Here is a 144,179-nt window from a genome sequence, read left to right on the forward strand (position 1 = left end):
TATGGGAGAGTTGGATATTTGTTTTTTTTTTCTCGCTAGGGCTTCTGGAAAAAGGCATAGTTGTCAATTTTGGAGACGTTGCTGCGAGAGGCACACCTGTGTCCCATTAAAGGATATTTCTCTTTGCCACATTGTATATATACGCATGTTTGAAAATTTAATTTATGTCTTGATGTAGTCTAAATCATCTCTGGTTTAAGATAATACGTATGTTTTTTTCCTCTAATTGGGGAGCTCTCCATAAAGTTAATTTTTAATGTGTTGGGTCTATGAAGGTATTTGAATTTCTCATCCATCACGAATCATGGGGAGACCATGCATAGTAATGAATTATATTTGTTTTAGATAGCTCAAGGAGGATCCCGTTGGATAAACTTCCCTAGTGAGAAGTATCTATTAAGGGAAAGGTGGGATACCTCATCGAATATAAAGAAAACTCAGTAACGAAATATTGAAATCTCCAACCTTAGGCGGAAGGATGAATTGATGGCCCCTAATCGGAGGTCGGCCCCTGTGAAAGTCTTGCATTCCACAAACCGTGTAGTAGAGATGAACACCGACCTTGTACAGTGGTTCCTACCAGTTATTCGGTAGTCAGGCTATCGACACACTTAGTCAATAGAATTGTGAGCTCACCCCCGACCTAGCCTGTGTAGTGGTTGATAGGGTTCGAAGTAATTCCTTTTTGAGGAAGAGATATAGAGCTTTGCTTGATCTCCCTACAGTCTGATCCAGACTTGTATTGGGAATCATGCTTCGTCAGCACAATAGTGATTTTATTTAATTTGAAAAAAAAACAGAAAGAGTTAAAAACATTTTCCTCACAAGAAATAATAGGACGGAATTATTGGAGGGTATCAAAATTTTCTTTTAGTTGTGCATGTTGTAAAGCTATTGGGGGATAAAATTTGAATTATGCAACTACGACATTAAATTGTAGTATTAGAGTGTGCATTTGAGATCTGAAAAAATTGGGATGGAATAATTGGAGGGTCTCAAAATTTTGTTTTAGTTGTGCATGATGTAAAGATATTGAGATATTGAGGGAAGAAAATCTTAATTATGCAACTGCGACATTAATTTGTGTATTAGAGTGTGCATTTGAGCTCTGAAAAACTGGGATGGGATAATTGGAGGGTCCCAAAATTTTCTCTTAGTTGTGCATGTTGTAAAGATATTGAGGGAAGAAAATCTTAATTATTAAACTGCAACATTAATTTGTAGTATTAGAATGTGCATTTGAGCTCTGGAAAAACTGTAACTACAAGTAAATTTGAAGAAGTTTTTAAGATCATGTTGTTAATATGCTTTTCGGAGAGGAATAAGGGCATGAAATGGATGGTGATTCGAGATTGGACTTGAAACATATCTAGGAAAGAAAAGAATGGAAGCCATGTAAATTTCCAATAGACGAGAACATGATGGAAGGGACATCAATGAGTGTGAGGATAAGAGTTATGAGGACCAAATACAAGGAGCTCTAGGAAGAGAGTGGCATGGAGATAATTTGAGCTTGTCACCAAGGTGTACTCTAGAACAAATATGGAAGTGCCCTTATATTATGGCACCCTGAATTTGGGAGGGTTGTTGTATTGGATCAACACTCTAGAGAAGCATTTTGACAATGAGGATGTTCATGAGGGCTGGAAGGTCATGTACGATGTAACCACCACGGATGTAGTGGAATGGTGGGATGAGTTGTGCTAACACATGAGAGAAAAAGGAAAAGGGAATATTAAAAGATGGGATATGATGTTAGATACGTTTAATAGAAAATTTATGCGTGAGGATTAGTAGTTGAATTTATTGAGGCACCTACAAAATTTGGGGTAGAAATCCATGATGCTCAAAAAGTATATAGAGGAATTCTACAAGCTCAATATAAGAACAAGTCATTAAAGAGGAATAACGGCATGAAGTGGATGGTGATTAGAGATTGGTGTTGAAGTAAATCTAGGCAAGATTGGATCATGATGCAAGGGACATTAGTGAGAGTGAGGACAAGAGTTATGAGGAAGAGATACAGGGCTCCAAGAAGAGAGTTGCATGAAGAGCATTTGATTAAGCTAGTCACCAAGGTTGACTCTAGACCAAATCTTGAAGTTCCCCTACATTATGGCACTGTGCATGTGGATGGTGACTAGAGATTGGAGTTGAGGAATGTATAGGTAAGAATGGAAGCCATGTAAACTATTAAGAGACGAGAATGTCATGCAAGGACATGAGTGAGAGTGAGGATACGAGTTATGAGGAAGTGATACAAAGAGCTTTAGGAAGAGAGTAACATGAAGAGAATTTGATTAAGCTAGTCACCAAGGTTGGCTATAGACCAAATATGGAAGTGCAACTACATTATGCCACCCTAAAAGTGGAAGAACTCTTGTATTGGATCACACTCTAAAGAATTATTTTGTCTATGAGGATGTTGGGGACAAGTAGAAGGTCAATTACACTAAAACCATGAGGCATGTAGTGCTATCATGGGATGTGTTGTATGTAGACCGGAGAAAAAAAGGAAAGGGGAAGATTAAAAGTTAGGATATGATGTTGGATAAATCTAAGAGAACGTTTATAACCCAAGATTACTAGTTTAATTTATTGAGGCAATTAGCGAATTTGGGGAAAAATTTGACGTCGTAGAGAGGAATTCTACAGGCTCAATTTAAGATCAACCCACATGGAGGAAGATGTGAAGAAGGTGGCAACTTACATAAATGGGGTGAGGTTTGAAATTTAAGGTTAAATCATCCTCCTATCCTTGAAGACTATGGAGGATGCATATTACTCAACACTAAGGACTGAAGAAAATTTCTCCAGAAAGCAGAGCCAACCTAGCATAGGAAGGACTCTATCTAGAGGCAAAGAGTCTCCCATCAAGGAAGAGCCTAGAATCCAAGATAATAAGTTGGGAGTTCAAGTAGTTAATATCAAAGAGGAGGAGAATCAAGGGGTAGGAGATTTTCTTGAATAGGTAGAGGTTCAAACACAAAAGTGAGATGGTACATATATGGAAAGATAGGCCATCTCTCATGGAATTGTCATGAAAATAAATCGACAAGTCAAAGAGGAGCACATGTTGCAAAGTCCAAGGATGTGGCAACAAGAACATAAGTAAAAGATAAAACCACTTAATTGGGTGAGTCTCTAATGCTAAAGAGAATTTTAATTAAAAGGGAAAATGAGAAGCAAGAGCCACCACAAGTGCGGAATTTGTTTAGAATAATCTACAAGTCGAACTCAAAATACTGCAATGTAATTATTGATAGTCGCAGCACTAGTACTGCTTAAATGATGGAGAAATTGGGGTTGGAAAGGATGATATATCCCGTTCCTTATCATGTGATGTGGTTACAAAAGTGACAATAAATTCTAGTCAATGAACAAAGCAGGATGAAATTGCAAATTAGTAGCTACAAGGATGAAGTGTTGTGCGAAATCATGGCTATGGATGTTTTCCATGTCTTATTAGGAAAACCGTGCCATTATGATAGAGTTATACATGACGAAAGGAAGAAAAGATAATCTTTTGTGAAAGACAACTACAAGCACATGTTGTTATATTTGTAGGACAATAGAGTTAAAGAGGATTTAGGCCCACATGTATTAAGCATGGCCCATAAAGAGTTGCTACAAGAAGTCAAGCAAGAAGAAGAGGTACAATTCACTATAAGTGGTAAGATGAAAACCATCTTTACACACACACACATCTAAATTAGTTTCCTACTCAAATACAATCAATATTAGATGAATTTTCCAATGTTATTGTGGATGAGTTACCTAATTCTTTGCCACTTGTGAGGAGTATCATCCATATTAAAGATTCAATTTGAGCAACTAATCTACCTAAAAAGGTAGGTTATAGAATGACCCTAGAGAAAATGAAGAAATGAGGAAACAAGTCGAGTAGTTGTTGAAAAAAGTCCTAATCAAATAAAGCAGAAGCTCTTGTGTTGTGCCAGTTGTCCTTTGTCTAAAAAAAGATGGAGGTTGAAGAATGTGCACTCTTTCCAAAGCTACTAAGAAGATAACCATCAAGTACAAATTTCCTTTGCCCTGCATGAATGACATTATATATTATCTAAATTGTATGAGATATGTTTCCAAAATATATTTAAATAAAGGGCACCATTAGATTCAAATGAGAGAAGAGAACATGTGTAAGAAAAACTTCAATACCTATGATGACTTGTAAGGGTGGTTGGTTATTCCTTTTGGATTGACCAAAACACCCAATACTTTTATGAGGCTCATGAATAGAGTCCTCAAGGAATTAATTGGTATGTTCATAATCCTTTATTTGGATGATTTCCTTCTGTAGAATATGACTAAGGAGGATCATTTCAATTTTTTAAACTGATACTAAATAAATTGCGATAGGAGAAACTTCTAATAAAATATAAAAAATGTTCCTTCCTTAACATATAATTTCTTTATTCAAGGTTTATTATTTCTTCTAAAGGGCTGAAAATGGACACTGAGAAGGAAAAATCCATTAAATATTGGCCTTCTCCAACCAATATCCATGAAGCGATAACTTTCCATAGACTTCCTAGCTTTTACAGGAAATTTATTCATAATTTTGATCAAATTTGTGCACTAGTAGTGGAGATAATTACGAATGAATATCAACATTTTAGATGGAAAACAATAGAAAAAGATGCATTCCAATTAAAAGAAGAAAATCACACGAAATCTATTTTAATTTTGACTAATTTTGAAAATCCTTTTCAGGTACAATATGATGCTAGTGGAGCAACTATTAGAGCTATCCTTATCAATGATGGAAAATCAATTGTATTTAAGTGAGAAATGGAATAAGAAAAAAAAAATTCTACTTATGATAAATTCTTTTATGCAATAATGGTGGGTGAGATTTTGATAGACCTAATATTTTCTACACAGTAGGCAACAAAAACCTCTCAACATCGGCCCTTCTGATAACACCAACGAAGTGGGTGAACTTTCATCGAGATGTTAATGGGTGACAGTCACAACCAAGTTTCCATAGTGTGAAATGATTTTCTATGAATTGTGACACTCAACTCCTGCCTATCAAGCACTTCACCTTAAACATAGGAATACAGACTACATAATTCTTTAAGGCCCTAGACTTACTAGACAATGCACAAGCCATAAGTGAGAATGCATACGATGTCATAGTGAGTTACACGTTCGACCATTAATTCTTATGTCAGCAATATTAAGGATAAATTCCCTAACTCTTAAACAAACTTATTTATTAACATTAATTGCCTTATGAATATCTAGAACATCAAACAGGTTTACAAGTATTTGGAACCATTACAAACCATTTAACAAAAAAAAATACCAGACACATAAACAACATCATGTATTTAGACATCAACATGAAATATAGGGGGAAACTCAACCATCCATTAGATTATATTATCATAAATGGAAAAGGTGTGATGCACTATGTCACAGTCATGAAACCAGTAGGCTCAATAGCCTTTCAAATATATACCACAGAGAGAGTGTGAACAAAGCCCATAGTCCAAAAACTTGATATAGATATATGCATGAATAATACAATAGGGATTCCCAATGGCTACTCACTCTAGCATCCATGCCTACCACTACAAACATACAAATACATATAGCACATAACCAAGAGAAAACTCTACATTTCATCTTGATCTTTTTTCAAACCATCATTCTACCTTCAGCACCCCTTCTTATCATCACTTGGAAGCCCTTCGAATCTTCTCGACCCTCTACCTAGTCGCTCTAGTTATCTCATAAGTCGTTTGGATATTTCTTGATTCCATCCTTGAGATGGTACATGCATACTAATAGCCCTTTGAAATATCCTTGCCAAATGACTCCACTCCACCATTCATCATTCTCATTTAAAATATCTATAACCTCATCCCTACTAGGACATCCTTTGTTGGCTCCATCCTGCAACAAAATCCTGACTAATGATATTTCCTATCATGTGCCTCATGTCCTCGAGTGCAAATTCCTCCTTCCTACATGAAATAGTCTTGTGTTATGCAATACATGCTATTCCAACTCTATGTTTCACTCCACCCATCCCTTCAGCGCTCCTCAATTCTTTTGTGCAATATAATACTTAACAAAATCAAAAATCAAAAATTGGGCTCGAATAAGCCCCTAATAGAAAAATGTGGCTCGTCCCAAGCCACTGAATCCTCCTTCTATTCCCATGGCTTTGGTAATTCTTCTTTGTTACTGAGGTTATATATTTTTTTAGTACAATAGTCGCATGGATGATGAGGAAGTCTTGTTGGATTTCTTCTCTTAAAATAGGCCAAAGGGTTCTTCCCCTCCATCATGATGTCCTCAGAAAAAGAATCCTTGCCACCACTCTTGCTCGAGGGTCGTATTTAATGGCTATCCTTGATCATTAACCCTTTCTTATTGATATACCTTCTCCTTCCTCTAGCAGCTATAGGTTAGGCATCGACCTTCGAGCCTTCTCCAAGGTAAGACGAGGGTCGTTGTGATAGGAAGGTTCATCCTTTTTCATGTAGCAACCAAGTGGCCATGAAGTGTTTGCATTTCCCTGCATCCATGAGAGCAGTGGTTCTACTACTTCTATCCCCATGCCACCCCATCATGCATTGGGACAAGAACCTGTTCTGGTGCTAGAATCCCCATGGTAGAGATTTCCCCAACATTTATGTGGAAGATATGCCCACAAATCCTCGCTAAATGCGGTGTAAGGCTATGCTAATTGGTATAACTATATTCCAATGTGAAAACCATTCATGTGAGTGGAGGGGGAATTTCCTCATGCACGCCACTTGAGACAACAAAACCACCACCCACGGAGGAACTCTTTCATTCTTGTTATACCATCTTGGGTTATTTCAACACAATCTCCCTCTCTGTAGCTATGTCGCCCTATAATCGCCAAAAACTAGAACATCTTCTCTGGCTAGTTCCTTAACCTTTCTCATTCCTCCTTCAACTTTGTATGTCTATCTCATTGTATCTCTTTTCACTTTGTGCCACCTTTCTACTATACCACACTATAAAATCATGAAATACTCCTGTATTCTCCAAGTTTAACTATTTTGAGATGGCTTCATATAATTTCTCTGCACCACGTTCGTCCCATGAGTACAGTATTATAGCCCTTCAAGTCGCTTCCTCTCCCCTTGTAGATGATTTTGAAATTAATGGTGTCATTATGATATTTTTATCTGAACCTTTGCATTCCTTCTTATCAACTAGATAGGATGGCTTGCACGTGCTACCATTCTTGGGCTATCTAGTTTCAACAAATTCTATTTCCTTCACTGTAGTATTATCCTCATTTGGGCCCTCATCATGATAATACATGGTTGAATATGATAATTGGTGTGCTTCCATTCATAGCATTAATAAAATTTGAGAACCTCTCCAGCCACATTATTTAATTTTAGACTAAGTTACCATACAGGGATGGTCCTTTTAGCATGGTCATCGTGATGTGATTCGAACCTTGCTATGAACTTCTAAACCTTCACATTCTAGAATCCACTGGTGTATTCAAATTCCAAGGATACAATTTCCACATTCCCTTTTTAAATTTCCCATAAAAAATTTCTCTAGCGGGTTGTCCCCCAACACATGTTGTCTATCTTATAAATACTTATAATACCACTTTGTTTCCCCTTTATAATCACCCTTCTAGCACAGAGAGTTAGTTTAATCTACCACTCCATAAGAACTATGATCCCTATAGCCACTAGCCATCACTACTGCACACCTGCTCCTACACCAAACTGTATTCATATCTAAAAGGAGTAGTACCCTTTTTTATTAAAATTTGATTAATTCAACCATCCTAATTCTAATTTTTTTACCCTACCAATTAACTATGAACATTTTTCTCCCTCTCCTCGATTCAACTCGGGTGCCAAAATTCTCTCTCTCTCTCTCTCTCTCTCTCTCTCTCTCTCTCTCTCTCTCTCTCTCTCTCTCTCTCTCTCTCTCTCTCTCTCTCTCTCTCTCTCTCTCTCACTCTCTCAACATTGTTAAGCATCAGATCATAATACTCACATAGAAAGTCTACAACCTTCTCGATGGTGTTTTCATCCCAATAGTATGCAATGCCCATGATTTGGGGACCAGGGAAAATTATAGCAGCTGATATTCACAAGTGGGCTATATTTCTATGTTTTCGCCAAAAAAGATTCGCCAATTTTCATTTTCCTTAAAAAATATTCACCCAAATTGTATAATATCAAATTATTTTACCTCAAATATCACCAAAATTTTGTAGAGGCTATATATAAAATCACTAGAAATTTGAAATTTTTTATAAGGATATCACCAATTATTTTACATTTTTCATATTAAGGACTGGTAAGACTCGCTAAGGTTTCTATACTTTAAGATAAATTTTCATCCTTATGTTGTCTATCTTATAAATACTTATAATACCACTTTATTTCCCCTTTATAATCACCCTTCTAGCACAGAGAGTTAGTTTAATCTACCACTCCATAAGAACTATGATCCCTATAGCCACTAGCCATCACTACTGCACACCTGCTCCTACACCAAATTGTATTCATATCTAAAAGGAGTAGTACCCTTTTTTATTAAAATTTGATTAATTCAACCATCCTAATTCTAATTTTTGTTCCCTACCAATTAACTATGAACATTTTTCTCCCTCTCCTCGGATCAACTGAGGTGCCAAAATTCTCTTTCTCTCTCTCTCTCTCTCTCAACATTGTTAAGCATCAGATCATAATACTCACATAGAAAGTCTACAACCTCCTCGACGGTGTTTTCATCCCAATAGTATGCAATGCCCATGATTTTGGGACCAGGGAAAATTATAGCGGCTGATATTCACAAGTGGGCTATTTTTCTATGTTTTCGCCAAAAAAGATTCGCCAATTTTCATTTTCCTTAAAAAATATTCGCCCAAATTTTATAATATCAAATTATTTTACCTAAAATATCACCAAAATTTTGTAGAGGCTATATATAAAATCACTAGAAATTTGAAATTTTTTACAGGGATATCACCAATTATTTTACATTTTTCATATTAAGGACTAGTAAGACTCACTAAGGTTTCTATACTTTAAGATAAATTTTCATCCTTAAAATTTTCCTTGCTGGGGACTTTCCTCTATACTAAGGTTCACCTTCCAATTTCAAATAGGTTTTTTGTACTCCAGAGATTATAATGGTATCCCACCTACTTGGTGCTCCCCTTCCACTTTTAGAATTTGAATGTTTAAGGGATCTTCTTCCTCATCTCCTTGTTATGCTATGTTGTAGCACTCCAAAAATTTCTACATTATCTAAAGGTGTTGATGCATAGAGAACAATGGCATGTTCCCCACCTTTGTCAATTCCTTAGAAGTGAATATCTTTTGTTGCAACACATTTAATGCTTCATGTAGCACTATGAATTTTCATCATTGCATTACAATCCTTGGTTCATTTGTGCACTTCCAAATTAATGTACTATTTAGTTAAAATGGTGTCCAAGGTGTGTATAAATCAATTTTCCCACTTCTATTGTGGCACTAATCCCTTGGTCCATGCTACAACACACTGCTTCAAGTGTGTCCTAGGGAATTCCACTTATCCCCACGGACCCCAGAGCTACTCCCAAACCTAATCTCATCATTTTCTTACACTGTTTCCATCTTGTTACTTATAATTTATGTGCAACCCACAATTTGGCTAGGGTTGCATGCAACAACACATATAGTGGTGAAATCCTCTAAATTTTTTGTATTTGGTCATCAAAATCTTGTACAAAAATATCTACCTCAAGAAACCCATTGAAGCAAGGTGGGTTATGGACCTCAATTCATATCCAGTGCACTATCCTTGTGATGTGTGTACATTTCCATTTACTAACTTCATGCAATCAATTCAACCAATTGCCTAAAGCTTCCTCAAAATGTGAGGCATAGGATATGTATTGCACCATCTCAACATTCCATTAGCCTTGGCATCTAGTCCTATTGTCAGGCTATAACATTATGAATGTTTTCCAACTCCTCCCAGCGAAGATCTCCCTTGACTGGTTTGATGTATTGATCTCCATCACGTAAATCCAACAATGTTATATATCACATATCTCCATCCTCAAATATCATTTGTCGTTTCTTTAAAGTAATGATTACTTTGTTATCAAAATCCCCATTGATTCCCAGCAAAGCAAGATAAGGATCAATTTCATCCATAATATTAATCACCTCAAAATCAGTAATGTGTGACACCTTGTAAATTTCCACTAGCACTTCCGTTACCCATCCAATGGGAAATATACAATGGTGGTTAGCTAACTTAAGTTGAATTAGTGATCAAGTCAGTTTTAACGTTCGTACCATCACCCATGTTATTTTTGGTAAGATATTTACATTGGACCCCAAGTCCAAGATCATGTTATCCATCTTGTATTCCTCGATGATTCCACTAAACCAAAAGTCTCTAATCATTGTCTTCTAACATACCACCTAGTTTACTTTACATGGTAAAGTCTACATAGTTGCTAACTTAGGTTCATTAGCACACTACTCCACCATCCTCCTAGAATTTTCTAGATCTTGGGGATATTTTACCAACTCTCAATAACTTTGCAGTAGAATTTGAATTGGATATAATGTTTTCCTTTTCTTATTCCCTATAGTTTTATCATATATTTCAGACACAATCATCTCATGCATTTCCTCTAGCCTACCCCATTCTGCCATGACCAAATCGCATTGAGTCTCCTTATATGTTGTATTCTCTGACGAAGACTTGAATCTCAAAGGTTGTTCAAGTCCTATCCTTACCTACAATGTCTATGGTGATCTAGGAATTGTAGCATCTTCTCCTATCTTCAAACCTCCTTGAGTCACTATGGTTACCTATTACTGGTTCTTGCAAGTTTCAAAAACTATCATCTCCACATTGGGTCACTCCTTCTCCTAACACTTAGCAATGACATGGGGACATTTTTATGTCGAATGGTATAATGACTTGTAATAGATACATGTGCATCTAGGGTTAGTGCAGTCTCATGTCGAGTGCCACTGTTGTCCATAATTGTATAAAAATATGGTGCTTTTCACTCAAAAAAATCCTCCTCTTCCCTGACCCAAACCTCTAAGTCCTCTAGCCACCATGCCTCATCCTCAGCCTTCCTAATTGTACTATCTACTCTGGTTATACCTAGCTTGGTTGATCCCAATTATCATGGTCTCTATTCCTTCAAGTCCCTACAACTAGAATGAGTCAAATGTGTGCTCACATTTCAACTCAAATGCACACAAATGAAGGATATCATGCCTTACTCATTCCAAAAAGCTCCAAAGAAAAGTATGGACCTATGATTCATATATTTCCATCATTGGGAAACTCATCAATATTTGGCCCCACAATTGAGAAATCTCACACCACATTCCTTTGTGCTATGCAAGTTGATTCACTACTGCAATCACCATATAGTTGGTCAATAACTTGATTTCATTTCTACAGTGGCCTTGTATCCAACAGATGGTACATGATACTTCCTCCCACTTTTCCTTCCCCTTCATCAAATACTGAGGTTGTAAGGTTAACACAACTAGATATGACTACACCTATGGCATGCCATTTTCTATACACCTACTACTGGTGAAGCCTCTACCTTTAACAAAACTCCTAGAGCCTATGACTATATATCGATCGGCTATTGTCTTAATGGTAAACTGATTTGTGGAAGTAGTCCTCCAATGTACAAGTCTTTATGTTTTTCATTCGAGATCTTGAATGTTAGCTTGTCCTTTAAAACTTTGAATCATTGACTAAATTACCATTCTAACTCACCTGGAAAATGATTGATTTCCTTCAATTTTGTAATGCATTAGGACTCTAACTTTGGTTTCTGGAACTCCATAATCAATTCTTACGTTATCTCCACTCTACTCTTGTTCTGTCTAGCTAGAGTCATGATTTTGAACTTGATATACCACGTCAATACACTATCCATAAAGGTTGCTATGATTTGTGCATTCTTCATGGCCTCATCCTAGACCTATTTGGTTGTCCACATGGCCTTGTACACAAATAAATGTTGTTATGGGTCCTCAATCCTAGCACCACGAAATATTGGCATTTATAATTCGATGATTTCCATTGCATTTTTTTGTATTACTTCCCGATGAAGTACTCCCACCTACACTTGTTGAACTATGAGAAAGTTACTGCCAAATTGTGTACAAATTTGAACTCCTAGTATTTCATTGTCATTAACAACAATTACTATGTATGCTAATCATATCAATGCATTGAGTACTCACTACCTAGTTCTTGGATATGCGTGGGGTTGTGGGCTCAATGGTAGGTAGTGTTTCATTTTCTGGTTTCGGTCCTAAAGCTTTTGTACTATGTAGACTCGGTTTTTCTCCTCCTCCTTCCTCTATTTTTTGTGTACCAAACTGCATCCCTTCATAACTCTCATCACTAGCACTACTGATTGTCCTTTAGTGGCCTCTCCTAACCCCTCCATCTTTGCTTCTTCTCTTGACAAGAATCGACACTTATTAGCATCCTCCCTTGTCACACCATAAAAAACTCCTTCTTCTCCTCAAAGTGCCAACCTCGTAACTCTCTTACTCCATCCTATCCCTTCTCCTTCCTATGCACAACTCTAGACCCACTGTCACCTTCCACTATAGTCCTTCTACCTCTTCTCCTTTCCTTTTCCTTAGACCATCTCCTAGTGCTCCCCAGGTGGGGGAGAAAATGTAATACCCCACAATTAATCGTAAATGTTTTAATTTACTTTTTCTAACCTTGCTTCATTGATTATATGCCATGTTGAAGACATGGTATGAATAAGTGATAAACATAAATGTTTATTTTTTTAAATTTCATTAATAAATATTATTTATGGCCATCCATGAAAATTACAGTGCAAATGATTTAAATGAGAGTTTCACATACCAAACAATTAAAAGAAAGTTAGAAGAATAAATCATCTCAGTTAGGGAAAAGGATCCAAGAGGGTGAGAGGGGAAAAAACATGAGGCAACCTTGTGAACATGGAGCCTTGTTGGAGAAGGCCCAAGAGAGGAGGAAAAAATTTATATATGTCCATACCATTAGATGGGATTTTATGGAAGGAGACACAATGCTATCCAAAATGGAAATCTAGAGGTAGTTTTCTAGTTGAATCCTAAAGTTCGACTTTGTATGGTCAACGATTATCCTAGGCTAGACCTAGTGTGGTCATTTTCAGAATAGACTAATCTCAATGCCAATCTAGCTCGAGGGGAGTTCTTGTAGGAAGAACGAGTCTTCATTGATTGTGTGGAGCATTCTTTTATCGAGGAATAATTTTCATGGCACACCAGTTTATTGGAAGAAGATATAAGTGAAATGTGTTCTTAGAATGGTTCCTATATGTATTTATGTTTTTGTCTCATTGTGAAAATGTATTGAAAATTAATAATGGTAATGTAAGGTAGTCATATATTATTGTTGAATAAGATTATTTAAAACCTTAATGGGCAATTTTCCATCAATTTAGAAAAATCCTTAATTCATTACTATTTAGGTAGATAAAGAAAAAATGTTCCCACGGATCTACTAGATGAATAACAATATTGTTTCTATAGAATCTAGCAAAGGAAGTAGCTACATATAAATATTCTTAAGTTAATAATAAAATATTCTATTTTGGTATCCCATAAATAGAATGAAAGATCTTTAACCAAGTCAAACTCGAAGTGACGCAAAAAGAAAAAATAAACAAATGAAAAAAAATGGGATAGGAAATTTATAAGCCCGAAACCCTTTAGGGTTATTAAGAACATGACAACATTATACCTATTTGTCGAAATGATAAATAATTGTGAAAAATAAAGCAAACACCATTGTACATGAAATAATTTATAATAGAGAAACTATTTTTTAAAGCAATTGCATATTCATAGGAGACTGTTTAATTAAAAATAAAATGATATATGACCAAAAGTTGTAATTGTTAACTGTTAGAACAATGAAGAAATTAATAAACAAGTATAACCATTTTTAGACTTAAGATAAACACGATAACCAAAATAAAATAAAACCATATTCTTTTATGATATTCACTCAAATTATTACACATGGTTGCATTCCTCACAATCGATTCACAAATAAATTATAAAACAAAATACAAGCCCAAGTGGCATCACGATTTAAAAATCTATTCGAAAGTTTGGTCTCGGCGTCTAAGTACCTAGAGGAATACAAAACCAGAAGGGAAATATTAGAAATACTACACCAATACTATATAAAAAGTAAAGACATTACAGTAAAGAGAACCTTGAGAAATGACAACATATACCATGTTTCGTGAGGAGATCCTTAGGGATAACTTTAAGAACATGAAGTCAGCAAAAGCAAATAAAATTAAAATCATTCTTGTGAGGTGGTAGGTTAATCAAGTTAAAATAAAATAAAATTAAGAGCTATGTTAGGATTGTCCATATTATATTTTTTTCCTTTATTAATATGTTTCAAATGTTATGTATCATATCCATGTTAAGAATGGTATAAATTACACATCGCAGGATGATGATTAATGTTTTCTAACACAAATACGGTTTATAACCCAGGTAAAATTTATATTAAATATGTTTTTTTTGGCATTAACAAGGTTTTTATTCTAAATTATTATATGTCAATTAAACATAGAATAAATTATATGCCATATAATATTAATGATATGATTTTTATATGGTATTTGTCAACTCTATAAAAATTTGTGGAAAAAAAAAATCCCCTTACTTTATTTCTATATAAAGTGGATGAAAATTAAGATGGAAATTGAAGGACTTTATTTGTGGTGGACATTGATTTTTTTTGGTTATTATTATTCATTTTTTAGTTCATTATTAAAAGTATTATTTTATTATTTTTAAATGTAACATTCTGATGTAGAGTACTTTTCAATATGAAAACCAACCAAGATCCATCTTAACTATTGATCTATCAAGCACTCAAAATAAATGTTTGCACCCTGAGATATTTGATCCCTCGCCGCCCTTGATAGATCTGAAATAAATAAGGATCTTTCATCCTAACCCCTAATTTGTCAATGTTCAAGAGGTATCAAATATCTCATGCTTTGCACTCAAAAAAGAAGTTTGAAGCTTGAGAGATCTATAGCTAAAATCACTTGATAAATTTGGAGTAAATATGGATCTACATAGGTTATAAATGAAGGTGTTTATTTTCAAATATGATTTATAATATAATATTGTAAATCATATTATATAATAGAGAGTTATATTTGGAAATAAATTATAATAGTAAAATAGATATATATATATATATATATATATATATATATATATATATATATATATATATAGGTAGTAAATATGTCTAAATTTTCGAAAGTGGTTTGAAATATCATATTATAGATCATATTATATAAATGATAGTATTTTTTATTTATTTGTGAAAATATAAGTGAGTTATATTGGAAACAAGGAGCTAGAGTGAAGCAGGAGAATGTGGGAAATCGAAATTCTATAAAGTTTTGAGCCTATATGGCAATAATAGAGGGAGGGAACTCTGCTCCCTCCTATCTTAGTGTCCTCTTCAATTGATGAAAGGGAACTCAGGGTGGGTTTCGTTCCCTTTTTGATAGAATAGGGGATATTTTATAAGGAATCAACCGAGCAGACTTAGGGAAGATATGGAGTAAAATGGTGCAAATTCAAAAGTAGTTGATGGAGGGGTTTTAGAGCAAGGACTGGGTCCCACAATGTTAGGCCCAAATGGAGCTTAAAAGCCTAAGGCAAAAAAAAAATGCTAGGGCAGTCATCATAGATCCACAGACTTGAGCCATCAGAGACCATATGAAAACGTACGCATTCATTTACAAATTATGGGGATTGAGCCTAATGAGAAAGTATTATGAACCTAGATCGAGTATATCTCGAAACCCAAATAGGAATTTGACCTCCACTTGGGTTCTAAATGATTCTTTATAACTATATTTTCTAACCTGCAAGAGAGAGACAAGGTCTTTTAGGGAAGACCATACATTCTCTCCTCAGCCGACCTATACATGCGACCCTAGATGAAATATTTTACACCGTAGTAGGAAAAATTTACCTATGTTCTAGTGTGGAGAAGCTTATATTATTTTCCCCTATATTACTAGTTGCAGACAACATTAAGAGTTATCGATAACTTTTTTGTATGATTTATGAAGATAGAAGTGGTGATCCAACCAGATAAATACATTTCCTATTTCAAGATCTCTGTTAAAATTGATGTATTGTGTTCTCTCCGAGATGTGGTAACTCTGGATCCCAGGATGAAGTCTGGTGAGAGAGTATTGACTATGAGAAAATTCCTTTCTGATGTAGATGATACCATGAAAACAAGCATCTCTTAAGAGTATTCCTTCTCAATTTTAAGTCAGTGCAACCAAGAGCTCATTGGGACAAGGGCTCTGAGGGTTTCACAAAAGTGGGTGAAAATGGTAAGACAAGAAGGAAACGATAGTAGAAGCTTCCGAGGGAAAACAAGGAATCCAAGAACTTTTATGATTTCTTGTCTGATGAAACCCTATAGGAGGAAATAGAGATTGAAAAATTTGAAGAACCAAAGGACCATGAAACACTGATGTAGGATCCTCCAACCAATACATAAATATGGGGGAAACCAGATCAACCCCAAGTGAGGAATGGGGATCTAGGGAACCCAACTGAGTCTCAGTAGCGAGACGAAGAATTGGATATGACTCTAATTGAGGTAGGGATGGAAGATATAGATATAAAGATATTGCATAATGAGAAGGATTAGATTTTCCACATATGTTAGAACAGTGGAAGGAGCAAGGAATGTAAATGATCCACAAAGGATAAATATATCAGATACAATATCTATTCCTCACACATTCATAAACGAGACTTAGGGGAACAAGGAGAGCACATGGGGAACTAAAAGGGTTGGGAGTCAAAGTGTTAAGCGTAAAAAAAATCTAGACCCCCATGCTAGTTGAGAGGAAAAGAAGAAGGAAATATAATAGTGTTTCCCTCGAGGAGCTTGATGCCTTATTGATAAACTATGGTAAGATGAAATCCTAGAACCCTAACTCCTCCTCCCTTCCATTACAATGAAAGTTTTAACATGGAATATAAGAGGTTTGAATAGCACAAGAAAAAAATAAAATTCTTAAAGAGAAGATTGAAAAGGAAAACCTAGATATCATCTTCATTCAAGTGACTATGTGTTCACCCAAATATCTGAAAAATAATTGGTGGGAATTTTTAGGATATATATGAATATGTAGATATTGAAGCTTGGAATGTTACAAGAGGAATATTAACCATGTGGAAGCGTCAGAAGGTAAAACTTATCTCCTCTGAATCCACTAGGTACTCCCTTTCTATAGTTATGCAATTTATTGGTTATTGAGATCCAATACTATGTATGAATGTGTATGGCCCCCAATGGATTTATGGGAAGCCTAAATTCATCAAATATTTGGAGGATATATGTAAATGGATACGACTCTTGAAATGGATATTGGTAGAGATTTCAACATGATCTTTACCTTGGAGGAGAGCAAAAGAGGAACAAGGAAACTATATTATGACTGAAAGAGTTTCCAGAACAAAGTTGGTGGAACTAGAAGCAGCAAATGGTATGTATACCTAGAACAAAAAAAGAAGGGAAAAATATGTGGTGGAATCAAGTCTAGATATATGTTTAGCTTCAAAGGATATAATCCTCCAAGGAATCAGTGTAGAAGCCAATATCCTACATTATGGTGGATCTCATCACTCGCCTATCCTTTTGGATGTTAAGAATATGGGAATTCCAACAAACAAACACCTCATGTTTGAGGGATTTTAGTTGGATCATCCTAACTTTGCGAACAATATGAAATAATGATGAAAGGAAGTGGGAGAAGATAGAGGCTCTAAAATGTTTAAAGTGCAGCAAAGACTAAAACAAGTCAAAGGTAAGATCAGATTTTTCAATAGGCATGAGGAGATTCAAATATTTTTAGCTAACGAGGGATATAATGATGAAAATAAAAAACTATAGAACTCCCTCTACTAGGAATTGGAAGAGAGATGCAGACAGGAGGATAAATTATGGAAACAAAAATATAGGGTTCAATGGATCCTTGAAGGAGAAAGGAATACTAAATTCTTCCACAAAAACATTGTAATCCATAGAAACCATAACAAAATATTGAAATTGAAGGACGGGAAGGGAACACTGCCAAAGACATCAGGTGTTTGACCAAATTCTAGTTTGAAGTTTTCAGGGATAGCAACCGAACCCCAAGGAGACAGATTAATAGAAATTCAGAAAATCTTGTGCAATGTCCCAAGGATGATCAATGAGGAGCATAATGCCAATATTGTGAGGCCCATATCTCAAGAGGAGGTGGAACAAGTAGTGCAATATATGTCAAACGGTAACGTTCCTAGTCCAGATGGTTTCATTGTGGATATATTCATGCCTATTGGGATATTGTAGGTCAAGATATATATGAAGTAGTGGAAGAATCTCGTAGATCAACAGATGTTCTTAAGGACTTCAATGCCAACCTAATTACTTTGATCCTGAAATAAAAAGAATCAAACTTCCCATATCAATATCATCCTATTTTTCTCTATAACATAATATATAAGATCATCTCTAAAGTTATAGCAAATTGGCTGAAGGTTTTTCTGCTAAGCCTGGACTCAAAAGAATAAGTGGGGTTTGTGGAGGGGAGAAAAATCCTAGAAAAAGTAATACAGGCTCATGAAATCATCCAATCCCTCAAATCACCAAAAAAACAAGGGGTGGTAATACAATTGGACATAGCAAAAGCCTATGACAAAATGAGCTAGGAATATATGGAGTGCACACTGCAGGATTTTGTTTTTAATCAACAATGGATCTAGTGGGTCATGTCAGTAGTCACTACTCCTAGATTTTTGGTTTTGGTCAATAGGGCACCAACTAAACCCTTTTCGTCCACAATAGACATGAGGTAGGGAGTCCCACTATCTCCTTTTTCCTTTGTTCTACAAATGGAGGGACTCATCAAAATCATTAAAGTAGAGATTGCCACATGTGAGATAAAGGGGTTACAACCTCACCTAGAATCTAAGATAACAACCCATACCAGTTCATGGATGATACAATGCTCAATGGTGTTCCTACTATCAAAGAAGCCAAGATCTACAAATATATTTTTTATGGCTTTTCCAAAGCTTTAGGGTTGTAGATTAACTGCTCAAAGTTAATGATTTTCTTTTTTAACACTCGTATCGCTATGTGGAGGAATACCACAAATATTTTAGGATTCCAAAGGAAATCATTTCCATAAAGTTATCTCGAAATAGCCTTGATAGATAATTCTCGTAAAATTTCAACATAAGAAACCCTAATCTCCAAATTACAACATAAGTTTAAGACGTTGACTTTTAGAGCGCATAATTTGGTAGGTAGATTAGTGTTCATAAAAGAAGTGTTCCAAGTCATATGTATGTATACGTGATTTCTTTTACCAAAGCCTCTATCTCTCTATTTATACCTCCACCCGGCTTGTTCTCTTCAACATCGGATATCATTTCTATCTTTTTGGAATTATTTATAGTTTTACACCAACTCGTTCTCTTCACCATCTCATCTCATTTCTTTCTCATTCGATTTTTCTTTTTTTTTTTGCGGTCGATGTGAGTGGCGGTTTCAAAGCTGGTATTAGTGTTTGCATTTTTACCCTCTTCATACTATCTCCTATTACGGCTGATGATGGTGACTCTGTAAACCAGCTGGCAACGCAGGCACCATCATTGGGTAAACTGAATCAGTGCTGGCTGTTTTTTCTGTCTAACGCATGTAATTTCCAAAAAAAATTGTCTGAACGAGATCCAGTTACACTATAAAATATATATATATATATATGAATCTAGTTGTAAAATTGCTACTAATTGTAAGAAATTTTGATGTCTGCGTGTTTAGGGCAAGTAGCACCGCTCAGGAAGGGTCGGTATAATGACGGACCTGGATGTTAGTGCTACACGGAGTGCGGCGGGTATGGATGCTGCGAATGGTGCAGCCCAACGTGACACGAACATGCCGGAAAGATGGTACAAAACCCGCCGGCGACTATGACTACTGCCAATATTGTAGCGACGAGAGCGGGTTGAGGGCTATTGGTGCATCGGATGTTAGGTCGTAGGCACTAGATTGAATAATAATAACATCTTAGAGCCTAGTTATATATAACTATGTCAGGATACAGGCATGGATCTAGATAACAGCCGGACTCCATCACTTTGTTTACATGGATCTAGATAATGTTTTGCTAATGTTTATTTGTTTTTGTGTGTTTATAATAACTTTTGGCCACTTTGATGACAGTGTATTTATAATAAATTTAAATTATTTTGATGAAAATTTTATTAATTGCTTGAATGATTATTTATAGATAATTAATTGTTTCAATGTTTATTTACAGGCAATCGGAACAATTTTGAATATTTCAATAACCTTCTGTTTTTAATTATGACATGCTTTGACATTTTAATGATCAATTTCTTAAATGTTTTCATTTTTATTTTGGTGTATTTATAATAAGTTTGTGTTACTTTGATGATTGGTTTATTAAATATTTCAATTTTTATTAGCAGGTTTTGTAAATAATTTTGAATATTTCATTCTCACTTTTTTTTTTCATTTAGTTCCAAGGTTATCTAGTGAAAAGAATGTAGAATAAGATTAAAAAGCGGTCTATTAAACAAGTAGTTGTCACAAAAAAAAAATGGAAGTGGGTGAGTTTGGATTTTTTTTCGGAGATGTAAGAATTTTTAAGCTTCTGATATTTTATTAGATAGAAAAAACAGAAAAGAAGAAATTGGCTTTAATTTATTTTGTGATTACAGTGTTTTTAATTTGAAAAATTTATATTTTCTTTCTTTCTTATGGGAGAAGATGGATCTTCTTGAAGTGATCTTAAAAAATACCCAGTAACTTTTCGATGAACTAGTGAGAATATATGGTCTTTTAAGCAACACTACCTCTTTAGATCAAAATGATGGTCAAAGGAGCACACCATTGTCAAAAAGAGTCTAGGTCATTCTGCATATGATGCACCCATGGGAAGTGAAGGAAGGAAAAGGAAGAGGGTCTAAGATCTTCATTCTTGAATCTGAATTGCAACAATCAAAGTCAAACATAGACCTTTCTAACCCATGGGATGTGAAGGAAGGACAAGGAAGAGGGGCTAAGATCTTCACACTTGAATCTTTTGCCATGTGTCCAAAGTTTGTAAAAGAATAACAATAACCAAGAAATAAACTTTGGTACATGGGAGATGGAGATTTCCTTGATGTACTTCTGAAGACTTTTTGCCTTGATATCCCTTGATGATAATTATTGCTTCTCGCATCCTTGACAACATTTGCATTTCTTCTTGGAACATGACTTCCTTCATTAACGCCTTGACTCTTATCTTTACCTTTGCTAAAACTTGGAACATCAACATTTCTTTCTGATTTCTTCATATCCTTGTTGTTTGAAGAATTATGATTCTTTCTTGAGGATTCACCTGCATACCCGAGACCCAATTTATCAAATGGACATCTTTGATGTTTGAGGGTAACAATCTCTTCTTTCAATTTTTCACAATCATTATTCTTCTTAGTAAGTTGTTTCTTAATCTCTTCCTTAATACGCATATCTTCATTTGCTTCTAATTTAAGGGAGATGATATCTGACTTCATTTTGAAGATTTCTACATTTTCCTTTGCTAAATTGCTCTCCATTTCTTCCTTGATCCTTGTAGCTTTACATGTTTTGGCCTTGAGAAGGATGATGTTAGATTTTAATTCGAAGATTTCTCCATCCTTTGCTTTTAGTTGAAATATCATGGTGTTTCTCTCCTTTTCTGCTTCATCAACCTGTCCTTCTATGATTGGCAATGCTTCCATTGTCTTCTTAGCTCCTTGTGCTAAGTTTCTTGCTTCTTGTAGTTGAGATTTGGGAGAGGAGACCTCTACCTTGTACTGGCCAATCTCTTCTTCAAGTTTGTTCAAGCCCTTATGCCTTTTTTCAAGTTGACTTGACAAGGTATCTTCTCGTTTCTTTGCTTTATCCATTTGTTTTTTCATGGATATGACTTCTTGATGATGCTTTATTTTACTTTGATGAACTTCCTTCTTAAGCTTGGCAAGATCTTCATCCCTTTCTCTTACTTGAAGCTTGATAAGGTCAAATTTCTTCATTGTTTGTCTTCGTCACCAGCTAGTGCTTTCTTATTAAGTTCCTCGTTTTCCTTTTTCAAATTGATAATTTTTTCCATCACAGCCATAAGTTTAGTGAGAAGATATTCAACAGATTCTTTTTCGTTCTCTTCATCTTCTAGCTCTTCTTTAGCCTTGATGTCATCATTTTCGCTTTCAGCTTCTATGATGGGTTCTAGATTTTGTTCTTGATTTCCATCATGTTCTTAACTAGAGATCATGGTCAATGCTCCTTTTGAGTGAAGGCCATGAAGTTTGTCCCATATACCCTTTGCTGACGAACATTTTCCTAAATTGTTCTTTATAGAATCAGGTAGCCCATTCAATGCTATCAACTATCACTGATTTCTAGATTTCAATGCCTTGAGACTTTAAGAAATTCCTCATTCTTGTTTCCCATATATCAAAGTTTCCATTGAACCATGGAGCCTCCAAAAATTTATTGTCTTCTATTTCAGTGGTAGAGGGAGACACATCTTTACGAGGATTGGAGACTTTCTTGCTTTGCATTGCCATTTATGTTCTAATGATCAACCTTCAAGATGTTAGGCTTTTGAGTGAAGGTACTGGCTCTAATACCAATTTTTCGAAATACTGAGAGGGTAGGGGTTGAATCAATATTTATTTTCAATTTTTATTTTTATCATTTAAATCATTTATATTTAAAACACAAAATGAACAATAGGAATAAATGCTTTTATTGATATAATTTTTACAATAAATCAGGTACAACGTATATAGGGCTTCAACTAGTTGCCAAGCACCAACTTGGACTTTTTGTGAGGTTCCAACTTCCAAGGCACCAACCTTGGATTTAGGAGCCACAACTCCAAGGACACCTATCCTTTCCTTATGTATTGTCTATATATGTTTGGTAGTTATTCTCTGCTCCCAACCCTATTGGACCTATGAGTTACTTTTGTTCTTCTATTGGCCGTTTGACTTCCACTTTTGTCTTGCTAGACCTTCGGCTTCCTTCTGTCCTGCTTGACCTTTAGCTTCCTTCTTTACTCAGCCTTTGGCTTCTACATCACCTTCTGCATCTGCTAGACCCTCGGGTTCCTTTGTTTCTTCCACGTCTAGCAAACCTTCAACTTCCTCTATTTTTTCCAGTACAACCATAATGAACTTTCCTTGTTCTTTGTTATAGATGCTTAATATGCCTAACTTTTGGCTTCCTTTTTCACTAGACCTTTCAGCTTCTCGACCTTCAACTCCTCGATCTCCAGCTTCTTCTATCTCTTTGAGTTCACCAATATTCAAAAGACACGTTCATTTGGAAGAGAGGCCGACTTATGTTGTTGCATATTAAAATTACATCAAAGAGGTCCTTTCATCCACAAACTTAATTATTCACGGAAATCACATCACAAGAGAGGTTATACCCATGTTGGGGATGCCACGTGCCACGTCATTCCTTTAATCCCGCAATCGCAACTTTCAGAGGTTTGCACATAACATAGTGATTCCACTACTGCTGATGGAGAGGATGCGATACAATCTTAAGTAGTTGTTAATAAACCCGTTGGGTCCACAACCTTATCACAATCAGTTGTTTTCCATTGTTGCATCTCTTCAAGACTTGTGATATGTGACAGATGTGATATTTCTATAGAGTTGTTACCATAAAATTATCGGGTCCGCAATACATATCACAATCGGCATATTTCAATGTGGCAAGGCTTTAAAGATGCTTGTGATGTGGCAGATGCGATGTTGTTTTACGTTATATTATAATGGTCCTATGGGTCCGTATATATATATATATATATATATATATATATATATATATCTATAGATATATGTCACAATCACAGATTTTCAATGTGACACTCTTTTGCATTACGTAACTTCTGATGCAGCAGTTCTGGTATGGCGGATGCGATATAACAATAGAGTGTGTTCTATTGGAGTAGAGGGGTCCATAGCTCATCGCAATCGACGGTTTATGGGACTTTGACTGGCAAATGTATTAATAATGACCTTAACCCCTGCATTTGACCATGATCTAAGGATTGACTATGAGATTGATAGATAAGATTGAGCGCGGGACTTCAGCCTCAATCAAGAAATTTTGTTATTTCCTACCTCCTCTCTTCTGATAGCTATTTCTCCTATGACTTCTCTTCACTCTTCCGCTCTTCTGATAGTTTTCTTCTTTACTCCTCCGTTATCATTGCTCTACTGGATCTACTGCGTGATTTTCTATTCAATTATTTTTCAATTGACCTCCTGCGTCATTTATTGTTCAAATGTTGTTCAATTTTTGTTCAATTGATGCTTCATTTGGTGTTAAATTTTTGTTCAATTGTTGTTCAATCTACTTGGGTCCTCCATCTCATCATATAAGCATATATCAAACTTTGAGCATCATGATCAATGGGCATCAATGGGTAATCATGTATCAAATAATTTTCCATCAAAAACAGTGCTATATTGACATCAATGACAACCTATATTAATAATCTCCCACATTTTTGTAAATGGCAATATCCTTCTTCTCTCCCCCTTTCTCATCAATGGCAAAGGAGTGCACAAGGACTCCCCCTATCGAAGTTCTCTTCTTTTTACTCAAAATGAAGGATTGATGCCTCATTATCAACTAGCACATTATCCCCTCTTCATGTCTCAGAAATTCTTCATAATGCTTTCAAAAATGCTTAAAGATACTCCATTTCAATGCTTCCAAATACGCTGCAAATAGCCATATGCCAAATGTTCGAGTCTAAGTTTTTATGCTTCTACAATTTGAATTTTATTGTCTTCACAGTCAGAATTAAGGAGTCTTTATAGTCGGAATCAGGATAAGATGCCACTAAAATTGTCATTCTCACTATCTTTCTTCAAATCAGGACTCCCTTGTATGTTTATGCTCATCCTTAAGTTACTGACCTATATTAGACTGCAAAACATTCTCCTTTCTATAGTCCTTTTGATGAGCCATATTTTCCTTGTGTCCTTGTAAAAGTCTCTACAGTGATGGTGATTGAGGGAATCCCTTATTATTGTGCAATGATATGCCAAAATGATATGGAATCCTTGCTACAAAGTTGTGATAGAAAAGATCAGCAACTTCAACTTGCTGACTGTGAATCCTCACTTCCAAATTGAGCCGACGATAATAAGGGTTTGTACAAGCCCAAACTTCAATCTACTTATGACTTGTGGATTGCAAGAAGACCCAAAATTCTTACTGTTTCCTTTGGAATAATACAATACAGTGACTATGGGCTGTTACAGAAATATTACTCATACATGGCTCCAATCTTTACGGCTCATAAATGAGATCTTCAAACAAGACTAGTCCACTGTGGTTAAAAGATTTACAAGTTGAAAAACTTACCTTGATGTTTCTACAAATCACCCTTTCTTATTGTTGCAACAAGGATGATGAATCTAAAGTTTTATAGAGAATTTGCTCAGGTTAGCTTTTCTTTTGGTAGGTACTGAACCAAGGGTATATGTATATATAAATATTCAAAACAATGTCATGTCCTAGAGTAGCCTTGTCACTGGAAATTATTTGCATTAGAATAACCCTGTTACTATAGTCATGAGACTTATATCCATATGGTTATTGTGAAGAATTTTCACTGTACACACAGGTCCGCAAACTTTTATGCTGAAAACATCACACTTCACCTTTATGCTTAGGTCACCGCATTTCATAATTTCATTTTGATATTCAGATCATTTTAGTACAACAGGTCCATAGGTCAATTAAATCTTATCTTGTTTCAACAAGATTCAAAATATGCGGAGATCAATGTCAGAAATCACGATTTACAATGTTCAACATCTTCAATTTAGAAATCACGATTGTTGTTAGACCAAAAACCTACAAGTCATCTCCACTAGTATATTTTTGGTATCTAATCTGTGACTAGTTGAAATTTTTTTGCAATGCTTCAATTATGCTATATTCTTCCAAATACTCTTGCTTCAAGCTCCATTCCCAGATGTGTTTGCTTGTTGGAAGGTTGCCTCTATTATTGTCCTTGATTTAGCTGTTCTCCCATTATATCACTTGTTGGGAATCACGACTCTCGTTAGACCAAAACCTGCAAGTCATCTCCACTAGTAGAGTTCTATATCTAATCTGTGACTGGTTGACAACTTTTTGTAATGCTTCAATTATGCTAGATTCTTCCAACTACTCTTGCCTCAAGCTCCATTCCAAGATGTGTTAGTTTGTTTGAAGGTTGCCTCTATTACTGTGCTTGATTTACCTATTCTCCCATTATATCCCTGAGTCGAGACATTCAACTTCTGTAATACCAAAAACATAGTTATTTTCCCTAATTCTCTAGCATTGGATGGCCTTCTCTGCTACTCCAAATTCTACTTAGTGATCAAGTGGAAAACATCTTCAACAATAGTCCAAAGAATGGTTACAAGATCATGTTCTTCAATGTACTAATCCTGAGAAATGATATTTATCAAAGAATGATTGTTAATATAGCTAAACAAGGATTTCATAAGGACCCTTTCATGAACATATTATGCAATAATGATCAAGAATCACAAGCTCCCCCTAACTGTATGCATGGTCTCTTTTTGGCAAAATCTCATCATCAAACACTTGAAATATCAAGAATATCTTCATCAAGTCAACAAAATGTGTTGTTGGTTGGAGGGTTCAAGAGATGTTCAAACTATATTTTCTTTCTTCTCCATACTTGTGTAACTTTCTTTTCTAGCATGGTTCTAGCTTGAGAAGGTGCCCAAATCAAGTTACAATTACCCAATGTTATGACACTTGAAGCATTCTATGTTGTTCATGAATAAGAGCTCATGACTTCTTCTTGCAAAATTACTTCTCAGCGATTGACGGGGATCATTATAAGCCCTACAATATTTATCCATGTGTACAAAGTATGTACAAGAATAACAATAACCAAGAAATAAACATTCATACCTTGGAGATGGAGATTTCCTTGATGTACTTCTGAAGCCTTTCTGCCTTGTTATCGATTGATGATAATTATTTCTTCTCACATCCTTGACAACATTTGCATTTCCTCTTGGAACATGACTTCCCTCACTAATGCCTTGACTGTGATCTTTACCTTTGATGAAACTGTGAGCATCAACATTTCTTTCTAACTTCCTCATATCCTTGTTGCACATTATGATTCTTTCTTAAGGATTCACCTGCATACCCGAGACCCAATTTATCAAATGGACATCTCTGATGGCTGAGCATGTCATCCAAGGGTTGAGAGCTCTTCAAGATTTTGTCCATCCCTTCAACATTTTTCCTGAGGGTGACAATCTCTTCTTCCAATATTTCGCAATCATTATTCTTCTTAGCAAGTTGTTTCTCAATATCTTCCTTAATATGTATTTCTTCATTTGCATCTAATTTAAGGGAGATGATATCTAACTTCATTTTGAAGATTTCTTCATTTTCCTTTGCTAGACTACCCTCCATTTCTTCCTTGATCCTTGTAGCTCTACACGTTTCAGCCTTGAGAAGGTTGATGTTAGATTTTAATTTGAAGATTTCTCCATCCTTCGCTTTTAGTTGACATATCATGGTGTTTCTCTCATTTACTGCTTCATCAACATGTCATTTTATGATTTCCAATGCTTCCATTGTCTTCTCAGCTCCTTGTGCTAACTTTCTTTCTTCTTGTAGTTGATATTTGGGAGAGGAGACCTCTACCTTGTACAGACCAATCTCTTCTTCAAGTTTGTTCAAGCTCTTATGCCTTTGTTCAAGTTGACTTGACATGGTATCTTTCCGTTTCTTTACTTTATCCAATTGATTTTTCATGGATATGACTTCTTCATGATGCTTTCTTTTACTTTGATGAAATTCCTTCTTACGCTTGGCAAGCTCTTCATCCCTTTCTTGTACTTGAAGCTTGACAACGTCAAATTTCTTCCTTGTTTGTTCTTGGTCACCAGCTAGTGCTTTCTTTTTAAGTTCTTTGTTTTCATTTTTAAAATTGATAATATCTTCCATCACAACCATAAGTTTAGTTAGAATATCTTCTACAAAGTCTTTTTCATTCTCTTCATCTTCTAGATCTTCTTTAGCCTTAATGTCATCTTTTTCATTTTCAGCTTCTATGATGGGTTCTAGATTTTGTTCTTGGTTTCCATCATCTTCTTGACTAGAGATCATGGTAAATGCTCCTTTTGAGTGAAGGTCATGAAGTTTGTCACAGATACCCTTTGCTGACGAACATTTTCCTAAATTTTTCTTTATAGAATCCAGTAGCCCATTCAAGATTGCCTTCATTGTTTTTGCATTGTACTCCTTGGATTCTCCATCCATCATGCTATCAACTATCACTAATTTCTAGATTTCAATGCCTTGAGTCTTTAAGAAATTCCTCATTCTCGTTTCCCATATATGAAAATTTCCATTGAACCATGGAGCCTCCACAAATTGGTTGTCTCCTATTTCAGTGGTAGAGGGAGACACATCTTTAGGAGGATTGGAGACTTTCTTCCTTGGCTTCGCCATTTGTGTTCTAATGATCAATATAATTGTTATAATAAATTAGGTACAATGTATATAAGGCTTCAACTAGTTTCCAAGCACCAACTTGGACTTTTTGTGAGGCTCCAACCTCCAAGGTAGCAACCCTATCTTGTCAAGGCACCAACCTTAGATTTAGGAGTGCCAACTCCAAGGACACCTATTCTTCTATTGTATATTGTCTAGATATGTTTGGTAGTTATTCTCTGCTCCCAACCCTACTGGACTGACAACTTACTTCTGTCCTTCTGCTAGCTTTTCAGCTTCCACTTTTTTCCTGTTGGACCTTTGGCTTCCATCTATGCTGTTGGACCTTCGGATCCCTTCTTGCTCAGCCTTGGGCTTCTACTACACCTTCTGCATCTTCCATACCTTCGGCTTCTACTACACCTTCTACATTTGCCAGACCTCTGGTTCCTTTATTTCTTCCACGTCTGCCAGACCTTTGGCTTCCTTTATTTCTTCCAGTACAACCATAGAGAAATTTCCTTGTTCTTCGTTATAGATGCTTGAGCACACACAAGTTAATAATGAGCAGGTCCAAGTTTATAAAGGTTTGAAGATTTCTATGGACAAGTATGTATTGCATTCTTATTTCTATTCTTTAGATATGGCTAATGAGGATGTTGTTTTGGGCTACCCTTGCATGGAATCAGTGGGTACTATAAATATTAATGTGCAGAAGAAATTCCTAAAGCCCTGGTATAAAAAGAAGAAAATTACAAAATTACATTAGAGGATATTTCCATCAATAAACACGTAGAGTCCAAGGAGGCTGAAGCAGAAGATGTTCCAGGGACTAACATATCAGATGATCAGCCATTGATGGTCGACAACCAAACACAAACATCAATCCAGGTACCAGAAAAATAGGTAGAGTCCAAGGAGGCTGAGGCAGAAAATGTTACATCATATGAAGATTCAGTTGTTGAAGTAATATTGGAAGATAAAAAACAACAACAGGAACCACAACATATACCAGATACCAATCAGGCTCCAAAAGGTGGTAAATTAAATAAATATACACTGTTGGTTAAAACTTCAGCATATCACCACCCACATCACTCAGCAAGAAAAAAACCAATAAGATGGCAACAAATTAGCTACAAGTACAATAGCCCCCGCATGGCATATAGAGAGGGGCGACGATCCACCTACTATACATCAACACAAAAGAGCTACAAGGATCAACTTCCATCTCAAGCAAGTGAGGCACCAGCTAGATCGAGAGTTCACCTTTCTCTTGGATGGCTAGATGCACGTGCATGGTATCAGTGGACTACTCTTTTGACTAGATCTTATTATTTGTGTTCTTCCCATGTTTCGAGCACGAAACATGTTAAGGGGGTGGAATGTAGTATATCTAGGGGGATAATATGGGGTACAAAGGGAGGTACCCAAGGGAATAATGTGATAATGGGATGTACCATAGTAATAAATAAGGTGGTTAGCAGGTATCATGTAAGGCACCACAAGTAGCTAGCAATAATGTAATAAGCCCATGGTATTAGATAGATGGTATTGAGGGAACCATGGTAATGACCCATGATATTGTATGTATGAGGCCTATATAGAGGCTAGAAACTCCCATTTGAGAGATGTCAAGGATTATTGTATGAACAGGCATATGGCTTGTGGAGTGTTCTCCTTCCTTAAGGAGTGAATGTATGCTATTGCCCTACCTTAAGTGTTTGATCAATAAAATAGCATTTCTATCTATTCAGATCTTGTTATTTCTGGGTTTATTTCTATTATCTTATATTTTCATATCAGATCTATAACACATTGGCAAGGGTTTCTATGTTAATCATTCTGGCATGTATTATTTTCAATTATTAATTAAATAAAGTGGCTACATTTTAGATCCAATTCTCTTCCTTGACATATATATAATATATATATATATATATATATATATATATATTATATATATATATATATACTCTTTGTTTTATGGAGAATTATGTAAGATATATATATACTCTTTGTTTTATGGAGTATGGAGTATTATGTAAGATATAAATAATTAAGATTAGATTTTTTTTTTTATTTATGATTCATATCTTATAAATTAAAATATTATATGTAGAAGTCGAACATACACATTTTATTATTATTTACAGATTTGCATATCTATATCATATAAAAAACAATGAAGTCCAAATATCTCTGAAAGTTTTATTAGTGAAATACAAATTATATAATTTATATTTCTTTTTATTATTAATATACTTTACTTGAGCTGTACATAATACTGAACTAATAAAACGCTATTGACCAAAATAATTCCTGCTTGGCTCTATCTATATTGTTTTATGTAATTCCTGCCTGTCTCTATCTCTCTATTATTTTATTTAATTCCTGCCTGGCTCTATCTCTCTATTTATACCTCCACCCGGCTTGTTCTCTTCACCATCTCATATCATTTCTTTCTTTCTGGAATTATTTATACTTTTACACCAACTCGTTCTCTTCACCATCTCATCTCATTTCTTTCTTGTTCGATTTTTGTGTTTTTTTGGTCGGTCGATATCAATGGCGGTTCCGACGCTGGTATTGGTGTTTGGAGTTTGCGTTTTCACCCTCTTCATACTATCTCCTGTTACGGCTGATGATGGTGACTCTGTAAACCAGCCGGCAACGCGAGCGCCATCATTGGGTAAACTGAATCAGTGGTGGCTGTTTTGTCTGTCTGACGCATGCAATTTCCAAAAAAAAATTGTCTGAACGAGATCAGGTTACACTATAATTAATATATATATATATAGTTGTAAAATTGCTACTGATTGTAAAAGATTTTGATGTCTGCGTGTTTGGGGCCAGTAGCACCGCTCAGGAAGGGTCAGTATGATGACGGGCCTGGATGTTGGTGCTGCACGGAGTGCGGCGAGCATGGGTGCTGCGTATGGTGCGGCCCAACGTGCCACAAACACGCCGGAAAGACGGTACAGAACCCGCCGGCGCCTATCACTGCCGCCAATAGTGTAGCGACGAGAGCGGGTTGAGGGCTGTTGGTGCATCGGATGTTAGGTCGTAGGCGCTAGTTTGAATAACAAGGGGAGCTGCGACGCAGCGAGTCCCTGCGTGAAGTTAAGGTTGTCTATTACGCACTACAAAGTAGGGGAAATATGACAATGTACTGAGTTTTTAAGAAGCAGAGAGCGACAGAAGAAATATACCAGTTCCTCATGCAACCAAACAATGAAGCACTTCCAGAAGGATTAACAGTCCCAGAGTCATTCAGTGATCTTATGGCCGATATGAGGGCCAATCCATATGATGCCAAGACATTTGCTTTGAAGATGAAAGCAATGGTATGTCTTGCCTCAATTTCTATTTGCTTTTGCAGGCATTTTACGCATATTTTTTTGTGGGTTGTACAGTGTTGCATATGGGTTACAACTAACACAGCTAGTTGAATATTTCATACGACTATCTTCTTCCTCTTTTAGTGAAATTTAACATCGTATGTTAAAAGTGTCAAAATTTGTGTTTTTGTTGAATATGATATTGCCTAATATTGAACAAGGCAGATGATACTGAATTGCAGAGGACATTCATTTCATTAATGTCTGACAAATGACCACTAAAGAGGTCAATGGGATTAAAAGATACATCTTGTGTGAATACAATGTGGAAGTGTAAAAGCAGCTTATAGGCAATGCAGAAAAGAATATACTATATTTCATGTAGTTTTGAATTCTCAATTCAGTACTTACAACATGGAAATGCACAGACGAGTTTGCAAAGCAATTGAGATCAACCATGTGAAAGGCTGCTTTATTACAGGTGACCATTGACCAATTCTAAGACAAAAACTACAGAGACTGATTGATTACAGTAGCTTTATAGTAGCTGTTTCACCGGCATGGCATAACTATAAAAGGGAGGGTTATAGTAAAAAACCTACACGAGGAAAATGTTTCCTTAAAAAAAACTACAGAGATGAGACACACCTGTGTGGGCTGCCAGCTTTCACCCCTCACAATTCATAGAAATCCTGTAAATTTCACCCCTTAGAACCAAAAACTAAAGGAGTGTATCAGGAATGAGAACCTCCAATATAAAAATATTAAGGGTTCAACGCAATGCAGGTAGAATAAAACCAAAGAAGGGAAATTACCTGTAATAACTCGTCACTCTTAAGATTATGCCACCACGGAACATGCGAAATGAACTGTGCAAACATATATACATACATCCAATGAACAGGGACCTAAATCAATGTAAGCAAGGGTTATGGTTGCGCCCATACGACAACCAGGGCATGTGAAAGAAGGGTATCAACTTGATCTTCATCAGGAACCCGGTAAACCAGCTCTGCAAGTCTTCACCCAGCATGCGGCCGCAGAAATGGAGAAAAATCAAAAAGAGTCAACCAGTCTATGTCGGTCAGGCCAATTGGTCGAAGAAGTGCTCTATGCTCTCTCTCCCTAACTATTCAAGTAAAATAGGTAGCATGGGAAGAAGGGGACGGCGAAGACTGCTACCACTTTATAAGCACAAGTTATAAGCAAAATTGATGGCATTCAGCCAAAAAGAAAATACAGAGAAACCAGTTACTACCAGACAGAATTCGACATCACACTAGGGTCGCATTTGCATTTTTTTGAAAAACCCCTGATTTCCTGTGAGCAGACCTAGTTTTGTAGCCTGTGTGAAGGCAGATTATAGAAGGCCCCAAGTACAGTGAGATTGCAGAGGCAAACAAACAAGAGACATTCAAACAATCACATGCGAATACTATTCATCAATTCAATTAATGGATTACCTGTAAAAAAATTCAGAACTTACAGGCCAAAAAACTGTAAACAAAGCAATGTTCAGTAGCATATCCTACAGCACAGGGTTTAGTGCCGCAGTATTCCGCTTATATGAGATATCAGCAGAAACCAGAACCCTTAAATCAACATTTGGCTTCTATGATGTCCATCCAAAACGAGCCAGCCCTAGATTATAGTCGGCAACTGCCAATTACAAGTAGGCCTAATTTAGTTTCATCGAATTACACAGGTTCGAGGGTATCCATGTTCAATAACTATGTGCAGACGCCGCAGCTGCAGCAACGTATGCTTATTCATCAACAGCAAGTCCCATCATTTAGCACCACAGGGTATGGGGAGCTGTATGACAACTTGCTAGTTTGTTCTCCATCTCAATCTGAATCCTACGATAATTTGGATTACAATTCAGGAGTTCTTCCTGCACGTAATTTGAAGGGCCCAGGATTAGTTCTTCACCGGACACCTCCCGCCATGCAAACATTCACGATACGGACACCTGCGAAAGAACAAACACCGGACCAACGCCTGTAAAGGAGGCAGAGCCCATGCGGCAGCATAGACAACAAAAAGAAGTAAGGGTATAAACTTGAACCGGTGGTAGACTTAACATTAAACGTTAACAAACTAATGCCAGCATTAAAACTAAACCGCACACCGTCAAGCGCACATGATGGTCGTTAAATATCAGTTTACCATATGCTCCGGCCTCTTCCGCCTCGGGAAGAGGCCAAATAAGATGAGAAAGGTGAACCGCCGAATCCGACTTTGGTTAGGTGCAGAGAACACCTCACAAGACTTTAGCATAAGGGCGGTATAAGCGACAGGGAAAGCACCGAACTAATGTTAAGTCGGCCCAAAACGATTACAATAGTCCCTGCCGGATGCCAGATGGCAGGGACTAATAATAATAACATCTTAGAGCCTAGTTATATATAACTATGTCAGGATACGGGCATGGATATAGATAACAGCCGGACTCCATCACTTTGTTTACATTTGCTTTACAGTTTTCATTATGACATGTTTTGCTAATGTTTATTTTTTTTTGTGGGTTTATAATAACTTTTGGCCACTTTGATAACAGTGTAATTATAATAAATTTAAATTATTTTGATGAAAATTTTATTAATTGTTTGAATGTTTATTTATAGTTAATGAATTGGTTCAATGTTTATTTATAGGCGATGTGAACAATTTTGAATATTTCAATAACTTTCTCTTTTTAAAGATAACATGTTTTGACAATTTTACTGATCAATTTATTAAATGTTTTTTATTTTTATTTTGTGTATTTATAATAAGTTTGTGTTATTTTGATGATTGGTTTATTAAATGTTTCAAATTTTTATTAACATTTATTGCAAATAATTTTGAATATTTTATTTTCATTTTCTTTTCTATTTAGTTCCAACATTATCTAGTGAAAAGAAGGTAAAATGAGATTAAAAGGTGGTATAAATTCTCATTTAAAAAATATATATATATATTTTTAATTTATAATTATTTGATATTGAAATACTTGTTGAAATACTTGTTTATATATATATATATATATATATATATATATATATATATATATTTAATATTGAGTATTTTTCTTAATATTTTTTAAATAGCATACTCAACAATTAAATAAATTATATATGTACCGGATATTAATAATTAGAAAGCAATATCTTTCTTTGTATATATATATTTATATAATTAATATAAAATTATTTCATTTTAGATATTGAAGTATGTTATTTACTATCAATCTTGAAACACTCTATTTTTATTTCATATATATATGAAGTTTAAATTTAAATATAGTAAATAACATAGTTTTTCAAATTCTTTTTCTACATCACATATTGAAATATTTTTAAACAATAATCATAAATAAAATTGAAAATATAAGAATTTTTTTATGTTGATTTGCTTTAAATCTCTATATAAAGTTGATTTTAAAAAAATGTTACTATACACATTGAAATACTTTATTTATGACTAACACTTTTATGTTTTTAATATTTTTTCTTTAAATATTACATGTTAAATCTATGTTTAGCATGGCATGAATTAAGCACATTTCCTTTATACTCCGATATAAAAATATATATGTCAACTCCATATTGAGTGGTACAGGACTTACACATCTCCCTTATACTAAAAAAAGACTGAATTATAAAAGAAATTAAAGACTTTTATCCATAAAATGCTTTATCTCTATATATAAATATGATGTAAAATTAAAATTCACAATGGAGTTCCTCAAAGCAAGTATTTGCCAAGACATGAATTAGGAGAGGCATAATTCCACCCCTCAACATGTCTTAATCCATTAATGAGTGATACATGATATTATGTCATAACAATATTATTTAGCGCTGGCCACCCTTATTAAGAAGAGGTTTTTAGAGATCCCACATGATTCCACCCCTCAACATGTCTTAATCCATTAATGAATGATAGATAGATGATATTATGTCATAACAATATTATTTATCCCTAACCACCCTTATTATGAAGAGGGTTTGGAGATCCCATCAAACAATTTCATTTATAGGTATTGAGTTAAATGTTATTTTTAGGATAGAGGTCAAGCTCATCCACAACATGTAATATTGGGAATACATGGTGCTCCATTCTATGTCACACCTCCAGTTCGTACATGCCAAAGGATAAAAGTAAATGTAATTTTTTTTACTAATTAACACATTACACAAGGTTTACATTATCATATTGTAACACGATAAATGTAACATGGTAATAATCTTGGTGTATTTAACTTGGTGTAAATACAGTTGCATTTAATGGAGTTTTACAACACTTATTTCCTGGGTTATCGATTTTGATTAAAGGCCATCGATTAAAGGTAGAAGTAATGCTACCCGTACCTTGGGAATTTCAACCATTCCGCCAGTTGTTTGACTTGGTGCTTAAGCACTCAATCTGTCATGCTCATTTATCTTGCGGTGTGGTTTATGGTTATGGCATTAAACTTGTTGTTCCGTCCTGGTACGTGGCACGGCAGACCTGTCACTCCACTACAGTGCACCTCGGGCTCCTCGATGCTCCAACGGTGGAGATCCTGGGTATGCGATCCTATGGTGGGCTTCTTGTGGAGGTTTACCAACCATGCTCTTGGGTGTTTCGCCTCATTTACCTTTTCCTTTCCTCGTCATCCGCAAAGTTTCATTTCCTTCACTGCATTGCGGCTCACATTTGTCTACCAAACCAAGCTTAGTCGAAGATGGCAATCCTTCTGGATATAGGGTCATGGCTTCTCCTTCGCAGAAGACTTCCCAGGTAAAATGTTTGCAGCTGTTTTTATTGTTTAAGTGTAGCATCCAATCGATGTTGTTATTTGTATCCATACAACAATTCCCTGCTTAATAATTCGATAGCTAACGCTGCCTCTATTGCTCTGCAACCGTAGGGGTTGCAGCTATGGGTTGATGTCTCGGAGCTGCTTTCGCCCGATGGATGCCCTACAGTCTCTCTGAATGTTTCTAGGTATGAGTTAACTAAATCTTATGTTTATCTAACAGAGAGGATATCTGTCTGTCATCTTTTTTTTTTAAGAGACTCAGCTCTCAGGGGTAAATGATTTCTTCTATATTTGGTGTAAGGTGAAGGCTCCAGGGTTTTGTAATGATTTTCAGGCAAATTCCTTGTTAGTTTCTTTTAGTTATAAGAACAAAGAGTACCCCCTTTGGGGAAGTTGCCTACCCGGCTGCAAGCCTTGAGGTCATGGCCATGCCGGCGAGGTCTTTATTACTCAGATTTGTGAAAGGGACTCCAGTCCTGAGAACTTAGTTTGTATGGTCTCATGGTGTATAGAAACTTCTGGTTTATTGGATACAGAGCCATATGAATGTAATTTCGAGCTCCTGTTTTGTTGTAAGAAATATTTCACAATTTTTCCTGAATTCATGCAAGTAATCCTTGCTTGGGAATTACAGTTATGACTTTTGTTTGAACTATGGAAATCTCGTGAGTTTTACTCTCTGGACATTTTACTTGATATATATATACATATATATATATATAGTTACGAATATGCACTTCAATTTATATTCGAAGTATGTATTTCATAATTTCGTTTCTTGTACAACTTCATGGTAAATTATTTCATGGTTTGAATTAGAACGATATGGTAGTTCTATGTTGTGTAATTTCTATTTTCAGGGTTTCATGAATAATAATAATCTCCAGATGTCTTGCGTCTCTATTATATCATCACGTCCTTGTCTTGGGAATTTAGAATGCCTACCTTTGCTCTTTTACTGTAAGTTTTAATATCTGTTAAACTTAGTTATAATGCTCGAGATTGTCCCTTCTAACCCTAAGGGGTTTCACCTCTGCACAGAGTTTAAGTAATCTCACGAGTTTAAACTTATAAATTTGCAGTTTCACTAGAAGGCCAGAACTACGTGACTCTAGAGTACATACTCGTGCCCCTCTCGACTACTTCGACCCTTCCCATGATTCATTCTTTGGCCCTTGGGTTCTAACCCTGGTTACCAAGCCCACGTTTTACCAGTGGCATTCCACCCAAGGGTTTGGCTTTAGTTTTCTATTAAAATCTTTTCATTTTTGTTCTCCATTTTCGTGACTGCTACCTCTAGCATGCATTCTTTACTTTACATAGTCAACAAGAAATGTTTTCCAGATCTATTACTACCGTGATTTTATCATATATAATTTCCATATTTTTAAAGACTCATAGAGGAATTAATTCCATAGCTTGCACTACCCTAGAATAGGGATTTTGCAATTATAAATAAATGTGGACCTTATTATAAACTTAACTAGAATCTACTATGACCAGTGATTCCGTCTCCACCCTCCTGCTTTTATATAGATTTAAATACATTTACAGTCCTACTATTAACTTGCTAGATATTTGTTCAACATCTTTTTCAAACTCAAAATAAGACACATAATTTCATTTATGCAACAAATAACTTCCAGTCGTAGCACTTACCTGTGTAGTTCTTTAAAGGAAAAATTACGAGTGGAAGTGGTCACCTCTGCTTCCTGCTGCCTCTCAGCCTCTCATCCATGAGGTTTGTGTTTCGGGACCAAATCTCCAACCAAGCTTTCTTACAAGACCACAGCCTTCTGCAAGTTGCCTGCACACGATGCCTCTACTATCCGGTCCTCACCAAACTTAGCAGTTCTTTTTCCCTTACAGCCTGACCTATCAGCCCGGTTTTTCCTCCCCGACACTCCTTTTCTCTCAAGCATCCCCATTTAGGGGAGGTAGTTAGGGTTTTTTAGGAAACTGTATTTTCCACTTCTTTCATGACAAGTTACAAAATCTATTGCTCTTCAACCATTTCCTAATCTTTAGAAAAATTATAATATTATTTCACTAAATAGAACATAACAAATTGTCCAATTTGTTTTTCTTACAGTGGTAAATAAAATATTTACAGTTTTTTTGGGGACATTACATCCTCCCCCCTGAAAGTAAACGTCATCTCGATGTTTTTTTAGCCTCAAACAGTTGTGGATATGCTTATTTCAAAAGTTGTTCATCCTCCCAAATGACCTAATTCAGCCCAAAGTGTTGCCATTGCACTTTAACCTGGGTGATGGCTCATCTCCACAGCGTTACTTCTCTCCAGCCGAGTATACTCAGTGGCCCGACCAATAATTCTCCTTCCAGTTCGACTTGAAACAACAAAATTCAAAGTTAGTTTTTCCTTTATCATCACAATTTAATTGGTCTACTTAGGATTTTCTTTTACCTGTACATCATGCCAACTAACTATGTGCTTAGGATCATAAACATATCCCTTTAGTACTGACACATGGAAAACATTGTGGACTCGAATGTGGCTCGGTAGGGTGAGTTGGTATACCACTGGCCTAGCCCATGCTAAAATTTGAAAAGGTCCACAAAACCGAGATGCCAACTTGGTACCCCCACTCCATTGCAATGTACTCCTTTTTGCTCGAATTCTTATATACACATGATCTCCCACTTGATACTCCTTAAAACTTATCTTCTTGTCGGTGAAATTCTCTTGTCTATCTTAGGCCGGCTTCAAGTTGGATCTACCTTCTTAACCATTTCTTCCATATCTTTTTACATTTCAGACCCCAGCATTAACTTATCATCTGATCCCCCCAAACTGGAGGGTGTGCAACATTTTCTTCCGTACAAAACTTCACACGCGCTCATCTACAAGGAAGTATGCTATTCATTGTTATACATAAATTCAACCAAGTGCAGATAGTCCTCCCATTTAGAGGGTTGCTGCATTACAAAGGACCTCAGCATGTCTTCTACTACCTGATTCACCCATTCAGTTTGACCGTCTGTCTGATGATGATAGGCCATGCTGAAGTTTAATTGAGTCCCTAACCCGTCAAATAGATTTCTCTAGAAGGCTGAGGTAAATTTCACATCACAGTCATAAATTATAGTATTTTGAAACCCATGTAGCCTGAAGATGTTTTGCATAAAAATATGGGCAATCCACACTGCTTTGTAAGTGGATTGGACTGGTATAAAATGAGTTGATTTTCTTAATTTGTCAACTACCACCATGATGGAATCATTGTTTCTTTTTGACTTGGGAAATCTTGTTATAAAATCCATAGATATGGTTTCCCATTTCCACTCCGGAATTAGTAGTGGATGCAATAATCCAGTAGGGTGCTGCTGTTCTGCTTTAACTAGTTGACATTCCTGACAATGTGTCAAATATTCTGCTACATCTTTCTTCATACCTAGCCAATAGTACTCCTTCCGGAGTGTGGTAATCAACTTTTGATATCCCGAGTGTCGAACATAAGGTCTTTTGCAAAATTCATCTAAAATCAAGTTTTTAATGTCATTTAGTTGGGCACATACAACCTGTTTTTATATTTCAGCATGCCAACAACATCCATAGTGTATCCTTGTTGATTTTCTTTACTGGTTAGATTCTGAATTTGTTGTTTTATTTGCTGATATTTTAAATCTTGCTCTGTTGTCCTTTTAATCATTTCATCGAGGGTAGTTTTCACCCTGCTGCAAGAAATTTCATAAAGACAATGCACCCTATGACTTAAAGCGTCTGCTACCCGGTTCTCCTTCCCTTTCAGATGCTTAATCTCAAAATCAAATCCACTTAGGAAGTCTACCCACCGTGCCTGTTTGGCATTTAATGTAGGTTGACTGAAATAATTAGTCAAGCTGTGATGGTCTGTCATTAACAGAAATTTTCTTCCCATTAGGTAGTGGCGCGACATCTTTAAGGCCTGAATTATAGCTGCCAGCTCCAAATCATATGTGGAATATTTCTGCTCATGTTCCTTTAATTTCCTAGACTCATAGGTGATTACCTTACCTTCATGCATCAGTACCCCTCCTACCCCTTCCTTACTTGCATCTGTACACACCACGTAGTCCTTAGCTGGATCTGCTATGCTCAATATAGATGTTGTGGTGAGCAGATGCTTGAGCTGTTCAAAACTTTTTTGGCATTCTGTGGTCCATTTAAAAGTTTTCCCTTTATTTTGTAAGGAGGTGATAGGGTAGACCACTCTATAGAATCCTTCCACAAACCATCTGCAGTAACCAACTAACCCCATAAAGGATCTTATATCCGCTACGTCCTTTGGTACTGGCCATTCAATTATGGTCCTAATCTTCTCGGAATCCACCGCGATTCTATCCTTCATAATAATATGTTCTAAGAACTAAAATTTTTCCTTAAAGAAATCACACTTGTTGTACTTTGCATACAGTTAATATTCCCGGAGGGTTTTCATCACCAGTCTAAGATGTTCCTTGTGCTCCTCCAAATTCCAGGAATATATCAATATATCGTCAATAAATATTCATAAAAATTTATCCAAATACGGATGAAATATGTTATTCATCAAACAAAAAAAGGTTGTAGGGACATTGGTTAACCCAAAGGGTAGTACCACAAACTCATAGTGACCACAACAAGTTCTAAAAGTAGTTTTGGCTATACCCTCCTCTCTGGTTCTGATCTGGTTATATCCAAATCGTAGATCAATCTTTGAAAAAACAGTTTCCCCTTTTACTTGATCAAATAATTCGTCAATTCGAGGTAAATGATATTTGTTATTAACTATTAACTTATTCAACTTAGTCCATGCACATACGAAGGGTACCATCCTTCCTTTTGACAAATAGCATGGGGGCTCCCTAAGGTGACACACTGGGGTGGATGTAGTTTTTATCCAACAATTCTTGCAATTGCATTTTTAGCTTTGTATGTTTTGGTATTCTCATATAGTATGCAGCTCGGGACACTGGAGTTGCTCCTAGCATCAAATCAATAGTGAAGTCTATGTCTCGCTTAGGTGGCAACCCGAGTATCTCTTCCAGAAATACATCTACATATTCTTGAATAATAGGAATACTATCCAAGGTGGTTGTTTTGTCCTTTGGGTTGGCATACCCAACTTTAATAGCATAAACCTGACACCCTTTCCAAATACATTTGGCCAGTTGAGAAGCAGTTATTGGGCGAACCTGCACAGGCCTTAGAATGCCTTGCATCTCTTGCATTTTTCCCTGCTCATCCTTATAGCAGAGAGTTTTTGTTTTAAAATTTATAATGGAATAGCGTTTCTCCAACCAGTCCATACCAATCAACACATCATAAGATCCAAGGGGAAGTATGCTTAGGTCTGCCACTAAAGGCTGACCTACTATTTCTAGAGGGCAATTATTGACCTTGGCCAACACCTACCTCTTTGCTCCTATTTCCAATTGTACTAGCCAAGGGTTTTTAAATTTAACAGACTATAATTTACAATGCTCCACAACCTTAGGACTAACATAACTTAAGGTATCACCGGGATCAATTAAAATAGATACGGTATGATTAAAAATCTTACCTTCAAACTCCACCATAGTTGGTTGATATTCTGCTTGATGATCATCAAGAGCAGCATTAATTTTTGGAATGCTCCACACCACATCGCCTACTGTTGATGCCTCGTGGATTTGTGAAGACTGTTCAATGCCTTTACGATGAGGATAGTTTTTAACATAATGTGGCCCCCCACATCCGCAACATTGCACTAGGGGTCTTGTTGTTCCTTCATTATCAAATCTACTAGATTGCTCGCTAATTTTTTTTTCAGATGGTGCCTTAATTTTGAGCTGGTTTTTGGGAAGGTTTCTATTGTTTTGTCCCTTAGAAAATCCTTTGCCAACACTGCCCCGATTTCCGTTATTGTCCATATCAATTCTATTATTTTTCTTATCATCCCATTTCCTGCCCAGAATTTCACCCTTCTGCTTGCTTTGCTTATAGCATATCCTGGATTTTCATATAACCTCGTCCATTTTTTTGGGTTATTGAACTCAATTCTCTCTGTCATTTCCATAGGTAAACTGCTGACAAAACATTGTACCTTGGCCTCTTCCTCACGTATGTAAGGTACATATTTAAGAAAAGAGGTAAAACGGGTGATGAACTCATCCATGGTTTGTTGTCCAAGTTGTAGGTCGTGAAATTCCCTTGCTTTCTCATCATAAAATAGTTTCGTCAGATATCTTTCCCTTGAAAATATTTGGAACTTCTCCCAAGTTATATTTTGTTCACTTACCCCACATACAATCTTGACCTCTTCCCACCATAAAGTGGCCTTCCCTTGTAGTTTAAAGATAGCCAGTCGAGCTTTTAGATTGTGATCGTACTCATATAATTGAAAGTATTTATTCATGTTAATTAAGCAGGCTTTGGCTACTTCTTCCAGCTCTCCATTGAAGAGTGGCGGTTTAATTTTCCGGAATTCCCCTTGTAATTCCACTCACTGCCTTTTTGATGTGGGGTTCTCTGAAACATTGTCTGACTTCTTTTCCTGATTTTCTTCCCCTCCTCCTGTTCCTTCAAGTTTCATATGGTAACCCTGTTCCTTTGACATTTGGTCCTGCTCAAGGCTAGGAATTGGCTGGTGCTGATTCTTCTTATCAAAAAAGATTTTCAGAATTTTCTCTTGTTCAATGGTTAGCCTTGCATTGTCCTCTCGCAGGTGGGCAATCTCATTCTTTATTTCCTGAACTATTTCTAATATGGTATGATTAGTGTTGCGTGCCTCTTCTCCTAACTGTATCCATATTTCAGGATTATTTCCAGGGAATGTGGCAAGTCATGGGCTAGCCATATTTTTGTAGAACACCATCCATTCATCTCTCAACGTGTTATTTCCTGTTCTCCACACGTTAGTGAGTTAATAATAATCATGAAACATCAAGAAATAATAATTAATTGATCTTTTCTTAGCATATTTGCCAGAGGCCCAGCTTTGTAAGCTGGCACTGACACCACATGTTACACCTCCAGTACATACATGCCAAAGGATAAAAGTAAATGTAATTTTTTTTTAGTAATTAACACATTACATAAGGTATACATTATCATAATGTAACATGATAAATGTAACATAGTAATAATCTTGGTCTATTTAACTTTGGTGTAAATAGAGTTGCATTTAATGGAGTTTTATAGCACTTATTTCTTGGGTTACCATTTTGATGAAAGGCCATTGATTAAAGGTTGAAGTAATGCTACTCGTACCTTGGGAATTTCAACCATTCCGCCAGTTGTTTGACTTTGTGCTTAAGCGCTCAATCTATCATGCTCATTTATCTTGTGGTGTGGTTTATGGTAATCGCATTAAACTTGTTGTTTCGTCCTGGTACGTGGCATGGTAGACTTGTCACTCCACTACAGTGCACCTCAGGCTCCTTGATGCTCCAATGCTAGAGATCTTGGGTATGTGATCCTACGGTGGGCTTCTTCTGGAGGTTTACCAACCCTACTATCAGGTGTTTTGCCTCATTTACCTTTTCCTTTCCTCGTCATCCGCTCCGTTTCATTTCCTCCGCTGCATTATGGCTTGCATTTTTCTACCGAACCAGGGCTTCCTCCACGATGGTGGTCTTTCTGGATATAGGGTCATGGATTCTCCTATGCAGAAGATTTCTCAAGTAAAATGTTTGCAGCTGTTTTTTTTTTCATTTTAAGCATAACATACAATCGATCTTTTTATTTGTAATCATACAACAATTCCCTGCTTAATAATTCAATTGCTAATGCTGCTTCTATTGCTCTACAACTATAGGGGTCACAGCTATGGTTGATGTCTTGGAGCTGCTTTCGCCCGGTGGATACCATACAATCTCTCTGAATGTTTCCGAGTATGAGTTAACTACATCTTATGTTTATCTAACAGAGAGGATATCTGCCAGTCATATATTTTTTTTATTTTAGAGACTCAGCTCTCAGGGTGTAAATGATTTCTTCTAGATTTGGTGTAAGGTGAAAGCTCCAGGGTTTTGTAATGATTTTCAGGCGAATGCCTTGTTAGTTTCTTTTAATTTTTAAGAATAGACATTACCCCCTTTGGGGAAGTTGCCTACCCGGCTGCGAGCCTTGAGGTCATGGTTGTTCTGGTGAGGTTTTTACTACTCAGATTTGTTAAAGGGACTCCAGTCCTGAGAACTTAGTTTGGTATAGTTTCAGGGTGTATAGAAACTTCTATTTTATTGGATACAGAGCCATACGAACGTAAATTTGAGCTCCTATTTTTTTGTAGGAAATATTTTAGAGTTTTTCCTGAATTCATGTAAGTAATCCTTGCTTTGGTATTACAGTTATGATTTTTTTTTGAACTATGGAAATCTCTTGAGTTTTACTCTTTGGACATTTTACTTGATATATATATTGTTACGAATACGCATTTCAATTTCTGTTTGAAGTATGTATTTCATAATTTCATTTCATGTACAATTTCTATGGTAAATTCTTTCACAGTTTGGGTCTGAACGATATGGTAGTTCTATGTTGTGTAATTTCAATTTTCAGGGTTTCATGAAAAATAATAATCTCCAGAAGTCTTGCATCTCTGTTATATCATAACGTCCTTGTCTTGGGAATTTAAAATGCCTACCTTTGCTCTTCTGCTGTAAGTTTTAATATCTATTTAACTTAGCTATAATGCTTGAGATTGTCCCTGTCAGTGCTAACCCTTAGGGGTTTCACCTCTATGCAGGGTTTAAGTAATATCACGAGTTTAAACTTATAAATTTGCAGTTGCACTAGAAGGCTAGAACTACGTGACTCTAGAGTACATACTCTTGTCCTTCCCAGCTACTTCGACCCTTCCCATGATTCATTCTTCGGCCCTCAGGTTCTAACCCTAGTTACCAAGCCCACGTTTTTCCAGTGGCGTTCCACCCATGGGTTTGGCTTTAGTTTTCTGTTAAAATATTTTCATTTCCTTTCTTCGTTTTCATGACTAGTACCTCCAACATGCATTCTTTACTTTACATAGGCAACAAGAAATGCTTTCCATATTTATTACTACCGTGATTTTATCATATATAATTTCCATATTATTTAAAGACTCGTAGAGGAATTAATTCCATAGCTTGCGCTACCCTGGAACAGGGTTTTTCCAATTCTAAATAAGTGAAGACCTTATTATAAACTTAACTAGAATCTACTGTGACCTCTGATTCCGGTTCCACCTTCCCGCTTCTATATAGATTTAAATGCATTTATAGTCCTACTGTTAACTTGCTAGATATCTGTTCAACATCTTTTCCAAACTCAGAATAAGACACATAATTTCATTTATGCAGCAAATAACTTCCAGTGGTACCACTTACCTGTGTAGTGCTTTAAAGGAAAAATTCCAAGTGGAAGTGGTCACCTCTGTTTCCTGCTACCCATCAGCCTCCCGTCCATGAGATTTGTCTTTCGGGACCAAATCTCCCCCCAAGCTTTCTTACAAGACCACAGTCTTCTGCAAGTTGCTTGCACACAGTGCCTCTACTATCTGGTCCTCACCATACTTAGCAGTTACTTTTCCCTTACCACCTGACCTATCAGCCCGGTTTTTCCTCCCCTACACTCCTTTTCTCTGGAGCATCCCCAGTTAGGGGAGGTAGTTAGGGTTTTTAGGCAATTGCCTTTTCCACTTCTTTCATGAAAAGTTACAAAATCTGTTGCTCTTCAATCATTTCCTAATATTTAGAAAATTAATAATATTATTTCACTAAATAGAACATAACAATATTGTCCAATTTGCTTTTCATACAACGGTAAATAAAATATTTACAATTTTTCTCGGGACATTAAATCGTCTCTTTTCCTGAAATATTTTTTGTAATACCTTACAGTCAGTTTTACTTATGTCCCTTTAGGACAACTATACCAATGTGATTTGCTCCATTCTCTTTTTTCTTGAAACATTTTTTATAAATACCTTACCATCAGTTTGACTTATGTCCCTTGAGGACAACTATACCAATGTGTTTTTTTTTTGTGTTCGTGCATATGTCCCTTTTATGAGATAGTTGTTCTTTCTAGCCAAGGCTTCTAGAAAAATGCCTAGTTGTGAATTTAATGTGTTTTTTATGGTTGTAGATATGTCCATTTTATGGGATAGTTTCATAGTTGTTTTTTTTCTCGCTAGGGCTTCTGGAAAAAGGTATAGTTGTCCATTTTAGAGATTTTTCTGCGAGAGGCACACCTGTGTCCCATTAAAGGATATTTCTCTTTGCCACATTGTATATATACACATGTTTGAAAATTTAATTTTGTCTTTTTACAGTCTAAATCATCTCTAGTTTAAGATAATACGTATGTATTTTTCCTCTAATTGCGAATCTCTGCATGAAGTTAATTTTTAATGTGCCGAGTCTATGGAGGTAGTTGAATTCCTCATCCATCATGAATCGTGGAGAGTATATGAATAGTGATGAATTAGATTTGTTTTAGATAGCTCGAGGAGTATCCCATTGGATAAACTTCCCTAGCGAGAAATACTTATTAAGGAAAAGTTTGGATACCTCATCGAATAAAAAGAAACCTCGGTAACAAAATACTGAAATCTCCAACCTTAGGCGGAAGAGTGAATTGGTGGGCCCCTAATTGGAAGCCCGACGAAAGTCTTGCATTCCACGAAATGGGCAGTAGAGATTAACACCGACCTTGTACAGTGGTTCCTGCCAGTTATTCGGTAGTTAGGCTATCATCATACAATTAGTCAATAGAATTGTGAGCCGACCCCCCGACCCAGCCTGTGTGGTGGTTGACAGGGTTTGAAGTAAATGCCTTATCAAGGAAGATATAGAGAGCTTTGCTCAACCTCCCTACAGTCTGATCCTGACTTGTATTGGGAATTGCGCTTTGTCAACACAATCACGATTTTATTTAATTTAAAAAAAAGAAGAAAGAGTTAAAAACATTTTCCTCACGAGAAATAATGGGACGGAATTATTGGAGGGACTAAAAATTTTCTTTTAGTTTTTCATGTTGTAAAGATATTGGGGGAAGAAAATTTTAACTATGCAACTGCAACATTAATTTGTAGTATTAGAGTGTTCATTTGAGCTCTGAAAAAGCTGGGATGAAATAATTGGAGGGTTTCAAATTTTTCTTTTAGTTGGGCATGTTGTAAAGATATTGAGGGTAGAAAATTTTAATTATGGTACTGCGACTTAAATTTGTAGTATTAGAGTGTGCATTTGTGCTCTAAAAAAATTGTAACTACAAATAAGTTTGAAGAAGTTTTTAAGACCGTGCTGTTAATATGCTTGTTACAAGTAAATTCGAAGAAATTTTTAATAATGTGCTATTAATATGCTTTTTTGGAAAGGAATAAGGGCATGAAATGCATGGTGATTAGAGACTGGACTTGAAACATATCTAAGAAAGAAAACAATGGAAGCCATGTAAATTGCCAAGAGACGAGAACATGATGGAAGGGACATCAGTGAGTGTGAGGTTAAGAGTTCAGGGAGCTCTAGAAAGAGAGTGGCATGAAGATCATTTGAGTCAGTCACCAAGGTTGACTCTAGAACAAATATGGAAGTGCCCTTATATTATGGCACCGTGAATTTGGAAGAGTTGTTGTATTGGATCAACACTCTAGATGAGAATTTTCACAATGAGGATGTTCATGAGGGCTGGACAGTCATGTACGATGTAACCGCCACGGATGCAGTGCAATGGTGGAGTGAGTTGTGCTCACACATGAGAAAAAAAGGAAAAGAGAAGATTAAAAGATGGGATATGATGTTAGTTAAGTTTAAGAGAAAATTTATGCGTGTGGATTAGTAGTTGAATTTATTGAGGCACTTACAAAATTTGGGGTAGAAATCCATGATGCTCAAAAAGTATATAGAGGAATTTTACAGGCTCAATATAAGAACAAGTCATATAAAAGGAATAAGGGCATGAAATAGATGGTGATTAGAGATTGGTGTTGAAGTATACCTAGGCAAGATTGGATCATGATGCAAGGGACATTAGTGAGAGTGAGGACAAGAGTTATGAGGAAGAGATACAGGAGCTCCAAGAAGAGAATAGCATGAAGAGAATTTGATTAAGCTAGTCACCAAGGTTGACTCTAGGCAAAATCTTGAAGTTCCCCTATATTATGGCACCGTGCATGTGTATGGTGACTAGAGATTGGAGTTGAGGAACATATAGGTAAGAATAGAATCCATGTAAACTATTAAGAGACGAGAACGTCATGCAAAGACATGAGTGAGAGTGAGGGTACAAGTTATGAGGAAGTGATACAAAGAGATTTAAGAAGAGAGTAGCATGAAGAGAATTTGATTAAGCTAGTCACTATGGTTGGCTCTAGAAAAAATATGGAATTTCAACTACATTATGCCACCCTCAAAGTGGAAGAGCTCCTGTATTGCGCCAACACTCTAGAGAAGTATTTTGTCTATGAGGATGTGGAGGACAACTAGAAGGTCAAGTACACTAAAACCATGAGGCATGTAGCACTATCGTGGTATGTGTTGTACACAGACCGGAGAAAAAAAGGAAAAGAGAAGGTTAAAAGTGAGTATACGATGTTGGATAAGTTTAAGAGAACATTTATGACCCATGATTACTAGTTTAATTTGTTGAGGCAATTACCGAATTTGGGGCCAAATTCGATGACGCAGAGAGTAATTCTACAGGGTCAATATAGGATCAAGCCACATGGAGGAAGATGTGGAGAAGGTGGCAACTCACATAAATGAGTTGAGGTTTGAAATTTAAGGATAAATCGTCCTCCTATCCTTGAATACTATGGAGGATGCATATTACTCAAGACTAAGGGTTGAAGAAAAGTTCGTTAGAAAGCAGAGTCAACCTAGTACAAGAAGGACTCTAGCTAGAGGCAAAGAGTCTCCCATCAAGGAAGAGCCTAGAATCCAAGATAATAAGTCGGGAGTTTAAGCAGTTAATATCAAAGAGGAGGAGAAACAAGGGGTACGAGAAATTCCTGAATAGGTAGAGGTTCAAACAAGAAAGTGAGATGGTACATATATGGAAAGATAGGCCATCTCTCATGGAATTTTCATGAAAATAAATCGACAAGTCAAAGAGGAGCACATGCTGCAAAGTCCAAGGATGTGGCAACAAGAACATAAGTAAAATATAAAACAACTTAATTGGGTGAGTCTCTGATGCTAAAGAGAATTTTAATTAGAGGGGAAAATGAGAAGCAAGAACCACCACAAGTGAGGAATTTGTTTAGAATAATCTACAAGTCGAACTGAAAATGCTACAATGTAATTATTCATAGTGGCAGCACTAGTACTGCTTAAATGATGGAGAAATTGAGGTTGGAAAGGATGATACATACCCTTCCTTATCACGTGATGTGGTTACGAAAGGGACACTTGATTTTTGTCAATGGACAGAGCAAGATGAAATTTCAAATCAGTAGCTACAAGGATGAGGTGTTGTGTGACATCATGGCTATGGATGTTTTCCATGTCTTATTTGGCAAGTTGTGCCAATATGACAAAGTTATACATGACGGAAGGAAGAAAACATAATATTTTGAGAAAGACAACTACAAGCACATGTTGTTATATTTGTAGGACAACGAAGTTAAAGAGGATTGAGGCCCACATGTATTAATGATGGCCCATAAATAGTTGCTACAAGAAGTAAAGCAAGAAGAAGAGATACAATTCACTGTAACTGGTAAGACGCAAACCATATTTACCCATACACACACATCTAAATTAGTTTCCTACTCAAATACAATCAATATTAGATGAATTTTCTGATCTTATTGGGGATGAGTTACCTAATTCTTTGCCACTTGTGAGGAGTATCATTATATTAAAGACTGAATTTGAGCAGCTAATCTACCTAACAAGGTAGGTTATAGAATGACCCCTAGAGAAAATGAAGAAATGAGGAAGCAAGTCGAGTAGCTATTGGGAAAAGGAATAATTAGAGAAAGCAGAATCCCTTGTGTTGTGCTAGTTGTCCTTAGTCTAAAAAACGATGGAGGTTGAAGAATGTGCACTCTTTTGAAAGCAACTAAGAAGATAACCATAAAATACAAATTTCCTTTGCCCCGTATTAATGACATTATATATTATCTAAATGGTATGAGTTTCCAAAATATATTTAAATAAAGGGTACCATTAGATTCAAATGAGAGAAGGGAACATGTGTAAGAAAATGTTCAATACCTATGATGACTTGTAAGAGTGGTTGGTTATTCCTTTTGGATAGACCAAAACACCCAACACTTTCATGAGGCTCATGAATAATGTCCTCAAGGAATTCATTGGTATGTTCATGATCCTTTATTTGGATGATTTCCTTCTGTAGAATATGACTAAGGAGGATTATTTCAAGTTTTTAAAACTGATACTAAATAAATTGCAATAGGAGAAACTTCTAATAAAATTGAAAAAGTGTTCCTTCCTTAACATATAATTTCTTTATTCAAGATTTAGTATTTCTCGTAAAGGGCTGAAAATGGCCACTGAGAATCAAAAATCCAATAAATATTGGCCTTATCCAACCAATATCCATGAAGTGATAACTTTCCATAGATTGCCTAGCTTTTACAGGAAATTTATTCATAATTTTGATCGCATTTGTGCACTAGTAGTGGAGATAATTATGAAGGAATATCAACCTTTTCGATGGACAACAATAGAAAAATATGCATTCCAGTTAAAATAAGAAAATGAAAATGAAATATATTTTAATTTTGACTAATTTCGAAAATCCTTTTGACGTACAATGCGATGCTAGTGGAACAACTATTAGAGTTATCCTTATCAGTGATGGAAAATCAGTTGTGTATTTAAGTGAGAAATGGAATAAGGAAAAAAAAAGTATTCTACTTATGATAAATACTTTTATGCAATAATGGTGGGTGAGTTTTTGATAGACCTGATATTTCTACACAGTAGGCAACAAAAACTGCTCAACATTGGCGCTTTCGATAACACAAACGAAGTGGGTGAACTTTCACCGATATACTAATGGGTGACAGTGACAACCAAGTTTCCACAGTGTGAAATGATTGTCTATGAATTGTGACACTCAACTCCTGCCTATCAAGCACTTCACCATAAACATAGGACTACACACTACGTAATTCTTTAAGGCCCTAGAATTAGTAGACAATGCACAAGCCATAAGTGAGAATGCATATGATTTCATAGTGAGTTATATGTTCAACCATTCATTCTTATGTCAACAATATTAAGGATAAATTCCCTAACTGTTAAACAAAATTATTTATTAGCATTAACTACCTTATGAATGTCTAGAAAATCAAACAAGTTTACAAGTATTTGGAACCATTACAAACCATTTAACAGAAAAAATACTAGACGACATCAACAACATCATGTATTTATACATCAAAATGAAATATAGGGGGAAACTAAACCATCCATTATATTATATTATCATAAATGGAAAAGGTGTGATGCACTATGTCACAGTCATGAAACCAGCAGGCTCAGTAGCCTTTCAAATATATACCAAACAGAGAGAGTGAACAAAGCCCATAGTCCAAGACTAGATATAGATATATGCATGAATAATATAATAGGGATTCCCAATGGCTAATCACTCTAACATCCATGCCTACCACAACATACATACAAATACATACAACATGTACCCAAGAGAAAACTCTACATTTCATCTTCATCCTTTGTCAAACTCGTGTTCTACCTTCAACACCCTTCTTATCATCACTTGGATGCCCTTCGAATCTTCTCAACCCTCTACCTAGTCTTTCCAGTTATCTCATAGGTCCTTTGGATATTTTTTGATCCCATCCCTGAGATGGTACATGCATACTAATATTCCTTTGAAATATCCTCACCAAACTTCTCCACTCCACCATTCGCCATTATCATGTAAATTATCTATAACCTCCTCCCTACTAGGACATCCTTTGTTGGCTCCATCCTACAACAAAATCCTGACTAATGATATTTCCTATCACGTGCGTCATGTCCTCGGGTGAAAATTCCTCCTTCGTATATGAAATCCTCCTGTGTTATGCATTACATGGTATTCCAACTCTATGTTTCACTCCACCCATCCCTTCAGCACTCATCAATTCTTTTTTGCAATCTAATACCTAAAAAAAAAATGTGCTCAAATGAGCCCCCAACAGAAAAACGTGGCTCATCCCAAGCCATTGAATCCTCCTTCTATTCCCATGGCTTTGGTAATACTTCTTTGTTAGTGAGGTTATGTATTTTTTTAGTACAATAGTCGCATGTATGATGAGGAAGTCTTGTTGGATTGCTTCTCTTAAAATAGGTCAAAGGGTTCTTCCCCTCCATCATGATGTCCTCAGAAAACGAATCCTTGCCACCACTCCTGCTCGCGGGTCATATTTAATGGCTATCCTTGATCATTAACCCTTTCTTGTTGATATACCTTCTCCTTCCTCTAGCAGCTATAGGCTAGGCATCGACCCTCGAGCCTTCTCCAAGGTACCACGAGGGTTGTTGTGATATCAAGGCTCATCCTTTTTCGTGTAGCAACCAAGTGCTCGTGAAGTGTTTTCATTTCCTTGCATCCATGAGAGCAGGGTTTCTACTACTTCTATACCCATTCCACCCCATCATGCATCATGACAAACCCTTGTTCTGGTGGTAGAATTCCTGTGGTAGAGATTTCCCCGACATTTATCTGGAAGATATGCCCACAAAGCCTTGCCAAATGCAGTGTAAGGCTAAGCTAATTAGTATAAATATATTCCAATATGAAAAACATTCATGTGAGTGGAGGGGGAATTTCCTCATGCATGCCGCTTGAGACAATAGAACCACCACCCACGGACGAACTCTTTCATTCTTGTTATACCATCTTGGGTTATTTCATCACAATCTCCCTCTCTGTAGCTATATTGCCCTATAATCACCAACAACTATAACATCTTCTCCGGTTAGTTCCTTAACCTTTCTCATTCCTCCTTCAACTTTGTCTATCTATCTCATTGTATCTATTTTAACTTTGTGCCATCTTTCTACTATACCACACTATACAATCATGAAATACTCTTTTATTCTCTAAGTTTAACTATTTTGAGATGGCTCCATATAATTTCTCTGCACCACGTCGTCCCATGAGTATTGTATTATAGCCCTTCAAGTCACTTCCTCTCCCCTTGTAGGTGATTATGAAATTAAGGGTGTCATTATGATATTTTGATATGAGTCTTTGAATTCCTTCTTATCAACTAGATATGATGGCTTGCACATGCTACCATTCTCGGGCTATCTAGTTTCAAAAGATTATATTTCCTTCACTATAGTATTATCCTCATTTGGGTCTTCATCATGATAATATATGGTTGAATATGATAATTTGCGTTCTTCCATTAGTAGCCTTAATAAAATTTGACAACCTCTCCAGCCACTTTATTTCATTCAAACTGAGTTACCATTCAGCATGGTCATCATGATGTGATTCCAACCTTGCTATGAATTTCTGAACCTTCACATGTTGGAATCCACTATTATTGGTGTATTCAAATTCCAAGGATACAATTTCCACATTCCCTTTCTAAATTTCCCGTAAAAAAATTCTCTAGTGGGTTGTCCCCCAACACTACGTGTTGTCTATCTTTCAATAATTTTTATACCACTTTATTTCCCCTTTATAATCATCCGTTCTAGCACAGAGGATCAGTTTAATCTACCACTCCATAAGAACTGTGATCCCTACAGCCACTAGCCATCACTACTGCACATGAATGCTCCTACACCAAACTGTATTCATATCTAGAATGAGCAATACCCTTTTTTATTAAACTTTGATTAATTCAACCATTCTAATTCTAATTTTTGTACCCTACCAATTAACTATGAACATTTTTCTCCCTCTCCTGGGTTCAACCCGGGTGACAAAATTCTCTCTCTCTCTCTCTCTCTCTCTCTGAACATTGTTAAGGATCAGATCATAATACTCACGTAGAAAGTCTACAACCTTCTCGATGGTGTTTCCATCCCAATAGTCTCCAATGGCCATGATCTGGGGACCAGGGAAAATTTTAGGGGTTGATATTCGCAAGTGGTCTATTTTTCTTTTTTTTCGCCAAAAAATATGTGCCGATTTTCATTTTTCTTAAAAAATATTCATCCAAATTTTATAATATCAAATTATTTTACCTCAAATATCACCAAAATTTTGTAGAGGCTATATATAAAATCACTAGAAATTTGAATTTTTTTACAAGTATATCACCTATTATTTTACATTTTTCATATTAAGGACTAGTAAGACTCGCCAAGGTTTCTATAATTTAAGATAAATTTCCATCCTTAAAAGTTTTCCTGCTGGGGACTTTCCTCTGTACTAATGTTCACCTTCCAATTTCAAATAGGTTGTTTGTACTCCAGAGATTGTAATGGTAGTCCACCTAGTTGGTGCTCCCCTTCCACTTTTAGAATTTGATGTTCGAGGGATCCTCTTCCTCCTCTCCTTGTTATGCTATGTTGTAGCACTCCAAAAACTCCTACGTTATATGCAGGTGTTGATGCATAGAGCACAATGGCATGTTCCCCACCATTATCAGTTCCTTAGAAGTGAATATATTTTGTCCCAACACATTTAATGCTTCATGTAGCACTATAAATTTTCACCATTGCGTTACAATCCTTGGTTCATTTGTGCACTTCCAAATTAACATACTACTTAGTTATAATGGTGTCCAAGGTGTGTATAAATCGATTTTTCCACTCCTATTGTGGCACTTATCCCTTGGTCCATGCAACAACATACTGCTTCAAGTGTGTCTAGGGAATTCCACTTATCCCCACAGACCCCAAAGCTACTCCCGAACCTAATCTTCATCATTTTCTTACACTATTTCCATCTTGTTACTTATAATTTATGTGCAACCCTCAATTTGGCTAGGGTTGCACACAACAACACGTCTAGTGGTGAAATCCTCAGAAATTTTGGTATTTGGGCTTCAAATTCTTGTACAAAAATATCTACCTCAAGAAACCCATTGAAGTATGCTGGGTTATGGACCTCAATTCATATTGAGTGCACTATCCTCGTGATGTGTGTAAATTTCCATTTACTAACTTCATGCAATAAAAACAACCAATTGTCTAAAGATTCCTCATAATGTGAGGCATAGGATATATATTGCACCATCACAACATTCCATTAGGCATGGGATTTATATAGTCCTCCTGTCAGGCTATAACATTATGAATATTGTCCAACTCCTCCCAGAGAAGCTCTCCCTTGACTAGTTCGATATATCGATCTCCTTCACGTAGATCGAACAATGTTATAAATCACATGTCTCCATCCTCAAATATCATTTGTCATTTCTATAAAATAATGTTTACTTTGTTATCAAAATCCCCATTGATTCCTTGCAAAACAAGATAGGGATCAATTTCATCCATAATATTGATCACCTCAAAATCAGTGATGTGAGACACCTTGTAAATTTCCACTAGCACTTCCGTTAGCCATCCAATGGGAAATATACGATGTTGGTTAGCTAACTTAAGTTCAATCAGTGACCAAGTTAGTCTTAACATTCGTACCATCACCCATGTCCTTTTTGGTAGATATTTACATTGGACCCCAAGTCCAAGATCATGTTATCCATCTTGTATCCCTCGATAAGTCCACTGAACCAAAAGTCTCTGATCATTGTCTTCCATCATGCCACCTGGTTTACTTTACATGGTAAAGTCTACATAGTTATTAACTCAGGTCCATTAGCACACTACTCCACCATCCTCCTAGAATTTTCTAGATCCTGGGGATATTTTACCAAGTCTCAACAACTTTGCAGTATATTTTGAATTGGATCTAATGTTTTCCTTTTCTTATTCCCTATATTTTTATCATATATTTCAGACACAATCATCTCGTGGATTTCCCTCTAGCCTATCCCATTCTGCCATGAACAACTCTTGTTGAGTCTCCTTATATGTAGTATTCTCTGATGAAGACTTGAATCTCAAAGGTTGTTCAGGTGCTATCCTTACGTACTATGTCTATGGTGATCTTGGATTTGTAGAATCTTCTCCTATCTTCAGACCTCCTTGAGTCAGTATGCCTACTTATTATTGGTTCTTGAAAGTTTCGAAAACTGTCATGTCCACATTGGGTCACTCCTTCTCCTCCCACTTAGAAATGACATGGGGACATTTTTATGTTGAATGGTATGATGACTTGTAATAGATACATGTGCATATAGGGTTAGTGTAGTCTCATGTCGAGTGCCCCTGTTGCCATAATTGCATAAAAATATGGTGCTTTTCACTCAAAAAATCCTCCTCTTCCTTGACCCAAACCTCTAGGTCCTCTAGCCACCATGCCTCATCCTCGACCTTGCTAATTGTACTATCTACTATGGTTATATCGAGCTCAGTTGATCCCAATTGTCATGGCCTCTATTCCTTCAGGTCCCTACAACCAGAATGAGTCAAATGTGTGCTCACATTTCAACTCCAATGCACACAAATGAAGGATATCATGCCTTACTAATTTAAAAAATCTCCAAATAAAAGTATGGTCCTAGGATTCATATACTTCCATCATTGGGAAACTCATCAATATTTGGCCGCACAATTGACAAATCTCACACCACATTCCTTTGTGCTACGCAAGTTGTTTCACTACTTCAATCACCATATAGTCGGTCAATAACTTGCTTTCATTTATATGGTGGCCTTCTATCCAATAGATGGTACATGATACTTCCTCCCACTTTTCCTTCCCCTTCATCAAATATTGAGGTTGTAAGGTTAACACAACTAGCTATGACTACACCTATCCCATGCCATTTTTCTATCCACCTACTGTCGGTGAAGCCTCTACCTTTAACACAAGTCTTAGAGCCTATGACTATACACCTATCCGCTATTGTCTTAATGCTAAACTGATTTCTGGAGGTAGTCCTCCAATGTACAAGTCTTTATTTTTTGCATTCGGGATCTTGAATGTTAGATTATCCTTTAAAACTTTGAATCATTCATTAAATTACCATTCTAACTCACTTGGAAAATGATTGATTTCCTTCAATTTTGTAACGCATTAGGACTCTAACTTTGGCTTTTGGAACTCCATAATCAATGCTTGTGCGATATCCACTCTACCCTTATTCTGTCTAGCTAGAGTCGTGATTTTGAACTTCATATACCATTAAAATGCACTATCCATAAAGTTTGCTATGATTTGTGCATTCTTCGTGGCCTCATCCTAGAAATATTTGGTTGTCCACATGGCCTCGCACACAAATAGATGTTGTTATGGGTCCTCAATTCTGGCACCATGAAACATTGGCATCTATAATTCAATGATTTCCATTTCATTTTTTGGCAATATTTCCCAATGAAGTACTCCCACCTACACTTGTTGAACTATGAGAAAGTTACCACCCAATTGTGTACAAATTTGAACTTGAGGACCTTCTATCAAAGCTGCTATAGTCTAACCAATCCCACTATTACTAGTATTTCATTGTCATTAACAACAATTACTATGTATGTTAATCATATCAATGCATTGAGTGCTCACTACCTAGTTCATGGATATGCATGGGATCGTGGGCTCAATGGTAGGTAGTGTTTCATTTTGTGGTTATGGTCCTAAAGCTTTTGTACTATGTAGACTCAGTTTTTCTCCTTCTCCTTCCTCTGTTTTTGATGTACCAAACTACATCCCTTCATAACTCTCGTCACTAGCACTACTCATGGTCCTTTAGTGGACTCTCCTAGCCCCTCCATCTTTGCTTCTTCTCTTGACAAGAATCGACACTCATTAGCATCCTCCCATGTCACCCCATAAAAAACTCCTTCTTCTCCTTAAACTGTCAACCTCGTAACTCTCTTACTCCATCCTATCCCTTCTCCTTCCTATGCACAACTCTCACCCCGCTGTCACCTTCCACTATAGTCCTTCTATCTCTTCTCGTTTCCTTTTCCTTAGACCATCTCCTAGTTCTCCCCAAGTGGGGGAGAAAATGTAATACCCCACAATGAATCATAAATGTTCTAATTTACTTTTTCTAACCTTGCTTCATTGATTAAAGGCCATGTTGAATACATGGTATGAATAAGTGATAAACATAAATGTTTATCTTTTTAAATTTCATTAAATAATATTATTTATGGCCATACAGGAAAATTACAGTGCAAATGATATTAAATGAGAGTTTCAAATACCAAACAGTTAAAAGAAAGTTAGAAGAATAAATCATCTCAGTTAGGGAAAAGGGATCCAAGAGGGTGAGAGAGGAAAAAACATGAGGCAACCTTGTGAGCTTGGAGCCTCATTGGAGAAGGCCTAATAGAGGAGGAAAAAAGTTGTATATATCCATACCATTAGATGGGATTTTATGGAAGGAGCCACGATGCTACCCAAAAGGGAAATCTAGAGGTAGTTTTCAAGTGGAATCCAAAGGTTCGATCTTGTATGGTCAATGATTATCCTAGGCTAGACCTAGTGTGGTCATTTTTGGAATAGACTAATCTTGATGTCAAACTAGCTCGAGGGGAGTTCTTGTAGGAAGAATGAGTCCTAATTGGTTGGGTGGAGCATTCTTTTTTCGAGAAATAATTTTCATGGCATGCCAATTTCTTAGAAAGAGATATAAGTGGAATTTGTTCTTAGAATGGTTCTTATACGTATTTATGTTTTCGTTTCACTGTGAAAATGTATTGAAAATTAATAATGGTAATGTAAGGTAATCATATATTATTGTTGAATAAGGTTATTCCAAACCTTAATGGGCAATTTTCCATCCATTTCGAAAAATCCTTAACTCATTACTTTTTCCCCTAGAAAAATCGTAATCTTTCATTATACTTTGAAAAATTACATATTGTAGATGCACTAATGCATATGTTGTAACTCTGATCAGCCTGAGGGCTTAGCAAGCGGTCAAAAATATGTCAACATATTTACCAGAATCATCATGCAAGATGTTCAAGAACAAGTATTTTCTGTTTTATGTACCTATTTGCCACGCAGGGCCTTTTATATACTTCAGATCATAAATATATACAAAAAATTGTACAATAACATCATCAAAATTTTGTTAACCATTCAGATCATTCGTTGTCTGCTCTGTGGTAGCGAGGGTCTATGTAGGGTCGATGGTAATATTGGAGATCATTTGACCCTCACTGCTCCTGGATCAACCACTCTCCTCGGGGAAGTGACGTGGTCATCTTGGATAGTTCCTCGGCACTGCTATTGTGTTCCCTGTAGATATGATTGCAAGTGATATCATTAAAATGTGCCTTCATATTATTTATTTCATCCAGTATAATGCTGAGTGTGTGAGTGTGGCAAGTAGTAATATTATTGAACCAGTCTATAATGATCTTCGAATCTCCATATATATGAATGTTCATGCAGTGATGACCCAATGAGAAATGCATGAGATGACGGAGAGTAATGAGTTCGGCAAAATTGTTTGAGCCAATCCCCAAGCCCATTTTGACTTTATAGTAATGTAGATCGTTAATGTAAAGGATGAAACCGCCTCCGCAACCCTGTTGTTGGGCTGCACCATCAAAAAATGCCCAAGGGACATTTTTATCGATGTGTGGAGGGTCATGAGGCCTTCGGGCACGAGGTTGAGGAGGCTCAGGTATATCGTTGAAGGTCGAAATGATCAGCGCAGAAGTGTGTGGCCAGCTCACAGGTTTGCCATCGAATATGTTCTGGTTTCGTGCCAGCCAGAGATACCAGCAGATTATAGGCGGAAGGCTCTGTAATTTTGATCCTTTGTGCCTATGATACCAACTTTCCCATGCTCTATTCAAGTCATCACCATCCCACATGCCCATAAAACTGATGGAATTTGATATGTTTTGCCACAGTTCCATCAGGCCTGTACATTTCAGAAAGAGATGTGGGGTCGATTCAGCTGCATTTTTACATATTGTGCACCAGGTTGGTCCGTAGATGGCTCGGTGCATGAGATTTTCACCAGTGGGAACTTTATCTCTTAGTATACACCAAAAAAATAATTTGATCCGAGGTGGTGCTGTGAGCTTCCAAATAGCCCTCCACCAGAATGCAATTAAATCCGGAACTTTGTGTGATATCAGCACTTGGTAGCCCACCTTTGGAGTATACAAACCGCTGTCTGATTGGTGCCATATGAGTTGATCCGGTCCCTCTTTGATCCTGATATGCGATTCAAGAAGAGCTGTAATATAATCATTCCATTCTTGATGCCAGCATTGTGGTAAATTGATTTGATGTGCGGATTTCCATCGTTGTGCAAATATGGTGGAATTGAGAGGATCCGCAATGTTAGCAAGGACCTTAATCTCATGGGAGTGTAGATGCTGGATGAGGTTCCTTGATAACAGATGCCTGCCACCGCTTCCAATCCATGGATCTAAACCAATGCGGGCCAAATGTCCATCATTGATTCTCCAAACCAGATTGTCCCTAATGAGAGGCAAAGAGTGCAGTAATGCCTTCCACACTGATGAGATGCCAGTTTTGGGCCAGTTTGGAAATCGAATCCATTCCATGATATTCATAGGCCATATGTATTTATGATATGAGATGCAGGTCCAAAGATTCTGTCTCGTGAGAAAAGTCCACCCCATCTTTGCTGCAAGTGCCTGTGCGAAATAAGGCAGGTCTTTTAATCCCCAGCCTCCCCATTTCTTGGGCAACGCTATCTTGTTCCAGCCCACCCATGCAAAAGTCCTCTTATCTTGGTTCCCATTCCATAAATATCTGTTGCATAATTGGTGTAGTCTGGTCAGTATGCTTCTCGGAATCCAGGCAAGGGCCATCCAATAGACTGGCATTGCCTCAAGAACATATTTTATCAGTACTAGTTTGCCTGCCCTGGACAAATATCAGTGACTCCAAATGTTAAGCCTCTTCTCCAATTTTGAGATGAGCCAAGTCCAATCAGCTATCTTCTGGCTGACAGGCTTGATCCAGAAGCCCAGGTATTTAAGACCCCGATCTAGAGGATTGATGCAATAAGGGAACAGATGGTGAGAAAATTGAGACTCATGGATGGAAGTACGAGTGAAAGTGATGGTGGATTTTGAATTATTTGCTATCATACCAGAGGCTGATGAGAAAAGAGAGAGGATCTTTGAGAAAGTTCGAGAGTCCCTGATACTGCCATCAAGGAAAATAATGACATCATCCACAAACAGTAGGTGGGTGAGGAAGCAGTCATCAGATATCTTGAGACCACATAGCTCCCCATCTCTCTTGGCTGACGCGATCAATCGGCTGAGACCATCCATGACAATTAAGAACAGAAGGGGAGACAGGGGACAACCCTGTCTGAGACCTCTTTTAGAATGGAAAAAATGAGATGCAGACCCATTTATAAGCACACTGAAAGTAGGAGTGGTAATGCAGGCCATGATCCAAGTAATGAAATTGTGAGGGAACCCCAGGTGGATAAGGAGCATCTTAATGTATAGCCAGCTGACACGATCAAATGCCTTAGCCAAATTGATTTTTAGGGTGATGGCTTTTTGGTGACAGGTCCAGATGGAGTGGATGGCTTCCTGGGCCGAGCCAATAGCTTCATGAATCTGACGGTGTTCAAGGAAGGCAAATTGTTGGGGGGCGATATGACGGGACATGATAGGGCGGAGACGGTTTGCAATGATCTTGGAGATGATCTTATAGAGACAATTGCACAGGGATATAGGTCTGTAGTCATTGAAGGAGGATGGGGAGTCTGATTTCGAAATGAGAGCGATAAAAGTCGAGTTGATGGCATTATACAAGGTCCCTGTTACTCGACATTCCTCCACTACCCTTAGCAAGTCATGGCTGAGCAACTCATAGAAAGCAAGGTAGAACTCAATGGTCCAACCATCCGGACCTGGGCTTTTATCCTTTTTGAACCATTTCAATGTGCCCTCAAGCTCCCCAGGAGTCACAGGATCAAAAAGAGCCTCTGCTTCATCCCCTTGTACAAATCTGGGGAAATGACCAGCAATATTTATAATATCAGCAATAGTCGAGCCCGGGGGATTTTTGTATAGATTCCTGAAGTGTGAAGATCCTAAGTGTGAGAGCTTGTTAAAAGTGTCAGCCACACCTCCCTCAGGATTCGGCATGCTCCAGATAGTATTTGTGACTTTTCTGCCTTTTGCATAATTGTGGAAAAACCGGGTGTTGTCATCCCCTTCTTTTAACCAAATAGCTCTGCTTTGAAGGTGAATAGATTCCTCTCTATCTTTTAGAATCTGTGACTTCTGGCTTTCAAGCTCCACCAGGTGAGATTTATCTTCAACAGTGACAAACCCCAAACCTCGTTCATCCTGTAGGGAGCAGAGTTCTGATTCAATATGCAGAAGAGCCGAGTTTTCCTTCTAATGCTTTTCTCTGGCCCAGTTTATGGTTAGGTGCTTGAGCTGTGATAGATTGGAGCAAAAACCCTTTGCTAAAGAGTCAGATCTATCAATCGGATTCGCTGCCCAAAAATCTGAGACCATCCGAATATAAGATGGGTCCTGAAGCCATACATGATTAAACTTGAACAGGGCTTTTGGCTTTTGGATAGGTCCCGAGATCTCCAGGTATACAGGGGAGTGATCCGATATGCCTCCAGCTCCAACCCATTGTTTTTAGTGGTGCATCTGTTGAATAAGGGTCCCTTTCATGATATATCTGTCCAGTCTGCAAGCAAGGGCAGCTTCACCCACCCTTCTATTCTACCAAGTGGGGAGAGGTTTGTTCATAGGGACATCAATCAGATTGTGTCTTTCCAGGAGATCAGTCATGTATCCCGTGATTGAATCCACCTGAGCCATAGATCCCCATGATTCCCCATAGCCAAGGGAGAAATTGAGATCGCCTCCCATGATGATGTGCTCAGCAGAGAAAATAGAGAGACTAAGCAGGTGTTGCCAGAAAAGCTCCCTTTGTTGACAAGGGCCATAAATGTTTATAACCCTAAGGTTGTGCCCTAGGTCTACTGAAAAGAGATCTATGCCCATAAACCCCTGACCTCCCCAGGAGGCATTGACTCTGATAGATTTAGGGTTGTATCCAATCGCAAGGCCCCCTGATCGCCCAGTAGAGTCTATGGCTGATAAATTCCACCCATGACACATAGAGGTTAAGGAGTCGGATATGAGATCAGTCGGGCCTAGGGTTTCTTGAATAAGTATAATGTCAACAGGAACGATCTCAAAAAGTTTGCGCAGGGCTAGTTTCTTGGAGGCACTAGCCATGCCCCTGCAATTAAAGGAAAGGAATTTCATGGGGGAATGTTGGCAGGGGTGTTCGTTGCTCTAAGAACCCCGTCAAGAGTAGATTGATGGCCAGAGGTGACTTTAGCTCCAACCCGTCGGATCGCCTTTGATAGGTTAGATTTTCTCCCCCGAGATGTCAAGGGTGTAGTACCGGGAATGGCCAAACCCAAACCAGCATGAAACATTGGGGATTCTCGGGAGATAATTCAAGGACGTAGATTGTAATGATGAGGCTTTGACCCCTGAGATGAAGATGGAGAAGTGGACGGCGAGGATAGGGAATGTAGAGAGGGAGCGGATGGTGCAATGACAGGCGAGGATGACAAAGTGTAGTGTGTAACAAAGATGGATGGAACATGCATGGATGAACAAAGAGAAAAACCAGAGCAAGGGGGAGAGAGATGTGTACCCGAAACAATGGTGGCTTCAACGGCTGCTCGAGATCTGGTGACTGGTGGCGAGCAAGTACTGTGAGCCGCGACCGCTGCCTGTTGAGACAAGTTGGCTAAGGGGGTAGGACCCGGTGCTGGAGGACGCTGTGTAGCCGGCGATACGGTCTTGGAGGGTACAAAAGATGCAATTGAGGTCTCCTCTAGCTTCTTGGTGAGGGGGCATTCCTTGAATAAGTGCCTTACCTTGTGGCATCGTCGACATTGAAAAGGAACCCCCTCGTAGTCCCGAATCTGAATCCTGGTGTAGTTTCCCCAATGCAGTGAAATTTTCTCTTCCATGCCCTCGTGGGTGTCCAAGTGAACTAGAATGCAAGCAAGGGTTCTGTTCCTTGACTCCACAAAAGTCCGGTCATGATCAAGATATGTGCCCAGTGAATTCCCTATACGAATGAAAACCTCCTCACACCAGTACTAGAGGGGGAGTCCTAGCAGGCGAACCCATAATGGACCAGCCCCAATTTGTTCTCTCTCGGGATTGAAGAGAGGGCTCCATCTCTTTAAAAGGACCAGTGCCATCTTAATGTGCCAGTATCTGGCGAGCACCAAATCTGTATAGTTTTCTTTAACGAAATGGAGAGCGAACCAACCTCTAGGTAAAACCTGAACCTCTGGTAGTTCTTTAAGAACGCCCCCCCAGATTTCCTTGACCCATCACTACAACAAAACCAGCGATTAGCGTCCCTTTTTACTTATTTTTTTGCATCTAGAACCCATTTGTGGTGCTATTTGCATCCATTTATCAAATATGGTGCAAAACTTGACACAAAATTTGCATCAAGTTTTGCACCAATTCTTACACCAAGTTTAGCACCAGGTATCGCAATAGGTTTTGCACCACGTTTTGCACCAAATTTTATGCCTAGTTTTGTGTCATCCTTTGCACCAGGTTTTGTTCCAGGTTTTGCATCAATTTTGGCATCTATTTTTGTTTGACATACTTTTGCATCTTCATTTGCATCCACTTTTTGCACCTACACTTGCATCAACTTTTGCATCCTTTTTTAAATCATTTTTTGCATCCATTTTTTCATCCATTTGTGCATCACTTTTGCGCCACGTTTTACATCGAGTTTTGTGTCTAGTTTTGCATATAATTTTTCATGTACTTTTGTTGCATCCACTTTTCCATCTTGTTTGGCATCCATATTTACATCCTCTTTTGCATCTATTATTGTACCCACTATTGCATCTAATATTTTTGTGCCACAATTGGCGCCTAGTTTGGCACCTCCTTTTGCACCCACTTTTGATTATAATTTTGCATCCACGTTTGCATCCTCATTTGCATCTAGGTTTTCATCAACTACTACATCTATTTTTTCATCCCTTTTTGTATCCAATTTTGGACCAGGATTTGCATCGGGTTTTGTGTCTCATTTTGCATCTACTTTTGCATCGACTTCTATTGCATCCACTTTTGCATACAATTTTGCATCCACTGTTGCACCCATTTTAAATTTCACTTTTTGCATCCCTTTTTACATCTTCATTTGCATCATAATTTGATTCTTTTTTTTCATCTATCATTACATCCACTTTTGTTATGCCATAATTTGCACCATGTTTTGCACTCACTATTGTATCCACGTTTGCTTCCAATTTTGCATCCATGTTCACATCCTCTTTTGCATCAAATATTGCATCTATTTTTGCATCCACTTTTGTGTCAGGTTTATGCATTGGGTTTTGCATCTCGTTTTGTATCTACTTTTGCATCTACTTCCATTGTATCCATTTTTTTCATCCATTTTTTTTTTGCCTGTTGCATCAGTGTTTTCTTCCACTTTTACATCCATTTTTGCATCTTATTTTGCATATTTTTTTGTCTATTGTTACATCCACTTTTGTTGCACCATATCTTGCGCCTACCATTGCAACCACATTTGCTTCCACGTTTGCATCCACATTTGCATCCTCTTTTGTGTTCAAGTTTGCATCAGATATTGTGTATGTTTTTCCATCCCCTATTGTATCCACTTTTGTTTCATCCATTTTTGCATCTACTTTTGTGTCCGTTGTTGCATCCACATTTGTTTCACCACAGTTTGTGCCAAGTTTTACACCTACCATTGGACCCATGTTTGCTTCCACTTTTGCCTTCATGTTTGCATCCAAGTTTGCATTGACAACTGCATCTACTTTTGCATCCACTTTTGTGTTAGGTCTTTGATGTTGTTGTGCATCTACTTATGTTGTATCCACTTTTCATCCAATTTTACTTCTATTGTTGCCCCCATTTCTATGTTCACTTTTGCATCCCTTTTCCAACACTCATCATATTTTCTGCATTGATGATATTCCTTATGGCATTGAAAATTATGAACAATTGATGACAATGTCAATAATATTGACAATGATGAAAATGAAGATGATGGCGATGACATGAATTGTGATTATGATGATAAAGACGATAGTGGTTACAATGACATTAATGATGATGATGGCAATGATTATGATGATGACGACGCTAATGACCTTGGCGAATCTTCCCAATTTTAGATGTTGTCATTGTCATAATCATAAGCATTATCTTTGGTGTCATCATCATCATTTTCATCTAGGTCATCATCAAAAACAATAATGGCATGAATGATGATGATGATGATTACAACAATGTTGATAGAAATTACATTAATGATGATGATGGGGATGATAAAAATGACAATGATGATGATAATGGTGGTGATGATGATGATCATCGATCATCTCTAAAAAATAGAGTTGTTATTTCTCTTACGTATATCAATGTGTCCTAAACAACCCTTTTCTAGCACTGATCACATTTTTTGGGTTGATGATATTTCTTACAACGTCTATAATTATAAACAATTGCAAACAATGTCCATAATGATGATGATGATGGAGCTGATGATGATGGCATGAATGGTGATTATGATGATAATGTAATGATGGCAATAATGATGACAAGGATGATGGTGATGATGATGACAATGATTATGATAATGAGAATGAACAATTACTAGTTTCACTACCATCTTCTGGATACATATTACTATCATACTTTTTAAATTTTCTGTCTCTCTTGAGGTATCTTACTATAATGGTGTTGTCAACACTAGAAAGATATCTTGTTGTAATGGTGGTTATAATGTTAGCACTAGCAAAGTTTTTGTTAAATTTTGGTTAAAAAAATCGATTTATGCAATTATTTTGACAATCTATGTAAAAAAGTAAATAACATCCAATTATTTTGACTGTAGTCCCATTGATTATCATGAATTCACCAGTCTGAAGACCATCTTCTACATACATATTATTATTAAACTTTTTTCATTATATCCCTCTTATATCTTGTTGTAATGGCAGTATTAGCACTAAAAAAATATCTTGTTGTAATGGTGATGTTAGTATTAGCACTAAAAAATCACTAAAAAAGTTTATCATTTATTTATTTTTAATTTGGGATATTTTTGTTTTTATTTTTTTTTGTTTTTAATTCTATTTTTATGTAGTAATATTTTTTTTGGTTGAATTTTGGTAGTAACTAGTTTTTGGTCGAATCATATGTATTAACCATGTTCTTTATGCTACAAGTCTAATTGTTGGGACAAAATTGCTCTTTCAAATAAGTTGCAAAAGCTATTTTACATCCATTGTTGCACCCATGTTTACACCCACTTTTACATCCCTTTTTGCATCCTATTTTTCATCTTCATTTGATTCTTTTTTTGCATCTATCATTACATCTACTTTTTTTGTGACAAAATTTGTTCCATGTTTTGCACATACTGTTGTACCCACGTTTGCTTCCAATTTTGCATCCATCTTCACATCCTCTTTTGCATAAAATATTTCATCTATTTTTGCATCCACTTTTGTGTTGGGTTTTTCATCTCATTTTGTATCTTCTTTTGCATGTACTTCCATTTCATCCATATTTTGCATCCAATTTTGTTTCTCATGTTGCACCCGTGTTTGCATCCACTTTTACATCCCTTATAGCATCTTGTCTTGCATCTAAGTTTGCATATTTTTTTGTGTCTATTATTACATCCACCTTTTTTGTGCTATTATTTGTGCCATATCTTATGCCTATCATTGCAACCCACATTTTCTTCCACTATTGCATCCATATTTGCATCCTCTTTTGTGTCCAAGTTTGCATCAAATATTGTTTATGTTTTTTGCATCCCATTTCAAATTTACTTTTACATGCACTTTTGATTTGTCTAGTTTTGCAACTAATTTTGTGTTCACTATTGCACCCATGTTTGGCCCATGTTTACATCCCTTTTTTCATCCAAGTTTTCCTCCTTTTTGCATTCAAGTTTGTGTCCCTTTTTTTTTACATTCATTGGAGTATCCACATTTGTTTCACCACAATTCATGCTAAGTTTTATGCCTACTATTGTGCCCATGTTTTCTTCCACTTTTTCATCCATGTTTGAGTCCTATTTTGTGTTCAAGTTTGTATGAACTATTGCATCTACTTTTTCATCCACTTTTGTTCAATTTTTCTGTCTTGTTCTGCATCTACTTATGTTGTGTCCACTCTTCATCCAAATTTACGTCTATTTTTACCCCCATTTTTTTTTTTACTTTTGCATCCATTTTCCAACACACATCATATCTTTTGCATTGATTATATTTCTTATGACATTGAAAATTATGAACAACTGATGACAATGTCAATAATTATAACGATGATGATAATGAAGATGATGACGATGACATGAATTGCGATTGTTATGATAATGACAATGATGACAAAGACGATGGGAGTTACAATGACAATGATGATGATGCTAATGACCTTGGCCATTCCTCCCAATTTTTAAATGTTATCATGGTAAAAATCATAATAATTATCTTTGGCGTCATCTTCCAAGTCATCATCATCTGATCATCATTATCATTATTTTCATCTTGGTCATAATCAAGAACAATAATGGCATGAATGATGATTATGATGTTCATGATGAAGATGACAAAAATTATGATAAAACTTATATTAGTTATGATGATGGGGATGATGACAATTATAATGACGATGATAATGGTAGTGATGTTGATGATCATCAATCATTTCTAAAAAATAAAGTGGTTATTTTTCTTTCATATATCATGTGTCCTAAGGTTGGTGATATTTCTTATGATACCTATAATTATGAACAATTGACGACAATATACAAAATGATGATGATGATGATGATCATGAAGAAGACATGAATGGTGATTATGATGATAATGAAATGATGACAATAATGATCACATTGATGGTGGTGATGATGGCAATAATGAAGATGATGACCCTCCCTCTAAACTAGCGAGGTACTCATAATGAGACAAAAATGTACTCTCAAGTTGAAATATTCATATAAGAAGGGATCTAGATTGATAAGCATCAATGATTATTTACATCATCATAGCCAAAATTTTCAAAATAGTAAGGCCTTGACTAACAAGTTTATCTCTCCATTAGATCAGAGCACAATGTTGGGAGGCATAAATTTGGACACCACTGCCTTTCAAGGCACTTACCCCACCAAGATGTTTACCAGGTATGTCCTCACATGATCATTTCCTAATCCACTATCATAATATTTGACACCAGAAAATGTCAATCCTCATGACTATTCTTATCTTGGATTAATGTACTTGACTTATGGCGATTAGTCCTAGTCAATGTCCAAATTCTCAAAGAATATTGGTCCCATATGTTTATCCAATCCACCATTATCCCTACTAGTGCCTTTACTAGGCTTACGATTGTTAATCCTAGCCATAGTACATGACACATGGATAACATGGTGTCTACCCTCACTCCCTCTCAACCAGGGAGGAAACATCCACAAGCATAAGATTTTCTCAAGAATACCCATCATTTTCGTAGAGAATAACATCATTAATTTGTTTTCATCACATGACGACTTTATGATTAAGCATTCATAGATTTGTGGCATAATATTTCCCCTTTTGTATTTGTGATGACATACAATAAAAAAGTGAAATTCAAAATCATTAAACATACACTATATTGATTTATCTAAGTCTAAACTCTAAGGTTGAAGTGAAAATTCACGTAAATCTTATATCTATGAGTTGTGCCAAACTTATGAAAACCTTATTCCCTAAGTCCTATATATAAGAAAATGAAAAAGAAAGAAAAATAAGGGCCAATAAATGGTAACTCGTGTATTCACTCCCTCTTTGGAAAATATATGAATATATACATTCCTAGTCACACTTGATCACATGTATGTGATGGTTAAATCATAAATTCTTCTTTTCTCCTTGCATTTTCACTTCATCATTTAAGCACCTAATTGAGGATCTAAGGAATGTTTGTTTCCTAAGGCTTTCATGTCTACTCTTTGTTTACTTATGTCACACTACTGTCAATTTATGTGACAGAGTGAAATACATAAGTTTGTGGAGTTATTACAGAGGTGTATTGAGTTCGTAACCACACACACATGTATTACATCTCATTGATCCACATGTGTGGGTTGGAGACTCATTTCTTGACAACTTTAATGGAGACTACTTTGTAGCTTTAATGGTATAGCTTACAAAATATCTTGTTAAACATTTCGATTCATTCTTTCTTTTCCTCGAGACACTTATAATATTGAAGTCACTCCGAACAATCCATGGAGATGGGGAGTATAAATTACTTGTGCTAGAAATAGAATTGAGAAATAGAGGTTTTCCATTTGCGATATTGGAGTCATAGACATTGGATACATGGTAGTAGTCCTCAATGTCAATTAACTAAAATTGTATTGTCATAATGCGAAAAGAGGTAAACATATTGGTAACCTTGATGTCTTAATCATTTCAAATAATAACCATTCCACCCAAGTATCTCTAAGCATCAATCACTACTACTTGGAAATTCCTCCCCCATTTTCTAATTATATGAGGTTGAACCTCACTTAATATTTTTGCTTCTTATATCAACATTATTTATGGGTGCTTTGCATACCATTTTTCTTTTAGGAGTTTGTTTTCGCTTACTATTGACGCCCCTCATGTTCCAAGACTATTTTCATAAAAAATTTACATAGAAAGAAAGTATAAAGTGACTAAAAAGAAACATGTCTCAAGATTTAAGTGCTTGGACAATTCCACTTCATGACTCCTATATTTCCTTAACCTGGGACCAAATGGTGAACTTGATGGCCTTAAGGGAAATTGATCAATGAAAATCTAAAAAAGAGGTGATTTTTGACTTTATCACATACAATTTAATATACGAAAAAAAATATCCATAACAATTTCATCAATCAATGAATCATTAAAAAAAATATCCAAAACAATTTCATCAAGCAAAGAATCATTGCATTATAAAATACAATCTATAACCATTTTGGGAAAGTTTTGCTAGAACATGCTTAAAAATCAGCATATTTAATATTAATATTTAACAATAATATGGACAATAACACATTTTGATAAATTAAATAACATATTATCAAGCCTAAAAAATGTCACTAACTGAAAACTACAAAGCATGCAACTAATGGAAGTGACCACTCAAGGCCACCACAAGACAATTAATCTATTAAGACCAAGGTTAATGGGGACAAAGATCTATAAAGGACAAAGGAAAACCTATTTTAACTTTATTGTTTTATTAGCCTCGTTCAAGATGAACATTTCAAGATATCATGAAGAACATAATTAGTTTTATTGCATTAAGAAAACCCAAGCACATTCTATAACTTAGCAAGAAAGAGATGTATAACACCCATCTCAGCAACACGACACATGACATTAAGTTACTTTACTATATATAATTTAAACTCCTATCATAAAATCACAAATTTAGCATGAATGGAATGTTTAAAATCCATTTTTATAAAAACAAAATATAATTTTTCTTATAGAAAAATATACCAAAAACTAAATATATTTTTCTAGAAAAAACAAATACTAAAACTAAATATATATTTAAAAAAAAAAAACTAAAACATAAGCAAACTAGAATTTGAATTTGACATTCTTGGTCACTTTCAGAAACATATGGTGGAATGTAATCTCTTTATCCTCATCTTTAGCTTTTTCCTAAAAAATAAAGCATACAAAAGTGGGAAAGAGCCATAAAGCATGGGGAAGCTTTTTCCTAAGCACAAAAGCATCTAAAAAGTGGAAAATTCCTTTTTTATATGAGGAAACATTATTCACCCAAAAGATTTTTCCCAAATTGAACTAATGAGGAATTTTGGAAATCTTCATAGCCTCCACTTTCCTATATATTAGCGGCTTGGCCATTGAAAAAATGATGGGAATTTTGTATTGTCACGCTCTTGAGATCTGTCTTGAGAGGGAGAGTTTTGGAGCTATGAGTTAGGGGAGGTGATGTTGCAACTATATCTGATTGTTGTAACTTTCCTCCAACTCCTTTATTCATATAGATCGGTTGTTCTTCCTTCCATATGTTTCTATTCATTCTTTACTTCTTCTATTTAACTAATGTATGCATGGGTTTTTGGTTTATATTTATTTATTCAATAATATTTATATGTTTTTTTATAGTTTTGATTATTAAGATATTATGTTTTGAAGGTTGCTTTATTCTCTCTCTTATGTGTAGGACCAAGCTTTGGAGCTAGCTAGGAGCGCTTCTTGGCTATACGAAAAACTCCAAGAAGACCTGCATGCGAGGACTCACAAGAATTCATTCTCTTTTTCTTAATCTATACTCTACATCTTGATCTACTAAGAATCATAAGCCTTAGAACAACCTTTCTCTTAATTGGTTTGTCCTAGGTTTCTGAGATAAACTGAGAGGGTTTTGTTTTCATCTAACCATGCACTAAATCCTACAGCAAAATGATATTTAGAAAATTTAATATATTTCACTATGTAAATGAACTTAGTAAAATGAACCCATAGAGGTGGTCATAAATGGAAATAAAAGTAAAACTCTAAACAAGAAGCCAAAAGTGGATTTAACCATGGATGAAAAATTGGGAGTAGAATTGGATGTTAAACTAGCCATCAAAACAATATGCAAGCAATGACACAAAAAGGTTTTTAAAGTAAAATTAAAAAAGGGTGCAACACTAGACACAAAGAAGGGAACAAAATAGGGCATATGAAAGGATACCGAATTGGGTGCAAACAAGGATGCAAAAATGGACACCGAAATGAGGATGCAAAGAATGGTGTAAAATTAGGATGCAAAAAGGATGTAAGAAAGGACACAAAACAAGATGCAAAATGGGACTAAAAATGGTGAAACCAAAGATGTCAAAGATGATGCATAACTAGATGAAAATTCCAACTAAAATCTAGGTGCAAAATGAGATGCAAATGTGGACACAAAATGTGGCAGAAAAAAGGATGCAAATTTGGAAGCCAAAAAGGATGAAAAACTAGATACCAAAAAGGATGCAAATTTGGACATAAAAAATGGTGCAAAATTGGACAGAAAAGAAGAAAAAATGGTGCAAAAATGGGCATAAAAATGGCTCAATTTTGGATGCAAATTGAGATGCAACATTGGATGTAAAATGATGCAACAAATCATTCAAAACTTGGTGCAAAAACAAATGCAAAAGTAGACGAAAAAATGGCTCAAAAGTGAACGTAACAATAGACACAAAATGGGATGCAAAGGTGGATGCAATATATGGTTCAACATAGGATGCAAATTTAGATGCTCAAAAGGATGAAAAATTGGATGCAAGAAATGGTGTCAAAAATGATGCTAAATTGGATGCAACAAATGATGCAAAATTAAATGCAAAATATGGTTCAAAATAGGATGCAAAAAAGGGAGATAAATAAAATGCAAAAGTGGATGCAAAAAATGGTGCAAAAATGCATGCAAAATTTGGCACTAAATCAGATTCAACATATGGTGCAAAATTGGATGGAAAAGATGGTGTAAAAAAAGGCACAAAAATAGATGTAAAAATAAGTACAAAATTAGAAGCAAAAGATGGCATAAGACCAGATGCAAAAATTGGCACAAATTGGATGTAAAAAAAGGCGCTAAATAAGATGTCAAAGATGGTGTAAAAATCGATGCAAATTATGACACAAAAATAGAATCAAAGAATTCCACAAAAGAGGAAGCAAAAAATGATGCAAAAATAGATGCAAAAAAAGGCACAAAACTAGAAGCAAAACCTGTTGTAAAACCAAATGAAAATCTTGGTGCAAAATATGATGCAGAAAATGATGGAAAATTTGGCATAAAAAAGATGCAAAATTTGGTGCAAAAAATGACGCTTTAAAAATTGTACAATAGAGCCAGATTTAGCGCCAGGTTGCTCATCCCAATTGAGAAAAAAATGCACTAGAATCTGGTGCTAAATCTGGCGCAAATTGCCTGTTTTGTTGTAGTGCATAAAGTAAGTCGAGTGGCCGAATACACCCTTCCACGAACATGGCTGACCAGAATAGTGTTTTCCATGATAGCAACTTCCCCAATGGTCGAGTTTTCTCCAAACCAGATCGAGATGTTCCTTGAGGTCGCTTTCACGCACTTAGATTTTCTCTTTCATGAACGAGGTGCAGATGGGTGGTCCACTAAAGGATTCGGGGAGCCATCCAGAGAGGTGGATTTACCCGATCTAACCCTGACCACTGGAGTCTCGAAGCACCCTGATGGCGAATGAAGAGAAGCAGAAGGGTTTGGGGCCACCGAGGGTAGCAGACCTATGGATGTCGCAGCAAAGATAGAGGTACTGGGTGGATTAGGGTCGAAAGGAGGCGACTGAGGCAAAATAGCAGTTAGAATGTGAAGGGTACCAGGGGACAGAGGTGGGATGTCCAGAGCAGAGGAAACCTGGGAGATATGCCCAACTGTGGGTATGGCCGAACAGTGCTCCGGCAAGGTGTTCAGCCTCAAACCTGCACCTTCCTATACACCCTCTCAGCCTTCCTTTTCCACTTATTTCATCCACCCAGCTGTTAAATCATTGCATTGTAGTTTAAAAAGAGCTTTTTATATGGTTTTTTGACTATGCTTATGACTGTTGTTTGGTTTAGTTTTTTTGTTCATGCAGCTGCGGAAACTTGTCAGTTTCCGCAGCCAGCACAGGTTTCTGCAGCCAGCACAGGATTCCACGACTATTTTGTTAAAAGCTGTGCTCCAGGTGTCCTATGAAGAAACGAGCCACATGGGCAAGCTCCAGGTAACGGATACATGGAACGTATCCCTTCAAATCAGCCAAATCATCCATAGAAGGTCACGGTCAATGAGGGTCAAAGGCAAAGCCAACTAAGGAGTTTAGCGGTGGCATGTCTCTGTTTTGACCACGTAAACGTTACGTGGCACAGTCCTCAGCTCACGAAGACACCAGCACACCTGGAGATCATTTCTGTAACCTGAATCTAACAGCTACCACTCCGGAGATTTAATAGACATGATGACAGTTATGCTAGATCTCGGCTAAAGGGATCTACGTGTCTTTGGCAACACAATCAATAGGGTAGGAGTTAGTTAGTTAGTTTCAGCATTTTTTCATTATAAATAACGCGTCGTTGAATGCTGTAAAGAAGTTTTTGGGATATGTAAACTCTGAACTGTTGTGTTTCCACCCCACTGTTTATATATGTTGTTGTTTTAATATATGAGAAGACTTTTCTGAGTTTATTCGTGTGACTACTTGTTGACCGGCTGAAGTGGCAGAGGGCCCCTACGCACTGAAGCCTTGTAATGTTTTCATTTGGTTTTATTATGTTCTTGTATCATTAGCTTGTATATAACACATTGTTTGATGTCTCTTAACTCACTGTTGTTTATATTTTCACCTCTGTTTTCTTATAACTGTCAACTGATCAGTGCTTTTCTGCAGGTTTTCTTAGGCAGCCCGGGCAAATTTTCATCTTTTAGATAACTATTGACATATGAGATCATCTTGTCTTTCCTACTCACTTTCATTTTCTGAAGTTTAATTTCATCACTGTCTTTTTTCAAGTTGTGATTTGCTTACTTTTTTTTTTTTTTGTTATTTAGATATCATACTGCTCATCAATTTCTGGTTTCTTTCTATAGTGGAGTGACTCTATTAGCAAGAAATCAGAATATTACTAACTGTAGTGTGATTTAGTTATCATATTGCTTAAACTTATTCACGATTGCTTCCCACAAGGTAGATTGAGCTGAAGGGTAAAGGATCAGAAGAGTTGAAGTAGTGTGATTAGTTTCCTTTCTGCAATTTAATTTCTTGCAATTTAGTTATCATATTGCTTAAACTTATTCATGGTTGCTTCCCACAAGGTAAATTGAGCTGAAGGGTAAAGGACCAGAAGAGTTAAAGTAGTGTGACTAGTTTCTTTTATGCAATTTAATTTCTTGCCATTTAGATAGCATATTGCTTGACTTATTCATGATTACTTCCCACAAGGTAGATTGAGCTGAAGGGTAAAGGATCTGAAGAGTTTAAGTAGTATGAATTAGTTGCTTTGTTTTTGGTTTGAGTTGCTTTAAATTCAGTTTTTATTTTCTTTTCATTCAGCAGCAAGAATATTGGGCCATTGTCATTAGTTCACTGTTTGATGCATTTACTTTCTCTTAAGAATTGATTTCAGTTTAGTTGTTTTAAAGCTTTCTTCTTGAGCACTTTCAAGATTGAGAAAATCACTGTAGAAACCACCATCACCATCCATACTCCATACTTCACTTTCATTTTCACCATCACACATTAGGGAAAGATAAATCCAAAAACAAACTAAAAAAACTCAAAAACGACAAAATATTAAGGAAATGGTTATCTAGTACATATAGTACACTTCACTTCGTCAGTTTACTAACCCCGGATTGACATTTTAAATAGAAATTTAGATCACACTAAATTGACCAAACACAAGGTGACCAGAGGAGATGTGTTAGACCGAAAACAGTTCGACAGGAGATTAGGGCCAGCATCCGGAGTTATGAAATTAGGGCACCAGAAAATAACGCGCTCAGGATGTGGGTCTTCAGAATAATCCACCTCCTCCGTGTCCATTGATTCTCCCAATATACCTGCAGGTGAAGACATCTTGATAATGACAGATGGGCCAAGAAAACGGGTAAAGGAGTTAGTGTCGGTTATGGGTACCTGAACAATAATGGTAACAGGATGCATAATAAACAAGGGTTAACAAAAACCCTTACGGAGACCTACAGCGTCCTTAATTCATTACTATTTAGGTAGATAATGGAAAAATGTTCCCACGGGTCTACTAGATGAATAACAATAGTTTCTATAGAATCTAGCAACGGAAGTAGCTACGTATAAATATTCTTAAGTTAATAATAAAATATTATATTTTGGTATCCCATAAATAGAATGAAAGATCTTTAACCAAGTCAAACTCGAAGTCACGCGGAAAGAAAAAAATAAACGAATGAAAAAAAATGGGATAGGAAATTTAGAAGCCCGAAACCCTTTAGGGTTACTAAGAACATGACAACATTATAGCTATTTGTAATAATTTATAATAGACGAACTATTTTTTTTTTTTAAGGAATGGCATATTCAGAGGAGACTGTTTAATTAAAAATAAAATGATATATGACCAAAAGTTGTAATGGTTAACAGTTAGGACAATGAAGAAATTAATAAACCAAGTATAACCATTTTTATACTTAAGATAAACATGATAACCAGAAAAAATTAAACCATAACTTTTTATGATATTCACTCAAATTATTACAGATGGTTGCATTCCTCTCAATCGATTGACAAATAAATTATAAAACAAAACACAAGCTCAAGTGGCATCACGATTTAAAATATATTCGTGAGTTTGGTCTCGGCCTCTAAGTACCTAGAGGAATACATAACCAGAAGGGAAATATTAGAAATATGTAAACTACACCAATACTATATAAAAATTAAAGACATTACAGTAAAGAGAACCTTGAGAAATGATAACACATACCATGTTTCGTGAGGAGATCCTTAGGGATAACTTTAAGAACATGAAATCAGCAAAAACAAACAAAATAAAAGTTTTAAAATCATTCTTGTGAGGTGGTAGGTTAATCATGATAAAGAAAAAAATTTAAATTAAAATCATTCTTATGAAGTGGTAGGTTAATCAAGTTAAAATAAAATAAAATTAAGGGCTATGTTAGTATAATCCATATTATATTTTTTCCCGTATTAATATGTTTCAAATGTTAGGTATCATATCCATGTTAATAATGTTATAAATTACATATCTGATGATGATGATAATTAATGTTTCGTAAGAGAAATATTTTTATGTTTCAAATGTTAGGTATCATATCCATGTTAATAATGTTATAAATTACATATCTGATGATGATGATAATTAATGTTTCGTAAGAGAAATATTTTTATAATATTTTTTTCCATTATGTAAAATTTATATAAAACCATGTTATTTAATATAGAAATTGAAATTATGGATAAAAATAAAATATTTTTTTTGACATTAACAAGTTTTTATTCTAATTATTATATGTCAATTAAACATAGAATAAATAACATATCATATAATATCAATGATATTATTTTTATATAGTATTTTTCAACTCTATAAAAATTTGTGGAAAAAACAAATTCTCCCTTTACTTTATCTCTATATAAAGTGGATGAAAATCAAGATGAAAATTGAAGGATTTTATTTGTGGTGGACATTGATCTTTTTTTGTTATTACTATTCAATTTTTTTATTCATGATTAAAAGTATTATTTTATTATTTTTAAATGTAATATCATGATGTAGAGTACTTTTCAACATGAAAACCAACCAAGATCCATCTTAACTATCGGTCTATCGAGCACTCTAAGCAATAAAATATCTCAAGTCTTGCACTCAAAATATATGTTTGTAGCTTGAAATATTTGATCCCTCTATGCCCTTCATAGATCCGAAATAAATAAGGATCTTTCATCCTAACCCCTAATTTGTCAACGTTCAAGAGGTATCAAATATCTCATGCTTTGCACTCAAAAAAGAAGTTTGAAGCTTGAGAGAACTATGACTAAAATCCCTTGATAAATTTGGAGAAAATATAGATCTACATAGTTTATAAATGAAGGTGTGAATTTTGAAATATGATTTATAATATAGTATTGTAAATCCTATTATATAATAGAGAGTTATATTTGGAAACAAATAAATATATCCATAGTAAAATAAATAAATATATACATATATATAGGTAATAAATATGCCTATATTTTCGAAAGTGGTTTGAAATATCATATTATAGATCATATTATATAAATGAGGGTTTTTATTTATTTATTTATGAGAATATAAGTGATAGATATATTGGAAACAAGGAGCTAGAGTGAAGTAGAAGAATGTGGGAAATCCAAATTCTATAAAGTTCTAAGCCTATAGGGCAGTAACAGAGGGAGGGAGCTCTGCTCCCTCCTATCATGATGTTCTCATCAATACATGAAAGGGAACCCTAGGTGGGTTTTGTGCTTATTCTGATAGTATAGGGGATATTTTATAAGGAAACAACTCAGCGGACATATTGAAGATGTGGAGTAAAATGTTGCAAATTCAAAAGCAGTTAATGGAGGGCTTTTAGAGAAAGGATTAGGTCTTGAAATGTTAGGCCCAAATGGAGCTTAAAAGCCTAAGACAAAAAAAAATCGTAGGGCGGTCATCATAGATCCACAGACCCGAGCCATCAGAGACGATACAAAAACATAAGAATTCATTTAGAAATTATGGGGATCGAGCCTAATGAGAAAGTATTACGAACCTAGATCGAGTATATCTCGAAACCCAAAAGGGAACTTGACCTCCACTTGGGTTCCAAATGATTCTTGATAACTATATTTTCTAACTAGGAAGAGAGAGACAAGGTCTTTGAGGGAGGACCGTACATTCTCTCTTTAGCCGACCTATACATGCAACCCTGGATGAAATATTTTACAACATAGTAGGAAACATTTACCTTTGTTCTAGTCTGGAGAAGCTTATATTATTTTTCCCTATATTACTAGTTGTAGACAACACTAAGAGTTATCGAGAACTTTCTTGTATGATTTATGAAGATAGAATAGGTGACTCAGCTAGATAAATACATTGCATATTTTAATATCTCCGTTAAAATTGATGTATTGTGTTCTCTCCAAGATGTGGTGACTCTAGAATCCCAGGATGAAGTCTGGTGAGAGAGTATTAACTATGAGAAAATTCCTTTCTGATGTAGATGATGCCATTAACACAAGAATCTCTTAAGAATATTCCTTCTCAATTTTAAGTGAGTTTAACCAAGAGCTCATTAGGACAAGGGCTTTGAGGGTTTCACAAAAGTGGGTGAAAATGGAAAAACAAGAAGGAAACAACAATAGAAGCCTATGAGGGAAAACAAGGAATCCAAGAACAGTTATGATTTCTTATCTAATGAAACCCTATAGGAGGAAATAGATATTGAAAAAGTTCAAGAACCAAAGGACTAGGAAGCATTGATGTAGGATCCTCCAACCAATACATAAATATGGGGGAAACTGGATCAGCTCGAAGTGAAGAATGAGGATCTAGGGGATTCAAATGAGTCTCAATAGCAAGACAAGAATTGGATATGACTCTAAGCAAGGTAGGGATGTAAGATATAGATATAAATATATTGCATAATGAGAAGGATTATATTTTCCACATATGTTAGAATAGTGGAAGGAGAAAGGAGTGTAAATGATCCACAAATAATAAATATAACGGCTATAATATCTATTCCTCGCACATTCATAAACCAGACTCATTGGAACAAGGAGATCACATGGGGAACCAAAAGGTTTGGGAGTCAAAGTGCTAAGCTTAAAAAAAATCCAGACCCCCATTCTAGTTGAGAGGAAAAGAGGAAGGAAATATAATAGTGTTTCCCTCAAGGAGCTTGATGCCTTATTGATAAACTATGGTAAGATGAAATCCTAGAACCCTGACTCCTCCTGCCTTCCATTACAATGAAACTTTTAGCATGGAATATAAGAGGCTTGGATAGCGTAAGAAAAAAATAAAATCCTTAAAGGGAATATTAAAAAGGAAAACCTAGATATCATATTCATTCAAGTGACTAAGTGTTCACCCAAACATCTGAAAAATAAGTTGTGGGAATTTTGAGGATATATATGAATATGTAGATATTGAAGCTTGGAATGCTACAAGAGGAATATTAACCATGTGGAAGCGTCAGAAGGTAAAACTTATCTCCTCTGAATCCACTAGGTACTCCTTTTCTATTGTTATGCAATTTATGGGATATTAAGATCCAATACTATGTATGAATGTGTATGGCCCCCAATGGATTTATGGGAAGCTTAACTTCATACAATATTTGGAGGATATCTATAAATGGATACCACTCTTGAAATGGATATTGGTAGGAGATTTCAACATGATCGTTAGCTTCAAGGAGAGAAAGAAAAAAAAGAGGAATAAGGAAACTATATTATGACTGAAAGAGTTTCCAGAATTTGATCGATAACACAGAGTTGTTGGAAATAGAAGCAAAAAATGGTATGTATACCTAGAAAAAAAAATGAGGGGAAAAATATGTGGTGGAATCACGTCTAGATATATGTTTAGCTTCAAAGGAAATAATCCTCCAAGGAATTAGTGTAGAAGCCAATATCCTACATTATTGTGGATCTCATCACTCGCTTATCCTTTTGGATGCCCAAATTATGGGAATGCCAACAAACAAACACCTCCTGTTTGAGGGATTTCAGTTGGACCATCCTAACATTGTGGAAAATTATGAAATAATGATGAGAGGAAGTGGGAGAAGATAGAGACTCTAAAATGTTTAAGCTGCAGAAAAGACTAAAACAATTCAAAGGTAAGATCAAATTTTTGAATAGGCATGAGTTTGGAAATATCTTCCAAGCCAAAAAGTAATTAGAAGACAAAATTGAGGAGATTCAAATATTTTTAGCTAAGGAGGGATATAATGATGAAAATAAATAATTATAGCACTCCCTCTACCAGGAATTGGAAGAGAGATGCAGACAAGAGGATAAATTATGGAAACAAAATATAGGGTTCAATGGATCCTTGAAGGAGAAACGAATACTAAATTCTTCCACAAAAACATTGTAATCCATAGAAACCATAACAAAATATTGAAATTGAAGGATGAGAAGGGAACATCTTCCAAAGACATTAGCAGTTTGACTAGATTCTAGTTCAAAATTTTCAGGAATAGCAATCGAATCCCAAGGAGACAGATTAATCGAAATTTAGAAAATCTTGCACAATGTCCCAAGGATGATCAATGAGGAGCATAATGCCAATCTTGTGAGTCACATATCTTAGGCGGAGGTGGAAAATGTAGTGCAATATATGTCAAATGGTAAGGTTCCTAGTCTAGATGGTTTCACTATGGATTTATTCATGCCTATTGGGATATTGTAGGTCAAGATATATATGAAGTAGTGGAATAATCTCGTAGATCAACAATTTTTCTTAAGGACTTGAATTCCAACCTAATTATTTTGATCCTGAAATAAAAAGAATCAATCTTCCCATATCGATATCATCCTATTTTTATCTGTAACATAATATAGAAGATCATCTCTAAAGTTATAACAAATTCGCTGAAGCTTTTCTGCCGATTCTGGACTGAGAAGAATAAGTGGGGTTTGTGGAGGGGAGAAAAATCCTACAAAAAGTAATACAGGGTCACGAAATCATCTAATCCCTCAAATCCCCAAAAAAATAAGTGGTGGTGATACAATTAGACATAGGTAAGGCCTACGACAAAATGAGCTAGGAATATATTGAGTGCACACTGCACGACTTTGTTTTTAATCAACAATGGATCTAGTGGGTCATGTCAATAGTCACTACTCCTAGCTTTTTGGTTTTGGTAAATAGGGCACCAATTAAACCCTTATCCTCCACAATAGGCGTGAGGTAGGGAGACCCACTATCTCCTTTTTTCTTTGTTCTATGAATGGAGGGACTCGTTAGAACCATTAAAGTAGAGATTGCCACAGGTGGGATAAAGGGGTTACAACCTCACCTAGAATCTAAGATAACCACCCATACTAGTTCGTGGATGATGCAATGCTCCATGGTGTTCCTACTATCAAAGAAGCCAAGACCTACAAATATATTTTTGATGACTTAAATTCCAAAGCTTCAGGGTTGGAGGTTAACTACTCAAAGACAATGATTTTTTTTTTAACACTTGTATCGCTATGTGGAAGAATAACACAAATATTTTAGGATTCCATAGGAAAGTTGTTGGGTGTAGGATCCCCCAAGGAAATTTTTGGGCCTTAAAGACCAGGTTTTCACTATGTCTAATGTAAAGACTCTGCAATTTGTGGACGCGGAGTGCCAAGGTTGTAAATGAGTCTGAGGGTTGTCTGCCCTCAATTTTTTTATGGAATGTTGGCTTAAGAGATCTACCCATGGTTCATGGACCATGGGATTGTATAAATAAAGTGAGGCTCTAAGTTTTAAAGGATAGATTGGGAGACATCGAAGGAGAATGAATCGATCTAAGTGTAGAGTTGATTCTTTCGGGTTGTAGAGTAGGAGAAGGCTCTATAGCTGAGTGCACAAAGGCCTAGTAGTCTACAATTGAGTGCGCAGACCCCTTCAACTGAGTGTGTAGGGTGAGTAGAGTCTGTAACCGATTAAAGAAGTATTAAAAGAGGAGTTTCTTATCATTATATGCATCTTTTCCTCTTTATGCATTACAATATATTGGGTATGAATTGCAAGTTTATTGTTTAATTATTGCTTGAACTTATATGAATGTGTTGAATAAGTAAGCATAATATAAGTATCTATTTACACAAAGATAACTAACACTAATAAGAAGACAGGTAAGATCCATGGTGTAGCTTGGGGAATTAGTGTAGATCAATACTCTAGCAGTGTGAAAGCACCACAGTCCCTGGGTAGGATTGCGCGAAAGTGATTTTAACAGATCACAAAGGTATCACAGGTCAGGAAAGTGCACGAATCAACCTACACGAAGCCAACTCATAGTTGGACTAAAGGGACACCTCAGACATCTCTAGGTGCAGAAACTTGGTTCTAGCATCCCCCACTACTGCTTCTGGTGAGACCTCAATCCATGCTCTGGAGGCTGTTGCCAAAAGGGCTAGTAGTACAAGGATTTGTTTGGTTAATTAACTTTGAACATGGGTCAGATCGCATCAAGCCAAAAAATGGTTTCATTACTGAGACCAGAATCTGCATAGAGATGTCTGATGTCGCATCAGTGGAATCCAACTAAAAATGAAATTGAAGGCTGGTTGGATAGAATAATTCACAAATACATGGCTTAACAAAACAGGAATTTGCGACTATTGAAGGAAAAGTGATTAGCATACTACCTGTACACAGAGATCCACGAAATTTTCTTTGCATCTTTCCCTACTGAGTTGTACAAGTGGATCGCGAAGCTAGCAGATAGCCAAGGAAGCTACATTCTCGACAGTCCTATTCTATGGACCCCTGAATTGGTGCATATATTGGAAGCAACGGAGAATAATATCTTGCATGTTATTGATCATTGGCTCGGTCGTATTATAGGAGGATTTATTACTGAGTTCGCAATAGACACTTCAGTCAACTATAGTGAAGCAGAGCGATGCTTTATCAAAGAGTCGCGAGGTAAGTATGTTAAGTCTATGAACACTTGGAATAAGATGCTATTGTGTGGAAAGTAGATTATGCAGTTACATTGATGTTTGGAGCTACACAAAGTGGGAGAATTTACAAAAATGAAGGAAGTGTGGGACTAGAGACTAGCCACTTGATTTCACCTCTGTGAGAGAATGAGGAAGAGCTTGTGAAGGTTTCTTCGCGAAGTGTGATCTAATTGATAAGGTAGAGGATTCCATGCATACCACTCCCACCCACACCACCGCCCGTTTCACCAACATCACCTCCATCTTTGCCCATACCACCTCTGCCACCACCACGTTTTAATATGAAAAGCTAGATAAAGTTGCATGTGTTCAAAGGAGTGGGAAATGAATATCTGGACCAGTTTTGGTTTGTAGTAAAAGTTGTCTAGGAAATGCAGGGAAGTATAGATGATAATATCAAGAAAGCAAAAATGGTTAGCGCTCTGTAGGAATCGCAGTTATCCAAGCTACGCTAACTAGGGAATTTAGCAAGCTGAAGTCAGAGGCACAGTCGATCATTGGGTTCAAGGAAATTACGATGTTACCTGGTGACACTCCTTGGGAGTTGGATCGGAGACTGAAGTGCATAATTTGTGAAGCTAACATGACTTTGATGGATGGACAACAACGCGAATGATTTGTACCATCGCTATCACCGCATTTAAGGAACTCGTTAACGTAGCAGAGGTTGAAAACTCAGGCTAAAGCTTTAGAGATCACGATGAGGCTGCATGAAACACAAATGCAAGATCCTAACTTAGGAGTCCAGAAACTCCACGTGCATTTGAAAAAATTATGCCTTCAGATGTAGAGGCTGAAACAGGACAGGATAGCTCTATCAAAAGTGCACAAAGAGGTGTGGTGCGTGAAATGTAAGGAGCATGGTTATGACAAGGACCATTGCGTGGTGTTTGCAAATTACCTCGCAAGAGGTGGGCCAGCGCTAATGAGTCTAGAAGCACAAGTAGGACCAAGAGTGGCACCTTATCTATGGTGCATGATTTGTCAAATACGAGGAAAGCATACTATAGAAAATTGTCATTTGTTACAAAAGTACACACAGACATCGCAACAGTTGTTTAGTAATTTATGTATATCGATGGGACGTGATGAGAGGACATGTAGAAGTTATGAGATAATGATGGATAGAAATCCCACCTATAGGGTTTAGGCTGAAACGCGGCCCTTAGACTAGCATATAGGGATGGCGCAAACCAACTTCAGGGGCACGGATGAGGCCAAGGTGGAGGAGGACCTGGAAGAGGTTACGGACAACTGATATGCTACAATTGCGAAGGGCCAGGGCATTATGCCCACGATTGTACCAATTTGATGCATCTATCATGTCTATATTATATATTGTTTGACCATGACATGGAGGATTGTCCTACATTGATAGCTAGGATATGCGACAATGGAGCGCTACCGCCTCCCCCAACTTAGAACCTGCAAATGTTGAGGTATGAGCTGCGTGAGGATGATCCAAATGTGAATATTGTTCTCATAAGTGGAATGATGATGGGAGATGATAAAGACAAACAGCTAGCAGATGACACTCAGGTTCGCAAAGCTCTAGCGAAGGAAGCGGGGTTCGATTTGGAGCATGCTCAAGAAACTTTTATGGAAGCTAAGAAGAGCTTTGTTGATGCCTCCACTTCAAGAAGCAAAGACAGACAAGAGCTAGAAATGGACCCATCGATGCTCACAATATTCCTAGAAACATGCATGAAGCTGGTGCATGACAGTAAGGCTGTAAAGGGATTGTAGTAGCTCAGTAACAGACCATGCAGCGGGGACTATGCACGGTCCAAAAGATTGGAAAACATAAGACAAGAACAGGAAGAGAAATGAGGTTAACTAAGCAAATTAGAGAGTACGAAATGGACCAAGTAATTTTGGACTTAAGATCAGACGTAAATTTTCTACCAAAGCAGACATCGGAATGCATGGGGAGACCGACACTGCAGTGGTCTCCTATTTAGCTGTGCATGGGGAACCAACAATGATAATACCCCTAGGACGACTGGAGGGAATCATAGTGGATATTGAAGGAGTGAGTGCACTAGCCGATATTGAGGTAATAAAGATTGTTGATGACAGCAATCCCTACCCTGTGCTCTTAGGAAATGATTGGGCCATTAACATGAATGGGGTGATTAACTTGAAGAAGTGCAAGATGATTTTTGAAAAGAAGTCTCTATGCATAGTGATACCTTTGGAACCTACTGAGGGATCGCGCTACATTGAGCCAGTGTGTGACTACGAAAGCGACAACAAATTAGACTGCATCTACAAAAGAACTGTGTGAGAACAAGACTAGGTAAAGCCCACTACAGACGGATGAATTTCATGGGAGCTCGACAGCTCCAATACTTCAAATTCAGATGAGGAAACAAAGCGATGGCAGAATAGGTTACATGAGGTAACCACACTTAACTATAACATGATGACAAGATCGTTGCACTTGTTTCCACGGAAATGAGGGATCTACCTACTTATGATGGATTAGGTGAGGTAGATGGCTTCTTGGACAAATTTGAAAAGGAGGTACCAGAGAAGCAATGTTTCGAAGCCTTGAATTGGGTATTGCACGCTACGCCCGCGAGGTGGTGGGGTAAACACAAAGGAAACTTCAAAGACTGGCACACATGTAGAAGCATGATGTGCATATGGTTTGGAAAGCCTAGAGTATGACTCATAGAAAAATATGATGGAAAGGATGATTCGTGCACACATTTGGCTAGCTGGACGTACACCTATGGGGAAAATCCGCAACTAGAGTGGGCGCACCTATTCTATCACACTCTGGATGTTATACCAATGAACTGGTATATAAAAACAAAGCTTCACCATGGAATGAATGAATGGGATGTTCAGCGCCAAGGGTTTGTGATGACCTTTAACTTTGACTATGAATGGGATAGTATTAATGAAGCATTATAAGAAGTAAAGGCAGCCATATTTAGAATGCCACAAGAGTCGATAGTAGGAACTCAACCTAACTGGGCTGCCCAGTTAACTTGTGCACTAGATTGTTCTAACGTCACTGCTGAGGAAGAGGATGAAGATCCAAGGAACATTGATATTCTAGAGACAGAAGGCCAGCGTGAGGTTCAAGGACCCCAAATTGAGATCCCTGACATAACCGCGCCAGTAAAGACTCAGCAGGTGAACATTGGTAGAGAGGCGGAGCCTAAATTTGTGAAGATTGGGGACTACTAGGACACCATGATGGTGGAGAAGGTTGTTGAACTACTCCACAAGTATCAGGACTTATTCTTGACCAAGTTCACAAACTTAAACAGAATAATCAGAGACTTGGGTAATGAGGATCATGTTAAAACCTGATGTGAAGCTAGTGAAGCAGCAACCGTATCGATTAAACCCAAAATACAAGGAGAAGGGCCATGTAGAATTAGATAAGATGCTCGTGGCAGGCATTATTGAACTTGTCAAAGTGTCAGATTGCGTAAGTTTGATGGTGGTACAAGGAAAGAAGTAGAAGGACAAAATAAGAATATGCGTAGATCTCACGAAATTGAACGACACATGTGTACATGATCCATTTCCAACTCCGTTCATAGATGAGGTGTTGGACAATGTAGGCAGTTAGGAAGCATACTCTTTCACTAATGGGTTCCCCAGGTACCACCATATTAGGATCACGTAGGAGGATATACAATAGACAACCTTCACGATGGAGTGGGGTTGCTTTCAATACACTATCATGTTGTTTGGATTGAATAATGTGCCAATTATCTTCTCGCGCGTAGTCGTTGCGGTGTTTAGGAAATATATTCATAAATTCTTGGAGGTCTATTTTGATGATTGGACTATATTTGGGTTGGTTAGGAACCATGTAGCGAGCCTGCGTTTGATGTTGGATACATGTCAGAGATACCAAATTGCGCTTAACCTCAAGAAGTGTATATTTCCTGTTCCTTCTGGGAACCTGTTGGGGCATGTGGTTTGTAAACAGGGGCTAATGGTAGCCCCTACGAAAATTGTGGTAATTATGAATTTGGAAGTGATGCGCAGTGTGAAATAGCTGTGCACTACTTTGGGACACACTCGATACTACAAAAAATTTGTCAAGAGTTAGGCCTAGATCACTACGCCGATGGAAAAAATACTGAAGAAGGATGTCACATTCTGTTGCGATGATGACTGTAAGAAAAGCGTAGATATATTGAAGCAGAAGATGGTTACTACACCAATTCTTATTTCAAGGAATCAATCAAATAAACCATAAAACACAGCTTATTGAGAAAAATAAACTTGATTGTATTGATTTTGAAAATAGAATAACTTTACAACCTTTGGTGCCTTGATGTTGTACAAGCTCCTCCCAGGGTCCGAAATAGGAATCTCCTCTACTTTGACAAGCCTCACACTCTTATAAATGAGATCAACAAGGTATGTAATACTTCCTCAATTAAGCTCAATTAGGAAGACAAAGTTCCAGCAGCATTTCACCTCAAAAATCTTTAGCTTTCAACCCCTTAGTAACTAGCCCAATGCTTCATTTTATAGTGCAACGGAAGGAGGTTACAGATCCACCTATGAAGGGATAGAGTCCTCCTTCAAAGGGATAAGCTCCTCACATCAAGGAGTTAGCTCCTTAAGGAATGGGATGCATGAACCCTAAAGGAGTGAACTTTGCCACCTCAAGATTCCTTCTAGAAGCTTCCAAAAATGACTCAAAGTGAGTTTTTAAGAATGTACTTGTGCATTTTTTACTTTTAAAAGGGTCTGCACCCATTACACAGAGACAGAGCGATCAGGTACGTAGGGGACATGACCAGTAGGTGTGGGACCACAGGTAATGCTAAGAGAAAGTGCGGAACTAGAGTTTTAGAGACTTTTAAGGGCTTTCTCTTATTTTCCAAGGCTTGACATGAAGAACTAAAGTTTAAGACTTGCAAAGGAGGAATGTATGAGTGGTGATAGACTCACACCGATTTTAAAATGTCATGGTGATAATATTTTGTGCAACGCATTCAACAAAGTATTGGAGACCACGCTAACAAAAGTATTCAATGCACAATGAAGTGATTGGAACTTGGGTGTCTCTGCAGTATTATGGGCTTATAGGACAACATGTAAGAAACTGATGGGACAGCCGCCTTTTAGGATGGTTTATGGAGTGGAAGGCATAATTCTAATGGAGTATATTGTGCCTAGTCTATGCAAAGTAGCGCTCATAGGTATGACAGACCATGAAGCCCTAGAGGAGAGGCTCGCGCAGCTGGAGGAACTTGACGAAGAATGGTTCTTGGCAAGATTTCATTAGCAAGTCCAGAAGCAACATAAAAAGGCATGGCATGGCCAACATATTAAGTTGCACACATTTAAGGTGAATGATTTGGTTATGTTATATGATAGCAAGTTTGTTAAATTCCTGGGGAAACTCCAAATGCCTTGGATGGGGCCCTATGTTATTAAGGAAGTCACAGAGGGTGGCGCGGTGTAGCCGGTCAAACTAAATGGTGAACTCTCCCCAGTGAAGGTAAATGGTAGTCGGTTGAAGCCCTATGTAGGTTTCTTAGGCATTTGATTAATTATAGGAGATATAGCACGAAGCAGTTCAGCGCATTGTCGATCTTGCAACGGTCCAAGCAGAGTTGGGAGGTCTCTGCATGAAGATCTCTGTGCCGACCAAGTGACTCGAGGTTGAGTCACGATGTTTATGTTGGGGGCCTATTGGGTGCAGGATCCCCTAAGGAACGTTTTAGGGCTTAAATCACAAGTATTTACTAAGTCTAATGTAAAGACTTCGTGACTTGTGGGCGCGAAGCCCGAAGATTGTAAATGAGTCAGAGGGTTTTCCGCCCTCAATAAGAGATCTACCCATGGTCTGCGGACCATGGGATTGTATAAATAGAGTGAGGCTCTAAGTTGTAAAGGATAGATTGGGATAGATCTAAGGAAAATGAATTGATTTAAGTGTAGAGTTGAGTCTTTTGGGTCGTAGAGTAGGAGAAGGCTCTGCAACTGAGTGTGCAGAGGCCTAGTAGTTTGCAGTTGAGTGCGCGGACCCTTGCAGCTGAGTGCGCAGGGTTAGTAGAGTTTGTAACTAATTGAAGAAGTAATAAAAGAGAAGTTTCTTATCATTTTGTGTATCTTTTCCTATTTATGCATTACATTATATTGGATATGAATTGCAAGTTTACTATTTAATTGTTGCATGAACTTATATGAATGTGTTGAATATTTAAATATAATATAAGCATCTATTTATGTGAAGCTAAATAACACTCATAAGAAGATAAGTAAGATTTGTGGTGTAGCTTGGGGAATTAGCACAAATCATTGCTCAAGCAACGCGAAAGCACCACAACCCCTAGTTAGGACTGCGCGAAGGTGATTTTAACAGATCGTAAAGGTATAGCAGGTCAGGAAAGTGCACAAAGCAACCTTTGTGAAGCCAACTCACAGTTGGACTAAAGCAACACCTCAGACATCTCTAGGGTGTGGAAACTTGGTTCCAACATCCCCCCATACTACTTCAAGTGAGACCTCAGTTCGCACTCCACGCTCTATTCCTAAAAGGGCCAGTAGTACAAGGATTTGTTTGGCTAATTAATTCCAAACCTAGGTAAGGCCCCATCAAGCCAACAAAAGAATTTCCATAAAGTTATCTCGAAATACCCTTTATATATAAATCTCATAAAATTTCAACATATGAAACCCTAATCTCCAAATTACAACATAAGTTTAAGACGTTGACTTTTAGAGCACATAATTTTGTAGGTAGATTAGTGTTGATAAAAGAAGTGTTCCAAGTCATATGTATGTATATGTTATTTCTTTTATCAAAGCCTAAATTGGTCCTCCAAAAATTAAGAGAAATCAAAAGAAATTTCCTTTGGGGGAGAGCTCAGGAGAGGAGAAAATTGGCCTTGGTAGGGTGGGACAATAAATATGAGAAGTTTAGAAGCCATATCTATTTGAAACCAATCTAATGGAAGGGTGATGAAGCTAGGTTTCATTGAAAGAAACGAAGCAGGGGGCACATGGTTGATATAGCCCAAAAGGTAGTGACATATGTATTTAATAGCTCCTATACGATGTACCGTTCTAGCATAATCTCAACCAAAGGCCTCATTACATTCTAACATAAGTGATGGGAAAAGTAGTTATTATCACTGTTAAATATGAAGATGATGAAGATATATTAGAGGAGAGGGAATATAGAATTTTGATGGTGGCACAGATGTGTTTGTATGATTTATCATACTCTAAACGGGTAATAATGTAGGAATTAAGAAGGTTTCAGAGTCATGGAAAATACAGGTTTGGGCAAAAATAACTATTTATTTCTTGATTAGCTCAATGTTTCTGTAAAGATAAAAGTGGTTGTAAATAGTTTGAATAGAAAGAAACCTTGTTTCTTCTCTATAGGTTTTCTGATTACAAAGTTATGGATATTTTCATGCACATCTATTGTCATCGTTGACCTCAAAGGGGCCCACAAATGGACACCTCTCAAAAACTAACTAGGATGGAGATAACTATTGAGGAAGCTCCACAATATTATGCTAAATTAGTTCTGTAGAAGGGGAAATCAACTATGGAATCATTGGAATAAGAAGTCAGGGAGAAGAGAGCCAATAAATATGATGGTAGAGTGGATGAAGAGGTGGACTAGGTAATTCATCAAGGGGTCACGAGTACCCAGGAAACTCCTTTCCACAAGATGACTCGTATTATGTGGCCAATGAAGATGTTAATGGTTAAGTTGATTATGGAGAATGGCACTGGCCAAGGAAAATACAAACACTAGTTGAAACAATTGGAGAACACCCAGAAGAATTTGGACCACCTAGAAACTCTCTTGCCAACTCTTGTAGACATTGAGCTGCTCCAGAATGAATGAATGATCACCATGGCTTAGAAATTTGATGTTTTTATGCATTATGTTCACCACCTGGACATAACCTCAAGAAATGGAGTGCAAAATCCTGCAATGGTCTGGTGAGTCAATGTGAGAGGTACAAGAACATAGGCCTCTCACCGAGAAAGTGACCCTGAGCACACTGAACCAATGGGATCCCCATCTGACAATTAGCCCTGAACACTAGTTTTTAATGCATGGTGTCTATAGATATATGGGTTTTATTATGTTGATGTTATGATATTTTGATTATATATAGTAAATTGAGTAAAATTGGTAGTGTCAAGTTCAAAACAACTTGAAGGCTTAGACATCCTTAGTATAAGGTCTATATGATACATAAGGAAGTCCTACCTCATATGTATTTTTGTAAATTTTTGTGAAGGTAAAAGAATGTGAGTGACGGGACGAGTGAAAAACTACTAAAATAATTGTTTTAATACAATTTCTTAGGTTTCTAGTTTGTGAGACGACCTTGCACATGGCGGAAATATGAACGGTGATTCAGGTTTGCAGGAAGGTAGATGGCAAAGGTGGTAGAAGGACCTATGGCATATAAATCTAGCCATGATGTAGGTGAGGCTTTTAGGTACAAGGTATTGGTACAGATGAGTAGATGGAGTTCTGAATGGGCTTCGATGAAGGTCGAGAACATGTTGATTCGGGAAGGTTGTTCGAAGATCAAAAAAGAACTTGAAGAACTCAAGGACCAATACGAGGATGTTGTAGATATGATAATGATGGAGGATGAACTTGAGATTGATCAAGTTGGGCAAGGATCATGCAGTTTGCAGACATGGACGGATGAGCATACTCACATGGAGGAGCCTCATGATGATGAAGTAAGTACTATTGATAACTGTGTTTCAGTTGAGCACTTGGTAGATGAACTGTATGCAGGGAAATGCAAAGTCAGTTTCCTGATGCAAGGGAGGATCTTACGATGGATGTTTACGATGAGACCTTGTATAGAGAAGCGAGGACCATTGACTGTTGCTGGACTTTTTGGGGTTGTTTGTGACCTTATGGTAGAAGGTACAAGGGCCTGTGACAAGGGAGGGACATGATGATCATTGCGGGGATATGGGTCGTGCTTTAGCCACGTGGAGAATTGGCTAAGTGCCCAACATGACTCATGGACATATTGGAGGAGGGAACACACATGAGTATGGTGATACTTGGGTGGACTTCTCATGGCTGAAACCAAGAAAAAGTCTTGGTGGAACTTTTAGTGGGGGAGCTATGATGGAAGAGACTCATACATGACGATGATATGGTTGGGTGACCGAGTTCACTAGACCAGATTTGCAGACTTGGATGATGACTGATTTATTTGATGGGCCTACTTGGTTAGACAACATAGGCAACTTAGTCATGGACATCAGGTTGGAAACATGGAGCATGACAGTCTTATGCAGGGACATTGTGTAGGAGCACTTGTAGAGGTTTGACTTATGGGCATCCAATGAGGAGGGCCAAGGAAGGGATGTTGTGTAGGTGGATTTGTTGGTGTGACATGGAGCTGTTTTACTTATGAGCCAATGGAGAGGTTGTGCACTCTTGTACAACAAGGCCATGGACTTGGATGAAGTTGAGAGTAGACTATGGAGCATTCCTACTACATGGAGAGCTTAGGCATCTTGCAGAGACCTTTGGGCCGAGACTTGTATGCTTGCTAGATGTTGGTTGGAGATGACTCATGGAGGTCATGATGACATGAGCTTCTGACTTTCAGGGACTTCATATATGGTGGACTTGGAGAATCTGATGCATTGAGGAGCCGAGGTCAGGGACTTTGATGCAAAATGGGGTGCATACTTTTGAGTACATATGGGTGTGATTAAAAGAGTGACTTGATGTGAAGGATCTATATGAGACACTTTGGAGTGATGGAGTTGCAGCGATGATGATGCCTTGGTGGAAACACTTCGGCATGGGTTGAGCCGACACTTAACCACTTTTGACACATGGGAGCTGATTGATCTACGATCATGGGTAGCACATGGATAGCATGTTGCAAACAAGATGAGGGCTACTTCATGGACCTGAGCATGGATTACACTTGTATGGAGATGGATTCTTGATCGAGTTGATGATGTGATGGGATGTTCTGAGAAACGACTGAAGATGGCATGAGGATGTGAATTCTCATGGATTGAGCGCAACGGTTGGATTAGCTACCCAACTAGTTCAGGACATGGGGACTAGTAGTGTACAGAGATGTGTTAGCATTGTGTTGAAGTGTTATGGTAACAGTTCACATGATGATGATACATGATGAGGTCGACATGAGATGTTGCAGTATGCATGTAGCTTGAGATGGAGGGGCCAACGTTCCACGATGGGAGTAACATGTGCAGATTGTGACGGATGTGGTTGATGATCATGGATTGAGATGATTTTCCGATATATGACATACCGATGAAGTATAGGCCTTGGTATAGATATCTTGGTGACAGATAGTTGCCGGGATGGGATATTGTCAAGGACGACAACGATTTCAAGTGGGGGAGAATATGAGGGCCACGAGCTGCAAGGCGACCTACAGTGCGAACGGGTGAGCTGCAGCCACGGTGGAGTCATGCGAAGTTGGAGAAATAAATTGTGTGATGTGTTTTGGCATTGATATGTTTATATTTCATGTGGGTGGTCACGGTCGCCCAACGAGCGGGCAAACCGATGGGCGAACCACCACATGGGTGGGTGGTCCCAGGCGGGTCGACGTCTGGTTAAGTGGTGAGGTCGATGAACATGTGCGATGTTGGGCAGGTTGACTGGGTGTTCAAACAAAAGGGTGAATGCGTATAAGTAAGTGGCAACAAGTTGGTGAGGAGCATCAATTCGATCAATCGTTTATTTGGAAAAGTCTTGGTGAGGAGTGCGAGCTAGAGGCGTGTTGCGGCTAAGGAGTCGGGCGCAGATGTTCCCGCACGTCGGGCGAGCCAAGGAGTAAGGCGCATTGTTGCAGGTTGGACGTAGGTGACCGTCGTGCAGGGTGCGCTCGAATAGGGCGTCAATGACACGATCGTGTAGGGCACACCAGAGTAGGGCGTCGGCGACCTACACGTGTAGAGCGCACCCGAGTAGGGTGTCAGTGACACGATCATTCAGAGCATGCCCAGGTTGGGTGACACGGACATGGAGGGTGGGCGCCCGAGTTGGGCAGGTGACATGGTGAGCCGAACAGAGGATGGTTGAACTAGAAGTTGTGAATGAGAGTTTTGTAGGTGGTACTACATGTGGCCCAATGAACGAAGGGAGGTCGAGATCGTGAACGAGAGTTCAGGTGAGAGGTGACACGAGTGTGTGGGCTCACCGAAAAAAGGCACAGTTGGGCTAAACAATAATGTGGGACAGGGTAACATGGTCAGGGCATTTACTGAACAAGAAAAGGGTGAGTCGAGTGAAGAAGTATGACGAGTTGTGAACGAAGGAGACCGATGTGCAGACGTGCCGAGTAGGCATGCATGGTGACATGGGTGGGTGCCCAAGTTGGGCAAATGGCACGAAGTGTTGAACGCGTTCAGGGGTGAACGAAGATTTGGGCAAAACGTGTAGTGACCATTCAGGCAGGTCAATGAGCTGGGAAACTGAGTTTGCCAAAGTTGAAAATTTGGCTAAGTGTAAATTTGGGGTTTCCTCCAAGATTTAACTTATGTTGTAAAAATTGAAGATTATATATATTGATATACGGGTAGGCTGATATTGCAAGGTGTTGACCCTCCCATTATACTATTGTGCATTTACATGTGTTAATTTTGTTTTGATGAATGTTTATTGTTTTCATCATGTATAAAGGATAAAGATAATACTTGGTAACGAAAAATAAACTAGGTACAAATGTTAGGTGTAGTCCATGGTCATAAGTATTGGTGAAAAGAAAGTGGTTGATGGTGTCGCACCTCGCTATAGTGCGGTTGGAAGATTACCACCACTGTAAGGGCATGGAAGTTCAGGTTCGATGGGCTCTTCAAATGTTTCCTATAGGGGAGGATTCATAGTTGATATTTAATATTGTTTGAAGCATAAAAATATATAAAGGGAGTTTTGGTTATAAATAAAAAAATCTTATTGAATATATATATATATATATATATATATATATATATATATATATATATATATATATATATATATATATATATATATAGATATATATATATATATAGAAGAGAGGGGTAAGCTTTGGGCTTATTGAAAATGTAGTTGTCAAAAAAATAAAATAAGAGGGAAAAGGGTGAGTTTTGGTTTTCTTCAAGGAGATGTAAGAATTTTTTAGGAGTTTGATATTGTTTTTAAATTAAAATAAATAAATAAATAATAAAAAAGAGAAAGGAAGAAGGGGGATTTAATTTATTTTGGGATTAGGGTTTTGTAAATTCGAGGAATTCATGTTTTATTTTTTTGGTGCAGAAGAAGATGGATCTTCTTAAAGAGATTTTGGGGAAAAGCGCAAACTTCTTCATGAACTAGTGAGGATATATGGTCCTTTACATAACAATACCTCATTAGACCAAAATGATGGTTAAAGCAGCATATCATTCTTGAAAAGATTCCATGAAATTTATAGCTGAAGCCCCCCGTGAAGTGAAGGAAGGTTAGGGAAGAGGGGCTAAGATCTTCACACTTAGATATGAATTGCACCAAAAAAATTCAAACAGTAATTAGACACATTTTTTTCCAGGGTGGGGCAGCCAGAATTGAACAAAGTTACTTTGGCTCTCAAGCCATCCTTGCTTGCATTAATAAAACCCAACCTCTAGGAGCATACATGTCAAGAGGTTAGGCCCATAATTTCTTCTTGTCTGAGTAGGATAATAGCTTTAACATTGCCACTATTTCCTCACAATAATGATATCATGAGAGATATATTATAGTTGTAAATTATGCAGAAAAGTAGAGAATGGAAAAATAAGGACACACACACACAAGATAGAAGATATGCTTTGTGGGAAACCCTTTAAGGAGGAAACCAAGTTGGAAGGTTAGGTCACTTCACTCTCTTTCTCTGTCTGCAAATATGGTTGCAAGTATAAAGAAGTAATGCATGTGGATCATTGGCTGCTATAGTTCGCAAATCCTCTCGATGTGCTCTACCTCCTATCTCTCCTATCTATCTTTGCTAAGCTAAGTAAGAAAATTCTCTCGAATGAATGGAATGCCTCTTCCTTCTAGAGGCTAGGTTATAACACACTCTAACAACTTATTAGTGGTTAATTTTGACCACATAAACTCTTAACTAGAGTTACAATATAGAATCTTCTAGACTATTTTACATCACAAATATGTGGCTCTCCCCTTTTCCATAAATAATGGGGGATCACAAGGCATCCTCCCGAACTACATGTGTGAAAAGAGGAAGGTCAACTTATGAGTGACATAACTTTTGCATACAGACTTTTATTAACATGTTTCTTACGTCTTTGGAAAGGTATTCATGTGTAGAATATAACGAAGAGATTTTGTGCCAAATTGGAAAGGTTTTAATGCAAAAACACATCATTTGATGCCTCAAAATTCTCTGAGACCCCGTTTTGCCAAATTGGGTACCACGAGTAAAAATGGTCCAGTAAACTTATTCCTACACTTTTTCCACTCCAAATGCATCGATATAGATGAAAAATAATAGAATGATCCAATTTGGATCACTCTATGCACAAAAATGGGGCTTAACTAATCATTTTTAGTCTTCTTTAATCTTTGGGTGTGTCTATTCTAAACCCAAAATACTAGTATTTTTAACAGGAATGGATTGAATCCTAGTCTCAACAATTAGTGCATATGGACTTACATCACCATATATGTCAAATTTAAGTTCTACATTATATAAAATTGTTGCTTCTCTCTTTTATGGTAATGGCCACGACAATTCAACCATAAAATATGTATCCTCTGCTCTAAATATTGTTAATAAAACTTGTACTTTTAGACCATAGTATACATTCTATTTTGCCATATATTTGATGGCCTGAATTTATTGTTTAGGGAAAAAGTTGTTAATTTCCATGTTATATCTTCTTTACAACATCTTGGAGTAATTGAGCACTCTTGTAACTATTATTTTGATTCACGGCCCACGATCCTATAATTTTTTTGCTCAGTTCTTGGACTATTCCCTTCAAAGCTACACTAGTATGTCTCCTCCATTCCACATAAAAAATGAATTATCATTTTTCTTTGAGTGAGTTGAAACGTCACACTGTCTTTGACGAGTACCACTATAACTATATGACTTCAACTATTGTCCTAACCTTGAAGGTACCATTTTGATAATGTGCACATATATTTATATTCCTTTACATACAACAAAAAATGTCTTCCTTGTTTGTTTCTTCTTCACTCATATGTTACTAAAAGTGTTTTGAAGATATTTCATTACTTACAAAGTATTCTCACCCTTTTACAGAACATGAGCCTGTTGTTCACCTTTGGTAGAGGCAACAGGGTAAGGGACCATGGAATTAGAAAAGTTTATTATTGATAATACTTATGTTTTAATATGAGTGGCATGATATTTATGGTTATGTTTAAGTTTCCAACTTGTAAATATTTTCTCCTATAGCCCTTCATTTATATATTTTTGGTACGACATGTATTTTCTTTAATAACACTCCATTCCTTCAGTTTTGATGATATGTGGCATATATTTTGAGGATTCATCTACATGGTTGTTGTTATTACTTTATTTTTAGTTTTCCTTATAATTGGATATATAAGGACGATTAATATGTTTTGAAGGTAAAAGAAGATAGGGAATTATATTTCCACATTGATTATATCACATGTAAGCTTTAGATATTTGAATGTGCATGAAACATTTTTTTTTCATATTAATTATCTATGATAAAAATATTTATTTATGATTGGAACATTTAAAATTTATTGATTAGGAGGGTACCACCTATTAGGAAATTAAAACGTAATAGTTAACAAGCTAATTTAAATTACCCTTCCCCTTAGAAACCCAATCCTCACATTCTCATCAAAAGTTGATTAGAAATTAAACCATAACAAGCTTCAAAATTGGTTCAACTTCTCAAGCTACTTTGTAGAGGCATAAAGAACTCTGTGGCCTATGGAGGAAAAGAGAAAAAAACTACAAGGAGAGGTAAGCATTAAATAATTTCTAATATTCATGCCTTCCTTCTCATTCCATTTTTTTCTTAGTTGCAAGAAATTGAACTAAAGGAAGCACCAAATTATTTTCGAAGGGAACTCCACTAAAAATTTGAACAAATCCTTTTAGGTAACTTGAAATTATTGTTATTTATTTGCTACTATAAGGTCTCGTCTAAATTTAATCAGTGATAATAACTATTAATCTTGCAAAAAAAACATGATGTCTATAATTTTATCAAATCACTCAAATGTGTTTGAAGGATGCCTCATAACTTATCCCTTTCTAGTGTGTCTCTATTTGATCTCTTTTGCATTAAAGATACTTCGAATCTATTTGGGAAAAATATTATTTAGAGGGTTCTTGAGTGTATTATATTATGCTCACAAACATTTATTTAATAAATCATCTCTTTTCTCTGTATTTTATTATGTATATATATTATAAAATTCTTTAATTTTATCTATTTTTATTCTCTTAAATTTTATAAAATTAAGTGCAGTTGAGGCTCTATAGTTTTTGGGATTGTAAGGCTCTAAAATACTCATGAGTTTGTTTCTATTTGAGGTTTGATTTTTCATTTTGTTTGCTGATATTTTTGTGTACAACCTTTATTTCTATATTTTTATGATATTTCAGCTATATATCTATATATATATATATATATATATATATATATATATATATATATATATATATATATATATATATATATATATCAGTTTTATTCTTTATCTTTTATATAAATAAGCTTGATGGGAAACCTATCCCATTATCTCACTCACCCTATGAGAGTTGAGGAGTTGATTAAAAGAATCATAACAACCTCTCTTTAGTCAAAAATATGTAGCTACCATGATGAGTTGCAGCATGTCAAATCTCTTAAAGTTGTAGAAGGACTAATACTTCACCAAAATGGGCTTAAAGTTCACATATCATTAAGTTTTAGTAAAAAATCAATATAATTAAAGGACTTCCTTCGAAAATATTCAAGACTTGTACGAATGATTAGTTATGTACTTTAGACTTAGTAATGTAATAGCTACATTCATGATGTGAATTTTATATTGCATCATCTAATAGACTCATTTGTTATTAGTTATTCTCATGATATATTGGTATACAATTCTACTAGTAAGGAGCACATGTCACATTTGATGTAGGTGCTAGAGACATTAAATAAACACCAAATACCAAAAAATCCCATGAAGCATGAGTTATCACAACAATGTTTATTTTATTTTGGATATGTGATAGGTGCTAGATAATTGAAGACAGATCATGCTAAGCTGGAGATCATGGTAAGAGTTTTGCTCAGATAGAAAAATAATTCAGAAAATCCATATCCTTGTTTTCATCAACAACAACAATGTTACATGGTATAATAGTGAATGGCGAGAGTTTCCAATGGGGAAAGGGTTAATAGAGGGCATTTTCAAAGTTAAAGAAGAATATTAGCCAAGCACGTGTTCTAGCATTACCTAACTTGCAACAACCCTTCAAATTGGAGATAGATGCAAGTGGTGTGCCATTGTAGTGGTTTTGATCAAGGGTAGAAGGACTATATGCTACCATTTTGAGGTATTTCATGGGAATTCCCCAAACAATATACCTTTAACAAGGATATCTATGCAATTGTGTAAGCTTTGAATAAGTGGAAACACTACATAGAGGGAAAGCATATAGTAATCCACACTAATCACTAGCGACTATAGTATCTATAGGCACAAAATAAACTAGATCAAAGTAATAATTACAAGCTAATGGTTTCTCTTTAATAAATTCATTTAGTGATCAAGTACGAAGAGATGAAGATAAACAAATTGGACATATATCCTTTCACCCATGATAGATATAGAGATGCATACACAAAGGTTGATAAATTTATGGAGATGCTCTAGTAGTTGCAAAGCCAAATCCATGTGTAGGATAGTTATAGGACACCATTGAAGAAAATATCTATAATGTGTTACTTTATATGTTAGGTAAGTTATGTTTTCTGAGATGTGAGTGACTAGAGGTAATTATAGAAGCTCATACCGCCAAGGTTGAAATGCAATTTGGTGTAGGCAAGATAGTGACAAAACTATAGAGGTATGTGTATTTGCCTAAGATGGAAGAAAGGGTAACTAGATTCATAAGAGGATGCATTTCTTTTGTACCACCAAGCTTAGTAATAAGAAAGAAATTTAATGTCATTAATTTCCTATAATGACTCATTCTTGGGATGGAATTTGAATGGAATTTGTTGGATGTTTACCATCAATCTCAAAGGGAGATGACTACTTATTTTTGGTATTTCATAGGTTGAGTAAAATGTGTTTTCTAAAGCCTTATAAAAATTTTATCAATATGAAAGAAGTAAAGGAATTTTTCATTTAGCATATCTATGTCCACTTTTCCATACAATGGAAAATCGTTTTAGATAGCCACACAATATTTCTCAATGCATTTTAGACTACATTTTGGGGGAACATGGACATCGATTTAAATATGTCTACATCATTCCATCTAGTTAAACATAAGTAGCCAATAGGACTTTGGTACAACTCTTCGTGGTTTACATCAATAAATATTTGAATAGCTAGAATTAAATTTTGGTATATTTTCAAAAGACTCAGAACAAAGTAGCCCACATTTTTGCTAGTAAGTTCCCATTTGATTTTTTTTAGGATATTTTCCATAACACCTTTTAATATTACATATGTGAATAAATGACGAGTGAACGAGGACCTTATAGGGTATGATTTAAAGAAAATTTATTGAAATGATAAGTGAAATCCATCTATATGTACATAAAGCACTACATAAGTGTGGAGTACTAAAAATGTATGTTTTTGATGATCATTTTAGTGGCTTTTCAGTGGAACTTGCGAACCTTTTTGCATCATGAACTTGGAAAACAACAAAGAATTATAACAAAACATGTGAGATTAATATGCAAGACTTAACCGCTGATAATTGTCATTCTCCTGTGCAGGAAAGGGTGAAAACGAGGAGCTACTGTTCCAAAGAAAAAGACAAGAACATGGTAACTACTGTCCCTCTGACGGGGGACGGAGTGCAAACAAGGCTTAGCAAATCAAAGCAAACCGGCCCGGAAAAGGAGGAGAAGAAACCAGCTCGGCAGAGGAGAAAAGAAATGATTAAGGATTAACAGTTTGGCAAATCCCTTAGGATCTTTGATCCTGAGGGATCGCTGCTTTATCTATCTTGTTACTTAGACATCTCTGCCATCACCCTTATATAAAGGAACAACACTGTTAGCTTTGGGGGATTATGCTTTTATGTAATTTTATGTTAAAGATCAAACTTTGATCATCGAGTCTCGTTGAAAACTGGTTCATTGTACTTTTGTTTTATGCATTAATATAAAATTAGTGATTATCTTATCTCTGTGCCTGGATTAACTTAAAGCGGTGTACCCTTGGAGGCTAAGGGCCCGACCTCGGAGGACACTTGCTTTTGTATCACTACGATTTGATTTTTGCGTGGTTTGCTTATCGTCGTTATTTGGTAATCTAATATGCTTTATAAGTTGACATCATATGCTCTGTTAAGATTCATTCATTAAGGTTTTTATAGACAAAATGTTCTATTGACTCTGCATTATATTACTGATCCTTTCAAAGTTGATTGAAGATTATTAGTCTTGACCGAATATTGTTACTATTTTGTTACAGATCTTTTATGTTGTACATTCATAGGATTTATCCGAAAGTTGTGTTCTTTATGATTCAGGAGTAATGTTGTTTCATTTTGAAACGCAGTCGTATTCCTATTAATTAAGATTGATGCTAGATCAAATTACTATTCAAGTGTGTTGTGCATGTATATGATTTCTAAGCGTTGTTCCATAGCTTATCAGAAATTAGTGTTGTTCCATTAGTGTGTGCTGCTTGTTTTGCATTAAGAATGAAAGATTGTTGTTTGATTATGATGAGTGCATTTGAGTTAATAGATTAAGTTTCATTACTGCTCGCGAGACTTAGTTGTTTGATTGTTGTTCCATTTCAGAATTTTTTTTCCATTTTATCATTGTTGTTCCATTCCAGATTTTCCATTCAATTTCTTATTTGTTGTTCCATTTTTCTATCTGTCGTTTCATTTACTCGCATTTGTTGTTTTGGTGTGAGAGACGATCTGTGGCTGTAGTGAGCCTTGAAATTTACTATCTAGCTCCCAGACCCGTGGTCCATGCTCTAATTTTCTTTCTATTAGTTTCCAAAGGGATGGGCTATCGTTGTCGAACCCTTGACTGATAAGTTGCCCAGTTTCTCAGTGTGTGATTGATTCCTTTAAAGTAACTTAGTTATAGATAAGCATCTGTTTACTCTTCTATTTTTGAACGTTGTACTATTAGCATTACTCTGGAAAATGATAGCCTCAGACTAAGACACTCTTTGAAATAACAAAACGCTCCCGGATTGACATATTAATGTGAGGTAATTGGAGGTCAAAAGAGACCCTTTTTATAGCTCTACATTTTGGTGCCGTTGCCGGGGAAAGAGTGTAGACATTTGTCTTTTTCAAAGTAGTGTACGAACCTGTTAGGGAAGAGTTGGATCTTAAAAACGGAAGGTAAGAACCTGCGTGCGGATCATGTAAAAGCCCTGCTCCACTATCTGCTTTCCTAACAGATTTGTTGTTGCTTTGTTTGAATAGAATTTAGTAGTTCATTTGAGTGCATGACTAAGCATAAAAAAGCCAGAAAAGAATATCAAACCTCCAAACCTAAAAAAGCTAAGGGGATGGTGACCCTTGGCTGAACGATCTTCATAGACAAAATCTATAAGAAAACAGAGTCCCAGCCATCAGTAGGCCCTAGGAAAATCATTTCTAAACCACCTACTAGTTCCCTTCAGGCCACAGGATCACCATTTGTAGCCTTTTCTGAGGTGCATAGTCAAACTGAAGAGCAGGACTTTCAAGAAATTGAAAATTCTACTCCAGAACTATTGCAGGAAGGGAATTTCAGCAACTTTTGTGAAGGAGAAGGAGAAATAGGGGAAACCGAGGAACCAAAATCTCCTATTGGAACAAATTAGCCATTAAATAGCCCAGATAAGGGGAGCGCTGCAAAAATCATTGTTGAAGGAATCCAATCTCCTCAGACATCAGGTATTCTCATTATCTCAGATAAAGGAAGTGTTATATCCCTGTCAAAACCATTCCCTCTCAACCTAGGAATACCCTCCTAGATATCCTTGAAGGTTACTGGCATATATTCAATCCCATGGCTCAGAACCAGCCAAACACTCAAACCTCTACACTACAATACCCTATAGTGGATTCTGCAGCAAATGTGCCCATGAAACATATCCCTCTTCAACATATCCCTACATTTCACGGTCTCACATCAGAAGATATGGATGCATTTTTATTCGAATTCAATTTGTTGTGCAGGGGATATGATTACACCACTGATCCCCAGAAATTAAAATTATTCCCCTCTACATTAAAAGGGGCTGCTTTAAGATGGTTTATGGGACTAGGTGGTGGGGTCATCAACAATTGGGATCAAATGAAAGAATCTTTCTTAAAAAAATATCAGGACTGTTGTAGGTCTAGAGAATTAAAGGACGAAATATTCCAAATGACAGCCAAACCGAATGAAACATTAGAGGAGTATGTGGAACAATTTCAGTACAATCTACAAAGATCTCCTTATGCATCACTACCTTTACCTGATAATGTGTCAAAAACTACATTGATAAGGGGCATGAAGGAACAATGGATTGAAACATTAAACATCATGGAAAAAGGGGATATTTATCAAGAGAATTTTTCTGAAATCATTGATTTATGTATCAGGAGTTCGAGAGGCAGCACAAGAGTAAAACCGGCAGAATATGATCAGTTTGTAAGAGATAATAAAATACCAACAGAAGGAGTAACACGTGTAGAGATTGGAAATTTATTGGAAAATTTTAAAACTGATATTTTGGGGACACTAACTACGCAACTTGATATTATGCAGGCTAAATAGAAGCAGATGGAGGCAGAACAGAATTTGGTAATATTTTTTCCCCAATGCAGGAAAAAGCATAGCCACAAGGAATTTCCACTAGATATAGTCCAAACATGTGCCATCTGTAGAAAATATCACCTTACAGAAAGCTGCCCCTCACTTCCTGGATTAAAAGCAGTATATAAGGAAGCAGAAGAGGAACCAGAATCGGTGTACTTGATCAACCAGCGCTGCCAGTGGAAACCGAGACAATATGGTATGTTTCCAGACCCAACTTCTTCCTTTCAGCCTCCACAGTATAATGCTCAACAATATAGTATGTGGCGAAGTCAGTCTCAACCCCCATTTTCAAACAGGTCACCATAGTCGTTTTCTTCTTCAAACCCGTGGCTGAATCAGGCAAGCCAATCTGGTTGGCCGAATTTCCCTTACAGTCCACCATATTGGCAAAATAGCCCATATCCTCCACAATGGACTCCCCCTACTTCACAAAGCTCACCCTGGCAGACAAACTGGCAAAGACCGATGCACCAGCCAGCAGGAACTATTTCGCTCCCTCAACCTACTCTGTCAGCTTTACAACAAAATCCCCAATCTAATATGAGACTACAACTCCCAACCCAACCCAACCCCAATCCAAATAACAGACTGGTCCAATCTCTCCAGATTATAGAATCACTAGAAATAGGACCCGACCTGAGGGAGTGTAATGATCTTCAGTTACGATCTAGACGCAGTATTGAAACTTAGGGAGATAAAACAGTTCATATTGAAGATCAGTTACCAAGAGAACATCAGTTGTAACAAGAGGATGTACATAAGCAGCAGACTCATAATCTAGCAACCACATCCTCTCCTCCGTTCCCAGAACGATTAGTCATACCTCGACCTTTATAGTATCTTGACTTCGACATTCTGGGAGAATTACAAAATCTGTACATAAAAATCCCATTCCTCCAAGCCATTCAAGACATTCCTATATACACAAAAACTATCAAAGAATTGTGCATAAAGAAACCAAGGAGGAATATAACAACTAATCCAATAGTCCAAGTAGTCGGTACTTTATCTGATTTACTATCCGGGAAAGAAACACCCATTAAATATGAAGACCTAGGAAATCCAATTGTAACTGTTCAAATTTATGGTCAGACCCTGTCTAATGCCTTAGTTGATCTAGGAGCTGCAATCAATATTTTAACAACCACTACTTGCCAAAATATCGGCATTACATCTGTAGAACCCACCTCTACTTTGTTAGAATTGGTTGACCGATCTGTGGTTAGACCAGAGGGTACTCTACATGATGTCATGGTCTTTGTAGATTCCTAGGAATATCCAAACGATTTCCTGATAATTAATCCAAAAACCTGACTTGATGGACACCCGCTAATCCTATTTATACCTTGGCTTGCCACTGTTGATGCTTACATTAGTTTCTGGCAAGGAAGTATGACCATAACCAAAGGACCAAATATCAAGAATTTAGTTCTATACCCTCCAGCATAGCCAAGTGTCACAATAATTAAAACTAACAAACACCTTGTATCGTACCTTACTGATAACATTAGCTCTCCATTAACTATACATGAGGCACTTGAGTTTAAAGATCAAACAAAAGATGATGCCATTAACAACTTCATTAGTCAAACTAAATCTAGATCTACACACAGTGTCACATGATAAAAGCAGCATTTGACAATGAATTTGAGGAAGATCCTCTAAAAGATACACATGACCAAACAATACCCGTTACTTCTGTTGCAAATAGTAAATTGTGGAAATTGAACCAGGAAAAACTTTAAATATCAATGCCAACCTCACACCTGAACAAGAAACAAAGCTCATCCATCTGTTAAGAAAATATCAAGAAGCATTCGCATGGGATTACCCTGATATGAAAGGAATCGATCCCCAATTATGTACACACCACATTTATATAGAAAAAGATGCCAGACCTGTTCGTCAACCACAAAGAAGACTTAATCCTCATCTAAAGGATGTGGTAAAAGCTGAACTTCAGAAACTTTTAGATGTTAATTTTATCTATCCTATTTCTGATAGTAAACGGGTCTCTCCGCTTGTGGTGGTACCAAAAAAGAATGGGAAATGGAGAATTTGTGTGGATTACAGGGAACTAGATAAAGCAACACAAAAAGACCACTTTCCTCTCCCATTCATAGACCAAGTATTAGATACTTTAGCAGGAAAGAAATTCTTTTCTTTTCTGGATGGCTTCAGTGGATACAATCAGATTCAGAAAGCCCCTGAAGACCAGGACAAAACTACTTTTACTTGTCCTTGGGGAACATTTTCCTATCGAGTTCTACCTTTTGGCTTATGTAATGCTCCTGCCACATTCCAAAGGGCTATCCTTAGCATTTTTGCAGATTTAATAAATGATGGAATTGAAGTATACATGGATGACTTTACACCATATGGAGATGATTTTGATCCAGCACTAGACACCCTAGAGAAAGTCCTACAATGATGCATAGCTACCAGGATTTGCTTAAGTCACGAAAAATGTTACATGATGATGACTGAAGGACTTATCCTATGACACTATGTTTCAGCAGCCGACATTCAGGTAGACCCAACCTAAATCCAAATACTTTTGCTTATTCCCAGGCCTACTACTCAAATAGAGGTACGTAGCTTTCTTGGATTTTCTAGTTATTATAGACGGTTTATAGAACATTATTCGCACATTGTTGCACCTTTATATGCACTAACTGGTAACGTTGATTTTCTTTGGACAGAAAAATGTGACCATGCTTTCAAGGATTTAAAGAATCTTGTACCCACAGCCCCAGTCCTTCGAGGACCAAACTGGGATTTTCCATTTCAGATATCATTTGATGCCTCAGATACAACCATTGGCGCAGTCCTTGGCCAGGAGGAAGATAAAAAACCATATGATATCTATTACATCAGTAAAAATTTATCCCCTGCTAAATTAAATTACACTGTTACTGAAAAGGAATTCCTAGCTGTAATACATGGTGTCAATAAGTTTAGACATTATATTACAGGCTATCCTGTTATCTTGTATACAAATCACTCTGCCATAAAATATTTAGCAAACAAGCTGTCACAAATGCCAGAATAACTAGATGGTTGATTTTATTACAGGAATTTGATATCACAATCAAGGATCGACTTGGCAAAGAAAACCTGTCGCTAATTTCCTCTCAAGAATGCCAAATCCAATCGACGCAACAGCAGTTGAAGATGAGTTTGCGGATGAACATCTGTTTGTTGTTGCCGTTCAAACACCCTGGTGTGCAGATGTTGCCAATTACCTCACAGTAGGTAAACTACCAAAACACCTAACCCCTAATGAGCACAAACATATTATTCAGAAGAGTAATCGATTCTCTTGGATTGGGGGCTACTTGTTTCACACAGGGGCAGACATGCATATCAGGAGATGTGTTCACGAAGATGAAATCTCTGACATCCTAAAAGCCTATCATGATGGACCATGTGGTATACACTTCGCTGAGCGTAGAAATGGACATAAAGTATTGCAAACAGGATATTATTGGCCCACGATTTTCAGAGATGCAAAGAAATTTGTCCAAGCCTATGACAGCTGCCAGCGAGCAGGACGTCTCGGTCAAGCTGACGAGATGCCTATGAAACCACAGTTAGTCATTGAACCATTCGAGCGATGGGCTCTTGATTTCGTTGGACCCATCAACCCATCATCAAATCAGAAAACATATATCTTGGTGGCAACAGAATATGTCACCAAATGGGTTGAAGCAGAAGCATTGCCAAGAGCCACAGAGGACTCTGTCATACAGTTCCTGTTCCATTTATTTGTACATTATGGTCTTCCAAGGGAAATAATTACAGATGGAGGACCACAATTTGTTGGGAATAGATTAGCTGCAACACTCAACAATTATCACGTCCAGCATAAAATCACTACTCCATACCAACAGGTGAATGGACAAGTAGAAAGCAGCAATAAGGTAATAGAATCAATCCTAACGAAAACCATTGTGTCACATAGGCATGATTGGGCTGCCAGACTACCTGAAGCACTCTGGGCCTATAGAACAACATGGAGAAGCACCACTGGTTACGCACCTTATCAATTAGTGTTTGGAAAACAACCCATTTTTGCCATAGAATTTGAAATCCAAACATTACGAACAACATAGGAAGTTGGCTTAGATCTAAGAGAGGCACAGATTAATCGACTACAGTAGATCAATGAATTGGATGAAATTAGGCTCTCTGCACTACAAAATACAACACTGATTCAACAGCAGCGAGCCAAATGGCATGATGCGCTCATAAAAAACAAAGTCTTCCACGAGGGAGACTCGGCTCTGTTGTACGAATCTCAGTTTCAGGACTTCCCTGGGAAACTCCAGACTCATTGGTTGGGACCATATGAAATCCAAAAGGTACATGAAAATGAGACCCTTAATCTAATCACCATTGACGGTTCTGGATATTCCTTCAAAGTAAATGGCCACCGAGTTCGTCTCTATCGTAAACCACTCACTCGAGAATCCTTCTGCCAGCAGCTACGCCAAGACACTGATATGGATATTTTAGGAGAGGAAGAGAAGTCTTCCTCACCTGTAATTCATTAAGGAATTCTTTTCTTTTTACAATTTGTACATAAGTTCTTTTGTTTGAGTCGTTCTTGTACATATGCTTGAACTAATGTTTTCCTGTCATTTTTTTGCTACTCCTTTTCTTTCTCAAAATTTCGATTTTTGCCATTCCATTTCTAAAAGAATGACATTTCTGTGTTTTTGCTGTTCCTTTTCAAAAGGAATAGCATTCTTGATTTTCTGTTGTTCCTTTTCAAAAGGAACAACATTCTTGATTTTCTGTTGTTCCTTTTCAAAAGGAACAACGTTCTTGATTTTTCTATTGTTCCTTTTTCAAAGGAATGACATTTGCTTGTTCTGCTGTTCCTTTTCTAAAAGGAACAACATTTTGATTTTTGTTGTTCCTTTTTCAAAAGGAATGACACTGCGGTGTGTTTGTTGTCCCTTTTCCAAAGGCGCAACATATTTTTGATTTCCGTTGTTCCTTTTTCAAAGGAACGGCATTTTTGCGTCTTTTGTTGTTCCTTTTTCAAAGGAACAACATTTTTTCATGGCTGTTGTTCCCTTTTCAAAAGGAACGGCATTTGCGCTTTTGATATCTATGCTCCTTTGTTGTTCCTCTTCCCAAAAGGAACACTTCCAGCATACTTTTTCTCTCCTTGTGAAACAACTTATCCCTTTTGCTGATCTAAATTGAGGATGCTTCTTGCTCCTGTTCTTTCAAAGTCTTTAAGAGACAAATATGCACTTATGCAATGAACACAAATTCACAACATACTGAAATCCACAAATTATAAATCGCTATCTTTATAAGGCTCTGTATTGGTAAGAGGAAAAAGGAAGGTCACACTTATTAATCATCTTTTGTTATCATTGTCTTACTAATTTTGCTTTGATTGGTTATCTTTGTCATGACATTCCCTTTAATTCTCTTTGATTATTATTTAGGAATAAGAGTAAAGGGTTTATATCTTCCTATTGAGATGATAAGACTTCTTCCACCATTCCCACTCTTAAGGAGTGTTGAACCACCTTTTGTGTATAAAAGGAAAAGTGCTTGATGAAAAAGAAAAAGGTAAAAAGATGAATTATAAGTTGTCAAATGCAGGATAAGGGGTCTCATCAAGAGCCAGCCTACCATGATCATGAGGATGGAAGTGAAGTGGCATTCCCACTATGGCCACCACACCAGGGATATGGTCCAAAAGGTATATCAAATAAAAAAACCTTAGAACAGGAGGTCTCATCACAAGCCGGCCTGCCCACTTTTCGCTCCTTCCTCATGAATGGCATTATGGCTAACTGGTTACCAAGCCAGCATAATGGCCTACACTTTGACATTACATTCCTTAATATGCACATAAAGGATAATGGTTCCAAGGGTGAAATAAACAACTCTGTGAAGGTTATGGACACCTGTCGACAACATAGCACTGTTAATGGTATTGAAGTCACATTGGTTACACCAATAGGTAAGATACTAATACTCTTTTGTTTCTTATATCCTAGGAACTAATCATACATTATCTCCCGACTCATATATCGCATGAACATTTATTACCACCAATCATGGCAAAGGAGGTGACAATGACCACTTGATATTTGGCAAGTACGACAGATGTCATATCCCCCAGCCTCGCATCATATCACAGTAGCCTCTTACGTAATACGCTATCCAACTTTATGCCTCGATTTTGGTAATTCATTGTTTTTCTAAACATGGCATATTTTCATACGTTGTTCCTTTATTACTCTGTTGCAGATCGGGTGTTGCTCCTTTCTTTGATGGCTGGGACAGCCTATCACATTGTGGGGGGGGAGGTTAACCTCATTATTCCCCGGATTATGTGTCAGCTCACTATTCAGGAAAGATAGTGTACTAGGGTATGGCATGGCTTAACGGCATGATATTTATATTTTTTACAGAAGTTTTTGTTCATAAGCCATTTCTGTTGCATACTCTATGTTTTTTTTTCAAATCTTGCAATTATTACCCTCTCTGTGTTTCAAACAGCATAAGTAGTTGTTGTTCCATTCAGAATCCACAGTGAAACCATGGGATGAAGGGCAATTCGAAGGGAACCTCAGGTGTGACAGTCTCCACTGCTGCCCAGGAGATCCTAGAAAGAGCAGGGTGGCTGACTTATCTTAACCGCTTGCAGGAGTCTAACGAAATAGTGGCAATTGAATTCCTGTAGAATCTGCAGGAGGATTACTCCATAGTAAGGGGGAGACATATAGCAGTTACCGACGATATAATCATAGAAGTTTCGGGACTACCAGCCACCGGACCTGTATGGACACTAAAAAAGGAATGACTACAGAAGATTATAGAAATCTTCTAGGACGAAGGCCAGAGCTTGACGATTAAAGGGAAGGGAGTTCTGCCAGCAACGCTAGGAGAACCCTGGGTAGAATTAGCAAGAACCGTGCAAATCTACATCACCTACGAGGGGAGAAAAGACGTGGTAAGACCAAGACATCTTAAACTCTTAGTTGTTCTAAAGCAGAAATGCTCTGTAAATCTGCCTGCACTTTTGAATTCATTACTTCATGACGTTGCACGAAGCTTAAAAAAGGCACAGCATGTAGAGTCAGTTGTCAGTCACCACGGGTTAATTCGATTAATTGTTAGTCATAGCCTCACCCAGCAGCAAAGAAGCTGGGAAGAGCTAATTGCAATAATTGAGGGAAGGGCGACAACACCATCCCCAAAATGTAAACATACTACTAGCACACCAGAACGTCTGGAAAAACGCAGAGAATTCGCAAAACAAAAACATGTTGCTAGTACATCTGAACATCCAGAAACACGCTAGGAATTGGCAAAGCGTAAGCATGCCACTGGTACACCCGAATAGCCAGAGAAATGCAGAAAATCAGTCCGGTTAGATCGGATACGAGGAAGGCTGGAAAAGCTCCAGGAAAGCACCACCCAGCTAGTGGAAATTGAGGACAAACAATCATCATGGCCAGAAGTAGAAGTAGAGCAAGCTGAAGGAGGAGAGAAAGAAGAGGCCGAGTAATCTGAAGAAGAAGCTGAGCATTCTTAAACAGAAGCTGATCATTCTGAGGCAGAAGCTGAACAATGCAAGTAGGAGGAGGAAATGGGACAGCAGGAAGGTAGCCCACCATAAGACCCAGTAGGAGAAGATGAATTGGCTGCAGTTTTGGCAAATATGGGTGAGTATGGCCAACCTTCCAGTCCAAAAGACCTCCACGACAAACCCCAAGAGGAAACTGCATCTGAAAAACCACATGCAGAAGAGGCAGAAGAAGGAAGTCTGCATGTTCATGATGAAGAGGAGATAAGAGATATTGAATGGGAACAATCTGTTCCCAAGGCACCAAAGGAAATTCTGGAGGAAGTAGGAGCAGAAAAAGAAGTTGCCCAGAAAGTGACGGAACTAACTAAGGTTCCTACCCCAGAACAACCAGAGCAAAACATCGAAGAAACACCCCAGGAGAAAGATCCAGGGACTAGTCACGGCCCAAATCGTAGCAGACATCCTGTTGTTCCTTTTAATGAAACACTGGAAATTAGGGAATTTCGAAAGGAACAGCAGAGATTATTGAGCATAATAGCCCATCTCCACCAGCAGATCAGGATCCTGAAAGCAAGGCAGAGGGTAAGGAAGACCGCAGGGAAGAAAAAGGTGACCATTCCAGTAAAACTCCACAAGGAAAAAAGGCGGAGGACTAAAAATCGCCTTGCTATTCAAAACCCTGCTGAAAATCCAGCTGTTGTTCCAAATGATGCTGAAGAACAGACTCTTGTTCCATTTGGAAAGGAATAGCAGCAAACTGATATTCATGTTAAAAAAGAAACGGATAACAAGAAAATTCAGAAGGAGGCACCACCCTCAGGGGTGATAAGGGTTCTGAACTCGAAACAGCGCAATAAGAAAGTTCAGGTAAAACTCCCGGCCTCCACTGCTGCATGGAGAAGAGATCCAAAGACAATAACCTTGCGCAAGGGGTTGAAACAGGCTCAGCAAGAAGCATAAAAGCTTAGAGAGCAAATGATCCCTCGCGAGAAGTATGAAGAACTACAACAACAACTAAGGAATTTCAATCAATCTGAAAACCAGGCCTTTGAAGGTTGGTGAAAGGAACAAGAAAAAGTTGCAATGGTAAATCGTAGGCTAGATAATGTTATCAAGCAGATGGATACCTTGTGTTCTTTATACAATGACGTTGTAGCATGTAGGGCCCCTGCCAAAAACTATGCTCTGTTTTTACTGGAACGGTATTTACAATTAAAAATAAAAGCTATTAAAGCAGGCACCCCTATACAAATTAACATTGTCAATGACTTTATAGATTGTTGTAAACATTATGGGGTGAAGGTCTAGAGATTGTTGTGTGAATTCTATTTGCATAACCACGTGCTAGATCAGGAGACTGAGCTGAACCCTGGCCCTTTTTTTGGAGACATCCAATTGCAAGCATTCATCTCATTCGGGGTCAAACAGATTAAATGGCTCAAAGCCTATAATACTTTTCAGAGGCAGGAAAATGGCCTAGACTTGTGGGTAAGGGCTGAGCCTAGGGACCCAGTGCAGTTGCGGAAAGAACATAGAAACCTTATGAGGACTCCGGGTGTCATTGAAACATTTGGACCCATGCATGAAGCACTCATTTGACAAAGTTTAGAATATTTTCTTTCTATCAAAGACCTTATCATTGATGTAGCCAAATTTCGGTACCGAATCTCTAATCCAAACATCTAGCTCAGGGAACCGTTTAAGTATGAGAATTTTGAATTAGCTGCCAACCGTTTGAAACTCTATGGCGAAAGCATTTTGAGAGCAGGGCCATCCTGGTTAGGATACATATTCCGTAGTCCAATTATTTGGCACCCTGCTGTTGGGACTCACAATTGACCTATTTTTGACCTTATCTTTTGCCGTATTATTACCCTTTTGCAGTCATAAGTTGAAAGCTTTTATTTTATAATGACATATTAACCCCAAGGTATGAAGTAACCTTCCGCATATCTATGTTTAATTGTTTATTTCATATTCGTGAATATCTTTATACTTATCCTTGGAAACGCTGACTAAATTGTCAAATAATTGTCTTAAGCTTGCAGGAGTTATAATGTATAGTTGATGTAACACCAAAAACAGCAACTACGCAGTTGCTGTAACACCAGAAACAAAAACTACGCAGTTGCTGCAACACCAGAAGCAGCAACTCCGTAGTTGCTACAGTCAGCAACAGCAATTACCTAAAGTAATCTATTTTGTAACAGCCACGAACAACAGATGGCAGCTATCTAAAGAATCTTGACGTGGCATAATCAAGCGGAAGTATAAAGAAAGAAGAACACAGTCAACATGAACAGCATGGGGAAATGGCGAAGGAATATGAAGATCCCGAGAAGACGGTCAAAGTCAGTTACCCGCTGTGTAACAGCTAAAGCTCAAGAAAAGAATGTATTATCATACTATTGTAACAGCACTCTGAATTGCTTATTTTTGACAAGATGGGTTAACTGAATAGGCTGTAATACTTTATTGTAATAGATGTCTCCTCTATAAAGAGGAGACATCTACATGAAAAAGGGATTAGTCGGTGTCTATGGTCAGTCTGTAAGCAGAGATTCTGAGAACATCAGCAAGTCTGAACTCTATTGTATTTTTGGCAGATGAATATAAAACTGTTTTGAGCACTTAATCCCGTCTTCGTTTTCCTGGGGAATCTTGTGAGAGGGACTGGGCCCACCTTCCTCACAAGATTCACCCATTTACTTTCTTGTCAAGTGTGTAAGTGTGCAGTAGTTTCTTTCTGGTACTCTATTTGGATTTGATAGCATTACCTCTGGTATTCTTTGTTTTGCTAGTACTCTGTTTCATTAATCACTTGAGTTTGTTTCTCACCGGTGAATGAGAGTGCAGTGTGCATTAGTAAATCTGATTACAGGGGCAGGTGCTGAACGTCCCCATCTGGAGGATAGGGTCCTGATCCTCTGCCAACAGAGCATCCATTATTTCGCTTTCCAGATTCGTAGTTTTAATTAATTGCTTTCATCTTAACAAGTATTGTAATGACATAGCGTAAGAATTACGTATACTACAGCTTTTCGATGCTTTTAGACTTTAAGTACATACAGTACGCAGTGGCCTTTGAAATAAAAAGACTTTCCCTGGTTGACAATCAATGTGGTACTTGAATGTTTAATTCATAAACAATTCAACTAGCCAACATTTTGGCGCCATTGCCGGGGAAGGCAACTAAAAAATTCTAAAAGCATTAATGGTTTCTTTGTGAAAATAACAGGTGTATGAGAGGACGCAAGAAACCTAATTTTACAGGCGGCAAAGGAGGAAGGAAGACTAACATCGACGAAATCATCTCTAAGGCCGAAGCATCACAGAGGACGAGTTCCCGGAGACCCCAGATCCAATACTCCTCACAAACAGACCAACAGACGGAGGAAGTGATAGGACCTGAGAGGAAGCTGGAAGCACCAGAGTACACCGAGGAACCGGTAGAGGAACCTGAAGAAACAGAAGACACAGAAGATAAAGCGAGTGATTCAGGGAAAATACCGATGGAGGATAACAGAACAGAAGGGAGAGGGGAAAACTCGCTCTCTACCCTGGAATTCCCTATTGGGGAACTTCCGAGAGGAACAACCCCCATGAAAAATATTCCACTCTCGGCATTACCCAATTTCCATGGGTTGTCCTCCGAAGATCCGGACGAATTCCTCTTCGAATTCGACATACTGTGTAGAAGCTATGATTACATAAGTCCTAATCAGAAGTTGAAATTGTTTCCAGCAACACTAAAAGGGAACGCATTGAGGTGGTTTATGAGCTTGGGAGCTCAGGCAATCACCACCTGGGACCAAATGAAAGAGGGATTTTTGGCTAAGTACCAAGACTACTGTCGGACAAGAGAAAGAAAGGAAGAATTGTTTAAAATGGTCCAGAAAGAGGACGCGAATTTGGAAGATTTCGTGGAAAGATTACAGTATAATCTGCAGCGGTCTGATCATCCTAATATGAGCAAAGACATTTTGAAGACCATACTGCTAAAAGGGGTAAGAGATGATTGCCTGGACATGCTGAACATGCTTGGAAAAGGGGACATTTCTAAAGAACCCTTTGATGAAATTATTAGGCTCTGTATGCGGTGTTCAAGGGGAGCGGCAGGCAGATCAAAAAGCAGAGATAATGTGTATTCAAGGGTTCAGAAGTCAGCCAGTGGAGGAGCAACAAGAGCTGAGATAGGTAACTTATTAGAGGAATTTAAAACTGAAATGCTAAGTTCTTTTGCTTCATAGATTGATGCTCTGCAGGTCAAGAAGAAACAGGCAGAAGTAGAAGCTGCTCTGGCAATTTTCTGTTCAAAATGCAGAGAAAAACATCCACTTAGAGAATGCCCACTGGATAGGATGCCTATATGCACAATCTGCGAGAAGGATCATGAAACACAGCAATGCCCCTCTCTGCCTGGAATCAAAGCAGCACTGCAGACAACTGAAGAAGAAGCTGAAGAGGTGTACCTAATGACTCAGAGGAGGCAATGGCCGCAAAGACAAGGTACGAGCTCTAATACAACATTCAATCGTTGGAATAATAATTCTCCTTTTTACCCACCCATGAATCAGATGCAATACCCACCCTTCAACACAATGAACTTTCCACTTATGCAGCAACCAAATATCCCTTTTCCTGACCCTACTATGTGGAATCCTTGGCCCCCCCAGCAACCATACTTTAATCAATGGAACCCAAACTGGGCAGCCCAACAGATACCCTTTCCTCAACAACAACAATCTCTTTCCTTACCATCTAATAATCCTCCGAATAATCAGGCAATGAGACCACAGCTGCCTTTACAACCTAACCCCAATCCAAATAATAATAAGGCCTTGCAAGTTATTGACATTCAAAGTCAGTCTATTTCTCCCCTGCAATGTAATGATATCCACCTTCACTCAGGGAGAATAGTTGAACCTATTATAGATGATATTACGGACTCTGACAAAGAAGAGACTAGAAAAGAGAAACCAGCTAACCATAGTACTGAAATAGTAGAATCAGCACCTAACAATAATGACCAAACGGTAGATCCACCATTCCCTGAAAGACTGACTCTCACTAAAGCACCTGAACAACCTACCTTCAATCTTTTAGGAGAGTTACAGAACTTGTATGTCAAAATCCCATTATTGCAAGCACTAAGGGATGTCCCTATATACGCTAGAACTATTAGAGATATCTGTGTAAAGAAACCTGGAAGGAAGGCTAAGGACCCCCTCACAGTTCATGTGATGGGGGAATTAACTGCCTTAATGACTGAAAAAGATTATCCTGTCAAGTATGGTGACCCTGGTCACCCTACAGTAACAGTCCAGGTTGGAAAAACCTTTATCTCGAAAGTCTTAGTAGACTTAGGAGCTGCAATAAATATCATGACTCTCGAAACAGCTCAATTGCTCCAGCTGAAAAACTTTATCAGGGAAACTCCGACTATCTTAGAATTAGCTGACCGTTCTACGATCAAACCTGAAGGGGTCATTGAAGACCTTATAATCTCTGTAGAATCCTGGAACTACCCGGTTGACTTTGTGGTTTTACAAACCAAAACAAAGTTGGGGGGTCATCCGTTGATTCTAGGGAGACCTTGGTTGGCTACAGCAGATGCTTTCATCAGCTGTAGATCTGGATCAATGACCATCTCCAATGGACAAGAGACTAAACAGCTGACCCTCTATCCCCATGCCACTCCCATGATTAACAGTGACAATTCTATATGGGTAGACTATGAGGATGAGGAAACCCAACCGATATTAACTATTGGGCAAGCTTTGACTTTTAAAGACTCCACCGAAGATGAACTAATTAGCAGTTTTATTTCTGAACCCTCTTCGGTTAATCCAGAAACATTTAATCACTTCGCTGCAATCCTAGAACCTGAATCCCAGCAGAATATGAAAGATGAAAACTTATGCCAGACAGCATTAGGCAACTCTTCCAAGAGCACAACAGTTGAAATTGAACCTGGTAAAACGCTGAATATAAATCCTGATTTGACTGATGATGAAAAACATAAATTAATAAAGTTACTCCAAGCAAACAAAGAGGCATTCGCATGGGACTACACAGACATGAAAGGAATCTCCCATGAATTATGTACTCATCGTATATACATTAAGGAGGGATCCCGACCAGTCTGTCAACCCCAACGAAGAATGAACCCTAACCTCAGAGAAATTGTGAAGGAGGAACTCCAAAAACTTTTAAATGCAGGATTCATATATCCAATATCTGACAGCGAGTGGGTTTCTCCACTCGTAATTGTACCAAAGAAGAATGGGAAATGGCGAGTATGTGTAGACTATAGATCATTAAATAAAGCAACCCAAAAAGATCATTTCCCTTTACCTTTTATTGATCAAGTATTGGATAATTTAGCAGGTAAGAAATTCTTCTCATTCTTGGATGGGTTTAGTGGATACAACCAAATCAGGATTGCACCCCAGGATCAGGACAAAACCACATTTACCAGCCCATGGGGAACCTTTGCCTATAGAGTACTGCCATTTGGGTTGTGTAATGCTCCAGTGACATTTCAGAGAGCGGTGATATGAATCTTTTCTGATATGTTAAACGATTCATTAGAAATATTCATGGATGACTTTACTCCTTATGGTGTGACCTTTGAAGATGCCCTGCAAAACCTTGAAAAAGTACTTAAGAGGTGCATTGAAGCACACCTCGCTTTAAGCACTGAAAAGTGCCACATGATGATGAATCAGGGCATTGTATTAGGTCATTTCATTTCATTTTTAGGAATCCAAGTCGACCTAGCTAAGATTCAGGTGATTCAGAACCTTCCTATCCCCAAAACACAAACGGAGGTGAGAAGTTTTTTAGGACATGCCGGATATTACAGAAGATTTATTAAGGATTTTTCTAAAATAGCTTCTCCTTTGTTTGTGTTATTAATGAAAAATGCTGAATTCAAGTGGACTGATGACTGTGAGACTGCATTCAATAAACTTAAGCATCAGTTGTCCACAGCTCCTATTTTGAGAGGACCTGATTGGGCATTACCCTTTCACATTTCCTCTGATGCCTCAGACACGGCAATTGGAGCTGTCCTAGGTCAGGAAGAAAACAATCTCCCCTATGCTATCTATTTCATTAGCAAAAACATGACACCAGCTGAGTTAAATTATACAGTAACTGAGAAAGAATTTTTAGCAGTTATTTATGCTATTAATAAATTTCGGCATTATATTACTGGCTATACTACCTTTGTGCATACTGACCACTCGGCCATCAAGTATTTAATGAATAAATCAATTAATAATGCTCGAGTCACCAGGTGGTTATTACTATTACAGGAATTTGATATCACAATTGTAGATAGGCCAGGAAAAGAAAATGTAGTTGCTGATTTTCTTTCTCGTTTAAAAACCAATGAAAATGTTCCAGTAGATGATTCTTTTCCTGATGAGTATCTATTTGCAGTATCTGCTCACTCACCTTGGTATGCAGACATTGCCAATTACCTAGTTGCAGGAAAATTACCATCACACCTATCACACAGAGAAAGAAGGAAGATCATCCAGCAAAGTGCTAGGTACAGCTGGATAAGCGGGTGTCTATTCCATATAGGAATAGATCAAGAAATCAGGAGATGCATTGGGGAAGATGAGATTTACGATATAATGAAAGCTTGTCACGATGGTCCTTGTGGAGGACATTTTGCAGATAAAAGAACAGCTCACAAGGTGCTTAGAATGGGTTATTACTGGCCATCACTTTTTAAAGATGCTAAAAAATATGTGAAGGCTTGTGACAGCTGCCAAAGAATGGGCCAGCCCAACCATAGGGATGAAATGCCACTCAACCCCCAGGTAACTCTCGAACCCTTTGAGAAATGGGCATTAGATTTTGTAGGTCCCATTAATCCTCCATCCAATCAAAGAGTTTACATTTTAGTATGCACAGATTACATGACTAAATGGGTAGAGGCCAAAGCACTCATTAAAGCTAATGAAGAAGCAGTACTAACATTCCTATTTGAAGAAATCTTTGTTAGATTTGGACTACCCAGAGAATTAGTCACTGATGGAGGATCTCCTTTTAATTCTCAAGGTTTCAAAGATACGCTTCAGAAATATCATATCAAGCATAAGATGACCACACCTTACCACCCCCAAGCAAATGGGCAGGTGGAAAGCACAAATAAGGTCATAGAAGCTATCTTAACAAAAACAATAAAGGAGAATAGAAGGGACTGGTTTCAGCGTTTGTCCGAGGCTCTTTGGGCCTACAGAACCACTTGGAGAAACACAACAGGATTTTCACCCTATGAATTGGTTTTTGGAAAGAATGTTATTTTTCCTGTAGAATTTGAAATTAAAACCTTAAGAACTGCCTTAGCTGTTAACCTTGATTTAACTGATGCACAGACAGCCAGGTTGCAGCAGTTGCAGGAACTGGACGAGAAAAGACTGGATGCCGTCCACCAAACAACTATGATACAGCAACAAAGGAGCAGATGGCATGACAGAACCATTAAGCAAAAGCAGTTCCAAAAAGGTAACTGGGCTCTACTTTATGATTCACGTTTCGAGAACTTTCAAGGGAAGCTGAGAACAAGATGGCTGGGACCGTATGAAGTGGATACTGTTTTCCCAAATGGAACGGTTAGATTATTAACAATTGATGGAAGCAGAACACCACTGTTAGTGAATGGCTACCGACTTCGGTTGTATCAGCGGCCGGTTTCGAAAGAGGACTTTAAAGCCACTTGCATGGCAATAAAACAGTATTCTTTTCCAGGGGAACTTGCTGTCCCTCAAAGCACTTGAATTTCTATTATTTATGTAATTTTTAGGATTAGACATTTTTTTAGGAACTAATAAATCCTGCCAAGGATTGCAATAATATATTTCGAGATTTTGCAGATGCAGCATGGGGAAGTAGCTGAGAGAAAAGGCTTCAAAAGGAATTACTGAGCAGACTCTGAATTCCTGTTGCTGCAACACCATTTCTTGTTGCTGCAACACCATTTCATGTTGCTGCAACACCATTTCCTGTTGCTGCAACACCATTTCCTGTTGCTGCAACACCATTTCCCGTGGCTGCAACACCATGTTGCTACGGCATTATCCCCGTTGCTGCAACACCACTTCCCGTTGTCCCAACATTATTCCTGTTGCTGTAACACTAGTTCCATTACTCCAGCACATTCCCCGCTTTTACAAACGTTTCCCCCTAATCGCAGCTGCCCAATGGTTATTCTCTGTTGCTGCAACACCAATCTTGGTGCCACGATATTGCTTCCTGATCCGAAATATCCTTTCCACACGAAATATACCACCGTTCGTGATGATTACAGTACCTCACCGTCACTTCCCGTCATTATCATTATAAATCACCCATATTCCCGTGCTTTCAGATCTGCGGTAATGATTATAATTTGACAGCAGACGAGAAAAGACTTTTTGACGCAGCGATCAAAAAAGGTAAAGGACGAAGGTACGCACGTTTATGAATAAGCATTAAATAATAGATAAGCGGAAAAAGGTTGATAGGTCCATCAAATGATTGCATTCCCAATCATATCATTCACATGTAGGAAGGGGGGGGTTACCAAAGCAATTTCCATAATGGTAAACCACGCCAACCACTGCCACCCTTAATTCTCCCGGTTGTATGTAAAAACTACAGCATGTTACCATTTGTGATGTATACTCTGAGTTGAAATCGGTAGCTCGGCCCCGAATTCTGAAGATTTACCGAGACAAGAGCCATGGGAGGAACCCTCATCACTCATGAACCAGGCACGACAGCAGTTCTGGAGCTCTTTCCGGAAATTTACCAAATTTTCTTGCAAGCTGGATGGATAGAATATTTCAGGAGACTTTCAGACTTTGACGAGCAGCAAGTCCTGGAATTCACATGCAATTTGACAGAAGGATTCTCTGTCGTCCAAGGAATTCAAGTTCCGGTTACGGAAGAATTCATCGCCGAAGTCACCGGACTCCCAGCCACTGGTACAAGGTGGTTCAGTAGGAAGCACCTGATTCTGAACGCGCAACGAGACTTTCTCCGTCCGGGCGAGGAAGTAGAAACCAAGGGCAGAGGTGTAGCATTGCGGTCGTTACCTCAACCATGGCCAAGAGTCGCTGAATTCGTCAAGCAGTATCTGACATGCGAAGGTCGTTACCAGGTAATCTACCAGCACGACTTCGTCCTGTTAAATCACTTAAGAAATGGTCAATTATTGAACATGCCATATTATTTGCTGGGTTGTCTTAAAAATATGGCACGATATGCTATGAAAGCGAAGAATCCAGCTCTCTCCCTAAAACACCATCGCCTAATCCAACTACTGATTAACAGAGCTCTTCCTCTGAACATCCCTCCACCCCCTATTAATCCCCATCCGGAGGAAAGAATTCCACAGCCTGTGCAGGGTAGTCCTCATCAAGAAGAGGAAACTCATCATCAAGCTGAGGACACACCTCAGTGAGACCAGGAGCCTCCTCAACAAACGGACGACACCACTGAGCAAACCCCTTTGGAAAACCCTCAGCAAACAGAGCATATTCCCGAACAACCCCAGCAAACACCTCTGCATGTTACAGAAAATGAACAAGCAGCAGCGGAATTAACCATGTCTCCCAAAATAACCAATTCTCCCGCCCCCATACTCAGTATCTCTACTGATGATTCCGACGATAATATCCCAATTACGCAGCTTAAATGAAAAATGCAGCAGGCAAAGAAAACCCCAGTAAAAAGAAGAAGAACGAGGGTTTCAACCAAAGCACCCACCACCCCGACTACTGTTCCGACCTCAAGAGCCAGTAGGAAGAGAAAAACACCTCAATTCCCTGCCTTTTTACCAAAACGAAAATCGGCAGTAGTTGGATCCCCTAATTCCTCCAGCTCACCATCCATTGCTTTAAAACCCCGCACTCCAGCCACTCCTCGAAACCCCTCTCCCTCACCCACAGAGGCTGAGATGCAGAGCGTTCATAGCTTCGTGGCATCATATATTAAGATAGCTGATACACAAGAACGAGCTGCCGACACCCAGAATGATAGTGAGCAAGTGGCTGCAACACAAGAACCAGCCACTACCCCAGGTGACACACAAGAACCACCTGTGGGAAATATTGATCAAATTGACGTAGCAGAACCTCTGCCTCCACTGGAATCTACTGTCTCACAGAATCAGCCTACTATACCCGCCCTGCAAGAAGAAATTGAGTTTCTGAAATCTCATATTCAGGATTACCAGGAAGAGATAATAAGGATCAGGGAAGCATATCAAGAAGAATTCAGCCTGCATGTTTTAGCAAGAGCAGCGTCGGCAGCAGAGAAAAGCAAAGATATCGAATATCTGTGTACAAGTTGTGGTGAGATATATGCTCAGGCAGGATATAGGTTAGTGCAAGAACCAATAAAGGAAGCCCCCGCGGCTGAAAATGAAACAAAGGAGTCTGTTGATGCTGAAGTAAAAATTCCACAATTCTTTGCTGAGACAAAAAGACCTGTTGCTACACAAGAACCAACAGGATCTCTAGAAAAAGTGCAGTCAGAAAGCCCTGTTGATACACAAGAACCAACAGGAGCTTCAGAAGAAGTGCAGTCAGAAAGCCCTGTTGATACACAAGAACCAACAGGAGCTTCAGCAGAAGTGCAGTCAGTGAGACCTGTTGCTACACAAGAACCAACATGTCATCCAGAGAACATGCAAGACCAAGACCAGGAACTTACTGACACACAAGAACCAGTAAGTTCACCTGAAGTTGCACAAGATCAAGAACTTACTGACACACAAGAACCAGTAAGTTCCTCAGAGGCTGCACAGGAACAAACGAAGGAGCTTCCCGACGTTATCCAGGAAGAAAAGGAAGAAGAAAACAAGGACTCACCCCGGCCTACCCAGACTATTATGGAAGAAGAAGAAAAAGATACAGATTCACCCCGGCCTGCCCAGACTAGCATGGAAGAAGAAGAAAAAGAGACAGATTCACCCTGGTCCACCAAAATCAATCTGGAGAACAATGAATTAGCCCAACAGGAGGAAGAAGCTCTGGTTAAAGATGAAGAGAGAGATGCTAGATCATCCCAGCCCACTTCAACAGAACAGATGATTCTGGTTGATGCCTGTATACAAACAGAGCTTCCCGCTGTTAGTGATGCATGTATAGAAACAGAAAGCTTTCAGGAATTGAAACGTACATGGTGGAGAGAATATCAGCAGTCTCAAGGCAAAGCATTTGAACAATAGAAAGGGACCTGGTTTGACCATGCTTATAAGAACTGGGAAGCACTGGAACAGTGTAGGGCCCAGTATAAAGAAATTAAGGAACTAAAACACAGGATGTCCCAGATGTTTGAGTTATGTCAAAGGATGCTCGCCACAAGGAAACCCTCCTTTAACTATGCCACATTCTTAAGGGAAAGACTTGCATTCATTCAGCTGAAGGCTATCAAAGAGGGGAGGCGTCATCAAGTGGTCAGAGCAGATCAATTTATGAAGACTTTTGCAGAGGCACCCAAAAGCGACCAAAACCTGCTATGTGAATTGTACCTCCATAATGAGGCTGTGTCTGAAGAAAGAAACATGAATATGACACCTGTAGTAGGTGACATACAATTGAGAGCTTTCATCTCCTTTTTGGCGAATCAGCTTACCTGGCAAAATGCCTATGTCGCAGGCCTCCAAAACGAACAGAATTGTCTTTTGTGGATTCGGTCTGAACCACTGAATGCTGCCACTTTCATTTTACAACACTTAAAAATGATAGACAATGATGATATGAAGGATCATGTTATGAGACTGCGAACAGAGGTCCTAACAGACTGTCAGCAGTATGTAAAGACCAAAGCATCATTGGCTGTTAAAGAAAATAAACTATTTTGGGATAACTGCCCCGCAGAAAGGAAAGAATATCACCCGTATAACCCATCAAATCTGCAAGTAGCATTATCAAGGGTACCTCGGTATGTTGAATGCGTGCAACGTTGTGCTGAGAATTGGATGGGTTACAAATTCAAGTTCCCACTTTTATGGTTGTCGGGTGATCAGTATAAGGGTCAGTTTGGACTTTCTAACAGAGAAGAGGCAGCAGCATGGAAACATATACGAACTATTTGTGGTTTCAGAGACAAGTTTGATGTTACTCCCTACAGCTATTGTCTTAGTAATCTGCATTGTTCGTCCCAGTTCTCCGACTCAGACTCAGAGTAGACATTGCATGGGGACATGCAATCTCTTCAGTTGGGGGGGATGTTGGGACTCACAATTGACCTATTTTTGACCTTATCTTTTGCCGTATTATTACCCTTTTGCAGTCATAAGTTGAAAGCTTTTATTTTATAATGACATATTAACCCCAAGGTATGAAGTAACCTTCTGCATATCTATGTTTAATTGTTTATTTCATATTCGTGAATATCTTTATACTTATCCTTGGAAACGCTGACTAAATTGTCAAATAATTGTCTTAAACTTGCAGGAGTTATAATGTATAGTTGTTGTAACACCAAAAACAGCAACTACGCAGTTGCTGTAACACCAGAAACAGCAACTACGCAGTTGCTGCAACACCAGAAGCAACAACTTCGTAGTTGCTACAGTCAGCAACAGCAATTACATAAAGCAAGCTATTTTGTAACAGCCACGAACAACAGATGGCAGCTATCTAAAGAATCTTGACGTGGCATAATCAAGCGGAAGTCTGAAGAAAGAAGAACACAGTCAGCATGAACAACATGGGGAAATGGCGAAGGAATATGAAGATCCCGAGAAGACGGTCAAAGTCAGTTACCCGCTGTGTAACAGCTAAAGCTCAAGAAAAGAATGTATTATCATACTGTTGTAACAACACTCTGAATTGCTTATTTTTGACAAGATGGGTTAACTGAATAGGCTGTAATACTTTATTGTAATAGATGTCTCCTCTATAAAGAGGAGACATCTACATGAAAAAGGGATTAGTCGGTGTCTATGGTCAGTCTGTAAGTAGAGATTCTGAGAACATCAGCAAGTCTGAACTCTATTGTATTTTTGGCAGATGAATATAAAATTGTTTTGAGCACTTAATCCCGTCTTCGTTTTCCTGGGGAATATTGTGAGAGGGACTGGGCCCACCTTCCTCACAAGATTCACCCATTTACTTTCTTGTCAAGTGTGTAAGTGTGCAGTAGTTTCTTTCTGGTACTCTGTTTGGATTTGATAGCATTACCTCTGGTATTCTTTGTTTTGCTAGTACTCTGTTTCATTAATCACTTGAGTTTGTTTCTCACCGGTGAATGAGAGTGCAGTGTGCATTAGTAAATCTGATTACAGGGGCAGGTGCTGAACGTCCCCATCTGGAGGATAGGGTCCTGATCCTCTGCCAACAGAGCATCCATTATTTCGCTTTCCAGATTCGTAGTTTTAATTAATTGCTTTCATCTTAACAAGTACTGTAATGACATAGCGTAAGAATTACGTATACTACAACTTTTCGATGCTTTTAGACTTTAAGTACATACAGTACGCAGTGGCCTTTGAAATAAAAGACTTTCCCTGGTTGACAATCAATGTGGTACTTGAATGTTTAATTCATAAACAATTCAACTAGCCAACACCTGCACCCGGATATCAAGCCCTGTATGAGATGCCTGAGGGTCAAACAGGCCAGTTCTTTGACTACCTAGTCACTTACACGGTTGTAGGCCTCTGCATGAGATTCCTTCTCCAGCCTATTCTCTCACTGCCTTGCATGTCAACTACAACATTTTCATGAGGGCATGAAACAAGGTAAACAGGGGGGTGCGTGGAGTGCTAAAAAGGTGTGTTTTTGATGATCATTTCAGTGGCTTTTCAGTGGAACTTGTGAACCTTTTGGCATCATGAACTTGGAAAACAATACAGAATTATAACAAAACATGTGAGATTAATATGCAAGACTTAACCGATGATAATTTTCATTCTCTTGTGCAGGAAAGGGTGAAAACGAGGAGCTGTTGTTCCAAAGAAAAAGACAAGAACAGGGTAACTGTTGTCCCTTTGACGGGGGACCGAGTGCAAACAAGGCTTAGAAGTTCAAAGCAAACCGGCCTGGAAAATGAGGAGAAAACACCCTCAAGATGAATCCCTCAAGATCTTTGATCCTGAGGGATCGTTGCTTTATCTATCTTGTTACTTAGACATCTCCGACGTCACCCTTATATAAAGGGACAACACTGTTAGCTTTGGGGGATTATGCTTTTATGTAATTTTATGTTAAAGATCAAACTTTGATCATCGAGTCTCATTGAAAACTCTTTCATTGTAATTTTGTTTTATGAATTAATATAAACTTGGTGATTATCTTATCTTTGTGCCTGGATTAACTTAAAGCGGTGTACCCTTGGAGGCTAAGGGCTCGGCCCCGGAGGACACTTGCTTCTGTATCACTGCGATTTGATTTCTGTGTGGTTTTCTTATCGTCGTTATTTGGTAATCTGATATGCTTTATAAGTTGACATCATATGCTCTGTTAAGATTCATTCATTAAGGTTTTTATAGACAGAACTGTTGTATTGACTCTGCATTATATTACTGATCCTTTCAGAGTTGATTGAAGATATTTAGTCTTGACCGAATATTGTTACTATTTTTTTACAGAGCTTTTATGCTGAACATTCATAAGATTTATCCGAAATTTGTGTTCTTTACAATTCAGAAGTAATGGTGTTTCATTTTCAAACACAGTCGTATTCCTGTTAATTAAGATTGATGCTAGATCAAATTACTCTTCAAGCATGTTGTGCATGTATATGATTTCCAAGTGCTATTCCATAACTTATCAGAAATTAGTGTTGTTCCATCAGTGTGTGCTGCTTGATTTGCTTTAGGAATGAAAGATTGTTGTTTGATTATGATGAGTGCATTTGAGTTAATAGATTAAGTTTGATTACTGCTCACGAGACTTAGTTGTTTGATTGTTGTTCCATTTTATCATTGTTGTTCCATTCCAGATTTTCCGTTCGATTTCTTATTTGATGTTCCATATTTCTATCTGTCGTTTCATTTACTCACATTTGTTGTTTTGCTGTGAGAGACGATCTGTGGCTGTTGTGAGCCTCATCATTTACTGGCTAGCTCCCAGACCCGTGGTCCATGCACTAATTTTCTTTCCGTCAGTTTCCAAAGGGATGGGCTATCGCTGTCGAACCCTTGATTGATAAGTTGCCCAGTTTCTGAGTGTGTGATTGACTCCTTTAAAGTAACTTAGTTATAAACAAGCATCCGTTTACTCTTGTATTTTTTAACGTTGTACTACTAGCATTACTCTGGCAAATGATAGCCTCATACTGAGACACTCTTTGAAATAACAAAATGCTCCCAGATTGACATATTAATGTGAGGTAATTAGAGGTGAAAGAGACCCTTTTTATAGCTCTACAATAAGCCATGGGAAAACTACAAGCCCATGTATGATTAGAACATAATAGTGAATCAATTTAAAGTGGGAGATAAAATATGGTTAGTGTTTAACAAATAAAATCAAGGCTTTGGGATATGCTCCCCTTGAGATACAGTAGAATGTTGGATAAAATGACCATAAACATAGTCTACTACCTTACATGTGTATTCAATTATTGGTGAATGTAGAGAATATGAAACAATATAAGCCTTCCATGGAGTATTAGGAAGATGAAAAAATACTCTCTTGTGTAGAAGATTTGGCAAGATATGCTCAAGTAGGGTTGAGAGAGCATATAGTTTTACAAAATAGTTCTAGATATAGAAAACAAGGGAAACATGACCTTTCAGAAAACTGGTTCAAAAGGCATACTACAAAGAATGGTAAATGGTACACCGAGGAGAAGGTGGATGAGAAATTTCCTCACAAAATTTAGTAGAATGTTTTGGGAAACAAAACCCTCTAAAAATTGTGACGTATGAACCAAATTATATGACCAAATTATTTTTCATCAATATTGACACTTTCAAAGAATAAACATTGCCATAATCAACTTATAGTACCATTTTTACTAATGGCTATGAGTTTGGTGAATTTGGGTTTGAAACCTTCATTAAGCAGTTTGAAGCAGCAAATGGTGTTTTCTTGGGGTAGAAGTTTTCCTTTCCATTGTTGTAACTCCTAGTGCTACTATACAAACATATACCTTTAAATTAATGCATGAAACACCTCAACGAGTCTTCGTCGAAAACTTATTCCAATAAAAATTTGACCTTCTAGTTTTGACGACCATGAATTGAAAGTGTGCCCACTAGCCCCAATTATTGATGGGAAATGGTCTAGCAACATGATCATGGCGGAGAATTGTCTAGAAGAGTTAATATTGTAACTCTAATTTAGAGTTTAAGGAGTTAATCTTAATGAGTAGTAGCCTATTGACTTATGTTTTAATGGAGCCAATAGAAGGAATATGGATTCCATCCTATTTGAGTGGAATTTTTTCCATAGAGGAGTAGGGTAGCATCTAAGCATATAGAACAAGAGAGGGAACAAAGAGGTTTTTAGACTACAATAGCCCACTAGCCACACATATCACTCCCTTGTGTTGGGTAATCTAATTGGTGATTAAATTACTTAGCATCAAAATATCAATCCAACTTTATATACTTCTGAAATTCACTACATTATATGTGCTAAGAAATGAATTTTCAATTTTGATACAAAATAAGAATCCACACATATCACTCTCTTCTGTTGGGTAATTTAATTGGTGGTTAAATTACTTAGCATCAAAATATCAATCCAACTTCATATACTTGTGAAATTCACTACATTATATGTGCTAAAAAATGAATTTTCAATTTTGATCCAAGATAAGAATTCTAATTTATCAATAACAGGAAATTAATAGTACACTTATCCAAATGAATCAAAAGAATAAGATAGGGTGAAAATAAAATAATAACCACAGTGCCTTAATTTAATTTAATAACTTCCATTTTACAATAAAGTTGTAATTTTGTTTACTAATAAAATAATACCAAAACAAAGTTGGTGTAATGCAATTTTCAACCACAAACAATAAACTAAATAATATTTTCACATAATTTTTTTTATTATATATATATATATATAATTTTGTTTTGATAAATTTGATTTAATTTTAAATGTATTTGTTTTATAAATGGTTAAAAAATAATATAATTTTATTTATTTATAAGATAGGTTTCATTATATATTTAAATAATTTCATCTTAAAAAAATACATCAACAATATTTATTAATATAATTGTACTAATTATATATAAAACTCAACTTACCTTAATCAACTCTTCTTAAAACTCAACTTACCTTAATCAACTCTTCTTGCAACTAAATTAAACTACCATGAAAAATGGTATTTTGTATGTTATACCCATCAACATCATATCACTAGCAATGAATATGCTTAACATAGGAATCTCTATAACTATTTTTTATGTTATATAGATCAACATCATATCACTAACAATGAATATGCCTACACATAGCAATCTCTATAACCTAATCTTTATAAAGAAGTGGATAATTGGGTGAAGGTGATGCTGGTTACTTGTTGGTTGTCAATCTTTGCCAGTATTAATGATTGTATCCAACTATTAATGCTTACATGGATATAATGTCGAACTCATAATTTTCCATCATTTATAAACAAATATATTATTTAACTTAAATAAAATCAAAATAATAACGTTAAAGAAAGGACATGAAGATTGATACGTTTCCCATTCAGCATTGAATTCGAGATGCTAAACCGACAGCAGAAAAATTTCTATAAGTAGTCATTCAAGTATTCACAGTCATTGTAATCACCGAGAGGCCTCGAAGAGACGTCGAATTTCTCTGCCTCTTCTTGAAATTCCGCTAACGTGGCCCTGCCAGTTGTGGTATCCAGGGGGGCGGAATGTCGAGTATTTGCAGGAAAAGACTGCTAAAGGAGCAGAAGCGGATGAATGAAGATCCCCCTGAAGGTGTTAACGCAGCCCCGAGGGAGGACAATCTTAGGCTCTGGGATGCTACTATTACCGGGTATATAAATTAGGGATTTTTCCATTTTCTCTCTCTTCTTGACCTTTAAATAAACATGTTTCTGCTCCTAAAAATTGGATTCATCTGAATCCGCCCATTTTGTTCAGATTTCGTCCAAGTGAGTGACCTGTGGGCTTATTCGTGTGCAGGCCTCCGGATAGTCCATGGGAGGGTGGTGAGTATTTTCTCAAATTAAGGTTTTCAATTCAATCCCATTTGGAGATTTGGATTGACTGGAGATAATCAGTTTTGTGTTGCAATAATGTAGGCCAATTCAAGCTAACACTGCAATACGAAAAGGATTACCCTTACTCCCCTCCAACGGTTAAATTTGTATCCAATATATTTCACCCGAATGGTAAGCACTGTCTATGTAACCTTAAAGTTCTGTATATCTAATGGGTTTTCATGATTTAAGTTACTGTTGCGTAAATACAAATTGATTTCCATGTTTATTAAATGGTATTTGACTGTTTAGAAATAATGGAATCACCCTCTATTGCTCTTTAATCCTTACCGGGCATATGAGATCTTAGCTCTCAACAGGACTTTCCTCATCGCTAAATGACCTTTGGTGTTCCCCGTGCAGTTAGCAGTAATGGTGGCATTTGCTTGGACATTCTCGGAAAAAAGTGGAGCCCAAGCTATGATGTAGCTAGACTTCTCCTCTCAATTCAGGTACTGCACGTTTGTTTGTCAGGTGATCTTCATTAAGGGTGGTACCTAATCTATATATTTGCTGATTAATGTGGTATTTCGACAAGAGCGAAATGAAGGTTCAAGATATCCTGGCTGATCAATATATCTTCTTATGATATGGGTGCAGTCGTTACTTTGTGATCCAAATCCATATTATTGTATTAATGAAGAGGCTGGTCACTTATACCTCAATGATTGCGAAGAATATGAAAGAAGGGTCCGCCAGGTTGTTGCAGAGAGCACGTCAAATATATAGCAGAAATTTTACTCCCTTGAACTGATCGGAAATCCTTTTATTATGATCGTTGTGTCAAATACGATTTTTTGGATTGAGATATCAACTTTTCCATCCAGATTTCCTGTTACTCGTTTTCTGCTTAAAATGGCCGTCCAAAAAACAATCTTAGCAGTGGACAGTTCCAGATTTTAGAGAGATACATTTATGATATATCTGGGGTAGCATAATAAGAACGTTGGTGTCTGACATCCTTCTAGAGATTTGTAATCTGTGCTTCGTTTATGGACAACTTTAAATGGCCTATGTTTAGCTTGTCACGGCTTTCACTATTCACTTATTTACCGTTTTAAGATTTCGAGGTTGATTTAGCAATCGACATAATTTAAAGTTGATTAAAGTTGATATAATTATGTCAATGAGATAATTTGAATAATTTACAATAAACAAGAAATTTAGCAATATCGAGTGACATAATTAAGAAAATAGGGTAATTTAGGGGATTAGAAATAGTATTTAGGAATATTGAATGACATAATTAAGAAAATAGGGTAATTTAGGGGATTAGAAATAGTGCGGAACCAAAAGAATTGAGTTAAATAATGTAATTAAGAGAATTGTGTTACTTGGAGAGGCAGCTCAACCTGTTCATTTAAAAGAAAGCTAATTAAGAGAATTTAGAGAAAGAGCTAAACTGGTTAAATTAGAATACTATGACATAGTTTCAAAATTAAGTGTTGATGGACGAAAATTAAGCTAGTTGACCTCATTACTAATATGAGGTTAATTTTGATAATAATAAAATAAAATTGTTGAAAATTTTGGCAACAAAAATAATTGTCGAATTGAAGATTAATGTGAATCACACAATTTATATAACAATGAAAGGGATTCATGTCAGTCATGTGGTTACCCTACTAAAGCACCATTTGATGATTGTTATGGAAAGTTTTAAAATTTGATGACTGTATAAATAATTTTCAATAAAATATTAATTGAGAAAGCTCTGTTGTTTTTGTTTTTGTTTTTTTTAAACTGAGGTGATTGATGCAAATTAAGCTAGTTGAGGTCACTAGCTAATTTTATAATAGAAATGAGTTTAATTTTTATAATATTTTAAGAAAAATAATTGTGAAATTGGAAATTAATGTGAGTTAGCCAAAAAAAAATTATATAACTAATTTTCTATAAAAATTAGTTAATGATGTCACACATCCAATATTTCAAACCTTGATAATTGTATAGATATTTAAAATGTTAATTTAATAACACAATCAAAAGATGTTGACATGGTCTCAAAAGTATTCAAAGCACAACTATGTGCAACAAGGTGGATTTGAAAAAATTATAACTATAATACTTTATTACTAAAACCTCAAAAATATTTTTCAATAAAATGTTAGTTTAATAATAAGATCAAAAGATGTTGACATGGTCTCCAAAGTATTCAAAGAACAATTATGTGCAGCAAGGTGGATTTGAAAAAATTAAAACATGTACAATTACACTATTAAATCAACCACAGTAATAATTATAAAGTGTATTTGTTATTATTAATAACTTTACAAACAATGACAACCATGTTATTATATTAATCTATTATCTCATTCATATATATATATATATATATATATATATATATATATATAACTCATGGGTTAAATATTATAAGCCTAATAGATTATTAATAAATGGAGAGATTAATATTCAATACCTCGGATCAAAACAATGCTTAGAACCTGCACTACCCTTAGACGGGATCAATTAAATGTTATTTCGCTCAATATTGTGGATTAATACCATCGTATGGACCCTTGGTATTCTTTAACCTTAATTTTTCATCCCATACGTGTTTTTCCTCTTGTGAAAGTGTGTGCATACTTATATACTCTTTTTGTCATGGAAGGTATAAACTCTTAGCATTTTTTTTGGGTAGGTAAGCACCCGTGCGGGATTTGAACCAGTGACCTATCACAAGGAGTGCCTTAAGAGTGCACCCATTTATTGCAAGGACTAGATAAATTCTTAGCACTAATAAACAAAAGAGATTAATATTACAAACCTAAATTATTATTAAGAGACACATGGAATTGATATTACTAAGTGATTACTAATACTATAACCTAAGTGATTAATATTATACACTAAATAAATTAATATTAAAAACTCAAGGGAATAATATTATAAAACCAAAAGATTAGACGAAAGGGATTAATAAACAAGAGTTTAATGTTATAAATCCAACATATTAATAATGTGGATTAAACCCAACTAATTAATAAACCCACGGGATTAGTATTATAAACCAAATGGATAATAAAACCAAGGGACTAATATTTTAAATCCAATTCATAATAAACCTAAAGGATTAAGACTATAAACCCAAAGGATTAATAAACCCAAGCAATTTAATGACTCTTGTTGGCATTATGATGCATGTGTTGTCCTTGATGGCAACTCACTTGTAGCAGAACAACTCAGTTGTATATGGTAGCTAGATGAATCTACACAACAGATATCAGAGGCGACAAAATGATGGAACAGAATAATGGTCAAAGGTTTGATACAGGGAGATTGTGTTAGTGTTGTCCTTGATAAGCAACATAGCTCATGAGTTGTCCTTGATAGACAACCCATTTGATGAATGGACTACTTAATAAATATATAAATAGGATGTGATAGAATTCATGACAATTGTGTTTACAGATGTGATGAAATGAATGGCATTTCAGAGGACAGTTGTGTTTACCAATGTGGTTGATATAGGTGGATAGCCTTATGTGAAGCACATGCACAATCACACTATTAAATCAACGACATCAATAATTATAACAATTACTTGATCTCCTCTAAGAATACTACAGGTTCTAAGTGTTGTTATGGTCTCAATATTGAAAAAGGCTCTAAGTATATAAAGAGGTGAATATCAAAGTGTGAAGGAGTGCAAGTAATGAATATCTTATGAAGAGTTAGATCAAAAGAAAATATGCATGCTATGGGATTTTGATGCTTTGCTTGATCTGAACTAAGTATACACCTAAGTAGTTGATGATGGATGAGATCTAATGATGGATCGGGATCATAAGACCTGAAATGACTTACCATTATCTGATCTCATAATGGATAAGCTAGATCTGAGTGCTAGCAAATGTTCTGTCCTTTAAACACTATGACATGGGGAATATCTCAAGTCTGGAATATTTGCAAAGTTATAAGTTATTATTTGTAGATCTATACATTGGTCCGCCTTGGTGAAGGTGCATATACATGCTCATTTGACTCTTCTAAGTATCGCATGTAGAAGAAAAGTTTGTTGTTCATAGATTATTGATCTATCTAATTAGTGCTATTGTTTTATTTTGGTTTGTCAGTGACGTCTTCTTTGGATCTGAAAGTAAAACTGATTGTATAAGGAGATTGAGTCTAGTTGATTGATTGATTGAGTAAGAAGGGTGATCTTTACTGCTATCTGTTTAATATAATATGAAAGTAGATCTCGACAATCTCACTGATTGGTACAGTTTATGGTTCGAATGTTTTATGATTCAATATCTTTAGAGGTATACACAGGTTGGGTTAAAGGAAGTAGTGTATACATGCAGGTTGGTTTCATTGAAGTAGCATATACACTCTGACATATGATTTTTGAGGTTGTAGTTGGTTCTGGTTGTTGATGTAGTGTTTTGGGTTCAGATATGTGTACTCGTTACAATGATCTGTCTCTTCCAATTGATTAGTTGAATTTCGATTAAGAGTCTGTTAATTGAGTTTTAAGTGACTAATTGATTCAATTGTGGCTAATTTAGGGATTGAAGATTGAATTTCAGAGTTGATGAGTTTCAGTGATTAATTGATTTAGTTATGGTTGACTCACATATTGATGAATAGGTTTCAGTTATATGAGAGATTGATTATTGAGTTTCTTGATGCACATGTATTTGATGGTTGTATTGCAGTGATCATTCGTTTTGAGCTCCAATGTTACTAATTGGTCAAGTTTGAAAATTTATGAAACATGGTCCCTTGAGGATACTGAGAATTGGAGCCTTTAGTGAGGAAATAAAAGATTCCTCCCATTTGTAGCTAGTGATTAGATCAGGGAGTTTGAGCTCCCTTCCAGTAGAAGTTGGAGAATGAGAGAAGGTTATAGCCTTCTACAGGTGAGTGTTTGTGTACTATTATGAGTATGCACCAGTACAAGATTGTAAACAAATTATTCTTTATATTAAAAAGAAGACAGGGACAATAGCACGTAGATTTTCTCCCACATTGGATTTCCACCTTAACTCTTGGTGTTCATGTTTGTTGCTTATGTATGATGGTTTATTTATTAGAGCACATGGTTAATGCTTATCTAATGTTTAATAAAATACTAATGCACTAGGTGAAGATAAACATATGATGGATTAACTTAATTATAAGTTCACGCAATATACGCTAATTGACTTAAGAATAGTTGAGTGCACACGCACGTTCAATTCAGTAAAGTCATGTATGGAAATATGAATATGAAATGTAAAAAGTTATTGATTTTTAAATATTGATTCACCCCCCCCCCACCCCCCAACCCGCCCCAACATCCCCCCCCCCACCTCCTCTTAGTATTTTTCCCAAAAACTCTTGGGAATAATATTATAAAACTAGTTAATTATTAAACCTAATGGATTGGTAAACCCTTGCAAATAATAATATAAACCCAAAGAATTAATTAACCCTTGGGAATAATATTATAAAACCAACTCATTGATAAACTCTTGCGACTAATAATATAAACCCAAGAGATTAATATTATAAATGGAAGAAATTTTTAATATTACAAACCCTAGGATTAATATTTTAAACTTGAGGCATTATAGAACTAAAAGATTAATATATTATACATATATTAATATATTAAACCCTCATATATTGTTATACATATTAGGGATTAATATTATAATCTATAAAACTAGTATTTTAAACAAAAATACTAAACCCTAATTAATTTAATTTCACAATGTGACATTGAATAACCCAAGAGATTAATTATAAACCCAATAGATTAAAAATGTGGAGTAAAACTAAGGGATTAATATTATAAAACCCAATGGATAATAAATCGAAGGGATAAATATTACAAACCTAAAGGATTAATAAACCTAAAGGGATTAATTAACCCTTCACATTAGTATTATAAAAAGTGATTATGAAACCTAAGGGATTAGTAAACCCTTTGGACTAATATTATAAACCTAGAGGATGAACAACCCAAGAAATTAATATTATAAACTAGAGAGATTTTTAATATTAGAGGTCCTAAGATTTATATTAAACACAAGATATAAACCCTAAGATAAATATTGGGGATTATAGACCTAAAGGATTAATATCAAACAATGGATTAATATTAGAAGCCCAAGTAATTATAACTTCTAGGATTAATAAACAAAACCTAATATATTATTATAAATATTAGGAATTAATATTATAAAACCAAGGTATTAATATTATAAACCCAACATACTAAATCCAAGGGAGGGTTATAAATTATAGGATTTATATTATAAGCGCAAGAGATTAAAATACATATGACTCATATCATAAAACTTATGATTATAAACCCTAAATCCAATATTATAAACCAAAATAAAACTTAAACCCTAGACCTCATATTATAAATGAGAATATTAAACCCTAATTTATCCAATGTCACAATGTCACATAGAATAAATTGCAATGTAATGTATCATTTTGACAATCACTGTCACCCTCATTGTCACATTGGGATGATTATTATCACACTACGACATTGGATAGATTTTCATACAGAAGGGATAAATATTATAAACCCAAGTGATCAATATTATAAATCGAAGGGATAAATATTATAAACACAAGGGATCAAAACATCAATCCTAACATTAATATTATAAAAATAAAGTTATAAGCCCTAATATATTATACATATTAGAAAATAATATTAAAGACCTGAGGGGGTATTGATATTATAAACCAAAGGGATTAAGAAACCCAACACAATAATATTAAATCCTAGGATTCATATGATAAGGGATTATCAACCCTAGGATTAATATTATAAACCCTAAATCCAATATTATGAACGATAATATTAAACTCTAATTTATTTAATGACCCAATGATAGATTGAATAAATTACAATGCAATATATCATTATGACTAATTATCACGCTACTTGTCACATTGTAATGATGCTTGTCAAATTACGATGTTTAATATTTATGCACCATTCCAATGCCACAATATTAAACCCTAATACTATATCAAATATTATAAACCCTAGGATTAATATTATAAGTCCAAGGGATTATAAACCCCAAAATTAATATTAATTTCTAGAATTAATATTATAAACCGTAAAATTAATATATCAAACCTAAGATTAATATTATAAACCCAAGAGAATCATATTAAACCATATAATCTATATTATAAACCATATGATTAATATTATAAACCCTACCATTATAAACCTTAAGATTATAAACCCTAAACCAAATATTATAACGTACAATAAACCCTAAAACCTATGATTATAAACCATAAACCCAATATTATAAATGAGAATAAACCCTAAACCCTAAACCCAATATTATAAAGAAGAATATTAAAACATAATCTATTCAATGTCACAATGAAACATTGAATAAATTGCAATGTAATATATCATTGCAACAATGTATCTCATGTTTCTTATCACATTGTGGTGATGCTTATCACACTTCGACATTGCTTGCCACATTCCGACATTGATTGTCCCATGGTTGACCATGTTTGATTATGATAGAAAATGTATGATCATGGTTGACATTAATTGATGATAGTTAACCATGATTGACCATATCTAACCATGGTTTACCAAATATTACCATGGTTGACCATGATTAAACATGGTTGGTCAAGGTTTACCATATTCAACCAAGAGAATTTGATAGTGGTTGACCATATTTGTGACTATGGTTGACCAAAGGTGACCACAACCCAAGGGATAAATATTATAAACCCAAGCGATTAATAAACATAGGGGATAAATATTATAATCCCAAAAGGTAAATATTATAGACACAAGGGATAAAAATATCAAACCTAACATTAATATTATAAACACTAAAATTATAAGCCCTAATATATTATACATATAAGAGATTAAGATTATAAACCCAAGGGACTATTGATATTATAAACCAAAGGAACTAACAAACTCAACAGAATACTATTAAACCCTAGGATTTATATTATAAACCCAAAGGATAATAAACCCTAGGATTAATATTATAAACTGTAAACCCAATATTATAAATGAGAATATTAAACTCTAAATTATTTAGTGTCACAATGCCACATTAAATAATTTATAATTTAATACATCATTGTGTCTCATTATCACACTATGTTTTGCATTGTGGTGCTTGTCAAATTGTGATGTTTAATAGAATTATATACCATTCTAACACCAAAATATTAAACCCTAATACTATACCAAATATCATAAACGGTGATGAGTCCCATCAATAGGTACATTTTGAATATCAATATGCCATCCTCCAAACTTAAAAATATCCTTCTCTTACATTAAGTCACATTCTTTTGTTATATTACTCTTAGTAAGAGGAGTAAAAGGTGTTTTTCATAGTATGTGGCATAATGTTATTTAATTGCAGGAAAAGGAAGCATTTCTTACGATATTACTAATGTAGGGCTTGATGGAAACAACTAGAAGAGAATATAGGGGGTTTTCCATCTCATCTACCTAAACACGACTTGGGATCACCATATTCTCTCTCACATGTTTGAGCTCATTGAGAGTCGAGTGCCTCCTAGTCTAAGGGAAGATCAAGAGAGACAAGATCCACCAATTTTTAGATCAAGGAGAGAACCACTCCTACTTTCAAGGGAGTTGCTTGAGCTGCCCCTTTGTATAAATAAACTAGAATAAGAGCTCATTAGGATTCAAAGTTTTTGTTCAGCTAGGTGTAGCTATTAAGCTCCACACTTGACATTGTTATTTTCAATTGTTATTTGATGTATTAGATCTGCACTCTTTGATAATGATAAGTTGGATTTTAATTTGCATATGAGTAAGCTTTTGAGGGCGAAGACCCTTGGATTTGGGCCCAACCGAGAGGCTTTGGTCCCTCTTATTGTACTTATGTTTCTTATTGATTCCAAGTAGTTCATAGTTTCTTCCATTTGAGTATATTTTAATCTATAAAATCCTTTGGTTGCAGCCTCTACATCACCTCTATTGTGAGAGAACGAGTGGAAGGATTCACAACCATGGTATAAAAATGTTGTGTTTAGGATTTCTTGGAAATAGATTAGTGTTGGTTGTCTTGTTTTAAATTTTCCTTTTATATCTTAGAAGTTAGTTTAGTGATTATATTAGTCATATTGCATGAATTATATGTTATTTAAATTCAACTCACATTTTCCATCATAATTCATTTCATCTTGTCAACGATAAATGGATTCATGCATGTGATCAAATGCAAGGTTGTTTGACCTGTAGAAAAGGGCACCTTCACCACTTCCATTTTAAGATTTTTCATATTCTCCTTCCACTTCCAAAATTTGTCCTAAAACCCTATTTTATAAGCCATTTTACCTCGAACATCAAGAGCACTTATCCTATTGAAAGACAGGCCTCCAACATGTCTTGATCTTGGCTAGGGGATCAAACCCTCTTCCCTCCAATTCTTTCAACTTCAATCCACCTGTCCATACCCTCAAGGAAATGTTTTCACCTTCAAAAATCACTCGTATTCCATCCTGTAGCATTACAGGTCTTCTTGTAGCATTATAGGCCTCCTCTAGCAGCATTTTCATCCATCAGTTTTGATCCTCATTGGCTATGATTTTATGATTAGATAAATCACCTAGGCCACTCTAACCATTCCTTTTATTCACTGTAAAAAACAGGAAGGAGTTAGTTTATTAATCATGCAAGTAGGTTACTGACTTATAAGAAAGTGTGAACTAGGTAGATGGTACATGTCATTTTGATTGGTAATTAGATGAATTATGCAATATAAATTAGTTTCCTTTGTGCATGTAGATGTTATGTTTTGATGAATTTCGAAAGATAACATAGTCTGCTTTCTGTAACTATATTAGCCTTTGTCCTTTCATGAGCTGATTAGTTAGAATTTATAAATTAAGTCAATGACATTTATATTCTCATAAATAGAATAAATTTCCAATTGTACCTTTATCAGCAAGATTTCATTCTAGTTCAGTAGGAGGAGTCTCTAAACACTTTTGATCTAATGTCAAAACTGAGGGTGGCATGAGAGGAATCCTATCTATTGTGCATATGTCACTATCACCTCGAAGTTTCTATGAACCCCGAATTGATAATTTGAGTTGAGGAGTTTTTGTAGCGGCTACAACCACCCTCCAAAATTTTTCCTTAGCTTCTTTTTGGAACCCCCCTACAAACCATCCTTAGCAACATGTCTTGCACTATCACGTACACAAGCTTCAGTGTTTCTCTAGTAGATTACCAAACTGTGCATGATAGCTTGTTGCATCCCTTTCACAAGATGCTTTCCGGAATTAGTGTCGGTTGTTGGTTGAGAAAATCCCTCTCAGAATTGCGCAATTCTAGAGGGGAACCAGCCTTCCCTCGATAAATTACGCAAACCCATCTAGAGACATGACAAGGCTCTAGAATTGCTCAATTCTTCCTAACAGTCTTCCTCTCAAAAATTGCACAATTCATCCGAGGATAGCTAATCAACCCAAAAATTGCACAATTTTGGGCAGCAGTCATCTACTACTCCCAGAAATTGTGCAATCCCTATGGGAGAACTAGCCCAACAGCTAGCAGAAATTGTGCAAATCTAGCCATGCAGTCTGCTAGTCTTAGAAATTGCACAATACAGTGAGACAGGCTTGAAAAAATTGCGAGGTCTGACCCAGGATAGCTGCTCAGCTCAGAAATTGCAAGATACAGTCAGACAGGCTTGTCTAACCCAGGATAGTTGCTCATCCCAAAAATTGCGAGATGTAGTCAGACATGCTTCCTTGAGGAAATTGCGAGATGTAGTCAGACATGCTTCCTTGAGAAAATTGCGAGGTCTGACTTCGGACAATTGCTCAGCCCAAAAATTGTGCAATTGTGAGAGACATCACCTGTTCCTCCAAGAAATTGTGCAATCCATCTGGGATAGCCATCTCTGCTCATCCCAGAAACTACGCATATTTTCATCCCAGCCTCGCAGACCGATGCATGTGCTCTCAAGTTGATCGGTTCCCTCCATAACTAAGAAAAAATGATTTAAATGCATAGACTACTTCTCTCAAGGAAGCATGTAAAGGAATCTCTTGATTTAGGGATTTATTTTTAGCAGTTGGAGGTTACATGCAAGGATCATTTTAGAAACCTCCCACCAAGTGTTACTTTTCCTAGATTTGTGGCATGCGCATGACAACCTCGATTTTTTCAAAACTCATCAACCAGACATTCCAGATCTCATTCCTTGCTTCGACCTTTCACCTCCAACATCCCACATTACATCTAGGGGTTGTCAGCACATTCATCTCAGTTGTTTCAGGGTAAGCCTACTTTTCATGTCTCGCACTACATTTCTATAATTTTTGTGT

The sequence above is a fragment of the Pinus tabuliformis genome, chromosome J (genome assembly GCF_031772625.1).
Source record: "Pinus tabuliformis cultivar Carrire ecotype Pingquan chromosome J, CPIR1, whole genome shotgun sequence".
Classification (NCBI taxonomy): domain Eukaryota; kingdom Viridiplantae; phylum Streptophyta; class Pinopsida; order Pinales; family Pinaceae; genus Pinus; species Pinus tabuliformis.